Here is a 124,541-nt window from a genome sequence, read left to right as displayed (position 1 = left end):
AACATCATTTACAAAAGAAGAGGGAACATCATCTGCAAAAGATGAGCTATCAACCACAGGATCAGTAGTATTTCCAGCATCAACAGCAACACAGCAATAACACTGCAAACATCAGCAGTAGATCTTCTGACAGCTGCTGGGACAGCACCTGAATCCATGGGAAGGAACACCAGGAACAGGAAGCCCACACAAAGGGACAAAATTTTTGGTACAGAGAGGTAGGAAAAAAAGCAATGTAAAAAATAGAGCAATAGATTCAAAAAAACTCAATTTAAAAATATTGTGTCAAAATTTCCACTGTGTGTCTAACAAATCAGAATTAAAAGTGCTATCAGTTGCAGAAGTACCCAAGATTTTCATAATGACAGAAAATGGTTTAAAGAAGAGCGAGGTTTTCACTCTACTGGGATACAAAAATGTAGCATATTGTTGCAGAACTGAATGTAAAAGTGGGGGAATAGCAATACAAGTAGACAGCAAAATTGAGGACTTTAAGGTACTCCACAAAAGATCTCAAATTGCACAGATTTTTTGCTTTGATGCAGCAGCAGTACAAATAAAGTTCATGGGGGAAAATACCATTTAATAGGACTATATCGATCACCCAGCTCGAGCACTGAAAACTTTTCATTGGAAGTTGATGTGCTGCCGTATAAATTCATGAGCAAACATTTTTGTAATAATAACAGGTGACTTGCATATAGAAATGCTGAGAAACAGTGGCAACATGAGAAATTTTCGGACATTATGGGGAAATACAAACTCCAGTTTCAAGTAAAAAGTCCAACAAGATATACAGAAATATCAAGCACACCAATACACCATGATCTGTCAAATTTACCTACGTACAGACTGGAATTTCAGGTTGTCAACACTGTTATTTCTGACCATTTTGGACAAACAACTGAACTGGGAGATGATATAAAAGTGAGGAAAACATGGTGGCCGAATTTAGACATATTAAACTTCAAAATTGAGTAGGGTAGAAGTTTTGTTAAAACCAGCAAAGTGTGATGATGTGTATATAGGGGCCAGCAGAGAAAAGAGTTTGGAATCTTTCTGTGATGTATTAAGACACCAATACACATACACATCCTAATATATGCAGAACTATTAGGGGTGAACCAAACAAAAAATCGTACGCCACGGAGATTAAAAAAAAGTGAGAGATGAAGTGATGGAGCACTACGAAAATTATCAGAAAGATACAGGACAAGACAGTCATGAGGCTCGAAGGTACATGAAGAAAGCACACACTAGAATGACGAGAAACAAAGACTAGGCACCAAAAACTTTAAACACAGACTTCTCTAACATCTCTAAAACAGTCTGGAATTACATAAATGAGAACAGAAAAGAATCACATGACTTAAAAGATACAAATATAATACTGACAAGAAAGGGGAACAGATCCACAACAAGGGTGTAATATCTTCAATCAGCACTACACAACTATAGCAGAGAAGCTTCTAAAACAAAATGTATCAGTAACAAAAAGGATACTGTGCTAGGTATCCTGCAATGCCTCGGACATTCCTGATAAATTTAGTAATGTTTAAAAAGCAGCAAGGTACTTTCAGTATTTAAAGGAGGGAATAAAGGAGATACAGGAAACTGCAGACCTACTACTATCACGACTCTTCTGCCTAATATATTAGAAGTAGTGATTAAGGATAGAATTATAAACTTCACAGAGAAACAAAACAAAACAACTTAAATGAAGCACAACAAGGATTTAGAAAGGGGAGATCCACTAAGACTGCAGTGGCAATTTTCATAACTCACATCACAGAAGCCCTGGATTATCAAAGGAAAGTATCTAGTGTATACTTAGACCTTTCATATGGTTTTGATTGTGTCTGCCATAAAATTCTTCTAGAAAAGCTGGGCTGCTATGGTATAAGAGGAAAAGCTCTGGACAGTATAAAAATCTTTGCTGAAAACAGAAAACAGTGTGCTGAAATAAAACATAAAGTCATAAATACTGAAAAAAATGTCTGATTTCCTGCATGCTCAGGGTTCAGTACTACAACCCCTGCTCTTTACCTTGTATAGAAATGATATGCCCACTGCAGTAAATTGAAAAGTCATTATGTATGCCAATGACACAACTTTACAACTAGGTAGTGACCAAATGAAGGATTTGGAAAAAGAGTGCTGATGAAAACAAGCAAATGGCAGAATGGTATTTTACAGAAAATAATTTATTGGTCAACAGGAAGAAAACAATGTATACGAAATTTGAAACAAACAGAACTAACAGCTCAGAGGACATTATTCAGAGCCTTGTGGATGCAGGCTTAGACGAATGATTCTGGGAACAGAAGTGGGAAAATTTCTGGCTTGGGAAAACCACATTGATAAGGTCTGTTCAAAAAGAAGTACAAATGTATCCTTAAAGAAAAAAATGTGTTATACAGTGGACACAGAAACTCTGCTAAAAATGTACTATGGACTTATATCTTCCCATATATACTGCATTGTACACCAACATGGGAAGGAGCTGCAGACACACACTTTCAAAAGTTTTTAAAACTTCAAAAGAAAGCCATACAATGCACAGCAAAAAAGATACCATTCAGATCCTGCAAAAATAAATTCAAAGAATGTGAAATGTTAACTGTACCAAGTTTGTAGGTATATGAAATAATACTTCTTTTAAGGTAACTACAACAGCACCTTTAAACAGAGATTTTCCATGACCACAAAACAAGAACTGGAGAAAATGACCACACTTGCAGCAAAGGATTGAAAATGACAGTTAGGAACTCTACAAATGCAGGAAGCTTATTTGACAACAGACTGCCACTTAGCATAAAGGAACTGACACTTTCAAAAGAAAACTGAAGGAACATCTTATCTCTGAATATTGGTGTAAGGTGAAGCAGTATTTGCAGGCAAATCCATACGACAAATGTAAATTGAGTTGGAAATTGAGTAAAACATTTCCTTTTTCCATGTGGAAACAAATTTACTGACAGAAGAAAAAGCAAAAGAAAGTGTAGTGCAGAAAATACAGACGGGAACACACAGATTAAGTGTATTGGTGCAAATATGATTTAAATGTGTTTTACTAAGTATAAATGTCTGAATATTCTGCAGTATGGCTAATATATATGATCCAAAAAACAGTTTTCCATTTGTTTAAATGTATTTAGTACTTTCAGCATATGGAAGAAATATATCTTTGTAGATTTTCCTTATGTATGCAAGACTTTTGCATAAATAATTGCACACTGTTAGTACACACCATCAATATTTCTTACTCTTTATTATCTGTTAACATTATCTTGAACACTTTTGTTATGTATCAATAATAAATTTCTAAAAAAAAAACTGTTTATTTTGTATAAAACTGGCAACATGACATTTCCAATGTCATTGTTGTGAAACATGATCTATCGACACAAAAATAAACTATGTTATATTAAAAAAGATGATGTGACTTACCAAATGAAAGTGCTGGCAGGTCGACAGACACACAAACAAACACAAACATACACACAAAATTCAAGCTTTCGCAACAAACTGTTGCCTCATCAGGAAAGAGGGAAGGAGAGGGAAAGACGAAAGGATGTGGGTTTTAAGGGAGAGGGTAAGAAGTCATTCCAATCCTGGGAGCGGAAAGACTTACCTTAGGGGGAAAAAAGGACGGGTATACACTCGCGCGCACACACACACACACACACACACACACACACACACACACACACACACACACACACACACATATATCCATCCACACATATACAGACACAAGCAGACATCCTGGTGTGTCTGTATATGTGTGGATGGATATGTGTGTGTGTGTGTGTGTGTGTGTGCGAGTGTATACCCGTCCTTTTTTCCCCCTAAGGTAAGTCTTTCCGCTCCCGGGATTGGAATGACTTCTTACCCTCTCCCTTAAAACCCACATCCTTTCGTCTTTCCCTCTCCTTCCCTCTTTCCTGATGAGGCAACAGTTTGTTGCGAAAGCTTGAATTTTGTGTGTATGTTTGTGTTTGTTTGTGTGTCTGTCGACCTGCCAGCACTTTCATTTGGAAAGTCACATCATCTTTGTTTTTAGATATATTTTTCCTACGTGGAATGTTTCCCTCTATTATAACTATGTTATATTAAGCTACACTAAATTACATTATCTAAACAAAGCATTAGATTGCATTGCTGTTGACAATTTACTAATAAAACTGGAGTTTTAGGGGGTGCATTGGAGCACATCAGCTGTGATGACTTCTTATTTAAGCAACAGAAAACAATTTTTTCTCGGTCAGAAATGTATATTCTCCCTGAATGGAAATCGGCACAGGTATTCCACAAGAATCTATTCTTGGACTCTACTTCATCCTTACAGCAATCAATGATTTGCATATTAACACAGCTCACTCTATCATATGTTATGCTGGAGATACAACAATGCTTACTGCGCATCAGGGAATTTCAGATACGAATAGCACAACAAAAAAACCTCAATACAGCTTTGGACTGGTTTGCAGCTAGTAAACTCCTGCGAAAACCCAACACAGCCCAACAACTCCTAATGTGAATGTCAAAATGAAGTAGAAAGTAGGTCAGTAAAACTTTAAGGTATTTACATTGAATACAAACTTTTCTGGGGGAACATATCAATCATGTATGTGTAAAATATCTCTGGTGTCATACCTCATTATGAAACTTCAGGATGAGGTGAGCTCAGATTACCTCAGTATGACTATTTCATCGCGAATGGCATATAGTTGCACATGGGTACACTACTCTCACATAAAGTAAGTTTTAAAAATATTAAAAAAGTCTTACACACTGTTTGTAAAACAGGTCATACAAAGTACTGTATCCTCTTTTTTCCAGGCTCAGAATACTCAGAATTATAAATTTATACATCTATGTGCCTGTGCTCTATATTAAAAATAATATTTCAGCATTTGCCCCTACAGGGAAATTCATCAACACAATATCAGAGCTAAGCTAATTTAGATATACCAAAGCATAGGTTAGCATGAACATGAAATTCACACAAAGTGATCCCACTCAAAATTTTCAACAAATTACTAATCTCTGTTCAGTCTATGAACCTCCTTTTTTTTAAAATTAAGTGGTACAGCTGGTTCAAAATGGTTCAAATGGCTTTGAGCACTATGGGACTTAACTACTGAGGTCATCAGTCCCCTAGAACTTAGAACTACTTAAACCTAACTAACCTAAGGACATCACACACATCCATGCCCGAGGCAGGATTCGAACCTGCGACCGTAGCGGTCACGCGGTTCCAAACTGACGCGCTTAGAACCGCACGGCCACACCGGCCGGCTGGTACAGCTGGCTATCCCATTTTATAATATTATGAATTCTTTTAGATGCCTATAGTTTATTGTGTTGTTATGTGCTGTGGTCATGTCTAGTATGTATACTATTGTGGTGACTATGTGAGATAGTGCGTTGGCCTGCGCGATCAACTGATCGCCACCGAATATCAAGGAGTTCAGGCACCTGCCACTCGGAGTGCTGCCTCACACTTATTCCTCGCCATGGCACAGATGTTCTGTGAATTTCGTGATTTAACAATTAATCATTCTGTTGTTGTTGACTAGTAACTAGTTCTTCCACCACTGTTGAAGGAAATAAATGTTCTTATTCTCGTTCCCATTCAAGTTGATTTCGCAAAGTAGTTGGAAGCAAAGCATGTTAACTCACAGCAGCGAACTGTTGAGTGAAATAACTGCCATTGGTAATCCACATGCCCAGCACACTCAAAATAAGCCGCAGACTCGTACCTGTACCCGTACCCATATGAGATTAGCGACACCATAGTCTACTGACATTAGTTTGAGTGTTATGTATGTATAGCTACATTTTGTATTATACTCCAGTGACGAAGCCTGTAGCATTGTAAAATGATCAATGGTAGACAAGGGCAAGGAGAGGGAGGGGAAGGGGGAAGAAAGGAAAAACTATAGTGTATTCAGGTGTTTTTCTTTCAAGAAAATGATTAAAAGTCGGATTACACAGGTTTTTAACATAGTTGGATATGAAAAATTTGTATGGCTACTTGAAAGTCGCCATTCATCTTCCAAAATGTTAAAAATATACCATCCCACAAGTCTTGCTCCTCCCTACCCTAACAAACTATTGTATATGTCCCTTGATGGTGAATAAAAATTCTTGATTCTTTATACCTTATGTTTTTTTGTTTGTTATGCAACAAATAATGTTATAAGCAACAATATTTTTCCCCTACAACTGAGCTGACGTTTTCACATAAAAATGTTATTTAATGAAAATTGCCTCATCAACATGTTCTTAATTATCTGCTGTGTATATGTCAGCTCTCTTCTGTTACAGTAAAACCTAAGCCAGTTTCTGTTCTCAGATATCTGTCCTCTCCATGTAAGAAATATCGAAGTCATCATGGAATATTTGCAATTTGCAACAAAAACGAAGTAAAATAATAAAATAAAGATTATGCACAAAATCCACTACTGTAACATGTGTGACTGCACCGAAAATATAACTTCTGATGTTAGTACAGAATGACATAGTTCCCCTCACCACCATTACAGTCAGAACATTCTTCCCGAGAAACCTTGATGACAACATGATGTGACATTGACAACTTGCACGAAAGCCACCATTTGGAATGCAATGTGGACTGTTTTGATGTAGTATGATGTTACTATGAACTGGTCTTTACAAGACCAAATTACAATTTCCAATATATTCTACATTATTTGAAAAATTAACAACATTGTTTAAATGTGGATGTCGCATTTCTCGGGATTTAATTTTACTTACAATGAGAAAAATGAAGCATTTTCAATGCATAGGGTACTTTGCCACTGCATTGCACAATGACACTACAAGTTGTGTCTACCCTAGGTCTAGTTCCTGATATTGATATGCAAGTATGGCTCCAGTCATACATAGCATGACGAGGTTCGGCAGGACATGTGAAATTCACTGTTTTTTTCCCCCAACACAACATGATGGCAGCCTGATATATGCAGCCAACCACGATACCGTTATTATCATTAAATGAATATACAAATACAAATAAATTAAATTCACTAGTGAAATGATGGTCTTTTCCTTACTGTGTTACAGAACTGGTCTCTGCTGTTGACAGCAGAATCCAAAATCATGCTGTGAAAAGACTCTTCTTCTGAGCTACTACTGGCACTCAACCCATTTATGAACATTCTGCACAAAAAAACTTCTTCCCGCTTCATTATGTAAAACATAGACAGCAATATTTCACTTTCAGAATCTGATGGCACTGCTACGGCTCTACAAGGGGACATAAAACTATGAGACAATCTCCACATAACAAGTAGGAAAATTTCCTAGGTGGCAGCTCAAAAACTCAATTCAAGGACAGGCTGGTTTAATTATCACAAAACTCAGGTGGGAAAGTGTGGTCTGTACACCCCTTATACCACCATCTACAGAATCACTGGCTAAACGGGGACATTTCTGGAGGTTTAGTACAAATAGGGGGTTATTGCACCCAGGCTGTGAAGCTACCATTGAAGTTGAGTTTGTTATGCTCAGCTAAAAGTTGTGCTACCAAGTGGTAAACTTTGTTCTTGGAAACAGTTGGCAGTGGCTATTCATCCACGTCATCCTATTCACTGCTGTTACAACTGCACCGTGCACTGATCTACTTTTCACTTGTCCACTGGATCGAAGTTACAAAACTTTCCTAGGAATTAACTACTACATTTCACCCATGAATCCATCCACCCGACCTCACAGATTGCTCCCACCAGAATTTTATGACCTTCCTTTTTCTCTCTCAGCTGTGACAATAACTTATACATGATTAAATATCCTCATATCACAAAACTCCATTGCCCACATTGATACATGCATTCCGAGCATGTAGCACCTGCATCACTGGCCATACAGTTTACCTTGCAGGTATGCTTCTGGCTATGGTATCTATTTTCACCAGGATCTTAAGTAGGAGCCACTGTGAAGTTGAATTTGCATGAAAATGCTATTATACGAAGTGTCCATTTGGATGCACTTTAATAACTTTCTGGTGTCTTGACCACACTTTTTATAATTACAAATGTCACCTTGCACAGTTCGAGATTCTGTCATTTTCAAAGTCTATAAAATGCAACACAAAATTGGTATCAGAAGATTTGAAAATATGTTACATTTCACCACTGACTAGAGACACAGTATAACGATTTGAATATGGTTTCTAGCTTAACAGTGTTATGTCAACCATGTAAAATCATTCATTAGATACACTGTATCTCATCAGCATTCTCAGTCATGAGACAGGTACAAACTGCTATCAAGAGACAGATTAGATTAGATTAGATTAGATTAATACTAGTTCCATGGATCATGAATACGATATTTCGTAATGATGTGGAACGAGTCGAATTTTCTAATACATGACATAATTAGGTTAATTTAACAACATACTTAAGTTAATATAACAAATTGAAATCAAAGTGGACTAAACTACTAGGCAGCTCTGGATACACAGTACACACTGTGTTTGTTCACATATGACTACATTTTCATTGTTACATCATGTAAAACAATTTCGTCAGTAAACAATTCATGGAACTCATTCTCCAAGGTATTGTTTTACAAAACAATGTGTAACAGATCTTTTGAGTATACCCTGCTGCCTCTCAGAGGGCTCTTCCAGTGTACTGTTCTCAACTACTCGAAATATCTGATACACATTGTTTTGTAAGGAAATGCCATTTTGTAAAATTCTGTAAAGTGGTTTCCATTAATTGTTTACTGATGAAATTACTATGAAAAGGAAAGTTGTTACTTAGCATACAGCAGAGATTCTGAGTTGCAGACAGGCACAACAAAAACACTGTCAAACAAAGCTTTCAGCCAAACAGGACTTTTCTTCTCAGAACAGACAAAAAACACACACACATTTTTTGATTTTACTGATCAAATTGTTTTATATGATGTAACGATGAAAATGTAATTGTAAGTAAATAAATTCAGTGTATACAATTTAGCCAGGGCCGTCTAGTGATTTAGTAAAGTTGGCTCCCAATTTGCACCTTGGCTTACCTTCTTGTACACACCTCGCAATTGAAAATGCTGATGAGATACAGTGTGTAGTGGGTCAGGGTTTTGTGACACTAGTTATTGAACATCAGCGACAGAGGGGTACAAAGATCAATATTTTGTCAGGGATGGTGTGAGGGAAAGTGACACTTTTTTGGTGGTTGAATGGGTTCTTTACTTGGCCCGCAGATGAGTTGTGAATGAAACATTGGTGGTTCCACTATCAATCATTTACTGACACATAAGACCTTTCAAACAAACAGAGTAATACAGCATGTTTTACCTCGCTCAATTCCTCGCGGCAACAGCACAGCGTGGGGTCGTAGCATGCAGATTCTAGTGACCGCAGATGTGGCGATGGCTTGTGTCGCAGCGGAGTGCCAGGGGGCATATTCTTCCCTCAGTACCATGCCCGTGACCCTCTGTGGTGGCGGCGCTATCTTCTCCTTGTGAATTCGCTCATTATGTTATTAACAAGTGCCTACGCTGTGGCGCGGAGTGCTCCATCCTGGAATTGAGCCAGCAACCCTCAGGTTCAGCATCTTCTGGCAGAGTTCATCAACCTGTAGTTCATGGATAACCCATTTGGTGAGGCCACAATCTCTCACCAGCCACCTGGGTAAGTATTGCACGAGCATCTTTCGGGTAACATTGGGATGGCATTTTCTGTGTTGATCTATTGGCGCAGTACCAACATCATCATCTGTCGAGCAGCATAGCAGCTAAGTTGTTGCAGCACCTGCTGACTAAACATCGGTCTGTCGCAGGTGACGTTTCTTAGTCTCTTCTTTCTCCCCTCAAAGGGCCGCCTCACGCTCATTTGTCAGAGGTATTGACTCGGTGTTTTTACCAGTGATGTGAAGTTTCTAGGGCGGTGGCTGACTCTTCGGTCATTGATCTATGCTTCTAATGTTGGGCTGAAACGTGACCAGTGTCAACACATGTGCCAGCACCTCTATGCTGGTGTGGTCGGGCATTGCCCTGTCATCCTCCTCCACATCGCCAGAAACATCACAAACATGAGTTCCGTACGCTAACGGTCCCTGGAGCATTGACCGCTAACTCCACTGATCGTCAGCCTCCTTGTTTGACTACTGCCACTTCCGAATTTGTGGCTTAATGTGTCAAAGTCTCTAAAGTGTTCACTTAACCTGTAATAAGTTTTTACGTATTTTTCTGCCGGATCTCTACTTTGAACAACCATGAATAACACATAATTAGTATATATAATTATTACACACCCTGGAAATGTATCTAATGCACAATTTTATATGATTGACATAACACTGGTAAGCTAGAAAACCATATTTAACTCATTATACTATGTCTCCAATCAGTGGTAAAATGTAACATATTTTCATATCTTCCGACACCAGTTTTGCATTGTATTTTATAGCTTTTGACAATGATGGAATGTCAAAATACACAAGATGATTCTGGAAATAATAAAACATGTGGACAATGTATCAGAAGGTTATTAAAGTGCAGCCACTGTGAAGTTGGGAAGAGAGTCTGCAGAGGCAGCAGGTTCGTGAGCTAGGCAGAGGGCAGTGCACGTAGCCAGTGGAATTGTTCCATGTGTGAAGGAGCAGTAGGCTGTGGGGTGTTGCTGGTGAGGGCGCGCCTGTGCAGAAATGGTGACCTCGGAGTGGCTAGTGGCTGCTGCAACACTTCATGGGAGCTGTACATGGCAGAACCAGGTTTTGATGGGGTAATGTGTATCGTGTCATGAAATTGTTTGCAGCACTGAGTCTGTGCAAACTGCTCTGTTGGCCACTAACCTTCTTGGTGAGATACTTTATTTGAGTGTTATTGTTTGAAAATTGTTCTTCGGTTTTCACCACAAGTGACTGCTGTTGAAGCTCCCCTACCCACAGCGTACTGTGTTCCTACACCACATCAGTGCAGTCGTTACTCGATCTGGCTTGGTTATGCCCGCCTTCTACGCTCCCTTCAGCGTTTCACATTCTACAGAACTTTCAACTTGCTAATTGGTTGTTGGTATTGTAATTGTGGAACTTGTGTCCTGACTTGAGGGGGAGGGGGCAGGATCTAGAAGATTAAGTGCTTGCCATTTTAGTGCAATATTACTATTTGTTTAAGGTATGGAAAAACTGTAATCTTCCTATAAGGATTGGTCTTTGCAACTAAATTTAAGTCTCCCTTGAAAGTCGCTTGAATTTGAGAAGTTGTTTTTAAATCCTCTTTATAGGCACCTCAAGATAAAAAAAAATCCTATTTTACTCCACCCTTTAAAGGTTGTTGAGAGTAATTTTTACTCTGATTTTGGAAAGGATTTTTGTACACCTTTTAAAAGGGGTTTAGTCTGAATTCTGCCTTTTGTATTCATTATTTTAAATCAAACCTTAATGTTCTTCTTGTGCTCTTGTTACTGGTTTTGCTAAAATCAAGTATAATTCTCAATCAATTGCTATCATCTAACTTGATTAGTTTCTAACATGTATTAATTCCTGTTTAGTTTGTTCAGATCAACTCAACCTACTTGTGTAACAATGGTGAAGTTACTCTGTGTGTAGCCACCACATAGGTCAATTAAGGAGACTGGCACATGATCAACATATCATATATTGTTCTTAATATGTTGAAGAAGTTGCCTTCAATCTAAATTATGAGTGAAGGCTTGTATGTATGTGCAAGTAATTTTCAAGTATCTAAATTTCTCCCAGTTTTATTGCACTGAAAATTTTCAGTTAAATTCTGTTTTAACTAAGCTTGTTTTAACGTAGGATTGGAGTCTATTTTGCTCTTCAGATTGCTGGACCTGCCAAAAAGATAACGTTTACATAATTGTTTCAAGTTAAATTTTACTTTAACTAATCCTCTGTCTGAACTTTGATTTTGAGTCTGTTTTGCTATTCAGATTGCTGAGTGTACCTGTAAAATCATGTTTTGCTTAATTGTTTATAGTTAAATTCTGCTTTCATTACGCTCTGTTTAAACAGTGGATTTGAACCTGTTTACTATTTAGATTGATAAGCCTGACTGTAACATCAATTTTTGCTTAATAGGGGTGTATACGCGGGCAAGGAAAAAAATTCCCGGTTAAAAATACCGTTTTTCTCGGGTGAAAAAACACTTTTTTCGTGTTAAATGACAGTATATTTTTCCTCAGAATTGTAAAACTTATCAATCCACTGAATCGTTACGGTTTTATACACTGGTGTAGAATTTCCCGGCACTTTACAAAACGAAGCTTGGGGGGGGGGGGGGGGGGGGGGGGGGGGAAGGCCACATTTTCGAAAGATCTGTGATGCGCAGTAACATGTAGGCCGCATATTTTCGCATGACAAAAGTATAAATTCGAATTTCACGAAACATCGTATGTTACTTTCCGAAGCATTGAAATCGAGATTGCGATGTGCATTCAGTCATAGCTAATGTCACGTGATCTCGCCAGCCGATGACGGCGGATATTCAGAGCATAGGACATGTGATGTAGTCTGCCAACAGCAACATTATTGTTCAGTAGCGCAACCACACAAATAGGAAAAGTTAATGGTTTAAATTAATATACATGGGTTTTTTACAAGAAAACCAAAGCTTTCACATGTAATACTGGTCTCGAAGATTAATAATCTGCAAGAGAATCTAATTCTCCACATATAAGAAATAAGTTTGTTTCAGCAGTTGCCATGCTGCAGAGCACCAGATGACAGGCGTCACCGCGCTTGCACAGCTACGAGGACGCAGGAAGCCCATATATTCGAACATGTAAATCATTAAAATATCTCAGATCATAAAAGAAACAAGACATCAGAGGATACTCCAAGAGCATCGGAATTTCGTGAACCATACTAAAATGCATAATTCAGCTTAAAGTGCACATTCATATGTGCAGATTCGGAGGTACATTTTCTTGGAGTACCAGTACTGTATCATCTCATGTTTGGTTCTTTATTACGGCATAATGCCATACGTGCTAGAAGATGAAAACGTGCACTTGAAATGCAGCGAACAGTCGAAACTAGCCAATGGTGTGGAATTAAACATTTCGTTTCGAATAAATGGACTGCCTCGGCGGAAAAGATTAATAAAAGCCAAATTTCTTTAGCAAACCAACAAAAATAAATTCATTGTTCTGCAAGGCGATTAATGGTTGACTGTCAGAAAGGTGAAAATAAAATAAAAACTGAAACTAATAACATATTTTAGCTTTCCGTTATTATATGAATGTATTTTAATTCACTTAGCTCCTGGCCACAAAAATGTGTTTTGTTTTCATTTGACGTGAGAGCAAGAGAGGGAACAGCAAAAATCACAAAACGTAAATATGGGTCAAATGGAGACTACCCACCTCCCCACTACGACGCAGACTGCTCTGTGTATCACTCCCGGATCTAGGATATTTCCGAACCGGGGCAATATTAAATAGTGCCTGCCCCTCCCTCCAGCGTTCGAGGTACGGCGCCAGAGATTAAATCGGCTTTCCAAAAAATGTTCATTTTATAGCGCACATCTTTCTGAAGAGTCTGATACATAAAACATATGTCTTCGAGGAAATGTAAGACATATTATTTGGTCTTAAGTATGCCAAAAAGCAAGGCCACGCATCTTCACACAACATTCTTCTATCGTACATCACTGTATTTCACTCTGTCAATTTCAAGTGTGTATACTTTGGAATGGATGCCATCAAACTATATTCAGAACAGTAGAAATTAAAATATCCTGTGGTGCCTCTCCTGGTCCAAGTCGGCCGTTTTGACATCTTACCCCGCTTAAAAAAAGAAACTCGCAATGAATACTGGATGGGATTACTTGTATGAGGGAGAACAAGAACTCTTCAGAAAATCTGCACTCTTAATTGCCTATTAGCTTATAACTTGCTGTTTTGTGTGACATAAAATTAAATATAGGATACACAAAACCAATAAAGACAAGAGACAAGCAAGACAGTATACATTTCTTCAATCCTTAAGTCCTGGCATATTTTTCTCCATAATCTTGCTACGGCTTTACATGGTGTGTTTTCCTTTCTCTGAAAGAATCTATTACCTCATGAAAGTTCGTCAAATATTTTGCTACACAAAAAAAGAAATGTTGTCTAATACTGAAAAAGCTGTTAATACAAATAGTACCCAAGACTGGTGTGGTTTCTCGACCTGATTATGGGTATTCTGTCACTGTGTGCTAGATAAAACGAAATAGGAATGTCTAATATTGCATAAGTTGTAGTACACACAAAATAAACGAGACTGTTTTGGAACAAATGGTCATTTTTATGAGATGACAGAAAATAATTTACGAAGTACGAATATCAAATGCCTATTAGGCCTACTACAAGCAAAATGCTTTATATTAGGGAATAATTTCACATTTCATTCATACACTCCAACTTCTCAAGTATGAGATCGAAAAGTAATAGTACGAAATTTTTATATAAATTTGGAATCGTCATATTTTTCTATAATTTGTGTGATGTCCCCATTTCTTCTCCTTCCTCGTTCTAACACACAATCTTGTCATCACTAATTCAAAAACTATTCCTGCCAGTGTCAAAACTTATTCTCTGGTTAAATTCACTAACTCTGCCACGGTCACCTGTTTAGTTATTCGGCATTTATTCTCCGGTTAGGCATTATTACGTGTTCGTACAAAGCATTTTCTGTGCTACTTCCAGAAAAGAACTTAAGTGTCTGCTAGCTGGGGACTGTACAACTGGCCATTAATAGTGTAGCGGTATGGCTGAAAACTTGGATACACCGAGGAGATAGCACGTAATCTTTCTTACCTGTTATTTCTGTTAGTCGTTTATTTCCACTCTGCTAATATGAATCTATGGCTTTCACTAGTAATTATAACAACGCTGATCATTCGCAGACACAGTCAACCACATAAACAGGGATTGGCATTCACTCGTTCGGCTTTATTCTGCTCAGCTCTTATAGCCCTGTAGCCTTTTGTCTGTAGGAAACTTTATTTCTAGATGCGACGGGGACTCCCCTGCAGAGACATCACGTACACTGTGCACACATTCAAAAATCAACTTAGAATGTGTTCAAAAAGGTTCAAAAACTAACAGGGATGCACTTCGGGGCAGATACCCCGGTTTGCCTCCGCCCCTTAGATCCGAGTCTGTTGTGCATGTGTGACGCTGGTAGCTTGGGCGCGCCAGTATAATTTTTCCAAGTAGCATCTGGCAGTCTTTCTTTCTTTCTTTTTTTTTTTTTTTTTTTAAATGTGATTTCATTCCCCTGCCTCATATGGGCAGGGGAGGGCTGTCAGCGGCACAATCCGCCGCTCTTCAGCCGAGTGACATGGCAACTAAAATAAGAATAAAATGTTACATACATAAGGCCATAAAAAAGGGGAACATAAAACAGAGTAAAGGGAGAAAATGGAGGTAAAAACAGACTGATATGGAGACGTTCATGGGGGACAGTTAAAAAAGTCACCAGAAAGTTAAAAAATACAGTTGGCGATTCTTAAAACACAGAGAAGACACTGAATGCACAGGCACAGGTTAAAAGTCTGCCACAGTATTAAAAACACTCCAGAACAACACACTTAAAACCCACTTGTAGCACACACGACAGAGAATAAAACTGCTAGGTGGGACCTGCCGAGGGAAAGGTCAGAGAGGATGGAAAAGGAGGGGAGAGCAAGGAGCAGCAGGGGAAGCGGCAGGATGAAGAGAGGAGGGACGTCAGCGGGTACACGGAGAGGCAGGAGACACGTGGGGTGGGAGATGAAGAGGGAAAACAGGGCAGGAGGGAGTGCAGAGACATTGAAAGGGGGCACAAGAGAGGGAGGGGGAGTAGGAGGGGGAAGCGGCTCAGGAGGAGAGAGGGGGCCCTGAGCAGGAGGCAGGAAGATGGGGTTAGAGTTGGTAGGAAGGGTAGATGTTAGGGCAAAGCTCATCATCCGGGAGGGTAGACGGTGGAAGTTGCGTTGGGAAAGGAGATGGAGAGAGGGTGGGACACAACGGTAAAGGCGTGGCAACTGGTTGGGGTTGGAGAGGAAGGGAGACACCAAGGGGTGAGGGGGATCAAGGCGGCGGACAATGTATTGTGTGTGAATGTGTTCAAGGAAAAGGAGAAGGTGGGGGAAGGGGATGAGGTCGTAGAGTAGGCGCGTGGGGGACGGAAGGCAGATGTGGAAGGCGAGGCGGAGCACATGGCGTTCAAGGATTAGGAGGGCTTTATAGAACCGGGGAGGGGCGGAAATCCAAGCTAAGCTGGCATAACAGAGGATCAAGGATTTGTAGGTGTGAAGGATGGTGGAAGGGTGCAGACCCCACGTCCAGCCAGACAGGAGTTTCAGGAGGCAAAGGCGGTTGTGAGCTTTGTTTTGGATGGTCATCAGTCCGCTTGCTGCTATTGCTTATAAAGCTAGCAATGTAAACAGTTGTGACGTCACACTCGTCGGAGGGAATTCGTTGTTCTGAAGCATTGCGTTGTCTTCCTAAAGCGTTTGACACATTTTGCTGTTTGCAGATACTTGTATAAGCACTGTGTTTTGTTGTTGTAAATGACGCATTTCGTTTGCAACTTAAGTTTTATTTTCGTCTTTCTTCTGTCGTTCATGTTTTATTGCTGCAGCATTATTCTGCAGTACTGGGGTACAATAATATCCTTTGTTAGAATACTGGTTCTTACCAGTCAAAATTACAAAAATCTAACTGAAAACTAAAACAACGAAAAATTCCCGGAATTCTAAAACATTCCCGGGTTTTCCCGGTTTTCTCCCAGATACAAAAATCCCGGATCTCCCAGTTGTCCTGGGTCGTATACACCCTGTTAATTGCTACACATTAAATCTTTGTCTTAATTAAGCCCTGTCTAGACATTTGTTCTGAATCTTGGTTGTGCTACTCAGATTGCTGAGCTTGTCTGTAAAATCGTAAGTTGCTTAACTGTTCTATGCATGCTACTAGTGTATCGTGTACAGGCAAATAAAAGAAAAGAACTATATTTTTGCTGTATCCCCAACTTGGGTTTGGTTCTTCCACTCCAGCAGCCCATGTCCTACTACATCACTCAGGACATTTTCTTCTATCCTCCTCACACTTCAAACTCATGCTCCATTATCCACTTCCCCTTTAACCATTTAATGCTTTCACTCATCGATTTCCTTTGTCATTACCCACTTTTGCAACATCATCCCTACCCTGACGGACCCCTTCTCCATCTATCTGCACCAGTTCAGAAAAGTATTTCTTCTCTTGGCTCAAATCCAGTCTTACAGCCTGTTCTCAAAATGCTACCTAAGTCATGGACCTCCCTCACAGCAGAACCATAAAAATACGGGTGCTAAAGACTGCACTGTTGAGCGCCCGTAACACCATATCCATCCATCCATAAAAATCCCCATTTCTGAATCCCACTCCTCATTTCAGAACAATTTTCACCTTTTCATATTCTACCAGTCCCTATTCCTCACAAATACAATGGCACGAGCATCAGAGCAAATGTGACTCTTCAAGCTCTGCCAGCGGATATGCTGTAAATAGTCTTCATGGGTTTGCCGCTGGATCACGTTTTGCAAATTCCACAATATTTCCTCGGAGCAACTGTCCATAAATCGTGTATGCACAGTGATTTGCAGATAGATAGTGCCATATTCAAACTTCCTCTGCCGAAAATCGCAGAGTGGCTCTCCTGCTCATGTGCTGTACACTGCGTTTGCTAAAAGAGCGTACTAGACCAATGTTACAACAAGGTTGTTAACGAAGAATCTTCATTTTTGCATCGTGATTTAATAGCAGCCAATGTAGGGTTCAAGGCTGTGCTCAGCTGAAAACCTGCATCCCTGTTGATGAGATTATCGGCTGTACGGATATGTATTGCTTCCTTAATGACGCAATCCCAGAAACATGATGCCGGAGATAAAACTTGCGTCTCTTCATAAACCATGCGATGTGCTATATTCAGACAGTGTTCCACAGTTGCCGACATTTCTGGTTGATGAAGGCATGTATGATGCTAATGTTCATCGCAGCATTCTTGTACTGTGCGGCATGTCTGGCCTATATACACTGCCCCACATTGACAAGAACTCTTGTACACACCACATTTCCTCAGGCCAGGATCATCCTCAGCCAAACCCAACAGGTTCCTTAGTTTTGCAGATGGTTGAAAAACACACTTAATTCCATCTCTTCCAAGGACTCTTCAGATTCTTGACGACATGGCACCAAAATATGGCAAAAAGGCCAAAGTGGTGGGTGTCTTTGCATCAACATTCTGCTCCATAGATTGAACTTGCCTGGGCCTGAATACATTACGTATCTGTCTCTCAGAATAACCGTTGTGTCGGAACACTGTCTTCAAACGTTGTATTTCACTCGATAGGCTTCCAGGATCAGATACCACATGTGCTCTATGAACTAACGTACATAATGCACTACTGCATTGTGTAGGATGATGGCAGACTGCATTGTGTAGGATGATGGCAGCTTGTGGCCTGCAGATATGGATCTGTATGCATTGGCTTGCAGTAGACACTGTGTCCCAAGGTTCCATCTGCTTTCCTACGTACCAAAACATCAATAAAAGGTAAAGTACCATCTTTTTCCACTTCCATTAAGAAGTTTATATTCGGATGGAGCTAATTCAGATGCTGAAGACACGTAGGTAGAGTATGAAGTCCATGTGGCCACAACACAAATGTATCATCTATATACTGCAGAAAACAAGAGGGTCTGAGAGTGGCTGACTGTAGTGCTTTTTCTTTAGTGTCCTCCATAAAGTAATTGGCCACCACAGGAGACAGAGGGCTTCCCATGGTGACACTGTCCACTTGTTCAAAATATCGGTCATGAAATAAGAAGTATGTTGAAGTAAGCATGTGTTTAAATAATGTTATTATGTCCTCCTCAAACTTGCTGCTAATGAGCTCCAACGAGTCCTGCAAGGACACAACATCAAAAACTTACTAGAAGATCCAACGACTACAATGTAAGAGTTTTCAGGTGACCTATGAAATCTTTAGAGTTTCGAATAAGATGGTTGCACTTGCCTATGAGAGGCCGCAATAGTGATGTCAGATGTTTGGCAACAAAATAAGTAGGTGCTCCTATGTTACTTACAATGGGATGGAGAGGCACCCCATTCTTATAGATCTTGGGTAGGCCATAGAGTCTAAGAGGAACTGCAGCCTGTTGATGCAAACCCTTAGCAACTTGCACTGGAACCGAGCTTTTCCTGACGAGTTCCAAAGTCTTTCTCTGGATCCTACCCATTGGATCACTTTTTTTTAATTTACTATATGCAGCATCATCGAGCAGTTTGTATACTTGCAGGTGAGATGACAAGGTCTTGGAAATGCTACTTCACAATGGAAGTGGAAAAAGATGGTACTTTACCTTTTCTTGAAGTTTTGGTACGAAGGAAAGCAGATGGAACCTTGGGGCAAAGTGTCTACTGCAAGCCAATGCATACAGATCCATATCTGCAGGCCACAAGCTGCCATCATCTTGCACAATGTGGTAGTGCATTATGTATGTTAGTTCATGTGGTACCTGATCCTGAAAGCCTGTCGAGTGAAATACAACATTTGAAGACAGTGTTCCAACAAAACAGTTATTCTGAGAGACAGATACGTAATGCATTCAGGCCAAGGTAAGTTCAATCTATGGAGCTGAATGAAGATATGAAGACACCCACCACTTTGGCCTTTTTGCCGTATTTTGGTGCTATGTCGTTAAGAATCTGAAGAGTCCTTGGAAGAGGTGGAATTAAGTGTGTTTTTCAACCACCTGCAAAACTGAGGAACCTGTTGGGTTCGGTTAAGGATGATCTTGGCCTGAGGAAATATGTGTGTACAAGATTCCTTGTCAATGTGGGGCAACATATATAGGCCAGACATGCCACACAGTACAAGAATGCTGCTATGTAAATCAGCGTCATACAGGCCTTCGTCAACCGGAGAAGTTGGCAATTGCGGAACACTGTCTGAATACAGGACATCACATGACTTATGAAGAGACACAAGTTTTATTCCTGGCATCATCTTTCTAGGATTGTGTCATTAAGGAAGCAATACATATCTGTACAGCTGATAATCTCATCAACAGGGATGCGGGATTTCGGCGCTCAACTACTGAGGTCATTAGCGCCCAGTCACTGTTGTTAGAGCACATGGAATCTAGTAAAACTCAAGGGGATTTTGGGGGGGGGGGGGGGGGAGACACCAGAAGGACCTGACAAAGATGCAGATAAAATAAGTAAAAAGGTTAGATGTCTTTGGACAAGCCAGTCAAAGTTATAAAACGCAGAATACGAGCAGCTGCTCGAGCGTCATCAGCTAAAACATCTGGTAAAGTAGATGGCAGGGACAGGACAACACGAAATTGACTAAAACGGGGACATCACAATAAAACATGGCGCACTGTTAATGCCTGACCACAAGGGCACTGCGGGGCTGGGTCACCGGAGAGCAGGTAGTGGTGGCTAAACCGGCAATGCCCAATCCACAACCTGGTCAGAAGGACCTCCTCTCGCCGAGATGGTCGGGAGGAGGTTGTCCAAGCAGTTGGGAGCGGTTTTACTGCCCGGAGCTTGTTTCCTTGGAGGGATGACCAAGCATCCCACCACAACGACACAAGCCTCTTACATACATCCCCACGAACGTCAGATGACGGGACACAATGGGAGGCTGGCCGAGGCAGGAGGACTGCAGCCTTGGCTGCAGCATCCGCAGCCTCATTCCCAGGCACTCCTACATGTCCGGGAACCCACAGAAAGCTGACAGGAGAACCATTATCAGCGAAAGAATGGAGGGACTGCTGTATCCGTTGAATCAAGGGATGGACCGGAGAGGGAGCTCCAAGGCTCTGAAGAGCACTGAGTGAGTCAGAGCAGAGTACATACGATGAATGGCGGTGGCGGCGGGCATACTGAACGGCCTGATGGAGAGCAAAAAGCTCGGCCGTAAAGCTCGAACATCAGTCGAGGAGCCGGTATTTAAAGGTGGCGGCCCCGATGACAAAGGCACAGCCGACACCATCGTCAGTTTTGGAGCCATCGGCGTAAATAAAGGTGTGACTGGCAAGTCAAGCACGAAGTTCGACAAACCGTGAGCAATACACTGCAGCCAGAGTACCCTCCTTCGGGAGTGAGCTGAGATTGAGATAAATATGAACCGGAGCCTGGAGCCAAGGTGGTGTCGGGCTCTCACCCTCTCTGAAGGTGGTAGGGAGGGCAAAATCCAATTGTCGAAGCAGGCGACGGAAGCGGACTCCGGGGGGCAGCAGGGCAGACACATACAACCCGTACTGACGGTCGAGAGAATCGGCGAAGGCGAAGAAGGACTGGTAAGAGGGGTGGTCGGGCATAGACGACAGCCGGCAGTCATACCGACACAGCAGTACGTCGCGCCGGTAGGTCAATGGTAATTCGGCAGCATCAGCATAAAGACTCTCGACAGGACTAGTGTAGAAGGCTCCGGTCGCAAGACGTATCCCCCGATGGTGGGTGGAGTTGAGCCGGCGTAAGAGGGATGGCCGAGCGGACGAGTAGACGAAGCTCCCATAATCCAGCTTCGATCGGACAATGGACCAATACAAGCGAAGCAGGACAGTGCGATCCGCTCCCCAAGATGAACCGCTAAGAACTCTGAGGACATTAAGGGAACGTGTACAACGGGCTGCCAAATAAGAGACATGTGGAGACCAACACAGTTTCCTGTCCAACATGAGCCCTAGAAACCTAGTTGTTTCCACGAATGGGAGAACAACGGGACCGAGATGTAAGGATGGCGGAAGGAACGCTTTATATCGCCAAAAGTTGATACAAACAGTCTTCTCTTCAGAGAACCGAAAGCCATTTGCCACGCTCCATGAGTAGAGGCTGTCTAGACAACGCTGAAGGCAGCGCTCCAGGAGGCATGTTCTCTGGGCACTGCAGTAGATCGCGAAGTCATCGACAAAGAGAGAGCCTGAGACATTAGGTGGAATACAATCCATAATTGGATTGATCGTGATGGCAAAAAGGGCTACGCTCAAGACGGAGCCCTGAGGCACTCCGTTCTCCTGGAGGAAGATGTCGGACAATACGGAACCCACACGTACCCTAAACTTTTGATCCGTTAAAAAGGAATCAATAAAAAGGGGCAGGCGACCGCGTACGCCCCACCTGTGCATAGTGCGGAGGATACCTCCTCTCCAACAGGTATCATAAGTCTTCTCCAAGTCAAAGAACACGGCTACCGTTTGGCGCCTTCGCAAAAAGTTGTTCATGATGAATGTCGACAAGGTCACAAGGTGGTCAACAGTGGAGCAGCGGCGACGAAAGCCGCATTGGACATTAGTAAGTAGTCGTCGAGATTCAAGAATCCAGACTAACCGAGCATTAACCATGCGCTCCATCACCTTACAGACACAGCTTGTAAGAGAAATGGGGCGGTAACTAGAAGGAAGGTGTCTATCCTTCCCGGGTTTGGGTATAGGAAAAACGACGGCGTCACGCCAACGCATGGGGACCTGACCTTCGGTCCAGACGCGATTGTAGGTACGAAGAAGGAAGCTTTTGCCGCCCAGAGAAAGGTGTGCCAGCATCTGAACGTGAATGGCATCTGACCCCGGAGCAGAGGACCGGGACAGTGCAAGTGCACGTTCGAGTTCCCGCATAGTAAAGGGGGCATTATAAGTTTCCAGATTCAGCGAGTGGAAGGAAGGTCGCCGAGCCTCTTCTGCCTCTTTCCTGGGAAGGAATGCAGGGTGGTAATGGGCGGAGCTTGAAACCTCCGCGAAAAAGCGGCCAAAGGCGTTGGAGACAGCCACAGGATCAACAAGGACCTCATTACCTGAGGTCAGGCCAGGTACCGAGGAGTGGGCCTTAATGCCCGACAGCCGGCGCAGGCCACCCCAAACGACAGAAGAGGGAGTAAAACTGTTAAAGGAGCTGGTGAAAGAGGCCCAACAAGCTTTTTTGCTGTCTTTGATGACTCTACGGCATTGCGCTCAGAGTCGTTTGTATTCAATACAATTCGCCAACGTAGGATGGCGGCGAAAGGTGCGTAAAGCACGTCGTCGAGCACAGATAGCGTCCCTACAAGCCTCGTTCCACCAGGGGACGGAAACGCGACGTGAAGAAGAGGTAGTACGAGGAATGGAACGTTCGGCAGCATTGATGATAACAGCTGTGAGGTATTCGACCTGACTGTCACAACTGAGAAAATCGTGGTCCGGAAACGTCGCCAGGGAGGAGTAAAGTCCCCAGTCAGCTTTCAGTATGTTCCAGCTCGAAGGATGTGGGGATGGGGTGTGGTGCAGGAGACGAACGACACAGGGGAAATGGTCGCTCGAATAGGTGTCAGAAAGGACATACCACTCGAACCGACGGGCAAGAGTGGTAGAACAGATCGAGAGGTCCAAGTGGGAGTAGGTATGAGTAGAGTCCGAGAGGAAAGTCGGGGCGCCGGTATTGAGGCAGACAAGATTGAGATGGTTGAAGACATCCGCCAAGAGTGAGCCTCTTTGACAGGATGCAGGAGAGCCCCAAAGGGGATGATGGGCATTGAAGTCGCCAAACAATAAAAACTGTGGGGGAAGCTGAACGATCAGGTGCATCATGTCAGCCCGACTAACAGCAGATGATGGTGGAGTGTAGATGATACAAACTGAAAAAGCAAAAGCAGAAAGAGTAATACGGACAGCTATTGCTTGGAGTGGGGTGGTCAACGGGATGGGATGGTAATAGACATCGTCCCGAACGAGCAACATGACCCCACCATGAGCTGGGATACCGTCCACAGGGGTGAGGTCATACCGCTCCGAGGTATAGTGGGTAAAGGCAATACGGTCAGTCGGGCGCAACTTGGTTTCCTGGAGACCAAGGACGAGCAGACAGTGCAGGCGGAGGAGCAGTTGTAATTCCTCCTGATTAGATCGAATTCCTCTTATCTTCCAATGTAACAAGGCCATTGTTAGTCAAAAAGTTGGGGGAACGAGATGGGGGAAGAGCTGGTCACCTCGACGGCCGCGGAGGGCCAGGTTGCGAGGGAACAACGCTACTACCGACGGGAGGCGGATCCGGTTCCATCGAGTCGTCGCCAGCTGCGGCCGCTGTCCCTGGTTGTGTACGAGGGGCAGCATCATTTGCCGACGAAAGGCCAGCTGAGTGCCTGGCAGCAGAGCGTCCCGGCGAAACTGAGGACGGCCGGGAGCAGCGACTCACGGATGGAGCGTCAGACGAAACGCGCCGGGGTGGAGAGGGGGATAGAGACTTCTTCTTGGAGGCCTTCTTGGAAGGCCGAGGAGGCACAGGGATGGTGGGCTGGACCCGAAGAAGGTCCTCACGCGTGGGGTCCGTTTTGGAACGCCGGACCTCGGAAGCTGGGGTCTGGAACGTTTCCCCGATGGACGCCTGAGAAGAGGATCGCTTCTCAGGTGGCGGGGGGGAGAGGAGGAGGAGGAAAAGGGTGGCCCCTGGGGCAGAGGGGGTGGGGGCCACGGGGGAGGAGGATTTGGAAGGGAGGGATTTGGGAGGCGGAGGCAGAGTCCCCTGATGGGCAGAGGAGGCGGAGGAGGCGGAGGGGGGACAGGATAGGGGTGAGGATACCGCGGAAGGAGTGGACACAACTGAGGCAAACGAAGTGGTCAACGGCACGGGATGGAGACGGTCATACTTCTTCCTGGCCTCAGAATAAGAGAGCCGATCCAAAGTTTTGAGTTCTTGTATCTTCTTCTCCTTCTGATATGCGGGGCAGTCTGAGGATCTAGGCGAGTGGATGCCAGGACAATTAATGCACTGAGGTGGTGGGGTACATGTATGTTCCTCACGAAGAGGACGTCCACAATCGCCACAAAGGGGCTCAGCCTCACACCGTGACGGCATGTGCCCAAAGCGCAAACACCGAAAACAGTGCATAGGAGGCGGGACGCAAGGTCGCACGTCACACCGGTAGCACATCACCTTTACCTTCTCCGGGAGAACGTCCCCCTCGAAGGTGAGGATAAAGGCCCCGGTGTCGATGCGACGGTCTTTGGGGCCACGCTGGACTCGCCGGACGAAATGCACGCCTCGGCGCTCCAGGTTGGCCCTGAGCTCCTCATCAGATTGTAGCAGGAGGTCACGATGAAAAATAGCCCCCTGCGTCCTATTTAGTGCCAGATGCGGGACAATGGACACTGGGATGTCCCCTAGGCGGTCGCACGCCTGGAGCGCCGCCGACTGTGTGGCGGAGGTGGTCTTGATAAGAACGGACCCTGAACGCATCTTGCTGAGAGCCTCGATTTTCCCGAAGATGTCCTCAATGTGCTGAACAAAGAACATGGGCTTGGAGGTGGCGAACGTCCCCCCATCGGTTCGAGAACAGACCACATAGTGGGGGAAGTACTTCGCCCCAAGCCGGCGGGCCTGTCCCTCCTCCCAGGGAGTGGCCAAGGGGGAAAGGGCAGGAGAACCAGAACTAGAAACGGTACCTTTTCTTTTGAAAGACTCAGCCGCAGAGCGACCTGATACGTGTTGATGTTTCATCTGCGAAACGTCCGCCCCGATACCACCCACTCCGACCAGAGGCTCTCCCCACGGGCGCCACCCAGCCTCAGCAAGGGCCACCTGGCAGGATGACCGTTGCCGGGAGTCCTGATGCCCCAAGGAGATGGGCATCTACTCCTTGGCCGATGTGGGGAGGGTGCAGCTCAGGTATCGGCAGTACGATCCCTGTGTTGTCAGGGGGCTACAACCTAGAGGGTACATGACGACCCCACCACAACGGGCTGGCTACCGTGCTGGATTTCTGGTGCCATGGAAAGTCCATCATGATCGCTGGTGCAGATGGGGACGCACTATGGGCGTAACTTGGACAACCCATCAGGCGTTTAGGCCCAATTTGAGGAATAGTGGGTATGGTTACAACGCGGGTACAATGCTGCGTGCCAAGGTCTTAGTGCACTTAGGACCAGTGGTACACCACGTAAGGTGTCCTTCCCCAAAAGGCTCGTACTTCTGTAGAATATTGAAAAATGGAGGTCAAACCCCAAGGGGGACCATCACATGGAAGGCCGAAACGGTTGAAACTCCTTTTAGTCGCCTCTTACGACAGGCAGGAATACCTCAGGCCTATTCTTACCCCGGACCCACAGGGGGGTCATTGGTGAGTAACATCTGGCCGCGTTGTTGGCAAATGCAGTGTACAGCACACATGCAGGCGAGCCGCTCTGCAATTTTTGGCAAAGGGAGTTTGAATATGGCACCATCCATCTGCAAATCATTGTGCATGCACAATTTCTGCACCTGCGCATTCTTCAAGCACGTGTTCTAGAAACAGGGCATCAATGTGCAGATACCATCAGTCATACCTAGCCACCAACAAGGCTGAACCACCTGAAGATGTCGGACAGTTGCTCGGAAGAAATATTGTGGAATTTGCACAACGTGATCTGCCAGCAAACCCATGAAGACTACTTATAACTTTACGATGTTTGCAGAAGACACAAGTATTGTAATAGACAATAAGACATCCTTTGACCTACAATTAAATGCCAACCAATTACTTGAGGACGTCTGAATTCTCTATCAATAAACCTTAGCACAATCAATTACACTAATTTCCATTCTAGTCACAAAAACTCACAGGAGATACAATTTGCACATGAGAGCCAGCAGATACAGGGGGTGGACTGTTTGAAATTCTTGGACATACACATAAATAACAGGTTGAACTGGGAACACCACATCCGCCAAACCCTAAAAAGGCTTAGTTCAACAACATTTGCCACCCGGATAATCACAAAATTGAAAGCATCAATGCCTAAAAATCTGCTTACTTTGGCTACTTCCATTCACTTATGTCTTTGGAATAATCTTCTGGGGCAATTCACCACTGTCAAAAAAAGCCTTTGCAAGTCAGAAAGAGGTTGTTCGAATTTTGTATGGAGTGTCTCCAAGAATCTCATATCACAACCCTTTCATGCAAATAGGAATACTAATCACTATTTCACAATATCTCTTTTCAATCATGAAATTCGTGCTTCACAGTCCTTCTCAAAATGAAATGAATGAAACATACAATCATAACACAAAAAGAAAATGTGACATACACTGTGACCTGAAAAATTTGTCTCTGGCGCAAAAAGATGTAAAATACACAAGCACAAAAATCTTCAATGCACTTCCAAGTAATATTAAGTGTATACAAGAAAATAATGTACTATCCAAAAGTAAGCTAAGGGGTTCTTGCATGCAGAAAGTGACTATTTTCTAGAACAATTCTATAGCATAGGTACAGGTAGCTAAGATTATTTACCATGTATCATTGGGTATCCCTGAGTCAATACGTCTTGCTGCTTTAATTAGATTAAATGGTGATCTGTAAGTCAAAAAGATGATAACTTCTACTCTGTAAAAAAAATTGTTTAGAAAATATCTGAAAATTGTGTCTTAGCCTCTCTTTGCAAGTGTAATTAGACCACACTCATTGTATTACTTTATTATTATTTTCAATTTGATTTTTTAATCTTTGTTTATTGTCCTCATGGGAACAAACATAACAATGAATTAAATGATTTTAGTTGTTCCACATCAATGCGTTACCATACAACAATGGATATATGAAATATGTATTGCAATAAATAAATAAAATCCCCTCAGTGAACCCCCTTGTCAATCCTTCATAGCATCCAGACCCTGCCTAGCTGACCTTTTCAATTTTCACATCTTCCAAAACTTCCTCCCAGCACTCCACAAGATCTAGAACCCAAGCAAACCCAAAACACTGTTGTTAACCTTTCCACCAAAAACCTCAGTCCCACACAAGTTTGAGTCCTATCCACATTCAGCCCCACAATCAAGGTCAACCATGTTGGACCTGTCAAAGACCTACACTTCTTCTCTTGTCCCCTTCAATGGAAACACTTCTTTTCCGCCAATTCCATCAACCAAAGCCAACTTAATCCTAATGCTGAACCTTGCCTCTCCCAGCTCATACCACAGTTCAACTGAGACACTCTCCCTCTCCCTACCAACCACCCCCTGGTAACCTTCCTTCCAGGAATTCCTTACCTCCAACTTAACCTTACCATCCTTCCCTAGGTCCCTTCCTCAGAATACTAATGTTTCAGTAAAAGAAAGGACAACCACATACAACCTTAAAGCAGGTCCTGATTTAATCATCCTTCCTGCAGACAAAAGAATCCATCACTGTCATGATGTGTCACAGTGACCACCTGGCAGAAAGCCTCTGCCAACCGTCATACTCCTTCGCCAACAAGTTCTGCCACAGTGATCCCATCCCAGAGGTCCAAAGTAAACTCCAATCCCTACAGAAAACCTCCAGAACCTCTCATTCACATTTATCTCCCTCCTCACACTCGTGACACTACACACACCCATTTTCTACATATTCCTCAAAATCCACAAACCCAAAAATGCTGGATGTCCTATTGTAGCTGGGCATTGTGTTCTCACTGAAGACATTTCTACTCTTGTTGACCAACACCTCCAACCGTCTGAAACCTAGTCTCCCACATCAAATATACCAACTACCCCCTTCACAGACTCACCACCATCCCCACCCCTTTACCTCCTAGGTCCCAACTTACCATTGTTGATTTCCCCTCTCCTATCCTCAATCCTTCACAACCTCAATGACTTCTCTCCCATCCACTTCACCTGGTCATCCTCAACCCAATGTGGCACCTTCCTGGACGTTGACCTCCACCCCTCTGATTGCTCCAGCTACATTAAACCCACTAACCACAACAGTATATGCTAGCAATAAAAATCAGACATAAGTCAATAAGAATTATACAGAGTGCTGAGAGAAGTTGGTATAAGTGCTAAAGTAATAAATGTAATTGGAATGACAATGATAGAGACAATTGCAAAAGTATAACTCCCTAGGTCATCCTGTTGTTATGTGTGGGCCAGAGGTATCGACACTAACAGAAGATGACAAAATCAACAATGGAAACTGCACACTCTCACTCTCATTCTCACTCTCTCTCTCTCTCTCTCTCTCTCTAAGACACACACACACACACACACACACACACACACACACTACAGTAACATCCCAGAAAACAACAGAAAAATTATCCAACTTCCTAACTGTCATCCAAAGAAGAACATAAAAGTTTTTATGGATACATTCACAGACTCCCAGGAACAAGACTTGCCCACTAAATTTTAACATACACGAAATGAATTAAAGCTATACCATTCAAAGAATAAAAAATAAAAAAAAAATCTGGAGAGAGACTGAAAAACTTTCAAGAAAGTTTTAGACAAAAATTCACACCAACAAAAAAAAATGACATTTGGCAAGTGCAGTCATATGACAAAAATCTCTAGGAAAAAAGGAACAAAATGGAATGAAGAAAGAAAGAATTCATGAGAAATAATCAAAGCTGCATAGAAACCCACGAAACTGAATTGTAAAGTTTTCTTGAACTAACAGGGTCCAGTCACACCTGAGAGAGAGAGAGAGAGATAGAGAGAGAGAGAGAGAGAGAGAGAGAGAGAGAGAGAATTTGTGTGTTGGGACTCAGATGAAGGTCTTTTCCTGAGAGATCTGCTACTAATATAATTTATTTATTTATGTACGTGCTGCTTAGTGTCTTCTTTATTTAGTATGATACACATATTTGCATTATACTTAATGATTTAAGAAACATAGTATATACAAATCATTCTCACCTTTGATTATAACTCCATTAAGTGTCTCAGATGATGTATTTTGGTAACGCTTGGTTAGTGCCTGTATCTCAGCACAGTTGAGCCCAAAGACAGAACAGTCACTAGCATGCAATGATCCTTTGACTGCAGCATATAAGTAAGTTGGAAGGTCTGGCATACTGACTTGATTAGGAAGCAAAAGTGGTATGTCCATTTCCAGCTGGTGGAAGAAACGATACAATAGAAAATCATACTAGGTCTTCTGAAACAAAGTACTGGAAAAACACACTTACATGGATGATAAATTAATTACTAGTACACCAGTAAAAACCATGGACAAGAGCTGAATTTCCACTGAACAACAAAACGTGTATTTAAATTAACATTGTGAAGAAGTATTGCCTCTGCATTTCATAGTAACAGCTAAATGTATGGAAGTTAAAGATCTGAAACATATTCAACAGGATAAGTGACATAACACTAAGGGTATTTGAGCTGGCAACACCAGTTCACAATCTGGCGGATTTTAAAATTTCATTAATGTTGTCATGGCTATAGACGGAGCCCAACATAAACATAGTCATAAAATTATCCATAAACATTTAGCTTATGGCTTGTTTAAGGCATTATTCCAGCATTTACCTAAAGTGATTTAGCAAAAACATAGAAAGGAGTTCAAACAATGATGATACTACCAAAAAAATAAAAGATTTATCTTCACTAAATGTATACCATTACTTTTTTTGCTGAGTCACGATAACACTACTTAAAGTTTAAAATATGCCACCATGAAAACAGAACAGATGATTACTTTTTGGTTTTACTACCAACAGTGCTTTTCTACATGCTGGTGTCCCATCAGGAAATGGTCAGTATTGAGGGGTATGACAGGAATAATCATTTGAAGCAAAACAGTCTAGTAAACATAGGCTCTACAATGCATATATTGAGAGCTGTGAACACTTGTTCAATAGAAGAGATGTTTCTCACAGTAGCGGAGATGGATAAGCGCACACAACTCTTAAGGTATGCACTTTACAGCCCATGTTTACTGGACTTTTTATCCACAGTAACGGAGATGGATAAGCACACACAACTCTTAAGGTATGCTCTTTACAGCCCATGTTTACTGGACTTTTTATCGTCTTACAATATTGAAAGCAAAATCTTGCAGTAGAAGAGATTTCTTTCACAGTATCAAAGTTGAAGGTGTGCTCATAGCACTATGGTTATGTATTTTAAAGTCCATAGACTTTTTTGCTTCAAATCACAGTTCCTGTCATATCCCTGAATATGACTATTCCTCAGGGGATACACTGCATACGCAGATGTCCTGTCTCCTCTGGGTAATTTTTCAAATGGCAGCACCATCATTTAATAACAGTCTTAAGTAGTAAAATATTTAAATTACAATTTTAGATAAACTAAAATCAAGAACATGTTGCAGGTGTACAGCTACTCAGTTTTTCATTTCATGTAATGAGAAAAGCAGCTCACATCTTTCAGCAAGCTTGTGGATAGGACACAAGGTGGCAGATCATTTTTTTCTATCTTTTGATCTGTGGCAGGAGCACTAATGTTGCTGTACTACAATGTATGAACATCAGTTCACTACTGTTTCATGCAGGCAAAAACTGAGAAACATGTCTAAATTTTATTACCGACTGTATTAATATTTTACAAATAAAAAATTATTTCTACCTGATCTCTGAACCACAGGTGACTTTGGAATGAAACATGGGAAGAAAGGAAAATGGCAAAGAGAAAATCAGACTTGTCTAAAGGCACTATCTTTTTGGGGACATAAAATTGAACTATAAACATTTTGGATATAGTGAAAATCAAAATGGTCCTTCCTCCCAAAAGACGATATCATGTGAAACACTCCATGAGCAGCCTTTGTCTAAGCAGTATACAAACTCCTCAGTAAATAAAATTAACAAGCTTTGAAGCTGTCTGCAAAGTAAAACACAAGTTTTTGGAACACAGCCTAAAACTCAGAGGCCCCATCCACGAATACATACAATAATAACCAAGAAGACTATACCCAATAATTATCTCGCTACATTTGGGATCTCTCAGATTTTCTCAATTTGACTGAATAATGGTGTGCAGTTGAGTATTTAGCTGAATTGTTGATTCCCTTTTTATACACATCATTTTGATGACTCAGCTGTTAAACGTGTGCTTGTTGATATCTTTATGTTGCTAAAACAGCCTCGTCTTATACCTTTAACTTTAAATGGCACGGCTGTTGAACTGTGGATAAGCTAAATTTGTGAAACAAACATATTACACATTACTAATATGTAATCTTTGGAAAATAATTAACTAAAATCACACTGTTACAAAAAGACGCAGCTCTTCTATGTGCAAGTCAGGTTTCTTGTGATTAAAAATAAAATTGTACTTTTGTTTCACAACTGTAGATACCAAGATAATTTGAAACAACATTGTTTTCTATGTCAGCTGGAAACACAAATCAGTTTCAAAGTTTCATAGCCATCAGAAGAAACAACAACATTTTTGTAAAAGAAGCTGAACTACTTGAAAGCAAAGTAAAATTTGCTTTAGCATTTGGATCAACAACTAAATTAAAAATTATGCCATAGTTTACAACTTACTAGGCTCTGGTTCTGCAAAGTCCTTTCTCATAGTCCACATATACTCATTGTAGTCTTGTTTAACAGAGGCAGAGGATGAAGCAACTACTTTATAACCCAGAACTTCAAGCGCTGTCAGAATAACACATGGATGTTGCAAGAAAACTATAGTCGATTCATCACAGTAACCTCCTGAAGCGAATCTGCTCATCTGCTCAAGATCTGATGCTTCAACATGAGATAAAAGCAATGTTGTAAGCTCACAAAAATAAATTCAAACAAACAAATTTGTCTTTATTTTACATTCAAAGAACTGTGTATTAAAACAATGATTAGTAAATCCTCTTAATTTTTAATCAGGTATTAATATTATGAAAAGGATAGCTGCTCTCACCATAAAGCAGAAATGCTGAGTCGCAGACAGTCTATGGCTGTTGAGGCCACACTGCCAGCAGCTCCAGATGATGGGAGATGTAACCAGGTGGTGGGGGTAAGGAGGAGGCTAGGGCAGGGAGGGGGAAGGAGAGCAGGTTAGGTGTGAGGAACAGTAAAATGCTGCTTGTGGGAGCATACGTGGACAAAATGTAGAGAGGGTGGGTCAGTTAGGTGCAGTCGGGAGGTTAAACGGAGGTCAGGGTTAATGGAGAAGGAGAGATGTAAAAAGACTGTGGGTGCGCTGATGGAATATAGACTGTGTAGTGATGGAAGGGGCTAGAGGGTAAGGACACATCCTAACAAAGGTTGAGGCCAGGACAGTTACAGGAATAGGATATATTGCAGGGAGAGTCCCCACATGCACAATTCAGAAAAATTGGTATTGATGGGAAGGATCCAGATGGCACAGGGTCTGAAGCAGTCATTGAAATGAAGAACACTGTGTTGGCAAGCATGCTCAGCAATGGTGTAGTCCAGCTATTTCTTGGCCACAGTTTGTTGGTGGCCATTCAGGCAGGCAGACAGACAGCCTGTTAGTTGTCATGCCCACGTAGAATGCACCACAATGCTTGCAGCTTAGCTTGTACATCACATGACTTGTGTCACATGTAGTGCTGTCTTAAAATGGGATAGGTGATGCTTGTGACTGAACTGGAGTAGGTGATGGTGGTGGGAGGATACATGGGGCAGGTCTTGCATCAAGATCTATCGCAGGGATATGAGCCATGAGGCAAGGGATTGGGAGCAGGAGATGTGTAGGGATGGACAGAGATACTGCGTCGGTTCAGTGGGTAGTGGAATACCACTGTGGGAGGGGTGGGAAGGATAGTGGGTAGGATATTCCTGTTTTCAGGGCACAACGAGAACTGGTCAAAACCCTGGCAAAGAAGGTGATTCAGTTGCTCCAGTCCTGGGTGGTACTGAGTCACGAAGGGAATGCCCCTCTGTGGCCAGACGGTGGGACTTTGGGAGGTGGTGGGTGACTCAAGAGAAGGCATGTCAGTTCTGTTTTTGTACAAAGTTGGGAGGGTAATTATAGTCTTGCAGTGTGCTCAGCAACCAGAAACTTCAGTCATGTGTGTGCGAGTTGCATTTGAGTGAAGGTATATGTGTGTGTGTGTGTGAGCTCATTTTATAACAGTTTTTTTATTGTGCCTATCTGTGACTCAGCACATCTGCTGTTGGTGAGTAGCAACTATCCTTTTCATAATATTGTTACATCCCATCTAGATTTTTCAATTGTTGAGTCAGGTATTAATGTATTATTAAATAGCATCATATATGACTGCATCATTTCTTAAGCTGAGAACATGAGTAACAAACAGTGTGATTATTACATGTTCACTTTCCTGTACTTGAATACAGGGTGGTCCCGTAAGTACCCAGCCTGACTAAGAGATGGCAATCATTGTTGAAAAATATCTCTGGATTAGAAAGTATACGATCTATGAGGCATATGTTTCAAGTTTGAAGATGCCACATTGTTTAGTATTTGTTTAGCAGCCATCAATAGAGAACGTTGTGAGTGAACTTGTGAAAATGGAGGCAATTGGCCATCATTATGTGACACTTTTTTATTTTTTATTTATTTATTTATTTATTTATTTTAAAGGCCTCAGTGCAACCAATATTAAAGCTGATCTAGATTCTACTTTGGGAGAGTCTGTTCCTTCATTGTCAATAGTAAAATATTGGGTGGCTGCATTTAAATGAGGCCATATGTGCTGCCAAGATGAGCATTGCAGTGGTCGACCAAATGAGGTGACGACTTCAGAAATGGTGAAGAAAATCCACAAAGCGATACTGGATGATCATCAACTGAAAGTGCGTGAGCTAGCAGACATATTAGGCATTTCAAAAAGTGCTATAAATCACATATTATCTGAAAATTTGGCCATGAGAAAACTGTGTGTAAGGTTTGTACCATGTTTACTCACACCTGAGCAAAAACAGTGTCATGAAACTGTTTGAATTGAGCGTTTAATGAAGTTTCGCAGCAACAAAGTTGATTTTTTGCACCATTTCATAACCATGGATGAAACATGGGTGCACTACTTCACTCCCAAGACAAAAGAACAATCAAAACAACGGACACAAATTGGAGAACCAACTCCAAAGAAGATGAAGACCGTTTCACCTGCAGGCACGGTCATGGTGTCAGTTTTTTGGGATGCGCCTGGGGTAATTTTCACTGACTATCTTGAAAAAGGAAAAACTATCAACGGCGAGTATTATGCGAACTTATTGCAATGTTTGGATGAAGAAATCAAGCAAAAACGGCCGCATCTGGCAAAGAAGAAAGTGTTGTTTCCTCAGGACAATGCGCCAGCTCACAAGTTCATTATTGCAATGGTGAAAATTAATGAATTACAGTTTGAATTTGAATTAAAGTTTGAATTGCTATCTCATACACCCTATTTGCCAGATTTAGCCCCCCTGAATTATTTTCTGTTCCCAAACTTGAAAAAATGGCTCGGTGGTCGAAGATTTTCAACAAATGAAGATGTGATGTCGGCAGTTAATGGCTATTTTGAGGAGTTAGACAGTTCTCATTGTAAAAAAGGCATCAGACTTATTGAACATTGCTGGGAAAAGTGCATGGAGCTGAAAGGAGATTATGTTGAAAAATAAATAATTTTTTTTTCCAAATTTTTTTTGTTTTCTATGCTTGGTCGGGTACTTATGGGACCACCCTCGAAATCAAATCTCAAGTAAAGCAAAGGTGCTTATAGGAATAACCTGATATTGTTCAGTGATAATGGTCCTACACTCCTGGCCATTAAAGTTGCTACACCAAGAAGAAATGCAGATGATAAACAGGTATTCATTGGACAAATATATTATACTAGAACTAACATGTAATTATATTTTCACGCAATTTGGGTGCATAGATCCTGATAAATCAGTACCCAGAACAACCACCTCTGGCTGTAATAACGGCCTTGATACACCTGGGCATTGAGTCAAACAGAGCTTGGATGGCATGTACAGGTACAGCTGCCTATGCAGCTTCAACATGATACCACAGTTCATCAAGAGTAGTGACTGGCGTATTGTGATGAGCCAGTTCCTCGGCCACCATTGACCAGACGTTTTCAATTGGTGAGAGATCTGGAGAATGTGCTGGCCAGGGCAGCAGTTGAACATTTTCTGTATCCAGAAAGGCCCGTACAGGACCTGCAACATGCGGTCGTGCATCATCCTGCTGAAAAGTAGGGTTTCGCAGGGATCGAATGAAGAGTAGAGCCATGGGTCATAACACATATGAAATGAAATGTCCACTGTTCAAAGTGCCGTCAATGCGAACAAGAGGTGACCGAGACGTGTAACCAATGGCACCCCATACCATCACGACGGGTGATACGCCAGTATGGCGATGACAAATACACGCTTCATATGTGCGTTCACCGCGATGTCGCCAAACACAGATGCGACCCTCATGATGCTGTAAACACAACCTGGATTCATCTGAAAAAATGACGTTTTGCCATTTGTGCACCCAGGTTCGTCACTGAGTACACCATCGCAGGCGCTCCTGTCTATGATGCAGCATCAAGGGTAACCGCAGCTGTGGCCTCCGAGCTGATAATCCATGCTGTTGCAAACATCATCGAACTGTTCGTGCAGATGGTTGTTGTCTTGCAAACGTCCCAGCTGTTGACTCAGGGATCGAGATGTGGCCGCACGATCCGTTACAGCCATACGGATAAGATGCCTGTCATCTCGACAGTTAGTGATACGAGGCCGTTGGGATCCAGCACAGCATTCCGTATTACCCTCCTCAACCCACCGATTCCATATTCCGCTAACAGTCATTGGATCTAGACCAACACGAGCAGCAATGCCACTATACGATAAACCGCAATCACGATAGGCTACAATCCGACCTTTATCAAAGTCGGAAATGTGATGGTACGCATTTCTCATCCTTACACGAGGCATCACAACAATGTTTCACCAGGCAATGCTGGTCAACTGCTGTTCGTGTATGTGAAATCGATTGGAAACCTTCCTCATGTCAGCACGTTGTAGGTGGCGCCACTAGCGCCAACCTTGTGTAAATGATCTGAAAAGCTAATCATTTGCATATCACAGCATCTTCTTCCTGTCGGTTAAATTTCACGTCTATAGCACGTTATCTTCATGGTGTAGCAATTTGAATGGCCAGTAGTGTATTTTACCTTTAGTCATACAAGTGACTAAAATGTGACCAGTGTCATTTTCTTTTAAGTAACAGGATTATCATAACCAAAACTTACTAAAATTATATTTTTGCAACACTTCTAACAAGAATGTGTGTTATTTCCATTTAAAAATAATTTATTGCTTTTGAAGACTGAACTTTGTGGTTTTTTTATATAAAAATACATAAAATACCATAATAGTCTATATTAAGAAATCCTTTATTCATACTGCATTACAAATATTGGGGATAAGTCCCTTTAATTACATTACTGTAATACTATGATCTGGATTTGGTAATATCCAAAGGAAGAACAATGAATACAGGATAAGAAAAACTGGAACAATGGAATTACTATACTTGGCAAAAATGGCACAATATTGGTGAAGATGAAATCAAAATTACTTTAACAGCGCTTACTCTGTTGGTTACTGGGTTCAGAATGGGAAGTTATCATTGGAATGGAGACAAACATCAGCTTCTAACTAAGCAATATTTGTAAACTATCTGAAAACAATCCATTTAAAGTATGTTTAATACCTCGAGATTGATATCCAAAACTTTTGTAAATTAACAAAATAACCAGTTACATCATTCCTTGGTAAAGGTAAGTAGAGTACTATGGCCCAGAGTATACATTAAACTCTTCAACAAGACTCTGGTGGGAAGTTGCTTAAATGGAAATAAAAAGTCTCAAGAGTGAATAGATCACACACCAATACACAACCTTATCTTTCAGATTAGTAGTCAGAGTATTACTAATGGAAAAATCACTGGGTACAAATCCATCAAATTTCACTCTTAACCCCAAAGTGATTGTCCTTGTTTAGAATGTAGCCCATCAACATACAAGAGATAATTTGTTTAAAGTGTGTTTCTCATAAATACAAGTCATGGGTAGTACTGTCACATTTTGGAAGTTTCAGTCAATCAAATAGCTAAAACCTCCATCTTTACTTTAGCCTTCAACAGCTACTCTAGCAGAACATTATAAAAGACCTTTCATAACACCCAAAGAAATCCTGACTATATGTATATAAACCCTGCCAGTGTCCCAAAGTTGATGTCTGATAGATGACTAATTTTTTTATTGGTGCATAAAATAGTTATTATAGTATACAACCTAGATAAATGTTACTAGTGAGACAGTCTTAGTGAAGAGGTGGTTAAACATGGTTTTGGAGTTCAAAATACTTTCCTTAGTATTGTGTGTAGATCAGTTTTATTTGGTATAGCAAATACCACATTCATATATAAAAACAAAGATGAGGTGACTTACCGAACGAAAGCGCTGGCAGATCGATAGACACACAAACAAACACAAACATACACACAAAATTCAAGCTTTCGCAACAAACTGTTGCCTCATCAGGAAAGAGGGAAGGAGAGGGGAAGACGAAAGGAAGTGGGTTTTAAGGGAGAGGGTAAGGAGTCATTCCAATCCCGGGAGCGGAAAGACTTACCTTAGGGGGAAAAAAGGACAGGTATACACTCGCACACACGCACATATCCATCCACACATACAGACACAAGCAGACATATTTAAGGTCTTTAAATATGTCTGCTTGTGTCTGTATGTGTGGATGGATATGTGCGTGTGTGCGAGTGTATACCTGTCCTTTTTTCCCCCTAAGGTAAGTCTTTCCGCTCCCGGGATTGGAATGACTCCTTACCCTCTCCCTTAAAACCTACTTCCTTTCGTCTTCCCCTCTCCTTCCCTCTTTCCTGATGAGGCAACAGTTTGTTGCGAAAGCTTGAATTTTGTGTGTATGTTTGTGTTTGTTTGTGTGTCTATCGACCTGCCAGCGCTTTCGTTCGGTAAGTCACCTCATCTTTGTTTTTATATATACTTTTTCCCACGTGGAATGTTTCCTTCTATTATAATCATATCATTAATTTGAATCCAACAATTACGTTTGTTATTGTCACTGTTGCATTTCGAAATCTTTTCTGTCGTCTTATTTTCCTCTTTCTGTTTTTGGTCTTTAAATATGTCTGCTTGTGTCTGTATGTGTGGATGGATATGTGCGTGTGTGCGAGTGTATACCTGTCCTTTTTTCCCCCTAAGGTAAGTCTTTCCGCTCCCGGGATTGGAATGACTCCTTACCCTCTCCCTTAAAACCCACTTCCTTTCGTCTTCCCCTCTCCTTCCCTCTTTCCTGATGAGGCAACAGTTTGTTGCGAAAGCTTGAATTTTGTGTGTATGTTTGTGTTTGTTTGTGTGTCTATCGACCTGCCAGCGCTTTCGTTCGGTAAGTCACCTCATCTTTGTTTTTATATATAATTTTTCCCACGTGGAATGTTTCCTTCTATTATAAAAATACCACATTCATGTATGGATGGTGAAGAATTGCTGTTATTCCCTGGGGCAAGTTGGCTATGAACCTGTTGCAGTAATGACAACAGAACCATGTCAATGCTGAATGCTGATTATATGAAATGATGGTGCATTATATTTTTTTGTAGAGGTGGCAACAGTTATTCTCTTGGTTGTCTTGTAAATCATCTGTCAGATAGGGTTGTTACTTGCATCAAAATTAAAATTCACTCAAGAAAATTAGAAAATTATGAGACAGAACTGCTCGCCAGGAGGCAAAATATTTAGTACTGCTGACAGACACATACGAAAGTGTATGATTAACTTTTAGAATTATGATTTCCATCCTTCTGTCCTAAAGAATGAACTAATGATTCCACTGACATAAATCTACTGTTATTACTGCAACACTTTGTAGAGTAATGTGATGTTCATGAGAACATCATGTTCCACTGTGGTATAGTAGCCAAAGGTGGTCATGATCTATGTTAACTTAGTATATTAAGAAAAATAAAAAAAACACTCACCGTATGCACCCTCATATCTGTATGTGCAGATCATGTGGACAATATTTGGACATGCAGCAGCCAAAATCCAGAATGAAATACGGGAAAAAAAACCACTGGCTTGTGATGATGCATGGTGGTTTGATGGTACGTATGGAAGGTGCAGTGAACTCCTTAGGGCAAGAGGGTCACCAACATTGTCAAGGGTCAGAACAAATAATGACTGTTTTGAACTGAATTTGATGGTAGACACTGCTTGAAAAGCTTCTATGAATGCTAAGTTACTTGATTGTCATCTTTCAGAACGTTATTGTAAAATGGATCTGGTGTTTATTTGAATCGAGTGGTTCAGATATAGAAGAATCAGTGAAGAAAGAAGTAAACGGATTATTTCAGTAGTTCCAAGTAGTGAAGAAAATTTAAAATGAAGATTGAACAAATTCTGAAGAGACTTTAACAAAATATTAAGAATAAATGAGATCTTGCTACGAGCACAACAAATCAATAAGATAACTTATACACTGCACACGATACATCGTGATACAACTTTCAAGGCATTATAGAAAATAAATTATTTAAAATTATTTTGCAACAATATTTAAAGAAGTTATCTATAATTTAAAGGATGCAATAGTACTGGGAACTTCTAAAGACCAGCCAGGATTACTAAAATGTGGTACATGCATCACAAATATCGAGCACATCTTACATACTTCGCAACGTAAAATTAAATTCTCAGTGGGATTGGAAAAGGAGATAGTCAATTTGGTAATTAGATGTCTGGTTATGAGCTGACATACATTTCGAGACTACAGCATCTCTTCACCAACCTGGCAGCAGCATTTTATTTCCACAGTACTGGTGGTGAAACTTTGTGACAAGCGGCATAGTGAGATTTCATGTCATAATTCTGTTTCAATTATTGGTAAATTATAATAGATTTTATTTTGCCAATAGTTATGCATGCAATGGAAGCAAAAACAATGGAATCTATAGAACCATCAGAAATGCCTAAAGGGTTTCAGGAATTAACAACTAGTCTTATGAACACATTAGAAGATAATGAGAAGAGATTACAAATACTAAACTGACTACAAGAATGATATATTAAGCATCTAGAGGAAAATATACAAGGCCTGTCTAAAAAGTATCCAACCTTTGGCCAGAAAAAATATTTCTAATACCTGACGGGTTTGGACCCTAATCCCCTTCAAAGTAAGCCCCTTGTGCTTGCACACACTTAGCCCACTGATCCTCCCACTGCCTGAAACACCTCTGGAGGTCTTCTTCTGGAATGGTGTTCAGCTCCATCATTGTGTTCCACATTATCTCTTCTCTACTCTCGAAATGGAATTCTTTCAGTGGCGTCTTCAATTTTGGAAACAACCAGAAGTCGCAAGGACCCATGTCTGGAGAGTAGGGAGGTTGGCGAACAGCTGTAATTCCATGTTTGGCCAAGAAATTTTGGATCAAGTGGGATGAAGTAGGGAGGTTGGCGAACAGCTGTAATTCCATGTTTGGGCAAGAAATTTTGGATCAAGTGGGATGAATGTGCGGGGGCGTTGTTGTGATGCAATTGCTAGTCTTTTGCTGTCCACATGTCTGGTCTCTTGTGCCGAAGTGCATCATGGAGTCTCCGGAGAACATCTTGATAGTACTCCTTTGACACTGTTTGTCCTTCCAGTGCGTATTCGTGATACACAATTCCACGGACATCAAAGAAGACAGTTAGCATCACCTTGATTTTGCTTCGCACCTGCTGCACTTTCTTCAGCCTTGGAGACTCGAGATGCTTCCATTGTGATGCCTGCCTTTTTGTTCCTGGGTGGTACTCATACACCCATGACTCATCTCCAGTTATCACAGTGTTCAGAAACCCAGGACCAATGTTGGTAGTGTCCAGAAGGTCCTCTGCAATATCAAAACAGAGGTCTTTTTGTTCCAGTGACAACAACTTGGGTGCGAATTTCACAGCCACTCGGCGCATTTTCAAATCATCATGCAAAATTGCATGTGCAGAATCTTTATAGTCACTCCAACCTCTTGGGCAATCTCCCACATGACCAAACAACAATCAGCCATCACCAAATTTTGCACTCTCTCAACAACAGCTGCACTCCAAGCAGTTTGGGAGTTTGAGGCCTGCCAGAACGCTGGTCACTCTCCGCTGATGTGCGGCCATTTTTGAATTGGTTGAACCACTCCTTAATTTGTGTGACACTCATCGAATCTTCTCCAGACACGTGCTGAATCTTACAAATTGTTTTGCATTGAGAATCACCAAGCTTTTGACAAAATTTAACGCAGTATCTTTGCTCAGCACGTTCAGTCATCTTGAGAGAATCAGTAATCCGACGAACACGTCGTGTAGCACCTCACTCAGTGACCGACAGGCGGTGACTGATGCGCTGGAAGCTGGGGACAAAATTCACACATGTGCATAAAGGTCTCTTCCTTTACTGTGTTTAGTCACGCCATGCTATTGTCTCTGTTTTGCATGGGAAAATCGAAGGTCGGATACTTTTTAGACAGACCTCATACATAATAAAGTTGAGAAAACCATTAAAACAGAATTTCTGTCTCGTATAACGACACAAGAAAAAAAGAGCAGATTCTTTAGAAAATAAAGTCAGTGCTTTAACTGAAACTCTACCTGCAACAGTAGATACTGTAGTGACTACTAAACCTGTAGCTCATTTTACAGGTGTCAAAGAAAATTTCCAAGCAGTAAGAAACGAAATCTCAAAGACACAAGAAAGAGTTGAAACCTCAGAAAACCAGCAGATATTAAATCCACATACTACATTAACCAGTTTACAGAAATGACTGCAAGGTTTTGTAGAGTGAAAAATATGAGACACTGTGGAATCTTCTAGTGGACATACTACTTCTGTGGCTAGTACTACACAACAACGAGAAAAATTTCAAAAATTATGGGATGCTTTAGAGAAAACACAATCAGATATTGAAAAAAGAGGGAACAATGTTAATGGAGGCATGTCTAAAGAATTGTTGGAGGAATTCCAGTTAATATCAGATTTAAATTTATCCAAGCAATTTCCCAAGTTGAAACCGAAGGGGGAAGTGCATCCTGTATGTTTGTTATGAGCATTTTCTAGATCATTACCAAGTAAGTGGGAAGATTCACAAAAAATAGATTTTGCATTAGGATATTTAACAGGAGATGCAGCGGAATGGGACAGTGCCCATTCTGAAGACTTCAACTCTTGGGAAGATTTCGAAAGTAGTTTCAAGAGGAAACACTGGCCAGATAGCATGCAGGAAAAATTAACACTTGACGTACTTGATCCTAAATTATAACAACAGTAGGGTTCCCTACAAGAAGTATGTAGATGGTACCTTACACAGGCCAAATATTTAGACAGTAAAATACAAGGACATTTAGTGAAAATATTGGTAAGACGATTAGCCTAACATGTACATAAAGAAGTCTGGTATCAAGGATGGGCAAATGTTAGTGATTTGTTAACATATACCGAGTTGTTAGATCATTTAAACACAAAAAGGAAGAACTATATCCATGGGGATAACGATGCATCAGAGAATAATGAAGGAAATCATTATCCTCCCAGATTTCAAAAGAAAAATGAAAGGAAATTTTGTACAGTCAAAAGCACTATTATAGTAAGAGAAACAACTGAACAAACAAATAGTCAATGAAATTTACTTCCAACAACCGTTCCAGCATTGGAAACAATCTTCATGATACCACAGGAGCAAGAGGTACAAAGGTAGAAAAAGTAGCAGCTCTTATGCGTACAATTACCACCTGTGATTGGCCACTACAAGAATAAACATCAGTAGAGAAGGAACAATTAAAACCTATAATTGTGGGAAAAAAACTGAAATGAATGCAGATATTCACATAGATCCAGGAATGCGATATCAATAATTTTGCAGGAATTTATGCCCTTGATTTGTAGTAAATGGAAATGTCCAGCACTACCAGTGAATGGTGTTTATGTAATAGACAAAATGGGAAGTAAAGGTAAGCCAATAAAATAGGAACAAGAGCACCAATTACAGTGAATGGTTATGTTTTTTACCAATCTTTATGAATTGCTCCAAATTGAAATTTGCATTTATTACTAGAACTTGACTGGTTGTCGCAACATAAAGTGTCACTCAATTTTGATACTAACAGAGTATCATGGAGGAGCAGAACTATTTCTTATAATGTACCATTGAAGAATAAAACAAAAGAAATGAGCCAGGATTTAAAAGAGGTAACCAAGATACAACAGGAAACTACTGCTAAAACAGTTATAGTTGAGAATACTGTAGACAAAATGCCTGAAATCCAAGAAGTCTACAACTGAAGTCTTGAGAAACAGATATTCTGACAGAGAACAAAAGCAGGAATCATATGACATATTAACTACAAATAACAGAGTTTTCCCTGATAAGCCAGGAGCAATAGGAGATAATGCATGTAAGTTTAAAATAAAAGACAAGAGGACATTTATTGTAAGTCAGTTGCTATTCCTATGAGTTTACAAAAAGAGGCACAGAAAGAGATACACAAAATGATCGAAAATAGGATCACTGAACACAGTGTAATTGTATACAATAATCCATTATTGATAGTAAACAAAGTTACTGGTGGAGTGTGCTTAGTATTAGATGCTCACACATTAAACAAACACATGAAACAGAAAGAGACTGATCAATAGGAATACACAAACTATTATCCAGATTTGAGAAAGCCAATTCCTTTTGTTCACTGGATCTCACAGCTGGGTACCGGAAAGTGAAATTGCATGAAGATTCACAAAAATATATATAATTTCTGTTTGAAAGGAAGTCTTACCAGTTCTGAGTGCTTCCATTTGGTTTGAATATATCAGTATCTGTTTTTATAAGAGCATTTGACAGAGCACTAGGAGATGATTTCATAGAAGATTTACTACGATATGTAGACAATTTGCTTTTAATATCAAAAGAAAGGGAGGAACATTTTGAATTATTAACCAGAACCTTATATAGGCTATGCAAGCGAGGTATTACAATTAAGTTAACAAAATCTCACTTCAGCGGAAATGAATTGAAATTTTTAGGACATACAATACGAGTAAAAGAGTTACAACCTGACCCTGAAAGAATATGAGCAATCAAAGATTGCCCAGTGCCAAGAAATGCCAAGCAAGTATGTCAATTTTATGTTTAGGCAGATTCTACCAACATTTCATAAAAGATTGATCCATGAATAATCAGCACTTGTTGTCACTGCTTAAGCAAAGAACTAAATGGAAATGGGATGAGGGAATGGCTGAAGCCTATAACAAAATTAAACATTCTTCATTAGATGCTAAGCTACTAAAGCATCCAAAGATACATCAACCTTTTAAGTTAGTTACGGATACTTCGGAATATGGATTAGGATGTGAACTGTTTCACGAGAAATGGGATCCAACACAAGGAGAATACAATACTGTTATTTTTGCTAGCTGAAGTCTTAATAAGAATGAATTAAATTATACAGCTACAGAAAAGAAATTATTAGTTATTGTATGGAGTTTAAAGAAGTTTCATATTCTTGTATGGGGCTCAAAGATAGTAATATGCACTGACCAAGAAGCTTTGAGTTTCTTAATGGAGAGTTAACTCCTTCGCAGTAGACTAATGAGATGGGTATTATTTTTGAAGGAGTTTACAATAGACATAAGTTACATTAAAGGGTCATTAACTATAGCACCTGATGCACTTTACCAATCACCCTTGCCATGAATATAGAACAGAGGGACCAGGAATCAGTTTTATTATTAACTTTTTATCTAAATGTTAACCTGTAATGAAGTGAGAACTCTAGCAAAAACAATCAAGGAGGGAGTTAAAGTAAATGAGTTTTTCACTCATATATTGTAATTATTGGAGCACAATATTTTGTCAGAAAATGAACGGAAATGCTGGATCATTGCAAAGATACTTTGTTTAGGAAACTAAATGAGAACACTCATTATGGGAGAATGTTTGTCTCTAAAGTTGCAGTAGATGATTTGATTTGGTTTTTTACATAGAGATTATGGACGCTTTGGAATATGGAAGTTCATTAAACATATGAAAATATTTTATTATTTTAAAAATATAAGCAGAAAAGTAAGAAATATGTTATGAACTTGTGAACTGCACCAAAAGATGAAAGATGACAGTAATGAAGTAACATACGAACTATATGCAATAATATCTTATGCATTATATGACCTATCAACTGCGGATTTGTATGGGCCACTACCAAAAAGGGAGAGGAGGTGTTACCTACAATATTGTGAGACTAGAATGCTGGGCCAAGTATATAAAACTACAGCCAATCAAATTAGCAAATTCAGTCACGATAGTTAACTGTCTGAGAAAATACTTTTGAGACATGGGAAAATCAAGTTGTTTATTAACCAACGATGGAACACAGTTTACTAGTAATACTTTTAAGGAGTTACTCACCTGGGAAGGTATTAGACATGTTACTATTTCTACATTCCACCCATAGTTGAACTTGTCTGAGAGAATACTGAGGGAAATCAGACAATGTGCAGAGCATATTGTTCACATAGACACACTACATGGGCACAGATGATCCTTGAGTTCCAGGTTATTTTAAAGAACCTTCCACACGTATCTAGTGGGCACTCACTAATAGAAGTAACTTAATAAGCAATTTATTGGAGAACTGTTATTAAAACATTTCACCTGGTCAGACATTGTGAACATAACTTTTGATGATATACAAAAGCAAGCAGAAGAACAGTTAAAACATCAATCAGAAATTAAGAGTCAAAGAACATAATGAGAAACCAATTACACCTAACTTAAACATATGTGAATTAGTACTAGTAAAGTCACTTCATGAGAGTTCCAAATTGAAAATGGAGATTGGAAATTTTTTTCGTCATTACAAAGGACCCCATAAAATAATCACACAATGCAGAACCCAGGAAAGAATGCAACAATATTATGAAAAGGATAGTTGCTACTCACCATGTAGCAGAGATGCTAAGTTGCAGATAGTCACAACAAAAAATCTGTCACAAATAAGTTTTCGGCAAGCAAGGCTGTCATAAAAAAAAAAAAAAACCACACACACACACACACACACACACACACACACACACACATGCGCACACATACACACAAATGCTATATTAATGGAACAAAATGACATACCATTATAATTCTTGCATGGAGAGGTTATTTTATGTGTTCAAAGTGAATTCAAGGATTTTCAGAAGCCCAACACAAGCAGTTGTGGCAGTTTACAGTACCATTCAGATGAAATTGCACCTCCTCATTGGAACCAGATAACCATCCCTGCAAATTGCTGATCCTCATGAAGCATGCCTTCAAACCACTTGCAGTACACTATCCTTCAATACAGGACGCCCTCGTTCATAACATACAGTGATCTTGGAACGTACACTTTTTACTCTGCAGCCTTCAGAATTCATCGTATGGTTGATCGGCTGACCCTGCTTTCATGTGCACCCTGCTTCACAGATTTTTAAGGCGGCCTAGTAAAATGCTGCAAGTCAGCAGCACTGGAAGCTGCACTTGTTGATGTTTTTGGTCAGCCAGGCCTTTCCTTATGTACATTCTGAACAGTACTGTAGGTTTCAAATTTATTCTGAATACAAAAATTTGCCATACATGTTGGTGGTTAACTTTGGTACACATTATGACATTGCCATTGTACTTCCATCATGTTTTTGTATTTCCAGTACCACTTCAATATGGATTTGTGTCACTCAAACGACAATCTTACTTCTCTCATTGCTGCACTGTCATATGCTGGAAAATGCATGCCAAGATCTGTTGAGACAACCCATGCTACCATGCAGAATTGAAAAGGTATGTCATGTTGTTCCAAAGATATTAACTATCAAAAAGTGTCTACATTTTTCTGGACCCCTCTGTATTTCCCTTCTCCCTACTGCCTCCATTGTCTCTGATGTTAGGTATAATTCCAACTGATCTTTCATCTCTTGCTGTGCACAGTGAGAATACCTGAACAGTTCACCTGGTCTTGCCTTTTCTAGCAGAAGAGTGTTCAAAGTATTAATTATGGGAGCTGTAATTCTAGGAGATGTTAATATCTATTTCCACAGCCTCTGACAATATCTCCTGCAGCAGGACACAAAATATTAGCAAGAAAGATACGTCAAAGACCCAAATATCTTGTAACATAAAAGAATTCTACCCATTGTGACCTTTATTTTTTGTCTCTGCATCCTTGTCATGTACTAGATACAGCCATTTTGCACCAATATCCCAAATGCAATGACTACATACTGTCTGATGCTTCATTAAGCCCATCTCACATGGGATAAGATTCATTGTATGCTTACTTACTGGTTCACAACAAAGCTCCCAAGGGAACTCGATCCTTTGCAGGGAATTTTGCATGCTTTTTGCGATAGCCCCAATGTTACTTCTGTTGCAGGATTCTCTGAATGCTATCTGTATTGGCTGATCAGGTGTCCTGTTGGTGTCTGACGTCACATCTTACACGGTGGGGTCTCACAAGGAATGCTGATTAACCCTTGAGCCAGTTGCTTTGCAATACTACTCAGAAGATTGTAATGAAACTATCTGGTAAAGATTCTCTCACTTCTCGTAGTCTCATTCATCAGCTGTGTGACAGTTCCATATCATTTCATTAATGGTCATGGTTGTGGTATTTCATAATTAAGTCACCCACTACACAAAATTCAAATAGTTTACAATGAAAAATAGGTGCACTATGAGTTTGCTTTTGCTGTGTGTGAGGTCATACAACGGTGCATATGAAATGTAGCTAACATATTGATTTTTTTCTTTAAATTTGGGACAAGATCTGTACCTATCTTCAATTACCTGAAAACGGATTGTGTGTAGAGCACTCACTTCTGCTTGCAGGCACAATGGTGAAGTGTGAATTAAATATTAATAACATTCCTCATTACGATGAAATACAGGCAAATGCAGATTTTTTTCAATGGAACAATGTAATTTTTTAAGGGTCATCAATAGTTGGTGAAACAAAAATTGTTGTGGGTCTTGCAACAACATAAGTAAAGAAATTATGGTTTATTTTATTCCAAGAATGCGGTTTTTCATAAATTGCTAACCTGTAGTGCCCTCAGTTACTAGTTTAATAATACACTATTTCTGGATTCCACAACAATTTCAACTGCAGTAGAATGTTGGTGAGGTGAATCTTTGTAAAATCTGGTGTGTTTAGGCAATGCAAAAGTATGGACTAAAATTAGTCATGCTCAAGTGACACCAAGGATCTGTGAGTGGTGATTCAAGCAGACTGGGATTTTTGTAGTAAGATGTCATCAGATACCTATTTGTATCCCTGCCATGACCATAGGTCAAATGCATGAAACAAAGGGATTAACATTACCAACTGAGAATAACAGATTATCAACACATTGTATGACATTGTGGGTTGCTTGCTGGAACTGTAGTTTTTTGATGCCACCAATAACATCATCTTCCATTCCAAATTTCACTCAATTCGGAAATATAATTCTAGATGCAACCATTATTTTTAATAGGGCCTGTCTTGTTTGTCAGTACATGATGCCCTCAAAAATTATTTTTCTTAAAAAATAACCACTTATAACATTTTCTTCCAATTATTTGTTCCACCATTGCAGAAGAATAACCTTGCTAACTGAAGTGTAGTTTCGTATACAGCCCTACCTAAATAGCAAATTCAAACTAGGTTCTAATTCAGTTACAGATTACATCCAAATCATCATTTGTATCAACAACTTTCACTACAAAATTTTGGAGAGAGAGTCTCTCATCTCCCTGCATTTTTAATGAAGATTTGAGTGTAATGTCTTATAAGCATAACTGGAGACAAAGCACAAACCCTGGATGGACAAGGATGGGGACATGAACCCAATATTATCTTCTTCAAAGTACCATCCTGACATTTGCCTGAATTGATTTAGGGCAACTGTGGAATACTTAAAAATCAACAGAGGCGGCTGGGGACTTAAACTCATATTTATGAGTCTAATGCCTTAATCACTAGGCCACTTAGTGTGACCCTGCATTTTAATCTGAATCTGCACATGGCTGGAAGAACAGGGATGAAAAAGATACAGCATCCACATCCTCTTTGTTAGTGGAAGTCCAGTAGCAATCTGAAAAGTACAGTTTATAGAAGACCATCACCTCATCTACGATGTGTGAGGTGGGCAATGCTGCAAAGTAAGGGATGGCCTACAGTGGTAAAGTGCAGTGGGGTCTTTGTGTGCCCCGGGACTGATATGGTAGCAGTGAAGGCCCTATGGTGAAGTTGTGATAGGCTAACTAGCTGACAACGGATCAATAACTAGCTTTCAACAACGGAGCTAGGCTCGGGAAGGATGGCTACAAAAAGACAATGACCTGGCAAGGCAAACACACTATGAATTGGAACTTTGAACATTGGAACACTTGCAGGAAAGGTAGAAGAAATAGTGGATATGATGGAAAGGAGAAAGCTAGTGATTTTAGGCATGGTAGAGACAAGAGGGAAAGCAGAACACAGTAGGGAACTGAGGAAAGGTTACAGATTATATTGGAGTGGAAATGAAGAAGGAAGACAAAACGGAGTGGGAGTTGTTGTGAGAGATGGTCTAAAAGAAGAGATACAGAGAATAAGTGACAGGATAATAAAGATCACAATAGTAACAAAGGGAAGAAGTGTGTAGGTGGTTCAGATGTATGACCCTGAAGTGGGCTGCTCTTCTCAAGAGGACAACGACTTTGAGGAAGAACTGCAAAAGCATTTAAATGGACAGGGGGTAATAGTCACTGGAGGCTTGAATGCAAATTTGGGAGTGAAATAAAAGGGTATGAAAATGTACTGGGGACAGAAGGATGGGGAAGTAGAAACAAAGAAGGAAAGAGACTGAAAAAAACAGCCACAAAATAGTGTGGCACAACAGGAATCTACTGCAGAATTCTTTGATGGATTACACGCTCTATGATAGGAAAATGAAGAGGACTAGAATGGATACAAAAATACTATCTTAGGCATTGGATAGTGACCACTTGTTACTGGGAATGAGCATGAGAATTATGAAAGAATGAAAGAAGACAGAGGACCAAGAAGAGAGAATTAGAGTATGGAAACTGAAGGGAAAGGAAGTCATGGACAACTATCAGGAGATTAGAAAAGAAAGGTTACCAAAGAATGAACTAAAAACAGGAGAAGAGGGATGCAAACAATTTCAAAGTGCTATAGTAGAAACTGCAGTAGCTCTATGTGGAAGTAGAAGTAGCAGAAAATGGTGGAAGGAGAGGTTATGGTGGAATAAGAAAGTCACGGAAGCAGTGGGAAGGAAAGACAAGGCCTCCAGACTGTGGTTCCAGAAAGGAATGAATTAACAAGAGAGGAGTGTACGAAAAAGAAGAAAGATGCAAATAAGGTATTGGTTGACAAGAGAAGAAATTGGGTGGAAAAATGGATAAAGATGACAGAGGAAGATAGCAAAGGCACTAAGAAAGTACTGTAAAAAATGGTCAAAAGAAAGAGGAGAAGTTGAGAGAGAATGCAACAACGATAGATGGAAATGTCAATGAGGTTAGTAACAAAGACACCACTGAAGACAGTGCGGAAAGAATACTTTGAATATCTGCTAAATCCGAATGGACTTGGAGATAAGAATAACAGACTAAAGAATGTAGAAGTAAACTCTGGTAGGAGGGCAGGAGGGTGGAGGAGCTGACATGGAAAGAAACTGAAATGACACTGGGCAAGGTGAAAGGAGGAAAGGCAGTGGATATGGATAAAGTAAGTATCAAAGTGGTGAAGGCAACAGGGGAGGTTGGGAAACAGAGGCTGTATCATATGATGAGGGTGATGTGAAATGAAAAGAAGACTCCAAAAGATTGGAACAGGGCACTAATTATTCCTATGTTCCAAAAGGGAGTAGGAAGGATTGCAGAAACTGCAGGGGAGTCACAATGACACCACACGGTGCCAAGTTACATAAAAAGGTCCTGGAGAACAGAAGAGGAACAGCATAGCTTCAAACCTGGAAGGTCAGCTGTTGACCTCGCATCTGCAGTGAGGTAAATCCAGGAGCACCATTATGAATTTGGGGAAGACCTCATGATGCCTTTCTCAACACAGAAAAGGCATTTGATAGCATCTGTTGAAGAAAGATCTGGGAAGCACTAGAAAAGAAGAGAGTGGAAACAGATATGACAACCAGAGTGGAGGAGATACACTGTGTAAGTTTGAGTTGTGTGAAAGTGGGAAAGAAAAGAACCAATTTGTTCCAGCAAACAAGTGGAGTGAAACAGGCTCAGTGTTTTGTAACCTCTCCACTTCTTGGATGGCAAAAAAAGCTGGAGAAGACAAGATGGAAGCAATGGTGTTTGTGGATGACTTGATGATCTGGGAAAACAGGGAGGAGGAGATTCAGGAACAACTGTATGCTTGAGAAGAAACTGTGAGACAGTATGCGATAAAATTTAATGTAAACAAAAAAAAGTGAGATTCAGGTTACAGTTAGAAGGAATAATAGACAAATTATCATAATACGGATTGGAGGTGAACAACTGAAGACAGTGGAAAGTGTTAAGCGCTTGGGAAGTGTGAATAGGAAAATGGAAGACACGAGAAAGAGGTCAGTGAATGTGGCAGAAACATTCCTGTGATGTGTTAGGAGCCTGATCTGGAACAAAGACATCCCAAGAAGTTAAAACATCCAGTATTGACCCATGCATCTGAAACATTACTAATGAAGAAACAAAGCATAAGGGAAATAGTGAAATAGGAACCCTTGCAGAGCAGGAGCATCAAGGCTAAGATTGTATGGGCACTTAAAGAGAATGAAAAACAAGAGGATTCCCACAAAGGTACACATAATGGAGATGTGAAGGAAATGACCACAGGGTTATTGGCTGTAAGGTGTGCAGGTGTGTGCTGAAAAAAGAGACAAGGACTGGACCAGACTGAACACAGGAAAACAGTTATAAAACAGGACTAGAAGATGCAGCTGGGGCTGAAAACTGTTCAAGATGAAGGTGATGACAGTTTACAGTGTGCAGAGTAGTTAGATTCATTCCATTTGGCAGCATACCTCTTATGAATGAAGTTTCTTGGTTGGTGTAGTCTTATTAGTGTGTACAGACTGTTTATATTGTTCACCTTTATCCTACAGTAAATCTCATATACCTCAGAAAACTGGACTGCACTCCTCCCACAATGTCATTCTCACTTGGAAAATCGTCATCACAGTATACAGTAGACTTCCTCACAATTAAACCCAAAGCACAATATTCATTTATTTTATTTTATTTTGTACCTAAATGCAATCAAGTTGTTTCCATAATTTGGCATCCGATAAGGTCTTGTCATAAATTATGAACAGATCATCATGGATGTAAGGTGGGTCCATCAAGTGGCATTTTAGCAGGTGGACCTCATCTGGCATTGAACCATATTTGTACACTGTCTACTTTGATCAGGGGGGAGAAAGCAAGTCTGCATGAGGGGGGGGGCGGGGGGGGGGGAAGAATGTCCAGAATGTCCAGGCTTTCTAGTTCTGTCCTCCACATTTCCAGTGTGTGGATCTGATTGGCATCCACTACCACTTAAGTTCTTTGCAGGAAGATTTTCTATACCATACATGGCTTCCAGCTGGTTAAGATCCATGCAGTGGCTCACACTGGTTGGCTTCCATCTTTGGCCTCTATACATCTGACCCATGTTTCTGTACATATTATGAGGGTGGAGAGAGGGCGACAGGGTGCAATGTTGATGGAGGCAGAGAATTTGCATAAGGGTTCAGCTCAAGGATCCTGTCACAATACAAACTGACTAATTTATTGCACTGTTCACCTCCTTTGTATGTGAGATACAAACAAAGAGCCTCCCCAGAGATGACTGAGACCCACAATCAGATGCACTCTTAAAATACTGGCTAATGTCCTTCAAAAGCTGGTAAAACACGTGAATGGAGATACCGTAATATGCAGATGATTAGATGCTCCTTTCACATTAGGGGCAAATCTGACTTTTTTTGAGCACACAATACAATTTGTTGTTTTTACAAAAAACTTGTAGATTTTTAACATGCTCTCTTTCAAATCAATATTCTCAGATTAACATCATTCTAGTTTTTCTGACTACAGTTTACAATTCCTTTACCCCCATTGCCTATATTTTAGTCATCTGCATACCATTAACTTTTCTCACATTTAGATAATACCCTGCTCCAAAATCCTATTCTATCAAAAGTACAATTCACTATTGTCTCCTGTCCTACACCTAATAATTTCTCAGTTTCTGACATACACAAATGCACTGATTTTATTTCTCCTCCTCAGTTACATAGGCCACAAGAGAACTTCACTGTCACTTTTGTTTGTTAAAAAAATATATTTTTCATTAACAGCTATGTTGATGATGAGCACATATTCAAACAAGATTGCTTTAAAAATCATTAGACTTAATCATCAGACCCCTACATTACAATATGATGCTATGAAATATTACACAAATATGCAAATAATCAAAGTGTCTACTTCACGTTAACATCCTAAAAACATGACATAAAGTTCTCTAATTAATGTTCATTGTTATTCACAAAACTGATGAGAGATTCAATAGCATTAATATATGAAAAAACCTAGACGTTACTTATCAACTAAATAAATAATTGTAACAAAACCCATGATGTCTTTGAAAACAACTATACATATAAAATTATGATTACTAAACTTAATATGTACAAAGCAAAAAACTTTATCTATACAAAATGAATAGTAACATGGAAACTATTGCTCAAAACACTAACAAGCCATCAAACTGTCAAATTCTTCAAAGGAAGAAGCCCTGTATGGATACCAGTGTTATATATAATGAGGCACAGTGAAACCTTCACATTTGTTTGACAATGTGCTGCTAAAAATGTAGTAATCCAGAGCAGAAATCTAATATACAAGTGCAAATAATCATAGCAGCATATACTATGTCTGCAGGACATACTGTCTGATCATTTAGTAGTTACTGAGATTGCAATGTGTGACATCACTGCCTTTGCAGATATATTTATCAGAATCACATAAACTGACCTTTCTGTTTCATTATATTTTTCATTTTGTTTAATAGTTTACCAGAATATCTAATACAATGGATGACAATATTATGAAAAGGATAGATGGCTACTTACCACATAGTGGAGATGCTGGGTCGCAGACAGGCACATCAAAAAGACTGCTAAACAAATAAGCTTTCAGCCAAAAAGTACTACTTCTGAATTAGACAACATATACCCACATATTCACTCAAGTGCAACACACACACACACACACACACACACACACACACACACACACACACGTACAAGACCACTGTCTCTGGCTGACAAAGCCAGACTGCAGGCTACAGTGCATGATGGGAGGAGCAATCTGGGTGGTGGAGGTAAGGAGGAGGCTGAGACAGGTAAGGGGGGGGGGGGAGAGGGAGGGAGAGAGAGGGAGAGGGAGGGAGAGGGAGGGAGAGAGAGAGAGGGGGGGGGGGTGCGAGAAAGGAGAGAAGTAAAAAGACTGGCATGCACTGGTGGAATAGAAGGCTGTGTAGTGCTGGAGTTGGAACAGGGAAGAGGGTAGGTGGATGAAGCGAAGGTTGAGGCCATGAGTATTATGAGTATGTAGGGTATACTGCAGGGAGGGTTCCAACCTACATAGTTCAGAAAAGCTGGTGTTGTAGGAAGGATCCAGATAGCACAAGCTGTGAAGCAGTCATTGAAATGAAGAATGCTGTGTTGGGCAGCATGCTCAGCTACTGGGTGGTCCAGCTGTTTGTTGGAAACAGTTTGCCAATGACCATTCCAGCACAGACACAGTATTTTAGTTGTCAGCCCACATACTATGCAGCGTAGTAGTCGCAGCTTACCTCATAGATCACATGGCTGGTTTTAGAGAGAGGATGTATGGGGCAGGTCTTGCACCTAAGTCTATTACAGGGATATAAGCCGAAAGGCAACGGATTGGGAGGAGGGGTTGCACAATAATGGACAAGGACATTGCATAGGTTCACTGAGCAGTGGAATACCACTGTGGGAGAGGTGGGAGGATACTGGGTAGGACATTCCTCATTTCAGGGCATGATAAGAGCTAGTCGAAACCCTGCTGGAAAATGAGATTCACTAGCTCCAGTCCTGGGTGGTACTGAGTCATGAGGGGAATGCTCTTCTGTGACCAGACGGTGAGACTTTTGGAGGTCTTGGGTGACTGGAGCGATAAGGCATGGAAGATCCGTTTCTGTACAAGGTTGGAAGCGTGATTTCCATCTGTGAAGGCCTCAGTGGGTCCCTTGGTATATTTTGAGACAGACTGCTTGTTACTAGAGATGCAATGGCCACAGATGGTTAGGATGTATGGAACGGGCTTCATGGTATGGAATGGGTGGCAGCTGTTGAAGTGGAGGTATTGTTGGTGGTTGGTAGGTTTGATATGGACAGAGGTGATGAGGTAGTCATCTCTGAGGTGAAGGTCAACATCAAGAAAGGTGGCTTGTTGGGTTGAGAACGACCAGGTGAAGAGAATTGGGGAGAAGGTGTTGAGGTTCTGGAGGAACGTGGATGGGGTGTCCTCACCCTTGATCCAGATCATCAGTGAATTTGAACCAGGCGAGGGGTTTGCTATTTGAGTGGTTAAAAAGGATTCCCCAAGATGGCCCATGAACAGGTTACATATGACGGAGCCATGTTGGTGCTGTTTGTTTGTATGTGATGCCTTTAAATGAGAAGCAATTGTGGTTGAGGATATAGTTGGTCACTGTGACCTGGAAGGATGTTGTAGGTTTGAAACCTGCCAGGCATTGGGAAAGGCAGTGCTCAATAGAAGCAAAGCCATGGGCATTAGGGATGTTGTGTAAAGGGAGATGGCACCAATAGGATTGGTAAAGGAAATGCAACTGTGGAGAGTTGGTGGAGGAAATGGTTAGTATTTTTGATATACAAGGGTGGATTGCAGGTAACAGGCTGAAGGTGTTGTTCTATGAGAGCAGGGTTTCTCTCAGTGGTGGCACAGTAACTAGCCACAATAGGGCATCCTGGGTGGTTGGATTTATGGATGGTAGGAGTGCGGGCAGTGGTAGGTGTGGGGAGAGAAATGGACTCTGGGGAGAGATTCTAGGATGGGCCTAAGGAGATCCTCTTGGATTTCTGGAATGAGGACACTGTGGCAGGGTTTGTAGGTGGATGAATATGACAGCTAGTGAAGTCCTTCTGCCAGACAATCCTTGTGGTTCAAAACAACAGTAATGTAGACTTTGTCAGTAGGTAGGATTGTAAGATTGAGATCAGTTCTTAGATGCAACATTGTGGTACTTTTTGCAGATGTAAGGTTCATTTGCATTTTGACAGATTTGGGGAATGATGGTGAGACAACGTTTGAGCTTAAGAAATTCTGGAAAGTTAACAGGGAGTGATGAAGGGGGGATGAAACATTCAAAAATGCTTCTGAGCAACTCTGCAATACTGATGATTTAAAGGTGCACTCTGTCTGACCATCCCAATTTCAACCCTGCTCCTAACTCCCTACCCCACGGCTTATAACCCTGCAATAGACCTAGATGTAAGACCTGTCCCACACATCCTTCCACTATCACGTACTCCAGTCCTGTCATTGGCATCTCCTACCGCCATCAACGGTACGACCACTTGTGAAAGCAGCCATGTGATCTACCAACTTAGCTGCAACTACTGTATTACATTCTACATGGATATGATGACTAACAAGCTATCTGTCTGTCCATATGAATGGCCATTGCCAAATTGTGACCAAGAGACAGCTGGACCACCAAGTTGCTGACCACACCGGCCAATACATTGTGCCTGACTACAGTGACTGCTTCACAGCCTGTGCCATCTGGATTCTTCCCACCAACACTAGCTTCTCTAAACTGCACAGGCGAGTACACTCCCTGCAACATATCCTTTGTTCCCATAACCCCTTGTCCTATTCCTTTGCTGATCTGTATGCTCCACCTGCCTATTCGCTTCCCTACTCCCACTCCAGCCTTACACAAATGTAAGCACCTGTTCAGTCTTTTTCTCTTCTCTATTTCTCTCCTCCTCATTTACTATAGTCCAGGCATCATCTCCTGTCACCCCATCTCGCATCTCCCTCCCCCACCCACACCCCCACCTACGTCTCTTCTGTACCCCCATCACCCAATTCAGCAAAGACCACTGCTCACCTCAGATCTATTAACTGTTCAGCCTAAGTGCTTGGTGATAAAAGTGGCCGTCTGTGTGTGTGTGTGTGGGAGGGGGGGGGGGGGGGGGGGGGCAAGTCCGACAAAGGGTTTAGTCCAATAGCTGAATATTCTAGCAGCATCTTTCATTGTGCCTGGTGCCTGTCTGCCACTCACAAGGGAACCTCCCCATCGCACCCCCCTCAGATTTAGTTATAAGTTGGCACAGTGGATAGGCCTTGAAAAACTGAACACAGATCAATCGAGAAAACAGGAAGAAGTTGTGTGGAACTATGAAAAAAATAAGTAAAATATACAAACTGAGTAGTTCATGTGCAAGATATGTAACATCAAGTATAATCTGAGGTCAGGAGCGCCGTGGTCCCGTGGTTAGCGTGAGCAGCTGTGGAGCAAGAGGTCCTTGGTTCACGTCTTCCTTCGAGTGAAAAGTTTACTTTTTTTATTTTCGCAAAGTTATGATCTGTCCGTTCGTTCATTGATGTCTCTGTTCACTGTAAAAAGTTTAGTGTCTGTGTTTTGCGACCGCACCGCAAAACCGTGTGATTAGTAGATGAAAGGACGTGCCTCTCCAATGGGAACCGAAAACATATTGCCCACGAAATACATCTCACGTATTTAATGCACTCTCGTCCAAAGTAGCGAACAGTCAACTGCCAGCCAGGGAGCCTCATTAGCAAGAATACTCTCTCTTCTGTGCGCTGTAGTCGACTGACGTCGAGTGTTTCGATGTTTGTTAAAGTGTAGCGTCCCCATACTACGGCGCAGTTACCTCGCATCGGACGGACAGACGGAGAGATAATAATTGTCTGAAAATAAAAAATTAAAATTTTTCACTCGAAGGAAGGTTTGAACCAAGGACTTCTCGTTCCACAGATGCTCACGCTAACCACGGGACCACGGCGCTCCTCAACTCAGACTATCCTTGTTGTTGCTTACCTTACACATGGACTACTCACTTTGTATATTTTGCTTATTATTTTCATAGTTCCACACAACTTCTTCCTGTTTTCTCGATTGATCTGTGTTCAGCTTTTCAAGGCCTATCCACTGTGCCAACTTATAACTAAATCTGAGGGGGGTGCGATGGGGAGGTTCCCTTGTCAGTATCTCCTCTATGTGGTGGATAGCATCTATACTTTCTTACTGTTGTCACTCCATATCGAATTTTCCATTATTTATTTATACTGATAAACCATGTGCTTAGATGTTGTCACTGCTATTTATTCTATTGTGTGGTTAGTGTGTAGAAGTTTACTATGGACAGTTAAATTGTCATAATTATTGTCATTTGGAATCTTCCATTATATTTTGTACTATTTACTTATGCAATAACTACTCCATTCAGGTGACACGCTTTGTTGGCGCTGCACATTTTCACAATATTAACTGAGATAAACTGATGCTGCAGTGTCCATCTTCAGCACATCAGTGTAGAGGTTGTTACAGAAGCAGTTATGTGAGAAAGCCATTCAAAGATGCCTTTGGAATTTTTCTTTGAGACTGCTTGAGACGAGTCATGATCTGATCTGAAATTCTAGATTCACATATTATACTATTCACTGTAACAATATTGTATTTTATTGTATTATTATATTGAGAAATTTCAAACATTTGCAAGTCCTGCGATAAACTCATATTGTTACTTTCAGTTGTGGGCTGAAACTTATTTATGCTCTTTTATAATTTTTGAGAAAAGTACGCCTAGCCTCATTCAGAACAATCATTCTTTAATTTCATTGCACAATTACATCATAAGTCTTATTTTTTAGAATTTTCGGACACTTACAAGACTATATTTCTGAACATTTCTGTAAGTTTCAAGTGCTGTAGACAACTTATTTTGAAGCAGTCAGCGTTTGTGATTCACAGCTACAGCCAAAGAAAAGATCACCCAGATTATCAGTGTACATCAGTACAAATAAACAAACACTTTCGAGAATTTTTGACATTATCATTGTCATGTGCATAAACTAATTCACAGTAAATCAACATCTGTGATTTAGCTACTGAACCACACACTTTAACTAACATATTGTGTTACATCTAGTTTTCCCTTTCACGAGGAGTACATATTATCTACACTTATCATCAATTAAGTCTTTTTTTTCAAGTTTGTTAGTGACCAAAATCAACCACAAAAAGTTTTCACTAGTAATCTTTACCACAGGCTTTTCCATTGCCTTAACAGAAATCTTGTCTTATGTATTTGGTTCACTCCTAATAGAGTATTACTATTTATTTGCTCAACATGTTAAGGTAGTCAGCAAGCTTAGTTCAAAATTATTTGTTCACTATCCTGTAAAACATTGAAACAGACACAGTGCACCCCAACTGTAAATGCTGTTCTTGAACATAAGATGAGATAGCTGATGTCCGTAAGCAGCTGGAAATCTCTGTAGCTACTGTCATATGATCGGTAACTGCTGTGAATCAGTGTGTTGGAGGAGCACCCAGAGTCATGTACCTGAAGTATTATGCTCTCCTGTGGATACTGTCTTCTATGCAGGAAGTATGGGATCTGTCATTACTTGTCCTCTTGATTACAGGTGACATGTCAGTGGTAGAGCTAGGCATCCAGTACATGGTAGACAGGGGCCAGGGAAGACGCAGTGTGTTATATCAATCTTCCTAACCAACAAGTTTGAGGTGGTGTCTTTCACTGAAACTGAAACTCAGCTATTGGGACTCGTTTCACCTATTTTGGGGAAATCTGCTTGGCTGTGTGTCAAGAGGAGACAAATTCGAAAGGGTAGGAATCTACTGATCGTCGGTAGTTCAAATGTATGGTAAATAATGGTACCCTTTATGGAAAAAGCAGCAAGACAGGAAGGAATATCAGATGCACTAAGTGTGTATGCCTATGGTCCTCATTCAACATGCAGAAGAGGCTAGTCCAGTAGCCACTAAGGGAAAACAGTGGAGCCAACTGTGGACTGTGGTGCACATTTGAACAAACAATGCATGTCGCCTGGACTCCAAGGTCATACTTCGATCATTCCAGTGACTGACAATGGATTTTGAAAATAGCAGCCTTGTGCATGAAGTTTCAATAAAGCTCACAGTTTACAGCATTATCGCCAGGGCTAATCATGGACTCCTGGTCCTGAGTCGACTGGAAGTACTCAACCATTTACTTTGAATGTTCTGTGACAACCAAGGCTGCGACTACCTGGCCTTGCACCATAGGGGTGAGAACTGTATGGTTCCCATAAATAGGATAGGAGTGCATTACACATCACAGGCTGCTACCCAGGTAGCTGATACTGTGCGGGATGCACGAAAGGGTTTTTAGATTAGGCGACTCTCCATACGGTTCAGAATGACAACTGTAAGAGACTAAGAAGTACAAGTGTAAGAACCAAAGAAATGCCCCTCACAGGTGAGAGTATTAAAATCCTAGTAGTTGACTACCAAAGCACTTGCAACAAAGTCCCAGATTTTGAAGTGGCCCTGAAAGGCAGTGAAGCTCTGGTAATACTAGGTGGAGAAAGCTGACTAAATCCTGATACTGATAGCAGCGAGATTGTGGGCAAAAATTTTAGAGTAAATCGAAAGGAAAGTCAGATGTGTATTTGTCACAGTAGACACGAAACTCAAATCCACTGAGACAGAAATTGAAGCTGCATCAGGATTGTTTGGGCAACACTCAGTGTTAGGTGCGGGCATTAAATGGTAATAGTAACCTCCTGGAACAGGCTGTTGAGGATGTCCACATCAAAACTGGCAACAATGATTACCAAATTACAAAGAACAAAATATATCTTCAGTAAACAGAGAAGGAGCACTGCCATATCTCAATGAGGGACTCTGAACTGTCAGCACAGAACAGGAGCATGTAGGAGAACTTTGGCTAAAGATTAAAAGAATACTTGACCATGTACTGGCCAGATACACTGAGGTGACAAAAGTCATAGGATGCCTTCTAATATTGTGCTGGACCTCCTTTTGTCTGGTGTAGGGCAGCACCTTGACATGGCATGGATCCAACAATTTGTTTGAAGTCCCCTGCAGAAGTACTGAGCCCTGCTGCCTCTATAGCCATCCACAACTGCAAATGTGTTGCCGGGCAGGATTTTGTGCATGAACTGAACTCTTGATTATGTCCCATAAATCTTGAATTGGATTCATGTCAGGTGATCTGGGCAACCAAATCATTTGACCAAATCATTTGCTCAAATTGTCCAGAATATTCTTCAAATCAATTGAAAACAATTGTGGCTCGATGACATGGAGCATTGACATCCATAAAAATTACATCATTGTTTGAGAATGTGAGTTCACAAATGGCTGAAAAATGGTCTCCAAGTAATCAAACGTAGCCAATTTCAGTGAATGATCAGTTCTGTTGGACCAGAAGACCCGGACCATTCCATGTAAACTTAGAACACACCATTCGAGAGCCACCACCAACTTGCACAATGCCTTTTTGACAACTTGAGTCAATGGCTTCATGGAGTCTACATAGCACTTGATTCCTTCCATTATCTCTTACCAACTGAAAATGGGACTCATCTGACCAGGCCACAGCTTTCCAGTCACCTAAGGTCAAACCGATATGGTCAGGAGCCAAGCAGAGGCGCTGCAGGCAGTATCATGGTGTTTGCAAAGGCACTTGTATTGATTGCTTGCTGCCATAGCCCATTAATGCCAAATTTAGTTACACTGTCCCAATGGATATAGTCATCGTACATCCCAATTTGATTACTGTGGCTATTTAATGCGCCACTACTCTCGGCTGTTAAGTGAAGGCCATTGGCCAATGCATTGAGCATAGTGAGAGGTAATACCTTAAATCTGGTATTCTTGGCACATACTTGAAATGCTGGATTTCGGAATATTGAATTCTCTAACGATTTCTGAAATGGAATGTCCCATACATCTAGCTCCAAATACCATTTCCTGTTCAAAGACTGTTAGTTTCCACTGTGCAGCTATAATCCTCTCAAACCCTTTTCACATGAATCACCTGAGTACAAACGGCTGTTCCACAAAGCACTGCCCACCAATGCAACAATGCACTGCCTTTTCATAACTTATGGACGCGATACTACCACCATCTGTATATATGCATATTGCTATACCACGACTAGTCACTTCAGTGCATGCACCCAGCAGAACAGTTAATAATGGGAGGTACCCTTCTTGGTATACAGTCACTGTAAAGAAACTTTTACAGAAACAGAGACTACTGCATAATAGGTAAAACAAAGCCCAGATCTATAGACAGAGAGATGCTGAATGAAACTCATTTGGCTGTCAGGAGAGCAAGGCATGAGGTATTCACTAACTACCATAGCAGAATAATGTCAAATGATATTTCACAAAACCCAAGAAAATTCTCATTGTATGTAAAGACTGTTAGTGGCACTAAAGTTAGTGTTCCATCACTTGCGAATGAGACAGGAAATGAAACTGAAGGTAGCCGATAAAACACTGAAATGCTTATTTTCATTTACAAGTGTTCCTTTACAAAGAAAAACCCAGGAGAATTGTCCCAATTTAATCCTCGTCTCACTGAAAATATGAGTAAAATTTGAGATAGTGCCAATCACTTTGAGAAACAGCAGAAAGTGTCAAAAATGAACAAAGCTCCAGGACCAAATTGCATCCCTATCAGATCCTATACTGAATTTGCAGCTGAGTTAGCCCTTCTTCTAACTATACTCTGCTATAGATCTCTCTAATGCAAAATTGTGGCCTTTATTTGGAAGAAAGGACAGATCGCGCCTGTTTACAAGAAGGCTGGTAGAAGTGATTCACAAAACTACTATCCAGTATCCTTGAATCGATTTGTTGTAGAATCTTAGGACATATTCTGAGCCCAAACATAATGAGATATCTTGAACAGAAATACCAGTCATGAGAAACCCACCTCACACTTTTCTTACATAACATACAGAACACTTTGGATCAAGGCAGTCAGTTAGATGCATTATGTCTCGATTTTCAAAAAGCATTTTACTCAGTTACACATCAATGCTTATTGTTTAAAGTATTACCATATGGGGTATCAAACAAAATTTGTGACTGGATTGTGGACTTTTTGGTAGGGAAGACCCAACAGGTTATCTTGGATAGAGAGACACCATCAGATGTAGAAACAGCTTTGGGTTTTAGGACTCTTGCTGTTCTCGTTGTACATTAATGACCTTTCAGACACTATTAATAGTAATCTCAGGCTTTTTGAAGATGAGCAGTTACCTATAATGAAGTACTGTCTGAAAGAAGCTGCTTAAATATTCAGTCAGATCTTGATGAGATTTCGAAGTTGTGTGAAGTCTAGACTTGCTTTAGTGTTTAGAAATGTAAAATTGTACACTTCACAAAATGGAAAAAAAAAATGTTGTGTCCTAAGACTATAATATCAATGAGTCACATTTGGGATCAGACAACTCAACTCATACAAACACCTGGATGTAACACATTGTAGGGATATGAAGTGGAATGATCACACAGGCTCAGTCGTGGGTAAAGCAGATGGCAGACTTCAGTTTATTGGTAGAATACTGGTGAAATGCAGTCAGTCTAGAAAGGAGATTGCTTTCAAATCACTCGTGCGACCCATTCTAGAATATGCTCAAGTGTATGGGAGCCGTACCAAATAGAACTAACCGGGGATATTGAACATATACAAAGAAGGGCAGTAAAAATTGTCACAGGTTTATTTGACCCTTGGGAGAGTGTCACAGAGATACTGAAGAAACTGAACAGGCAGACTCTTGAAGATATATATATCTATCTGAAGAAAGTCTATTTATAAAGTTTCAAGAACCTGCTCCAAATTATGACTCTAGGGAAATACTACAACCCCTTACATGCTGCTCACAGAGGGATTGTAAGAACAAAATTATATTAATTACAGTTCACAGAGGCACTTCAACAATCATTCTTCCCACATTCCATATGTGAGCAGAAGGGGAAGAACCCTAATAATCACAACAATTTGACATACTCAGTGCCACACACTTCACAGTGGTTTGCAGAGTATAGACATAGATGCAGATGTAGATGTAGATGTAGCCTTTAGCAGTATTACCCTTTGGGGCCAAGTTTACACTTCAGCTTCATCCACTTCCACAGATAATACTATTCATCTATGCCAGCACAGTTTTTTGTACACATGTTTAATTTGATTTCACTAGACAGATTTGATATTACTTTGTTGTATGGTATCCACACTTGCACGTCACATTTGTCAGGCTTCCATCTCTTAAGACTTTCATATTGTTAATTATTTCATTACTTCATTGTCTACTAGATAATTAGGGACTATTAATGTTGTATTTTGCTTACACTTAGGTGTTTTCATTGACTGGTGAAAATGGCTCCAAATTCAAAACAGTAGGATTAGGGTTTAATGCCCCTTTGACATTGAAGCCATTAGAGTTGAAACATGCTTGGAAGGTTTCAAGGATGAGGAAGAAAATCACAGAAAACCTAAATCTGAATGGCTGGATGAGGATTTGAACCATTGTCCTCCTGAATGCAAGTATAGTGAGATAACCACTGCACCACCTACCTCAGTAAAATTAAAGCAAGCTTTCTATTAATTAGAATTAGCTCTTCCTTTCCCCTCTCTACCTTTAAAAAATTCTCAAAACAGAATTTAATGCTTTTCCTATGAGATAGTGTCATTGGTTTATTCAACCATATCATTGTACAGTTATTTACTGTGATTTCCAAATCTCTCCTGACAGAATGTATAAATGGTATGTTTTTGGATGTTTGGTGCAGCCAACAGGCACACATAAAAGTAGAAATATATGACATTATACTAAGCTTCAGAACTATTAGTTTCTACTTCTGGGCAAGAGCAGAATAGCTTGGGGAAAGGAAACAAGGACAAATAACACATTCCTAGAAACGAGGGATCCACCTGCACACTATATGTAAACACACACATATATATATATATATATATATAGTAAGCTAGTTTTTACAAAACAGACAGATTCCATTCCTTTTTCTAATACAAGTTTGGGATTAATAGCTAAACCAGACAACAACTGGTAATCAGGCAAAGTTCAAAGTTGGTTTGCATGATAGCTTTTACCATGTAACTCAAAGATAAATGTTTGTAAGTCGCTACTCACACTCAGTTTTGAAAGTAGAGATATGGTGGTAAAGAGCACACACATTCAGGAATATAGTCCAATGAGATAAGTTATAGTATAAAATTCCAGTACTTGAACAGACACATATGTAGTAAGAATGAATGGGAAAATTAATACAACAAACTGTAGAAGATTCAGAGATAGAAAATGTTTAAAGACGTTTGCTATTGTGCGTAAAGTATGCCCCACTTCCATTTACAATCACTAACAGGATATTATGAAAATAAGGGTGGTTGAGTAATGGTAAACAATGTAGCCTCTTAAACCAGTACCACGCCAATGTTGTAATTAATATGATTTACCATTTTATGTAACTGATTTACCATTCAACAACATTTACAATTAATAAGTATTACAGGAAATACATGTGTTAGTAAGCAAATATTCTTACTTTAAATAGATGTAATTCATTTAAAACCTTTGGCCTTGGCCTTTGGGGGAGGGGGGGGGGGGGGGGGAGGTATCTGAGATTTAAGTTACTCACATCAGAAATTGTTGCCAATAAATGTGGAAAGTATCTTACTGCCGATGGTCCTGTTTTCATGTGAACTACCGCTCAATAGCTGTAAAACAAAGCAAAGAGCTATAGATAAAGAGATACTGACCAAAACATGTTTGGCCTCCAAGAGAGCAAAGAGTGAAACATTCAATGACTACTGTAGCAGAATATTGTTGAAATATCTTATACAAAATCTAAAACAACTCTGGTTGCATGTAAAAGCTGTTAATGGCACAAAAGTTAGTGTACAGTCAAAAAGTTAGTGTACAGTCAGTCACTGATGAGACAGGAACTGAAATTGAGGGTAGCAAAGCAAACGCAGAAACGCTTAACTCCATTTTCAAATTTTCCTTTAAAAGGAAAATCCAGGAGTATTGCCCGAGTTTAATTCTCGTACTATTGAAAATATGAACCAAATAGGTACTAGTGTTTGTGGCTTTGAGAAACGGCTGAAGTCATTAAAACTCAAAAAAGCTACAGGGCCAACGGAATCCCTATCAGATTCTACATTGAATTTGTGACTGAGTTAGCCCCTCTCTTATTTACAACAACTGTCATTGCATGGCTGCCCCTCTCATGGAACTGACACAACTGACCTTTCATGTAATGTGTGTTCTGTTAACCACCTATTTCACTGACACTGCCATGTCATTGCATCCCGTATGGACTCTACCAGTGTTATAAGCAGCCTAATCAGTCATGGGTGGCTGACCTGCAGGGACTTAGTAGGAAATGCCATTTTGTGACTCCAGTAAATAAGTAATTCGATGCAGAGGAGTGGCTCCAAATAACGAGGTATATCATGACACACTACAATTTCAGGACCCTATTTTTGAGGATGTTTTAAATTGGGTTAAATCCTTTGAAGTTCTCCAGCCCCAGGCTGTAGATTACAATTCCGGAGTGAGGGGGCAGCCATCACGTCAGGTGCGGCAGATGGATCCGACTTTGTTGACACAGTAAATGTGGCAACAGTAGAGTGCCAACACCGCCGCACTGCAGCTCCACCTCATAAACAAGGAAAGAGGTCTCAGCTGCCTAACTGGCATTCATTTCCGTCGTGTCTGGACTTTATACTGCATCAACAGGTGGACACAGTGCAAGGCATACTGGAAGGAAGGGTGTTTCTCATCTGTCTACCATGCTCTGGACAAAAAACACTTGCTTCAACAGGAACTAACGGAAATTAACATGATTTCTCCTGAGTCCCACACCACAGCGGTGTTACATAAGAAACTGTTCATCACACTCACTTTGCACAATAACCAAGTTCAGCTACAGGATGAACCGGTGCCTCTATGCCCCTGTTAAACACTCAAATGTATCTCCAGCTGGGAGTACTTCCCCTACAATCCACAGCTCACTGCTTAGTGGTACATAACAAGTAGCGCATTCTACTCGAAGAACAACTCTCAATCATGGCGATGTACAAAATGTTATATGACACCTCACCTTCCTTGTTGTTCATCATACAGATACGGAGAATCTATTTGACTTTGATGTTTTTCCAGCTTTCTGATTTGTCATCAATGACTCGGTCCACCTGGTCTCAGAATAAGTACTGCTTTTGGAGCTGGAAACCTTCACTAAGGAGTAGCCTGACATTTTCTCTGGAGATCTGAGAAAAGTGAAGAACTTTGTGGTGCACATTACATTAAAGAAATCAACCCACCCTTGCTTCTTCCATTAATGACCCATACCGATCACACTGAAAGATGCTATCAAGAATGAGCTAGATAGATTGAGAGCCTTGGATGTCAATGAATCCGGGTCTGCAAGTGAGTGAGCAACACCTGTGGTAACTGTGAAAAAAACCATTGGGGAAACTGCACCTTATCGGAGACTTAGGTTATAGTCAATTCCCAGTCAGAGATCAATACGTATCCCATTCTGAAACCAGATGATCTTTTCTCTGCACCTCCAGGAGGTCAGTATTTCATCATGGTTGATGTCTCTAGAGCTGGCTTGCAACAAACTCTGGATGAAGAATCATAGAAAATCCTGGTAGTAAATACGCCACAAGGATTATATATCACTTCAGATACTTAGTTTTCGTGGTGAACAGTGTCCTAGCAACTTTTCAATGGTCTCTTGAGCAACTGCTGCAGGATGTTTCAGGCTGCATAAATAATCTAGACAACATTGTAGTGACGTAAGCCACAATGGAAGAATGTTTAGGAAACTTTCAGCGGCTGTTACACTCCTTCCAGTCCTTAGACCTCAAATGCAATCTTAGAAAATCTCTCTTTTTGTTTTTCAACCGTTGGTGGAATACCTAGGACATCATCAACTCTCAGAAGCTGGTCAGAGCCATCATCGTGCTTCCTCGCCCCACAAATTTAAAGGAGCTCCAGTCCTTCTTGAGAAAAGTAATGTATGATGGAAAATTTACCCCAGGTGTGGGGTCAATTGCACACCCTTTCAACAACCTATAGGAGAAGGGCATGACTTTTGTACGGCTGGAGGCACATGAGCAGGTGTTCAACAACCTGAAGCAAGCCCTCCCATTGGCACAATGTCTCAGCGCATTTCAACCAGGCACATAGCTAGCGGTGGTGGCAGACGCCTCTGAATGGGGCCTGAGGACCATCCTGGCACACAGAGATGTGGACAGTTCTGAACATTCGTTCGCATTTGCATCTAAGACACTCAATGCCACCCAGAAGAGGTACTTGTAAAAAGAGAGATATGCCCTCACAATCATCTTTATGATGAAGAAATTTCATATATTTCTACATGGAATGAAGTTTCACTTCATTATGTATCATAACCCATTGACCTCTCTCTTTGATCCTTTAGCAAAGCTACCTGAGAAGACTGCCCACCGACTCCAGCACTGGGCACTCTTTCTCAGCAGACACTACTACAAAATTCATTCCTGCAATACCGCTCAACACACTAATGCAGATACCTTGTCCCATCGCACAATGGGTGCTGACCTGGAGTTCAACCGAGATGAGATCTTGTGCTTCCAGTTGGGTGGGCCACATTCCCGGTCGGGACTCCAATTGGTTGTGACGTTACTTCCACCTTCAGCACCTGATGGAAGGAGTTATCCTACTAACCACAGATGAACAGTCTCCCTGGGTAGTCCCAACAGAACCTCTATGACCGAGTCTTATGACACCTACAATAAGCTCAGGGGGGCATCTTGTGAACTAAACTGCACATCCAGTGCCATCTGTACTGGCTGAGCAAAGGTCAGCATGTCAAACATCTTATCTGCAGCTGTAATCAGTATCAATGGCAGCAAACGGCTCTCTGCCAAACATTCTCACCTTGGCCGACACCCTTACACCCATGGGAGTGGGTTCATGTTGATTTTGCAGGCTCCCTCCTGGGTACTACCTGGCTGATTGTCATTGATGTGAACTCCAACTTTCTGTACGTGGTCAACTGTTGGTCCACAAGTGTGTAAGCTATGGTTGCAGTGCTCAGCAGAATGTTCCTTTGTTGGTGACAGATAACTGAGCTCAATTTCAGCCCCTGGTTTTCAGCAAGTTCTGCTGGAGAGATGGGATTCAACATCTGATGCCTCTGAATTTCCACACAGATGAAGAAAGTCACGGCCAACGCTCCTATGGATGAGGTGCTAACACTTTTTTTGAGTTCCTACAGTATGACGCTGATAGGAGCTCCTCCATGTCCATCAGCCATGCACACTCCTCCATCACAAGCTGTCAACACATGTGGGGCCATCTGTGGTGCTGTCTCATCACTTGACTGGGTATTTGCTTGTTGGCACAGTGTTTTTGACACTAGGACAAGTGGCCATCCAGCAGCAGCAGAGACACCAGGTGTTAAATTTGGCCGTGGGGGAGGGGACAGTAACACATCAATAAAATTAGCTCCACCTCCAACACAGGACCCAGCCTTTCATTTATCTTCCCTCCTGTTCCAGCCCTCTGGTTCTCAGCCTCATTCATCAGTCCCAGCCATGCTCTTGTTTCTTCTGTTTACAAGCTGCCCAAAGTGCAGTGGGACATTTGATGTTCACATTGTATATTTATGGTTTAATGATCTTATGGGCAATATTAATAGTAACCTCGAACATTTTTCAGATGATGCAGTTAACTACATTTAAGTACTGTTTGAAATAAAAAATCTGCATAAAAATTCAGTCAGATCTTGATAAGATTTCAAAGTGCTGTAAAGATTGGTATCTTTCTTTAATGTTCATAAACATATAACTTCATAAAAGGAAAAACATAATATCCCATTGGTGAGAATAACATCAATGACTCTCAGTTGGAATAAGTCAGCTCATACAAATACCTGTGTGTAATATTTTGTTGGAGTATGAAAGGAACAACAACATAGTCTTAGCTGTAAGTTGAGTAGGTGGCAAACTGCAGTTCATTGGTAGAATATTAGGGAAATGCAATTAGTCTACAAAGGAGTCTGCATACAAAACACTCATGTGACCTATCCTAGAATATTGCTGAAGTGTGTGGGATCCATATCAGACAGGAGTAACAGAGCCTATGGAATGAATACACAGAACTGCGGTACAAATGGTCACAGGTTAGGTTTGTTCAATCCAGCAGAGAGAGTCCTTAAAATGCTGAAAGAACTGAACTTCTGCATTTCTGTTTTATTTCATAAGATTCAGCTTTTACAAAAGTATAAAGCTAAAAACTGTAGCAACTGAGGGCTAGAAGAAATTAGGTCATCATGAAGGGACTCTGTGATGCGTCGTAAAAGGATAAAAAGTATATGTCAACCACTGTTGTCATTAATTCACTATTTTTGGTGCAGTAATATAAATGCTCACACATTTAAACTCCAAAGCTTCCTTAAATTGTATAGTGGTGTTTACCTTATGTACCATTATCAAATCCAAATTTATTTAACACACTGTATGACAGAAGAGACTTTTCAGCCCATTGGCTGCTGAACAGGTACTACAGCAAGGCTTACAACTCTCAAAAAATGATGTCTACTCTGCAGGAATCAACATGGATTCTGGAAACAGTGATCGTGTGAGACCCAACTCACTTTATTTGTGCATGAGACCCAGAAAATATTAGATACAGGCTCCCAGGTAGATGCCATTTTCCTTGACTCCCGGAAGGCATTCGATACAGTTCCGCTCTGTCGCCTGATAAACAAAGTAAGAGCCTATGGAATCTCAGACCAGCTGTGTTGCTGGATTGAAGAGTTTTTATCACACAGAACACAGCATGTTGTTCTCAATGGAGAGACGTCTACAGACGTTAAAGTAACCTCTGGCGTGCCACATGGGAGTGTTATGGGACCATTGCTTTTCACAATATATACAAATGACCTAGTAGATAGCGTCGGAAGTTCCATGCGGCTTTTTGCAGATGATGCTGTAGTATACAGAGAAGTTGCAGCATTAGAAAATTGCAGCGAAATGCAGGAAGATCTGTAGCGGATAGGCACTTGGTGCAGGGAGTGGCAACTGACCCTTAACATAGACAAATGTAATGTATTGCGAATACATAGAAAGAAGGATCCTTTATTGTATGATTATATGACAGTGGAACAAACACTGGTAGCAGTTCCTTCTGTAAAATATCTGGGAGTACGCGTACGGAACAATTTGAAGTGGAATGATCATATAAAATTAATTGTTAGAAAGGCGAGTGCCAGGTTGATTCATTGGGAGAGTCATTAGAAAATGTAGTCCATCAACAAAGTAGGTGGCTTACAAAACACTTATTCGACCTATACTTGAGTATTGCTCATCAGTGTGGGATCCATACCAGGTCGGGTTGAGAGAGGAGATAGAGAAGATCCAAAGAAGATTTTTTGTTTTTTTTTTGTTTTTTGTTTTTTAGGGTGCAAAACTGCTATGGTCATTAGCGCCCGGTCTGTGACTTAGGAAACAGTAAAAAACCGAATATGGAAACCAGCAGCAATGGGAACGAAAGTCATAAAATTGGAGAAACTAAAAGCAGAAGAAAGGCTTAAAAATCCACTACAGAAAGGGGTTGGTTGTCCCCAAAAAAAATAGGGGCACTCAATTAAAAGGTGTCTTACAGTCCACAGCTGAGAGCAGTGGGGACAGAGTGGGGGAGGATCGCCGCTTAAAAGATGTCGATGGCTAAAAAGACAGTGCCCTATCCGGAGTCTAGTTAAAATTACCTCCTCCCGACGATGCGTTCGGGAGGAAGAGGTCCAAGCACAAGGAAGAGCTTTCACGTCTCGCAATTTATTATGGGGAAGTGTCGACCAATGCGCGTGCCATAAATGAACAACACGACGACATAAAACGCTACGTAGATCGGCAAAGGGAATCGATTGAATAGCTGGCCGAAGAAGAGAGACTGCAGCCTTGGCTGCAATATCGGCCGCCTCATTTTCACAGATGCCAACGTGTCCCGGGAGCCGGAGGAATGCCACCGAGACGCCCCCCAGGTGGAGCAAGCACAGACAGTCCTGAATCCGGTGAACCAGAGGGTGCACAGGATAAAGAGCTTGGAGACTGAGGAGAGAGCTGAGAGAATCTGAGCAGATAACGTATTGTATCCGCTGATGGCGGCTGATGTAGTGGACAGCCTGGAGAACAGCGTAAAGCTCCGCAGTATAAACCGAACACTGGTCGGGAAGCCGAAAGTGATTTGGGGTGTCGCCAACAATATAGGCACTCCCTACACCGAACGATGTTTTCGAGCCGTTGGTGTAAATAAATGTGGCGTCCGTCATTTGTGCACATAGAGCAGCAAATGCCCGACAATAAACAAGTGAAGGGGTACCATCCTTGGGAAATCGACAAAGGTCAAGGAGCAGGCAGATCCGGGGACGGAGCCAAGGCGGTGCTGTACCCCAAGTTGTCAAGAAGGTTTTAGGAAAGCGGAAGGAAAGAGAATGGAGCAGTTGATGGAAGCGGACTCCCGGTGGTAGTAGGGAGGAGGGACGGCCTGCATACCCTACATCAAAGGAGGTGTCGAAAAAAATGTCATGGGCTGGATTAGCAGGCATGGAAGACAGATGGCTAGCATAACGACTCAGAAGGACTGCTCGCCGATTGGACAGCGGAGGTTCAGCAGTCTCAGCATAAAGGCTTTCCACAGGGCTGGTGTAAAAAGCTCCAGACACTAAACGTAATCCACAGTGGTGGATAGAGTCGAGACACCAAAGAATAGATGGCCGAGCAGAGGAATAAACTATGCTTCCATAGTCCAATTTTGAGCGCACTAAGGCGCGACAGAGGCAGAGAAGGACCACTCGGTCCACTCCCCAGGAGGTACCATTCAGGATACGGAGGGTGTTGAGGGATCGCAAACAGCGAGCCGAAAGATAGGAAACATGGGAGGACCAGCACAGTTTTCTGTCAAACATAAGACCCAAGAATTTAGCGACGTCTGAAAATGGATGGTTGACAGGACCTAGATGGAAGGAGGGCGGTAGAAACTCCTTTCGTCGCCAAAAATTAACACAAACGGTCTTACTGGGAGAAAAACGGAAGCCGGTTTTGATGCTCCAAGAGTGGAGGCGATCGAGACATCCTTGAAGACGTCGCTCAAGAAGGCTGGTCCATTGAGAGCTGTAGTAGATCGCAAAATCGTCCACAAAGAGGGAGCCCGAGACATCAGGAAGGAGACAATCCATAATTGGATTTATGGCAATGGCAAACAGTACAACACTCAGCACGGAGCCCTGGGGTACCCCGTTTTCTTGGGAGAAAGTACGGGAGAGAGTAGTGTTCACCCGCACCCTAAATGTGCGCTCTGCCATAAATTCGTGAAGAAAAAGGGGCAGTCGACCTCGAAAGCCCCAAGAGAACAGTGTGCGGAGGATGCCTGTCCTCCAACAGGTATCGTATGCTCTCTCCAGATCAAAAAATATTGCTACTGTTTGGCGTTTCCGGAGAAAATTGTTCATGATACAAGTGGAGAGAGCAACAAGATGGTCAACTGCAGAACGATGCTTTCGGAATCCGCATTGGGCAGGTGTTAAAAGACTGCGGGATTCCAGCCACCACGCTAAACGGTAATTCACCATACGCTCCAAAACCTTATAGACACTACTCATGAGAGAAATGGGGCGATAGCTAGAGGGGAGATGTTTGTCCTTTCCAGGTTTCGGAACAGGAATGACGATAGCTTCCCGCCATCGTCTGGGAAAAGTACTGTCGGTCCAAATTCGATTATAAAGGCAAAGGAGGTAACGCAGACTATGGGTTGATAAATGCAGCAAAATTTGGACGTGGATACCATCCGGTCCTGGGGTGGAGGAGCGAGAAGAAGAGAGTGCATGTTGGAGTTCCCACATGGAGAAAACAGTATTGTAGCTTTCGTGATTTTGAGAGGAGAAAGCAAGAGGTTGCACTTCCGCTGCACGTTTCTACGGGAGAAACGCTGGTGGGTAATTTGAAGAGCTCGAAATCTCAGCAAAGTGCTGACCCAACGAGTTAGAAATTGCGACGGGGTCCACTAATGTACCATGCGCGACAGTGAGCCCAGAGACCGGGGAGAAACTAGGCGCGCCTGAGAACCGTCGAAGCCGACTCCAAACTTCCGAGGAGGGAGTGAAGGAGTTAAATGAGCTAATAAAGAATTTCCAGCTTGCCTTCTTGCTATCGCGGATGACACGACTGCATCGCGCACGGAACTGCTTATAGCGGATACAGTTGGCCAAAGTAGGATGGTGGCGGAAAACGCGGAGAGCACATCGCCGCTCACGTAGTGCATCACGGCATGCCTCATTCCACCAAAGAACTGGGGGGCGCCGGGGCAATTCGGAGGTGCGTGGTATTGAACATTCCGCAGCTGTAAGAATAACGTCGGTAATACGTGTGACCTCATCGTCGATGCTGGGAAAGTGACAGTCATCGAATGTCGCTAGAGATGAAAAAAGTGTCCAATCAGCTTGGGCAAACTTCCAGCGTCACGGGCGCATTATGGCAGTTGAGGCTGCAGTCTAAGGACACATGGAAAGTGGTCACTCGAGTGTGTATCATCAAGGGCGAACCATTCGAAGCGCCGAGCTAGCGGAACAGTACCGATTGCAAGGTCCAAATGAGATAAATTTGTCGTGGAGGCAGACAAAAATGTAGGGACCCCAGTGTTGAGGCAAACTAGATCCACTTGGTGGAAGACGTCTAGCAATAGTGAGCCACGTGGACGAGGATGTGGAGATCCCCAAAGCGGGTGGTGGGCATTGAAGTCCCCAACCAGCAAATAGGGGGGTGGAAGCTGACCAAGAAGATGAAGGAGATCAGCTCGTGCCATTTGTGTGGACGATGGAATGTATACAGTACAAAGAGAAAACGTGTATCCGGAAAGGGAAAGACGGACGGCGACAGCTTGGAAGGAAGTGTTTAAGTGGATTGGGTGATAATGGAGAGTATCATGGAGAAGAATCATGAGTCCTCCATGTGCTGGAGTGCCTTCAACAGAGGGGAGATCATATCGAACGGACTGAAAATGAAGGAGAACAAAGCGGTCATGGGGACGCAGCTTTGTTTCCTGAAGACAGAAGATGACCGGCGAGTAGGATCGTAAGAGGATCGACAATTCATCCCAATTGGCTCGAATACCGCGGATATTCCAGTGGATAATGGACATAGGGTGAACAGAAAATGGAGGAATGTGACCAAGGTTGCTGTCAACTCAACGACTGCTCAGAGCTTGCGACCGACAGCATGGAATGGCATTCAGCCGAAGGCAGAAGATCCTGATCCATAGGTTGTTCAGGAGCAGCTCCTGCCACCAGCGATCGGCCGGTTGATCGGCCGCCAGCAGTGCGCCTCGGCGACACAGAAGACAGCCGAGGGCGATTTCCGCCAGGTGTTGCTGTAGATGGGACACGCCTTGGTGGAGAAGGAGAGGAACTGGGTTTCTTTGTAGCCTTCTTGGAAGTATGATGTTTAGATGAAGGAGGAACCAGTGGTTGGGAAGTTGCGGTACGTAAAAACTCTTCACGAGTATGCTCTTTTTTCGAAGTCTTGGTGTCTGACTTTTGGGCTCGAGATTTAGCAGAACCCGACGAAGGGTGAGCCAGAGAGTGGGCAGGCGAAAGTGGTGAGGTTGAACGGGCGATCTTTGCGCTGGCCGATCTGATGACCGTGGCACTAAAGGTGAGGTCACAAGTCTGCGTGGCCGCCTCCTTTGTTGGCCGAGGAGAAGCAAGGACAGTGCTGTATTTTCCTGTCTGAGGCACGGTGGGCTGTCGACTGGCGAATAATTTTCGAGCAGCAAAGGTCGACACCTTTTCCTTCACTCTGATTTCCTGGATGAGCTTTTTGTCCTTAAAAACGGGGCAATCTCGAGAGGAAGCAGCGTGGTCACCCATACAGTTGATGCAGCGAGGGGATGGAGGTGGACAAGAACCCTCATGGTCATCCTTGCCACACGTAACACATTTGGCCGGATTGGAACAGGACTGGCTGGTGTGATTGAACCGCTGGCACCAATAGCAACGCGTAGGGTTTGGGACGTAAGGGCGAACGGAAATTATCTCATAGCCTGCTTTGATTTTTGATGGGAGTTGAACTTTGTCAAATGTCAAGAAGACAGTGCGGGTTGGAATGATGTTCGTGTCAACCCTTTTCATAACTCTATGAACAGCCGTTACGTTCTGGTCAGACAGGTAGTGCTGAATTTCTTCATCAGACAATCCATCGAGGGAGCGTGTATAAACGACTCCACACGAGGAATTTAAAGTGCGGTGCGCTTCAACCCAGACAGGGAAGGTGTGGAGCAGAGAAGTACGCAGCAATTTTTGTGCCTGGAGGGCACTGACTGTTTCTAACAACAGGGTGCCATTCCGTAATCTGGAACAAGACTTTACAGGATGAAGATGGGGGACGGGGAAGGATGCGGAAAGGGAAGGTATGCAGCCCGGAAAGGAAGGAGGGCCACATTAGCTCGGGGTCCCGTGCTCGCTACGCACGTATCCACAAAAGAGTTGTGGACCCCCTGGGGGGATCCAAAGAAGAGTGGCACGTTTCGTCACAAGGTTATTTGGTAAGCGTGATAGCGTTACGGAGATGTTTAGCAAACTCAAGTGGCAGACTCTGCAAGAGAGGCGCTCTGCATCACAGTGTAGGTTGCTGTCCAGGTTTTGAGAGGGTGCATTTCTGGATGAGGTATCGAATATATTGCTTCCCCCTACTTATACCACCCGAGGAGATCACGAATGTAAAATTAGACAGATTCGAGCGCGCACGGAGGCTTTCCAGCAGTCGTTCTTCCCGCGAAACATACGCGACTGGAAGAGGAAAGGGAGGTAATGACAGTGGCATGTAAAGTGCTCTCTGCCACACACCGTTGGGTGGCTTGCGGAGTATAAATGTAGAGGTAGATGTACTGCCATGATCTGTGCATTGCTTTTTCAGAGTTAAAGGGAAGCTGTGCAGTTCTACCTTTTAACTTTTGTGTGTTGTTATTTCTCAACTTCCTATTCCACCTGATGGCACAATTACTTAATAATCTATAGATGAAATGAATATTTTTCCATTTATGTGTGTACTGATCACAACACAACTTTCTGAATGCCTTCTCTCTCTCTCTCTCTCTCTCTCTCTCTCTCTAAGAACTATTGATTTCAAAATAATCATTACAACTACTACACGTTAATGATTTTTTGATCTACCTTTCAAGCCTGACACAAGAACTCTCCAAGGTTGGCGCTGTCCATATGATGCAAGGTTCCCTCTAACTAGAATGTATGGCATTGAAGCTGAATACCACCAGAAGTCTTTCGCAATGATTTATTAAGTCTGATAGTCACTTAAAATGTCATGGCCATAAAAACTGTTTGGAATTAAGAATTCACTTTATCTTCCAAAAGAATTCTTATGCGTATGAGCCTTTGGTGACCTCCTGTACTGATGTCGTATATAGCATTCTGAAACAAAGAAATTAAAAGTACATCAAAATAAAAATTAAAGAAAACTACAATATCATTATTTGTAAGGTGTTCAATTATGCAAGCAAATGCTACACAGGACTAAACTTCTACAAATGGTACAGATTCCTAAAGTGAGGCATTTAAGATAAGGGATCATTTATTAGCTTCCTTAACACAGTCCTCATCTCTTCTTATTACTGCAAACAGGAATAGATGTAGTTTCCTTATATAAAGGTGTAGTTTTTTCATATCCTCCCTGAGTCCAAAAAGACACATGTACACAAAATGGGAAGTTAAAACTGTGCCAGGATGTAATTTGAACTTCGGCATCTTCCTGTTGTGGACAGTACTCTTCCTCTTGTGGCACTCAAACACATCCTAAAAACTGACTCAATGCTCAAAATCCATAAGCACTTAGAATAAAAATCATTTGTCAAGTAAGTGCTCTTTTTCTATCTTCTGTATATTTTTTAATTGGAAATTGTAGCTTTTAAGAAGTTTGAATCACAGAGAAGGCATCTACACAAACCAAAACACAGCATGGGTTGGGTAAAATATATTGGTTGTACTTGTCGCTATTATCATGGTTTTCAGTCCAAAGATGGTTGGGTGCACTTCTCCCCAATACTCTATCCTGTGCAAGCCTCTGAATGACTACTGAAACCTACAACCATTTGATCCTGCTTACTGTATTCATCTATTGGTCTCCTTCTACAATTTTACCCCCACATTTCCCTCCAAGTCTATACCAATGATTCTTTGATATCGCAGAATGTGTTCTATCAACTGATCCCTTCTTTTAGTCAAGTTGTGCCACAATTTTCTTATCTCCTCACTTCTGTTCAGTTCCTCCTCATTAGTTTTGCAAACCCATGTAAGCCTCTGCTTTCTTCTGTAAAGTTTTTATGTCCTCTTACCAAATTTTAAAAACTTCTCCAAATTTTTCTTGGTTTCCTTTACTGCTTGCTCAAAGTATAGATGGAATAACATAGGGGATGTGAAGTGTGATAAAATATTAACAGGAATATAATTTCGCAGACTTCATACATCCTATTTTAATTTTTTTTATCTTGTTAGAAAACAAGTTCCTGATGGATGTTTGCACTTTCAGCTATTTTGAATTTTAGTTTACTGTTGACAGTCAAAAAGGTTATAGTTGTTTTTGAATGCTCAGCGAATTTTTATTTTTGAAAAAGATGGAGCCAAGAATTTGCATTAAATTTTGCTTTAATAATGGAATAAAGCATAGCACCACATTCAAAATGTTTACTGCAGCGTTTGGTGAATCTACTATGAGTAAGACTAGAGGTAATGAGTGGTACAAATATTTGAAAGAGGGTCACAAAAAAAACTGGAGACGATAACTGCCCTGGATGCCTTAGCACATCAGTTACTGACGACAATGTGGAAGAAATAAAGAAAATGGTTTTGGAAAATTCCCGAATCACCATCAGAGAGGTTTCTGGTAATGTAGGCATACCCACTAGCTCATGCACATCAATTTTTACAGATGTTTTGGGCATGAAGCATGTAGCAGCAAAGTTTGTTCCACAATTGTTAAATCTGACTAGTTCAATCACATGTGTAGGTTCTTCTCATTGTTTTATTTAATTACAATGAGATATTGCATCACGAATTCCTGCCTTATGGTCATACAATCAATAAGGGATACCACCTGGAATTTATGTGGTGCTTGCATGAAGCAATTTGAAGAAAATGACCAGAATTGTGGCAAAACCAATCATGGAAATTGCATGACGATAATGCTCTCATTCACACCTCACCTCAATGCTTGTTTGTGATTTTTTGGCAAAAGTAAAACTTTTACATTGACTCAGCCACTGTATTCACTGAACATGGCGCCCTGCAACTTCTTCCTATTTCCAAGGCTGAAAAGAATGGTGAAATGTCGTCGTTTTGCCACCACTCGTGAGATAAAACAGAATCACTGAAGGAGCTGAACACAATAATGCAAAGTGAGCTCCAGAAGTGCTTCTAAGACAGGAAAAGTGTTGGCACAAGTCTATTACACCTGAGGGGGTTCCTTTGAAGAGTAGAATGTGGATATTGATGAATAAATACAGATTCTTTAAGATAAACAAAAAATCCTGTTACTTTTTGATCACATCTTGTACATCACAACCCTTTCTTAGTCCCTTCTCAAGTACTATTTCTCTTTCATGCCCTTTGAATCTTATAACTGACACTTGGACTCAGTACAAGTTGCAAATAACTTTTAAATGTAAACTTTTTGGTTAGGCTTCACCATGACTGTTACTGATATCAAATGAAACAACAACTTTACCATTCCCTGTCTCAGTTCATTTTCTTCTACAAGGAGTTTCGAAGATTTAAGTCTGTATCATCGAGTGGATTTATGCGAGTTAGTATGGCATGCACATGTCGTATTACAACTTTGGTGTAACCTGTGACACAGTTCTCAGAGGTCACAGGCTCATTTCCCTGTTGTGATGTACCTCTTAGACCATCACACTTTATTGTAAATAACTTCTTGCTCCCTGTATTTTATCCTTGCTACCTTCAGAATTTCAGAGAGTATTGTATTCAACATGGTCAAAAGCTTTCTCTGACTCTAAAAATGCTATAAATGTACATTTTCCCTTCTTTATCCTATCTTCTAAGATATGTCATAGGGTCAGTATTGCCTCACATGTTCCTACATTTCTCTGGAACACAAACTGATCTTCCATGATGTAGACTTCTACCAATTTTTCCATTATCCCATAAGTACTTTGTGTCAATATTTTGAAACTATGACTTATTAAACTGATATTTTGGTAATATTCATACCTGCCAGCACCTGCTTTCTTTGAAATTGTACTTATTACATCCTTGTTGAACTCTGTTGGTATTTCTCCTGTCTCTTACATCTTGCACATCAGATGGAACAATTTTGTCTTCGCTGGCTCTTCCAAGGATATCAGTAGTTCTGATAAAATGTTATATACTCAAAGATCCTTGTTTCGACTTAGGTCTTTCAGTGCTGTGTCACAATCTTCTTGCATTATCATATCTCATCTTCATCTACTTCCTCTTCCCTTTCCATTGCCTTTAATGTTCATTTCCCTTGTACAGCCCCTCCACATATTCCTCCCAACTTTCAGTTTCCCCTTCTTTGCTTAGTACTGGTTTTCCATTGGACCTCTTGATACTTATACATCACCTTCTCTTTACTCCAAAAGGCTCTTTAATTTTTTCCTAGTTACACATGCTTCCATAGCCTTGTATTTGTTCTCTAGCCATTTTGCACTTTCTATCAATCTCACTTTTTAAATGTCTGTATTTCCTATCACCTGCTTCATTTGCTGCATTTTTATATTTTATGCTGTTGTAAATTAACTTTAGTATTTCCTATGATATCTAACAACTTTTACTATGGTTTGTCTTTTTACCTGTTTGATCATCATTCCATCTCTCAAAGGTATCCAATAATCTTCTACTGTATTCTTTTCCCCCCATTTCCGTCAATCATTTCCTAATGCTCCATTTCAGACTCTCAGTAACCTCTGATTCTTTCTACTTATCCAGGTACCATCTCTTTAGTTTTATACCTCTCTGCAGCTTCTTCCATTTTGGTCTACAGTTTATAACTAATGTGTTATTGTCAAAATCCACATCTACATCTGGAATTGTCTAATAGTTTAAAATCTGGATCCAAATCTCTGTCTTACCATTACATAATCAATCTGAAACCTACTTTCATGATTCTTAGAAAATGTGTTAGCAGTGATTAAATTATGCCCTGTGCAAAATTCTACCAGGAGTTTCCTATTTTGTTCCTTTTCCCCTGTCAATATTCTCCTGTTAATTTTCTTCTCCTCCTCTTCCTACTGCCAAATTCCAGTCACACATCACAATTACATTTTCCTCTCCCTTAACTGTCTAAATAATTAATTTTATCTCATCACACATTACTTCAGTCTCTTCACCATCTCTGGAGCTAAGTGGCATGTTAATTGTAAATACTGTGGAAAGTGTTGGCTTCATGTCTATTTTGGCTACTATAACACTTTGACTATGCTGTTTGTAGTGGCTTCTTTGCAGTTCTGTATTCATTATTAGACCTACACCTGCATTAATCCTGCTTGACTGTGTATTTATAATCCTTTACTCACCTGAACTCACCTACCACTGAACTTCACTAAATCCAACTACAACTTCAAACTATCCATTTCCCTCAACTATCCATTTTCCTCTTAAAATTCTCTGGCCTACCTGCTCGATTAAATAACTGGGCTTTCAAAGTATGTAAATGTTGTAACGGTTTCCTTTGAATTCAAGTACCTGTTTCAAAAGCTACATATTATAATTTATAAGCAATGCAGGAAAATTTGTAGTAATGTGAATTTTTTTAAGTCTTCCGGAAATTATGTCTTATTTTTAATTATAAGCTGCATATATAATTTAATTTATGAACATTAAATATTAATACACATCATCATGACTAATTTGTGTATATAAAAATAAATACACTATGCAACTCTCTAATATGAGTATTGAAACATAGAAAACTTAATTGAAACCTATAATGAAATGTAACATAATCCTTAAAATGTTGATCATCTCAGATTTTCAAAGTACAAGTTCCTTCCTCTGAAATAATAGCAGAAACACAACTGTTAGTGAATGAGAGCAAGTAGATCAATGCTAATCTGCCACTGGTCCCTGTTCTTTCTGTACTTTCTACACATCACATTGTTAGGGAGTTATCTCTCAGACACCACCTCCACCTCTTCCCTCCATTATTGCAGCAGATGCAGATGCAACTGAGCATAGCTGTGAATAATTCAGGACTATCAGAATCTGGCCTGAGTTGCACTGCTCTAACTGGAACTGTAAGGTACCTGAAGTTCACCAGGATTTTCCACATTATGGATATGCATCTGTTTTTGTCCTCAGTCATTTGGTAGCATTATCTAAGATAACATGCTGTGGAGTGCCACTGGAGAGCTGTTGGAACACTGGATCATCTTTATCATGATAAGTATAGTGTTCACAATGCACCACAGCCTACTTGTGTTCTAAGACACACCTGGCAGCTTTTCCTGAACTCATGTAAGAAACCATAGATAACATACATCAAGATGGATCAATGGAGTCCTGAATCCAAGCTCAATATCTTACCAACTGAAACACTTAATTTGGACTCATCATGAATTACAATTGTTTCTATTCACTCAGTGGCTCATTCATTCATTCATTCATTCATGCTGTTCTGTAGATCCCATCAAGAAGGGATTCATGTTTTGAGGTTTCAACTCACCTACTCAAGTTAATAACTCTATTTTTGCAAACACTGATTTGACAATGGATCTAGTCATGTTCTATTGATGCTTCATATGCTAATCTGATGTCTGCTCATTATTTGTAACCAGGCAGTCTGGCCACAGACCACAGTTTGCTGCACCAGAGGACTAGATCAACTGTTGAAATGTTGTAAGCAAAAATGGTCTGTTAAAGATTTTGGACACTGAAAAAACATCGTACCAATTAAATACACCTACAAAACCTCACTAACTCATTGTAAAGCCAATCACAACTGTTGTCTTACTTTCATATTTTTATATTCTACTTATTTCACTTTTAAGGGGGGTAGGACACCACACAAGCCAACTTGGTGCAGGAGAGGCACCTCAGGACATTTTAATTTCCACTGTCTATCCTTTTACTAATAAATTCATAAAACTTTGTCAGCATGAAATGTCATCATTTTTTCACTTACTATTGGCTGCATTTATTGCTATAGGTACACTTTTCTTCACAAGGAAGGGAGATTCTTCGATGAATTTTGCATAGCATACAAACCATACTTACAGATGTATGAAACTCTAGAATTTATTTAATTCATGAAAAAATGAATGAGCTGTTACATTTTGAACTTCATGTTTAGAAAAAACTCAAATTTTATACTTAATTATCTCAATTTTTACCACAGTTTTTAATAGATTTGGAAAATTCTAGAATTTTGCATTAAGGAGTTTGTGTTTAATAAGCATACCAAGTATGAAAGTAATAGGAAATTTATTTTGGGCGTTATATGTGCCTAAGTATAGAAATCTGTGTTTTGCAGAAAATGGCCGTTAAAGTTTCTGCTCATATTTGGCATTCTTTTAAAACTGTCCAGCACCATAAGCAGGTTCTTTTTCATTTTATAAATCAGTTTTCTTCCTTTTCACATTCCTATGATGCACTCTTCTTGATTTTATCATCTCCAAAAATGATTTATCTGCATTCACTACATGCTCTCAGTCTGTCGTATACAAAGCTTCGATGCAGTTCACTCCAGGCTTAAGTCTCATTTTCTCCAAACCATATTTTCTGGTTTGCACACCATAATTAAAACATGAAATTGTATCATAAACACCAATAGCAAGTGCATTTCTTCCCACAAAAATGGTTTTTTGGCACTCTTTCACATAGACATTGATTGAAACTTTCATTTGGGTTTTGAGTACCGCCACGAAAACATTTCTTCAATAAGTTTTCATTTGCAAGGTCCCTGAATATAAGTTTGATGGCTTCCATTATAGCAGCTGGTAGAGAATTCCTGTGATATTCTTCACCAACAGCAATTGACCTTTGGTAGCTCACTGTGATTCACTTCCTCCAGGGCGCAAATTGTGGATAGTGTTATTGTCTGTCAACATTTTGTGGAAATATAAGGCCCAAACTGCTGGCTTCATATTTTTTCAAGTCCATTGTGTTCCTTCTTACTGCCAAGCCATAATATGCCTGTAGCTTGTCAATTTCTGCATCCGTCAGCTGCCCTCTCCCTTTTATTCCGTTCCCATCAGATAACTTTTTTCCTGACAAATCTTGTCTCAACCTTCTAAGTCTAGTGCCAAGTCTTTTATGTACATGTCCCACACATTCTAACTTCTGCACAATAGTCTGAGCTGCATATGGAGCACATTTTTTAACCTCAAGGAAAGCTTTATTATCACCATCACGAAGGTACTTTACATATTGCAGGTTAACGGAGCCAACAGATCTGGTAAACAAGCTGACAACTCCCTGCACTACCAGACCTCCATTTGAGCCTTTATAGTTCATATTACATTCATGATCTGGAATCCCTCTCACAGAATTATGACAAAATTTGCTCAACACTTCAATATCTAGTACTTTGCAGCGTCAACAGATGTTGTTGTAACACCATCATTCAAAGGAGTGTGCCCTCTTTTTCACCAGGTACCATCAAAATCGGCCACTATGCCCTGTCACCATCATTTTCAACTGAAGTGTATGCAAGCTAGTGTACAGTGTATATGTGTAAGATTTAGTGCTAAGCACAAGTGAAAGATTCCATGCAACAACTTCTCTGACATCTATGTTTACTCTTTGCTTTCCAACTATATTATTCATTCTGTTGTTTGTTCACTCTGTCACTCGAATGTCATTTTGTGTTACGGGTAATTCCTAAAGTAATAAAAAGAGTATTGCTAACCCGTAACAGTTGGTGACCCTGATGTGATATTCGATGGTCACAGGCGTTCAATCCAACACATGTTTACACTCCGTACCGTACTGCATGACAAAAAGTACAGTCACGTCAACCGCATCACACACTCAACTGCTTCGTACATCTTCTGCACTCCACGGCAGCCGTGCCATGCATCTGTAGCCTACTGATTTTGCAGTATTACTACAATGGTAGGTCAAGTTCCTGCACCACCAGCAGACACACCTGCTGGTGCAATGATAAACCACATCACAATAAACCCACCGCCGTTCTGGCAACAAAATCCTATGCTATGGTTTGCGCAGTTGGAAAGCCAATTTGTCCTAGCACAAGTCACTGCAGACCATACAAAATATAGTTATGTTGTAGCAGCACTCGGCAAAGAGATGGCACTGGAGGTGCAGAATATTCTATCATCACTGCCGAGCGTGGATCGATATTCGAAAATTTAAGAGTGCCCTAATCACATGACTTTTGCAATCTGAGGTGAAAAGGCTGGAAAAACTATTTAATTCCGAAGAGATGGGCAATCGCACTCCATCGTAGCTGCTGCGCCGATTATGTATGTTGATAAGCAACGCAGTTAGCGATGACATTCAGTGAAGCATTTGGCTATCATGCCTAACTCCTCATCCAAAAGATTCTAACTGTGTGCACTGGCGATCTAGATGCACTAGCGCAAACTGCCGATAGAATATTTGAAATGTATCCATTTGTGTGCATTGCAACAGTTAGTATACAACCGCAGACGGACAGCAACTTTGCTGTGCCACAAGCTCAGATCACTGAACTTTCCACACAAGTCACCGCACTGTGAACTCAGAACAGTCTCCGATCTCGTAGCTACCACTCACCTGGGAAACGTAGTCACTCACCTTTGGCTATGAAAGTATACTGATACCACTGCCGTTTAGGGTCCGAGGCATGAAAGTGTAGCCCACCTTGTGAGCAGGGAAAAGCAACAGCAGCTCAGTGATGACGGCCACTGATGCCCCAAACAGCAGCTGTCGATTGTTTATCACAGACCAAGGTCTGAAATTACAGTTCCTAGTAGACACAGGCACAGATGTGTTAGTCTACCCGTCTGCCCATTTGTCACCTCATAAGCGTGTTGGTTACCACCTCTTTGCAGCCAATGGTTCTACAGTAGCTACATATGGTTGTATCACATTAGTGTTAAGCCCAGGCCTATGAAGCATGCTTGAGTGGCAGTTTGTCATGACAGAAATCACACATCCTATACTGGGGGCAGATTTTTTATCTTTTTATGGACTTGTGCCTGACCTCAGGCATCGATACCTGCTGGACACTAGTACTAACGTAGCTAGCAGATGACTAGTAGGTCATGTGGAAGACGCTAGCATCAGAGTGACAACTGGAAGTTCTCTTTTTATTGAACTTTTGAAACAGTTTCCCGAGATCACGTGTCAAGCTCCCATGCTAGCTCCCGTACAGCACTACACAGTGCACTACATTTTGACCAGGCATGGGCCACCTGCTCATGCTCGACCACATCATTTAACACCACAGAAATTGAAAGTAGCTAAACAGGAATTTGCATCCATGTTTGCAAAGGGGATCTGTTGTCCGTCAAGTAGTAGTTGGGCATCCCCCCTCCATGTGGTACTGAAAAAGGACAACGGATGGCATCCTTGTGGAGACTATTGATGGCTAACTGCAAGAACGATTCCAGACCAGTACCCTATACCACACATTGAGGATTTCACATCCAATGTCTGCAGTAAGAGCATATTCTCCATGCTGGATCTCGTTAGAGCTTTTTACTGGATACCCGTGGCACCAGTTGACATTCCTAAGACAGCTGTATGCACACCTTTCGGGTTGTTCGAGTTCACTTGTATGCCTGTCAGGCTATATAACGCTGCTCAGACATTCCAAAGATTTATGGATGAGGTCACACGTGACTTGAATAATTGCTAATACATAGATGATGTTTTGATCATATCATGCTCAAAAGCTGTACAACTGTCAAACCTACAACAACTCTTTACCCGTCTATGTGAGCATAGCCCCATTATTAATTTGTCCAAATGCATCTTTGGGGGCAACAGAAATTCAATTTCTTGGCTATATCATTAATGCTCAAGGAAATTGGCCATAAAAAGAAAAGGTAGATGCAATACTTGATTTTCTGCAACCTACTACAATGAAGGAACTACAATGTTTCCTCGATGTCATGAACTTCTATCGTCGTTTTGTCCTTAACCACGCACACCTCTGAGCAAATTCGTACAAGGCAAACCAAGACCAAAGGCTAAACTTCAGTGAAACCTAGAAGTTGTAATGGTATTTCCTGATTTGAAGGCTGCCATCACTGAAGCAGCACTCTTGGCGCACCCAGTACCACAAGCACAACTTGCTCTGATGGTTGATGCATCTGCCTCCTAAATCGCTGCTGCACTACAACAACACGTGGATGAACACTGGCAACCAATAGCCTTCTTTAGCAAAAAGTTGCCACCTTCACAGCAAAATTGGTTAACATACAACCTTGAGCTGTATGCTGCCTATGTAACCATCAAAAAGTTCTGACACATGTTAGAGGGACAGCAATTTGTTTTGGTAATGGATCACAAGCCACTAATTTATATTTTCCGACAGAGCCCAGATAAAGCTTCACCATGACAGCTTCAACATCTTGATTTCATTGGTCAATTTACTACTAACATCATCACTCATGTCGAATGTGAACTGAATGTGCCAGCTGACTCGCTCTCACATATAGAAGCTATTTCTGAAGCGATTCACTTTGAAGCTCTCACGGTGGCGCAACAATTGGATGATGAATTATATGATTTGTTGGTGCAACCGACAGGCATGCAACTCCATCGCATCGCACTACCTCCATCAGCCATTGAGCTATATTGTGACATTGCCAATAACAGACTACGGCCATTCATTACTGCGAACTTCTGGCAACAGATTATCACCTTGCTGCACAACGTCACACCCAAGTGTTAAAACCACAACAAACATGGTGAAGCGAGTGTTCGTCTGGCCGCATATGGACAGATATTATAAGCAATTTGTATGACAGTGCATGGCTTGTCAAAGCAATAAAATTAGTAGACATGTCAGATCACCGTTTCGAAGCTTCATCCCTACAAATCTATGGTTTGAACATATACATTTAGATCTCATAGGACCTCTCCCACTGATGGAAGGATACAATTACTGTCCCACAGCTATAGACCAATATACGAGGGGCATTTGAAAAGTCCATGCAAAGTCCGAGAGATGGCACTACCGGGGCGTATCGACGTCATGTTTAGTTAGTAGCATCTTTGGAAAGAACACACACCAAGTTTCAGCCATATTAGTCTATTTCTTTGTGTTTGGCAGTCATGTGAATCAAGGAAGTTAAGTGATTGTCAAAAAATGGACGAAAAAGAATTTCGCGTGGTGATTAAACATTACTTTATGAAAGGCAAAACGCCTCAGGATACTAAAGAGAAGCCTGATAATCATTACAGTGACTCTGCACCTTTGATTAGAACAGTTTATAAGTTGTTTCCAAATTTTCGGAGTGGCCATATGGGCACAAGTGATGCTTAGGGGTTGTGAAGCAACTCAAATCGCTTCATACGGCAAGTCTTCAGGTCCAGATTGTATACCGATTAGGTTCCTTTCAGATTATGCTGAAACAATAGCTCCCTAATTAGCAATCATATACAACCGCTCGCTAACCGACAGATCTGTACCTACAGATTGGAAAATTGCGCAGGTCGCACCAGTGTTTAAGAAGGGTAGTAGGAGTAATCCATCAAACTACAGACCTATATCATTGACATCGGTTTGCAGTAGGGTTTTGGAGCATATACTGTATTCAAACATTATGAATCATCTCGAAGGGAACGATCTGTTGATACGTAATCAGCATGGTTTCAGAAAACATCGTTCTTGTGCAACACAGCTAGCTCTTTATTCGCACGAAGTAATGGCCGCTATCAACAGGGGATCTCAAGTTGATTCCGTATTTCTAGATTTCTGGAAAGCTTTTGACACCGTTCCTCACAAGCGACTTCTAATCAAGCTGCGGCCCATGGAGTATCGTCTCAGTTGTGCGAATGGATTCGTGATTTCCTGTCAGGAAGGTCGCAGTCCGTAGTAATAGATGGCAAATCATCGAGTAAAACTGAAGTGATATCAGGTGTTCCCCAGGGAAGCGTCCGGGACCTCTGCTGTTCCTGATCTATATAAATGATATGAGTGACAATCTGAGCAGTTCTCTTAGGTTGTTCGCAGATGATGCTGTAATTTACCGTCTAGTAAGGTCATCCGAAGACCAGTATCAGTTGCAAAGTGATTTAGAAAAGATTGCTGTATGGTGTGGCAGGTGGCAGTTGACGCTAAATAACGAAAAGTGTGAGGTGATCCATATGAGTTCCAAAAGAAATCCGTTGGAATTCGATTACTCGATAAATAGTACAATTCTCAAGGCTGTCAATTCAAGTAAGTATGTGGGTGTTAAAATTACGAACAACTTCAGTTGGAAAGACCACATAGATAATATTGTGGGGAAGGCGAGCCAAAGGTTGCGTTTCATTGGCAGGACACTTAGAAGATGCAACAAGTCCACTAAAGAGACAGCTTATACTACACTCGTTTGTCCTCTGTTAGAATATTGCTGCACGGTGTGGGATCCTTACCAGGTGGGATTGATGGAGGACATTGAAAGGGTGCAAAAAAGGGCAGCTCGTTTTGTATTATCACGTAATAGGGGAGAGAGTGTGGCAGATATGATACGTGAGTTGGGACGGATGTCATTAAAGTAAAGACGTTTCTCGTCGCAGCGAGATCTATTTACGAAATTTCAGTAGCCAACTTTCTCTTCTGAATGCGAAAATATTTTGTTGAGCCCAACCGACATAGGTAGGAATGATCATCAAAATAAAATAAGAGAAATCAGAGCTCGAACAGAAAGGTTTAGGTGTTCGTTTTTCCCGCGCGCTGTTCGGGAGTGGAATGGTAGAGAGATAGTATGATTGTGGTTCGATGAAACCCCCTGCCAAGTACTTAAATGTGAATTGCAGAGTAGTCATGTAGATGTAGATGAACGTTCTGGACACCCTGTGGAGTTACGACTTCAGAAATCATTGATAAAATCCATGATATGGTGATGGATGACAGAAGAGTTAAGGTATGTGAGACTGCTAGTGCTGTGAGCATCTTGAATGAAAGGGGAGATAATATTTTGCATTAACATTTAGACACGAGAAAGCTATCCACAAGATGGGTTCTGTGATTACTCACTTGACCAAAAACGGTATCATGTGAAGTGTTGCAAGGATGGTTTGCAGCTGTTCAGGAAGAATCCGCAGGACTTTAAGCATTGTTTCATCACTGTGGATGAAACATGGATACCTTACTACACTCCTGAGACCAAACAACAATCTAAACAATGGGTTACCAAGGGAGAATCTGCACCAAAAAAGGCAAAGACCATTCCTTCAGCTGGAAAGGTTATGGCGACTGTCTTTTGGGATTCGCAAGGGCCCTCCATCTAAATTGCAACACTTCACTGTCCGCCACTCCCACCATACTATCCCTCCCCCTCCCTGCCCCAGCCTCCTACTTACTCTCACCCAGTCGCCACTCCCATCATGAACTGGTGCTGCTGCTCGCAGTGTGGTTTGAACTCTCTGAGACTGCAGACGTGCGTGCAAGTTGCATTTGTGTGAGTGTGTGTGTGTGTGAGTGTGTGCGTGTGTGTGTGTGTGCGCACATGCGTGTATGTGTGTCTACTGCTGACAAAGGCCTTAATGGCCGAAAGCTATAATTGTGTGAATCTTTTTGTTGTGCCTATTGCAACTCAGCATCTCCACTATATGGTGAGTAGCAACTTTCCTTCTCTGGTATTGCAGCATAGATGTCATTTGGTTATATAATGTATAGCACCAGATTTGCACCTGGTGGCCATAATTGGAACTAACATTTTTTACAGAGTAAATCGGTTTCACATTAAAACATTAGCATATCTACATATTACCATATCTACCAAGTTTTGCTGCCATACAATAATTACACCCATACCTGGCCTTGGAAGAAATGAAAGAGGAAGCCACCTGGTAGAATTTTGCACAGAGCACAACCTAATCCTAGCTAATACTTGGCTCAAGAATCATAAAAGAAGGTTGTATACATGGAAGAAGCCTGGAGATACTGACAGGTTTCAGATAGACTATATAATGGTAAGACAGAGATTTGGGAACCAGGTTTTAAATAGTAAGACATTTCCAGGGGCAGATGTGGACTCTGACCACAATCTATTGGTTATGAACTGTAGATTAAAACTGAAGAAACTGCAAAAAGGTGGGAACTTAAGGAGATGGGACCTGGATAAACTGAAAGAACCAGAGGTTGTACCGAGTTTCAAGGAGAGCATAAGGGAACAATTGACAGGAATGGGGGAAAGAAATACAGTAGAAGAAGAATGGGTAGCTTTGAGGGATGAAGTAGTGAAGGTAGCAGAGGATCAAGTAGGTAAAAAGACGAGGGCAAATAGAAATCCTTGGGTAACAGAAGAAATATTGAATTTAATTGACGAAAGGAGAAAATATAAAAATGCAGTAAATGAAGCAGGCAAAAAGGAATACAAACGTCTCAAAAATGAGATCGACAGGAAGTGCAAAATGGCTAAGCAGGGATGGCTAGAGGACAAATGTAAGGATGTAGAGGCTTGTCTCACTAGGGGTAAGATAGATACTGCCTACAGGAAAATTAAAGAGACCTTTGGAGAGAAGAGAACCACTTGTATGAATATCAAGAGCTCAGATGGCAACCCAGTTCTAAGCAAAGAAGGGAAGGCAGAAAGGTGGAAGGAGTATATAGAGGGTTTATACAAGGGCGATGTACTTGAGGACAATATTATGGAAATGGAAGAGGATGTAGATGAAGAAGAAATGGGAGATAAGATACTGCGTGAAGAGTTTGACAGAGCACTGAAAGACCTGAGTCGAAACAAGGCCCCGGGAGTAGACAACATTCCATTAGAACTACTGATGGCCTTGGGAGAGCCAGTCATGACAAAACTTTACCATCTGGTGAGCAAGATGTATGAGACAGGCGAAATACCCACAGACTTCAAGAAGAATATAATAATTCCAATCCCAAAGAAAGCAGGTGTCGACAGATGTGAAAATTACCGAACTATCAGTTTAATAAGTCACAGCTGCAAAATACTAACGCGAATTCTTTACAGACGAATGGAAAAACTGGTAGAAGCGGACCTCAGGGAAGATCAGTTTGGATTCCGTAGAAATGTTGGAACACGTGAGGCAATACTAACCTTACGACTTATCTTAGAAGAAAGTTTAAGAAAAGGCAAACCTATGTTTCTAGCATTTGTAGACTTAGAGAAAGCTTTTGACAATGTTAACTGGAATACTCTCTTTCAAATTCTGAAGGTGGCAGGGGTAAAATACGGGGAGCGATAGGCTATTTACAATTTGTACAGAAACCAGATGGCAGTTATAAGAGTCGAGGGGCATGAAAGGGAAGCAGTGGTTGGGAAAGGAGTGAGACAGGGTTGTAGCCTCTCCCCGATGTTATTCAATCTGTATATTGAGCAAGCAGTAAAGGAAACAAAAGAAAAATTCGGACTAGGTATTAAAATTCATGGAAAAGAAGTAAAAACTTTTCGCTGATGACATTGTAATTCTGTCAGAGACAGCAAAGGACTTGGAAGAGCAGTTGAACGGAATGGACAGTGTCTTGAAAGGAGGATATAAGATGAACATCAACAAAAGCAAAACGTGGATAATGGAATGTAGTCAAATTAAATCAGGTGATGCTGAGGGGATTAGATTAGGAAATGAGACACTTAAAGTAGTAAAGGAGTTTTGCTATTTAGGGAGCAAAATAACTGATGATGGTCGAAGTAGAGAGGATATAAAATGTAGACTGGCAATGGCAAGGAAATCGTTTCTGAAGAAGAGAAATTTGTTAACATCGAGTATAGATTTAAGTGTCAGGAAGTCGTTTCTGAAAGTACTTGTATGGAGTGTAGCCATATATGGAAGTGAAACATGGACAATAACCAGTTTGGACAAGAAGAGAATAGAAGCTTTCGAAATGTGGTGCTACAGAAGAATGCTGAAGATAAGGTGGGTAGATTACGTAACTAATGAGGAGGTATTGAATAGGATTGGGGAGAAGAGAAGTTTGTGACACAACTTGACTAGAAGAAGGGATCGGTTGGTAGGACATGTTTTGAGGCATCAAGGGATCACCAATTTCGTATTGGAGGGCAGCGTGGAGGGTAAAAATTGTAGAGGGAGACCAAGAGATGAATACACTAAGCAGATTCAGAAGGATGTACGTTGCAGTAGTTACTGGGAGATGAAGAAGCTTTCACAGGATAGAGTAACATGGAGAGCTGCATCAAACCAGTCTCAGGACTGAAGACCACATCAACAACAACAACTTGGCCTGTGTGAGTAGCTGCACTTTAATTATAACCACCTGGTACAAAGTGTGCTTGTAATGATGATGGTAAATAAATATTACGTTAAAACACACTAAAAGCACTAGAAAGTCCTGCAGAATAAAACCAGTTATTTTACTTTTTCAAACTAACTTCCACTACAAGTCTCCACTCAAACACACACACACACACACACACACACACACACACACACACACACACACACATATACAGGCACAAGCATTTTGTTTAATGACTTGTTTGAAGCAATTTATGAATGAAGCAAGTTTCATTACCCGCAACAATGTTATTGAAGTATATGTGCACCAATTTAAAAACACCGAAAAAAAATAATTGCAACACCAAGAAGGAGTCGTGCAGCATAAATGAAAGTTGGTAGGCATGTTTCTATATCTGAAAGATGGTATATATTCCAGTTTTGCACCAGTTGTATTACACTGTACCACTATAAGGATGCAAATCAGGTTTGCTTAAAATACACATTGTAATGATCATGAATGTTTGTTACCTATGAGATTCATCGTGGTGAGTTGATGTTAGTCAGGAATACCTTTAGGGTGACAAAGACGCCATTATCAACACCTCACTGAGTTTGAAAGAGGTCATGTAATAGGGCTATGAGAAGCTGGATGTTCCTTCTATGATATTGCAGAAAGACCTGGCAGCAATGTAGCTACTGTACTGTACATAACTGCTAGCAACAGTGATCATGAGACTGTACAGTACAAGAAAACCAGGTTCCGGAAAGCCACATGACACTACTGAGAGGGATAACTGTCATTTTCAGTGTGAGGCTCTGGCATGTTGTACTGCATCTGCAGCAGCAATCAGAGCAACAGTTGCCACTACAGTGCCATAATGAACTGTTACAAATTGGTTACTTCAAAGACAGCTCTTAACCAGACACCATTTAGCATGAATTCCACTGATCCCAAGCCACTGCCGATTGAGAGCTCATGGGAGGGCAGAGTTGAGGTCTGTTATGTTTTGCTGGTGAAAGCTGGTTCTGTCAAGGTGCGAGTGATGCCCTTGTGTTGGTTAGGAGGAGGCTGGTTGAGGGCTTGAAACCAACCTGTCTTTGTGCTTAACACACTGGACCTACAGCTGGAGTTATGGTCTGGAGTGAAATTTTGTAAGACAGCTGGACTACTCTCATGGTTATCCCACGCACCCTGACTGCAAATTTGTATTCAATCTGGTGAGTCAACCTGTTGGGCTGCCATTCATGAACAGCATTCCAGGGGGTGTCTCCAACAGGATAAAGCCCATCCACATATTGCTGTTGTAACCCAACATGCTCTAGTATAGAGTGTTGACATGTTACCTTGGCCTGTTCGATAACCAAATCTACCTCCCAATCGAATACATTTGGGACACCATCAGACAACTCCAGTGCCATCCACAGACAGCATTAACTGTCCCTGTATTGACTGACAAGGCCAGATCAGTCAATTATCCAGACTGTTGCCCCTGCAACTACTGAAAAGGCTGCTGCCCCTCTTCAGGAACCACATGTTTGTCTGGCCTCTCAACAGATACCCCTCCGTTGTGGTTGCACCTACGGTACGGCCATCTGTATCGCTGAGGCACGCAAGCCTCCCCACCAACGGCAAGGTCCATGGTTCATGGGGGGAGGGCACCTTCGGTGGCAAGGTTAATATTTTAATTGTTAGTGTTTTGTACCATTTCCATCCCTCCTGCCGGGGATGCATAATTTGTGAGCTTGTGTAAATTGTTAAAACTCTTAGTTTAAACATAACAACCCTGGACATTCTATTGCAGCTTGATATTGAGCCCCTAATGAAAGAATTACTGGCCAGCACTTCCAACCAAATCCCCATAATCTAGCCTCCCTTGTGAAAGACACCCACCACTTCCTTCATTGACTCCCCACTATCCCCTCTCTTTTACCTACTGAATCCAAACTCATCACTGTTGATGCCTCTTCCCTATAGACCAACATCCCTCATGCCCACGGTATTACCACTCGTAAACACTACCTTTCCCAACATCTTTCAGACTCCAAAGACACTATCTCATTCCTCATACACGTTACTATCGTTATCCTAAATCACAACTACTTCTCCTTTGAAGGGAAAGTATACGAATAAATCCATGGCACAGCCATGGGCATCTACATGGCACCCTCCTATGTCAACCTGTTCATGGGACACCTAGAGGAGACCCTCCCAGCCTCTAAAATGCCAAACTTCTAGTGTGATTTTGGTTCATTAATGCTATCTTTATGATCTGGACTCATGGCCAAGACATCCTATCCTCATTCCTTCACAATCTCAGTACCTTCTATCCCATCAGCTTCACCTGGTCCTCCTCAACCCAACATGCCACCTCCCTTGATGTTGACCTCCTCCTCTCTCTTGGCTCCATCCACGCCCCTGTTCACACTAAACTCACCAACAGTACCTGCATCCAGAAAGCTATCATCCCTTCTGCACCAAAAAATCCCTCCCATACAGCCCGGCCACCCAGGGACAGCATATCTCCAGAGACAAGAACTTTCTTTTCCAACCGGGAGTCTCACCAAGGCCTTCACAGACAGGCACCACCACCAGACCACCCGACCTAGTCCACGACGAGATCTCCCTTGTCATTTCCCCGCACATGTCCAGTCCTCCCATTATCCAAAAGAACCAGCTACAAAGAAGTGCTCCCTTCATCACCCAGTACCATCCCAGACTGGAACAACTCAACCACATCCTTTGTCAGGGCGTTGATTATCTGTCATCAGTTCCTGAAATGAAGGACATCCTACCCGAGATCCTTCCCACCTCTCCTAAAGTCGTGTTTTGTAGCACTTTCAAGCAACACAACATCCTAGTCCATCCCTATGCCACTCCCAATTCCAATCCTTTGCCACAGGGATTATATTGTTGTGGAGGACCCAGATGCAAGACCTGCCCAATCCAAATCCAACCATCCAGCACTTCCTATTCCAGTCCTGTCACAGGCATATCATACTCCATCAGAGGCTGGGTCACCAGCTCTGCTGCAATCATTGTAAAGCTTTTTATATTGGTATGACTACCAGTTGGCTGCCCACCAGGATGAACGGTTACCATTAAACTGAGGCCAAGAGCAAAATAGACCACCCTATGGCACAACATAAAAGCTGAAGACAGAATGCTTGCCGGCCGGCGTGGCCGAGCGGTTCTGGGCGCTACAGTCTGGAACCGCGCAACCGCTACGGTCACAGGTTCGAATCCTGCCTCGGGCATGGATGTGTGTGATGTCCTTAGGTTAGTTAGGTTTAAGTAGTTCTAAGTTCTAGGGGACTGACGACGTTAGAAGTTAAGTCCCATAGTGCTAAGAGCCATTTGAACCATTTTGACAGAATGCTTGAATTCACTGGCTGCTTCATTACCAGAACCATCTGGATCCTTCCCTCCACCTCCAGTTTCTCTTAACTGTGCAGAGAGAGTTTTCCTTACAACACATTCCCTGCATCTGAAATTATGCCAGCCTCAACTATGATAACTTACTATCCCTCACACCCTCCATTGAGTAGCCACCCCCTCCGTCCTATCACCTCCTCCCTACTTTCATCCCCTCATCCTCTTTGTGTGCCCTCTGACAACACACCTGACCTAACCCATTTCCCTCCTCTTTCACTCCCCATATCCCCCCTCCAACCACTCATCCCCATCTCCCTGTCCCTCCGCCCCCAGCACTACAACTGTTGGCAGCCTAGTCCCCACCCACTTGAACAGATAGCACTTCTCTCTCTCTCTCTCTCTCTCTCTCTCTCTCTCTCTCTCTCTCTCTCTCTCTCTCTCTCTCCCCCCCCCTCCCCCTCCCCCCCCCCATACCCTGCTATCCCTTCTCTTTCCCTCCCCCTCTGGACCGCTGTTTCCATTCTACGTGATAGTTGCATTCTAGTCTGCACAGCTGGAGATGACAGTCAGCTGTACATGAGGCATGCTTGTTTGTGAGAATGAATGTGTGTGTGTGTGTGTGTGTGTGTGTGTGTGTGTGTTTCCTTTTCTGAAGAAGATTTTGGCTGAAAGCTAATGGGTAACTTCTTTTCACTGTGCCTATCTGCAACTCAGTGTGTCATCTTCATGGTGAGTAGCAATCTATCTTTTCTTTATATTGCTGATATTTCAATCTGGTGTTTCCACTGTTTGAGATACATATTTCAAACACATATATTTATTAAACTGTACGACATACAACTACAACACTTGGGACATATATTTACAAATCTCTCAAGTTTATATTACAGATGTTCAATGTGTCCTCAATCAGTGACACAAACGTATCACACTGATACTTAAAATTCCTCCCATACTTACGTAAGTATGTCCATCACTGATGTTATGGCAGTACAGATCAGGTTCTTCAACTTTTCTAGGTTCTGTGGTGGCATTTGTGCATAAACGTTGTCCCTAATGAAACCCCACAAGTTGATTTTGTAGGACTACTTTGGAAAGTGGTTTGAATTTATGTGACTTTTTTCTCAGTTAAAAATGAGTTTAAAGCAACAAAATTCTGCTCAGAAGTCAGTCACCAATAGCACCCTTTTTTATTGGTTCCAACATGTCATAGTGTTCTTATCACAAAGCCTTTCTCAGCTTGTACTTTTGATATCTCTCACATTTATGCAGCTCCAGATTTAGTATATGTCGTCATTACATTGATTACTGTTGTAACTCACAAAGCAAGATGATAGCATACCTAAAAATGCTCGTAATGAGTGCGGAGCACCATGACTCATGGTTTCCCTTGAACAAACACTGAGTGTCAACCAAACTGGGGAGCAGTGAGTCTGAAAGCACTATCTGGGATGAACAGGGAACTTACGGAGTGCTACACCAAGAAGTATTCACACACAAATGCAAATGAGTATAGGCTGAAGTAAACAAGAATCAAGATTAGTGGTAATAAGCAGCTGACTCCAGCAGCACTGCCTAAGCCACAACAAGGATCTCCACAGGGGTTCCTCCTGGGTGCTCTCTGCTGGGACATCATGGGCAATGCTGGGGATGGTGACAGGTTGATGCTGCACTGGAGGCTGGTGGTCAAGAGCTAATGAAGACTGGGCAGCAACCACAGCCAACTGCTGTGATGATGGAGGGATATACTCCATCTCCATCAGGTCCACCCCAGGCAAACAGTTCTCCTATGTGGTGGATATCACTGGTCAAGGGTACAAATTATACAGCAGGCAGTGCATGGCAGGGAGATTGGAAACATCTGTGGGTGTCACTCAGTGCTTTGGAGCTCAGGTTAGTTAATCCATCCCACCTGCATAAATGTCTCTTGTATGTCTGAGTTGTGGTGTCCATTGCTCAGTCTGACGCAAGCATAGCTGCTTAGTGTGGCCTATCAGGTGCTGCTGACACACTGCAACAATATAAAGTTATTGCCCCTTATATTCCACCATGATGCCGTACATCCACTCCGGTGTCTACCTGAATGTGCGTGCCCAGAAAGTGAAACCTTGCCAACACCCAGACGTGGTCCATGTGCCAGAGGGGCAAGCCCTCAGGCACAATTGGTCAAAGAGACTGCAACACTGACAGCTGTGCAACACCTCAGCCACTTATTGGAGTTGCTCAGTACGCATCATGTCTAGGCAATGCTGAGGCTGTTTCCTTTAATTGTGATTTGAATGTCTTTACTAGTGCTCGACCCCTATATGTGATGCCATTCAGATTGACGTGTGGTCAGGTGCTGAATTTCATTCTGGTGGCAGAATGCTTCACATTCCTCTGACCATTGTCTGAGACCAGGGTGAGTAGCATACCCTCAATAGCGAAAATGGCAGCTAAGGACTGAATTGTAGCGTTCGACATGGAGGACAACCTAGCAACACATGGAAAATTAGACGAGGCGTCTAATACCACATGGACCCTTAGATGAAACCAGTGAAATCCATGAGCACCCAGTTCCACGGGTGCTCTGGAGAAAATCTTTGTGATGGAGGTGCCTGGTTTTGGGTGCACTCTGAACAGGCACACACCAAATGCTTGTCAGTGGAATTAAATGCTGGCTAATAGATGTGTCGAAGGGCCAATGCTTTCATTTACAACACCCCCCAATGGGATGCATGTAAAATGAGAATGCATCATCATAACGATGGTGTAGTAACAACAAAGCAGTCCAATCTTCCACTGCTGACAGCAGGACACCATTGATGATGTTGAGCATATCGCAAATTCTGAAATACATTAAGAGCTCAAGGTCTGAACTCATGAGAAAATGTTCCAGCCATCTGCTGAACCACTGTAATTACTCTGTGCAGGAGTGGACCCTCACTTGTAGCTGCCACGACTTTCCATACTGCCAACAGAAATTCATGTAGCACCTCCTGAAGGTTCTGGTCCAGACTGCCTCCTGCTTATCAAAGTTGATATCAGGACCTGCTGGTAACCATGACAAAGCAACTGAATTTGCATGCAGTGATGTATCATAAGAGAATTACTCAGAAACCAGGCCCATTGCTGCGCTTTTCTGTCTGAGTGTGTTGTTTGGGGACCAAACTTGAAGATGAGTGGCTTATGATCTGTAAGAAGGTGAAACTTAGTGCCATAAAAGAACACATGGAACTTTCTTACATTCTATATTATCATGAGTGTCTCCTCCTCAACCTGAGAATAATTTCTCTGTGCTGCCAACAAAGTCTTTGATGCGAATGCAACAGACTGTTTTCAGCCATTTGGAGTTCTGTGAGAGAGAATGGCTCTGATGCTGCATTGGGATGCATCTGTGGCAAGAATCAAAGGCTCACTGGGGATGAACTTGGCCAAACGCAAAGCAGAATGGAAGTGTTGCTTCAGTTTCTGGAATGCCGAATGACACATCTCTGATCACTCAAACTTCATCCCTTTCTTAAGAAGCTGATTCTATGGGTAACAAACGTGAGCTGCCCATGAAAGAACTTCATACAGTAATTTAGCTTCCCTGAAAACGACTGCAATACCCTAATTCTAGCATCTGGCTGGCGGGGGCGCCTTACGATCCAACTACATGCCACACAGCAGTGCCTTAGGTTGCCTCCCTGTCAAGAAGAGTGCGACTCAACTGCCGTTCATCTTGTCCGAACAGCCACTGAAGTTTGTGATGGTGCCGCATCTGTCAGATACAGCCAACACTAGCTCACCTCCATAATCCAAGTGATATTAGACAACTTCCTGGTATTCCACCATTGGGCAGCCTTTACAGAGCATCTCCAAGCAGCTTGCTAGTCAGTGCAAGTTCCAGTCTCAATGCTCGACATCAGAAGTCTGCAGGTATTTTCATCAGAGTGCAACACCACCAGTCACGGTCTAAGACACCACTAGTGCAGACTATATAGACTTTATCTACAGCAATGTATCTTTACAGTAACCAAATGTTTTGCCTTGTTTCAGTCTAACCTTGCTTCTGTCTGGCACAGCTTCCTTCCTTGTACTGATTCACTGTGTCTGGCCCCTTCTCTTGCTTCCTGTCATTACTGGACCCTCTTTCATGTTTTCATCTCTGGACTCACTCGCGCTCTTGCCATGGCTTCTTCCACACCAGAACTATCACTCCTGCAGCTTGGCCAGTTACAAGGTCAGCAGTTGCACTGTTTGACCCAGTATGTTCTCTATCTGACCCAGCATCATTTGGTGGTGACCCTCATGTGCTAAGGACAGGACAGCACAGCTTCAACATTGTGCATGGCACTTCCTCTGCACCACTGAATTTCTGTTATGGTGCCTCACCCATCCCGATGTTCCTCCTGCCCAGGACTCGTTTCTACTGCCTCCACATCCTCCAGAGTTCGACAATGCCTCGGACTCATGGCTCACCTTCCTTGACACACTGGCTTGCAACCTTCAAGTTTCTGCTCTTCCTGCTGTTTCTCTCCTGGCCATCTCCAGCCCTATGGTCTCAATGGCTCTCGCACAATCGTTCCAGCACCACCTCTTGTGACGCAGCCCTAGCTACCCTGCCCCCTGTAGGACCCAGTGCCAGCCAGCCCTGGTGCTCCTGCCCCAGGGCAACCAGCTCATCTACTGCCACCAGCTCATCCGGCACTGACAGTTCAGCAGGCACCACCTACTCAACCAGCTCCCTGCACCAAGGCCTCCACCAGGTTCTTGTACCGTAAGACCTGCCAGCTCCTTGTGCATCATGTTTTCATCTTCTTTTCTAACAGCCAACTGCATGAAGCACACTCTGCCTTCTGTGGAAACCCGTCCGGCACCACCACAAGACTTCTTTTGCGGCAGTCATCTGACATGCTCCCCCCCCCCCCCCCCCCCCTTCCCCAGATTTCCCTTCACATCATATTCTCCAGTCATGGAACTTTTGCTGCAAGGCCTGGATGTACCAGGTCTTGCTGCTTTCAGTGTCATCACTGTCTCTTCTTGATGGCAGCCTTGCATGTGTCTCATTTTCCAGGTCCACTTCTCACCTTGGCTGCTCCCCTGCCTATTTGGCGACTGCACTCCATGAGCCACACCCAATATTCCTTGTGCCTTAAGCCGGAAGCCCACAGTCAAGGCTGTTCCTTCTTCTGAAGTTGATTCAATGCCCTGGGCTCCTCCTACTGCTGGCAACGAAGTGTCTGACGACCTCCTACGACATTCCTCTAGCACTTTCATGTCTGGACATTGCTGTGTCCAGTGGCAGTTGAAAGTATATATATCTGAGGTCAATTCTGGAAATTCTGATTATTAGCCAACTTAGCTAACAACTTGACATGGTATGGAGAAACAGTTATTTCACTTTGTGTGCTGATCATGTGCTTGAAATTGCTGCAAAGTCTAACGTCATCTCTGGATTTCTGGATGATTACTGTGGGGGTGGCACACTGGCTTGATGAAACCAGTGACACCACCCCAAGGTTCTGGCGTCTGTCAAGTTCCACCTTCACTTTACCTTGCATAGCAAAAGGCATGAGGCAGGCTGGACAGAACCTAGGAATTGTCAATCAATTCAACGTAATTTTGGGCCTTGAAATGACCCAGATACTTACCAAAACGTTGATTGAATGATTGGAGCAATGTTTCCAAGTTCTGAAATGACAGACAAGTTAACTTTATTGACTGCTTCAAAGCCAAAAATAATGAAAGCATTAAGTATGAAATGTTTTCTACCAATTATGGATTTACAACTAAAAGCATGAGCTGGTGTTCTATATTCTTTTATTTAGCTGTGACTAGTAGTTGTCCATGTAAGAGAGTCGGCTGCCTACTATCAGAAAGCAGTTGGAGCTGAGAGCAGTATTGGGAGGGGGGGGAGCATCCCAGTCAGTGATATGTATCTACACTGATCAGACTGGTCGAGGCCCATGTGTGTAATTGAAACAACCAGCTACTGACATGCTTGTGGACTCAATTGAAAACTTGGGGACATCATCCTGCAGCACAGCTCTCTGATGTTTTTTGCACACAACTGCATGGCATATGTAAAGCTTGACAAGTTGCAAAGAAATAAGAGCACTGCCTCCTCTCATGTAATCTGGGAAAGACTCCAAGTCCAGTGCCGTAAAAGGACAGCACTCTGCATATGGTGTGAACTCAATGGAAGGCTAATGCCATGAAGACCAACAGTGGTCTGGTGAGGCCCCCACCTCTGTAGCAGATCTGCACCAAGATGCCAGAGTACCCATTTCATTACTACACCTGTCCAGCCACATTGACAACACGATCGCTAAAGCCTGAATAGCGTCTGTCTGGGACTAATCGCACTGGTGTGTCCCTTCAAGTTGTTTTGCTACCTGCCAATCATTGGAAAACACATTTTGTGCTGCAGCAATCAACTCCTCTGATTCTGCAGTTCATGCTGCTTCCTCTGACATAAGATCTGAATGCACTATCACTTTAGTCCGTACAGCCATGTCTGGCATTAGCCACATCACTGTATTGCAGATTAGGGAGTTTACATAGGACGTGCTGTAATGTTTGAATTTAAAATTGCGTCTACGCACTAATCCCTGTAAGTCAGCTATCCAAATGTATACCATTGCCTGGGACACTTACGATATTGATTCAACTGTACGCAGTCAGCTAACACGTGTGTTTTCTCACCTTAGTAGTGCTTAGTAATTGACACAATCCTGCATATTGTACTTTTTCATAACTATTAGGGGCTCTCCTTCACACAAACTAGTACTCCACAACAATATAAAAACATTCTAATCCACAGACTCAATGATGTACATTGCCTGACAGTACATCTTAAAATGGACTAAATAATTTTCCCATGTTTCCATGGTATCATCAAAACCTGCAAATGTGTCAAGCAGAGGTGTGGAGGCTGTGCCGCCTCCACTCACCTCACCACTGCATGGCCAGCAAATTGATGAGCTCCTGCATTTGCTCCTGTTGTTCGTGCAACTGCTGTTGCAACTATTGTTATTGTAGCTACTGTCTCAGCTGCTCCTTCTGCAACTGCATTTGTTATCTCCGACACACTAAAAACGCTGGGTCCTTAATGGCCACAATGTTCAACTACTGCTTCATGAACCACACACATTGCAGAGGTAGGGTGACTTGCAAGCCTCAACAATACAGATAGCTGTACCACAGATGCAACTAAAATGGAGAGATTTCTTTGGAGAGGCCAGACAAACATGTGGTTTCCGAAGAAGGGTAGTAGCCTTTTTATTAGTTGCATGGGCCACAATCTGAGTGACTGACTGATTTGTTTGTAACATTGGCCAACATGGCCCTGCTGTGTCAGTACTGCAAACGGCTGAAAGTGCGTGGAAACTATAGCTAGTACTTTTCCCAAGGACAAGGAGCTCTACCACATGGTTAAATGATGATGGCTTCCTCTTGGGCACAATATTTCAGAGGTAAAATTGCCCCCATTCAAGTTTCCTCATGGGGCTATTCAAGAGAATGTCGTCATCACAAGAATCAAGACACATTCTTCAAATCGGAGTGTGGAATGTTAGATCCCTGAAGGTAAGATAGAAAATTTGAAAAAGGAAACAAATAGGTTGAAGTTAGATACAATGGGAATTAGCGAAGAGGAACAAGACTTCTGGTCAGGTGAATATAACATTAGAAATACAAAAATCAAATAGACGCAATGCAGGTGTAGATCCAGTAATGAATAAAAAAAACAGGAATGCAGGTAAGCTACTGTGAGCACCACGGTGGACACATTATTGTAGCCACGATAGACAAAGCCGACACTCTCCACAGCAATTCAAGTTTACATCCAACAAGTTACGCAGAGACTGAAAGAGCGTACGACAAGATAAAATAAATTATTTGTATAGTTAACGAAAAGGAAAATTTAATTTTGATGGTTGCCTGGAATTCAGAAGTAGGGAAAGGAATTGAAAGGAATATAGTAGGAGAATATGGACTGAGGAAAATGAATGAAAGAGGAAGCAACCTGGTAGAATTTTGCACAGAACATAACTGAATCATCGCTAACACTTAGTTTAAGAACCATGAATAAAGTTTGTATACATAGAAGAGGCCTGGAGGCACTGAAAGGTTTCACGTTGATTCTGTAATGGTCAGACAGAGATTTTGGAACCAGATTTTAAACCATAAGACACTTCCAGAGACAGATGTGGACTCTGACCACAATTTATTGGTTATGAGCTGTAGATCAAAACTGAAGAATTTGCAAAAAGGTAGGAAATTAAAGAGAGAGGACCTGGATATGTTAAAAGAATCAGGGGTTATTGAGAGTTTCAAAGGGTATATTAGGCAACATCCTACCAAAACAGGGGAAAGGAATACAGTAGAAGACGAGTAGGTAGCTTTGAGAGATGAAGTAGTGAAGGCAGGAGAAGATCATATAGGCAAAAAGACAAGGTCTAATACAAATTCTTGGATATCACAGGAGATACTGAATTTAATTGATGAAAGGAGAAAATATAAAAATGCAGCAAATGAAGCACGTGTAACGGAAACAAATTTTTAAAACATGAGACTGACAAGGAATGCAAAATGGCTAAGGAGGAACGGCCAGAGGACAAATGTAAGTCCATGGACATGAGTATAACTAGCAGAAAGAGAGATGCCACCTACAGGACAATTAAAGAGATCTTGGGAGAAAAGAGAAGCAGCTGTATGAACATTAACAGCTCAGATGGCAAACCAGTATAACCAAAGAAAGGAAAGGTGGAAGGAATGTGTAGAGGGACTATACAAGGGAAATGAACTTGAAGCCAGTTAGTAGAAAGAGAAGAGGAAGTAGATGAAGATGAGATGGGCCATAGGCTACTGTGAGAAGAATTTGACAGAGCACTGAATGACTAAAGCTCAAGCAAGGCCCCTGGAGCACATGACACTCCCTCAGAACTGCTGATACGCATGGGAGAATCCATCATGATAAAACTATTCCACCCATGTGCAAGATATATGAGACAGAAGAAATACCGTGAGACTTCATGAAATAAGCTATAATTCCAATTCTAAAGAAAGTAGGTGCTGTCTTGTGTGAGTATTACTAATCTATTGCTTCATTAAAGAAAACTTTATAGCCAAGACCATGTTCAAAACTGTTTTTTATTGACAGGTTTCTACTGGGCATTCATTACTGATGCCACATTAATACAGGGTGTACATTAAGTCTGGGAACATTTTCAATTATTTATTGCAAGTAGTACCAAACATTGTACAGATATCATACATATGTCATTTTGAAGAGAAACCCTGAAAGGTTCTTTTTTTTTCCATGTATATCGCCACAGTGTAGTTTGGTAATTTGCCATTAGTCAGCGCTAGTCACAAACATGGCAAGTTCAGGTGCAGAGCAAGCTTTCTGTGTACTGGAGATCGACAAAAACATATGTGCTACAGCTGTTCAACAGATGTTTAGAACCAAGTACAGAAAGAAGCCACCAACTAGGAAGGTCATTTACCACTGGTCCACAAATTCATTACGATGGGTTGCTAATGCCCAGCAAAAAGAAGCGGACGTTCCAATGTGAGTGAAGTGCATGTGGAGCGCGTATGACAGACATTCATAAGGAGTCCAAAGAAATCGGTGCATCACGCATCCCGTGAATTCGAATTGGCTCCAATGATAGTGTGGAAAACCTGCGGCAGAAGCTGTCTATGAAACCATTTAAATTGGAGCTAGTGCAGAAGCTCAATGATGACGACAAAGACAAGCATTTTGAGTTTTCATCACAGTTGCAGCAACTCAATGAGGGTGAGGACGGCATTGTTGATCGCTTAATTTTTAGCGACGAAGCCACTTTTCACACTTACGGGAAAGTGAACAGGCATAATTGTCGAATCTGGGGTACAAAGCATCCACACGAATGTATTGAATTTTAGTGTGATTCTTGTTCCCCTATGCTCTGTCAAGGAGTATGGGACTTCATCATCATCATCCCCAAAGGTAAATGTTTTTTGTCCTTGTCACGTCAAAAACTGTATGGGCCATTCTTCTTCATGGGAGCACTGTCACTGGATATTCCTACTTGGACATGTTGCAGCAATGGCTGATGCCTCAAATGCAAACGCACTTTCCGTTCATCTTTCAGCAAGATAGGGCTCCACTCCATTTTCATCGTGAAGTTCGTGGTTACTGAACATGGAGCTGCTGCATCAATGGATCGGCCTGCTACAGGAGGGGACTGCTGTTTCATTAAATGGCCTCCCCAACCACCAGATCTCAATTCGTGTGACTTTTCTCTGTGGGGACACATTAAAGATCTGGTGTATGTACCGCCTCTACCACGTGACATAGCAGAGCTCTGGGAGAGAATACGGGAAGCGACTACTACAGTCAACGATGCCATGTTGGGATGGGTATGGCAAGAATTCGATTATTGTATTGATGTCTGCCGGGTTACTTATGGTCTGCATATCGAATGTTTGTAAAAAAAAAACTTTCAGAGTTTCTCTTCAAAATGCAATATGTATGACACCTGTACAATGTTTAGTTCTTGTGCAATAAATAATTTAAAGTGTTCCCAGACTTTATGTACAATCTGTACTTTAATGGAGAGTATATTGCATGTTCCACACAGGTTTACAAACAGTCTGTCACTTGTTCACTTGTGACAAACCTGTTTGTAATGTTATTGATATTTTTGACAAACCTCTCCACTAATATGTTAACTTGGCATGAGTTATGACTGCACAATGGAACATGACGTACAACCAAAAACAATTTTAGAGATTTGAAGATGACAGTCTTACCTGTCATTGAAATCAGTCAATAAAAACAGTTTTGAACATGATCTCGGCTATAAAAAATTTCTTTAAAGCACAGACAGATCAATCCTTCTCATTGTCAGAAACTTCAATCATATTACTACATTAAGAAAAGGTTGCAAAATACTGACTTATTTAGAGAGGAATGGAAAAATTGGTAGAAGCCATCTTCGGGTAAGATATGTAGTAGTTGAGAAGGAAGTTAGACATGAGTGCAGCCTACCCCCAATGTTATTCAGTCTGTAAAATGAGCAAGCAATATAGGAAGCCAAAGAAAAATTTGAAGAGGGAATTAATGTTCAGAAAAAATAAATAAAAGGTTTGATATCTGATGATGACACTAATTCTGTCCAAGACAGTAAAAGAGTTTGACGTGCAGTAGAACACAATGGACAGTGACTTGAAAGGAAAATATAAGGTGAGCTTTAACAAAAGCAAAAAAGGGTAATGGAATGTAGTTGAATTAAATTGGGCAATACTGAGGGAATTAGATTAGGAAATGAGACACTACAGCAAAATGGATTAAAACTCAATGTCACAAAAACACAATTAGTGCAGTTCAGTGCTAAAACATCATCAGCATCTCCCACAAAAATAGTGCACAGCGATCAGGAAATGACTGAAGCAAGTTATGTAAAATTCCTAGGTCTAAATCTTACAGCCTAACTTATGCGATGAATATCTTATCTGGTTCCACCCTTATGGGCACCAGGAAGATAGTGTACCACAGCTACTTTAAGACTATAATTTGATATGGAATAATTTTCTGGGGAAACTCTATGAACAGCCCAAGATTACTAACACTTCAAAAGAGAATCATAAGAAACATGTTTGTAGTCCAAAAAAGAACATTTTGTTGTCCATTATTTAAAAATACTAACCATTCCTTCTCTGTACATCTACAAAATTTTTATTTTCATATATAAAAATCAAAACTCACTTGAAAATTTTCATTTCAGTCACAATTACAGTACTCGTCACAGATATTTTCAAACTTCCCTCTCATAATTTAAAATTTTACACTCAAACACCATTGTACATGGGATTAAAAATTTACAATAAATTAAATAACAAATCTGTTAAATATTGAGTTTGACCCACTAAAATAATTGTTATTTAATACACTAGTGGAAAAATGTTGCTATTCAATTGAAGAATTCATGCAGGACAGTTTGGCAACTTGAAAAGAAAAGAAACAATAAAAATTATGTATTGTGTACTAAATTGTTAACATATTGTATAAATTGCATTGCAAGCTGCAAAATGACCATAAGTGTTATATATGTTCTTGTTAAATTTTTCATGTCTAAAAACTACTATAACCCTATATTTTTAATTTGATGTGTCTCCAGTACAAAAAGCTTTGATTTGTAACTGTATGTTATGAGATGAATAACGTACATTCTACGCTCTACAAAACTAATAGGCGAGTTTTGCTGTAAAATAACAGATGATGGCTGAAGAAAAGAGGACATATAATGGAGACACAATGGCTGAAGTTCAAGAGATAAAGCTAACATTGAATATAAATTTAAGCATTAGGAAGTCTTTTCTGAAAGTATTTCTCTGGAGTGTAACATTGTATGGAAGTGAAACGCAGGCCATAAGCAGTTCAAAGAAGAGAATAGAAGCTTTCGAAATGTGGTGCTACAGAAGAATCCTGAAGATTAGATGGGTAGCTCACGTAACTAATGAGGAGGTACTGAATAGAAGTGGGTAGAAAAAAAGCTTGTGACACAACTTGACTAAAAGAAAGAATCATTTGATATGACACATTCTATGATATCAAGGAATCATTAATGCAAAACTGGAGGGAAATGTGAGGCAAAAATTGTGGAGTGAGACCAAGAAATGAATATTGTAAGCAGGTTCAAATGGATGACGGTTGCAGTAGTTATTTGGATATGAAGAGATTTGCACAGCATAGAGTAGTAAGGAGAGTTGCATCAAACCAGTCTTCAGATTGAAGACCGTAACTGCAATAACATAAAACACTAACATGAAACAAACATACATGTGAGAGCAACTGTTATATCTTGCAAAGCAAGACGATGGCATTCACCAAACTGCTGGGAATGAGTACAGAGTATGTGTGGCATCCTTCAACAAACACTGAGTGTTTACCTAACCAGCGAATGAGGACTCCAAAAGCATCCAAATGCAGAGACACAGACAAACATAGAACTAAGAGACTGCAACAGTGCGAAGTATTCACACATGGATGAAAGTGATCTAGGCTGAAGTAAACAAGACTCAGCACTGTAGCTAACACGTGGCTGTCTCTGGAATCAGTGTGGCATAACCAGGAAATTTACAACTCCAGAGGCACAGCCCAATGTATGTGACAATGGTGCCACTTGCGGTGGAGTCACAGGTCATTCCAACTCTGGACCATGAACAACTCCTTGTCCAAGAGGCTCAAGTCTGCCCTAGGCTCTTTTGTCACAAATGTATCATCCAGACAGATCTCAACGCTTTTCCCCATTCAAGGTTGAGCTAAGGTTATTGTCACTTTAGTGGATATTTGCCTAAAGAAACTTCATGAACTGTTATTGTTGTGGTACTTTGCTGATGACAGTGGGATAATAAAGTAGTATTGCATCAGGTTGAATTTCAGCTCATGTCACAAACATTCAACACATACGAAATTCAACACTTACAAAAATGCCATGTCAGTTCTTCCACATGCTAGTAAAGTGGAAATTTGATGAGTCATCTGTAACTGAAAAACAATTATGCCACAGTCACATTTTTTTATGTGGATAATGTCAAATGCGGAAAGCTGTTATTTGAAAAAAATTCTGTCATTCTTCACTATTCTCCCTGAGGGTTCCACAACTCATTATGAAGCAGTTACAGCACTATAATTTGCAGTATGGTGTATATAACTCATTTACCATGGCCAATCATTTGCTCATATACTAAATATAATTCCAACTGGATGATATGGTACAGGGTGGGTGTGGAAGTGTAAAACAGTAAAATGACTTTTGTGGACACATGAATCATAGTGAACCATGTGACAATGTTATATAAAGGTGTGGTCTGGAGAAATGTCTGCCAGGCTGTTCAGTATACAAGGAGTAGAAGTATGAAACCGGAATTTCACTGTCGATGGTCCTAGCCACCAGTATAGGGCTCCTGAGACCACGTCTGCAGCACCATCTGCTTCCTGTAACAGGTGACAATGAATGTCAACACACAATAACCTAAGTTCCATACACTGGTATCTGTTACAAACCCATAGACATGTCGAGTTTTATGCCTAGGAACTACGATTTGCAGACAGTATTAGTTTTCTGTTATCATTTGAAGAAAACTGCTTCAGAATCACACTGAATGCTTGTTGAAGCTTTCGGCAAACATGCTCTTGGGAAAACACAGTGTTTCAATTGGTTCAAAAAATTCGAAAGGGGTGATTTTGACATGAGAAACTATGAGAGTGGGAAACCACAATAAAAGTTCGAAGGCAACGAATTACAGGCCTTATTGGATGAAGATGATACTCAAACTCAACAGGAACTCACGGAACACCTGAATTTGATGCAGAAAGCCGTTTCTCTTTAGTTAAAACTATGGGAAAGGTGCAGAAAGTGGGAAAATGGGTTCTGCATGAACTGAATGGAAGACAGCAAGCAAATCGAAAGACCACTTGTGAAATGCTGCTGGCTATATACAAAAGAAAGTCGTTTCTCCATTGAATAGTGACAGGTGATAAAAAATGGATATACGAGGGCAGTTCAATAAGTAATGCAACACATTTTTTTCTGAAAGAGGGGTTGTTTTATTCAGCATTGAAATATACCAGGTTATTCCCCAATCTTTTAGCTACACAACACTATTTTTCAACGTAATCTCCATTCAATGCTACGGCCTTACGCCACCTTGAAATGAGGGCCTGTATGCCTGCACGGTACCATTCCACTGGTCGATGTCGGAGCCAACGTCGTACTGCATCAATAACTTCTTCATCATCCGTGTAGTGCCTCCCACGGATTGCGTCCTTCATTGGGCCAAACATATGGAAATCCGACGGTGCGAGATCGGGGCTGTAGGGTGCATGAGGAAGAACAGTCCACTGAAGTTTTGTGAGCTCCTCTCGGGTGCGAAGACTTGTGTGAGGTCTTGCGTTGTCATGAAGAAGGAGAAGTTCGTTCAGATTTTTGTGCCTACGAACACGCTGAAGTCGTTTCTTCAATTTCTGAAGAGTAGCACAATACACTTCAGAGTTGATCGTTTGACCATGGGGAAGGACATCGAACAGAATAACCCCTTCAGCGTCCCAGAAGACTGTAATCATGACTTTACCGGCTGAGGGTATGGCTTTAAACTTTTTTTTGGTAGGGGAGTGGGTGTGGCGCCACTCCATTGATTGCCGTTTTGTTTCAGGTTCGAAGTGATGAACCCATGTTTCATCGCCTGTAACAATCTTTGACAAGAAATTGTCACCCTCAGCCACATGACGAGCAAGCAATTCCGCACAGATGGTTCTCCTTTGCTCTTTATGGTGTTCAGTTAGACAATGAGGGACCCAGCGGGAACAAACCTTTGAATATCCCAACTGGTGAACAATTGTGACAGCACTACCAACAGAGATGTCAAGTTGAGCACTGAGTTGTTTGATGGTGATCCGTCGATCATCTCGAACGAGTGTGTTCGCACGCTCCGCCATTGCAGGAGTCACAGCTGTGAACGGCCGGCCCGCACGCGGGAGATCAGACAGTCTTGCTTGACCTTGCGGCGATGATGACACACGCTTTGCCCAACGACTCACCGTGCTTTTGTCCACTGCCAGATCACCGTAGACATTCTGCAAGCGCCTATGAATATCTGAGATGCCCTGGTTTTCCGCCAAAAGAAACTCAATCACTGCCCGTTGTTTGCAACGCACATCCGTTACAGACGCCATTTTAACAGCTCCGTACAGCGCTGCCACCTGTCGGAAGTCAATGAAACTATACGAGATGAAGCGGGAATGTTTGAAAATATTCCACAAGCAGTTTCCGGTTTTTTCAACCAAAATTGGCCGAGAAAAAAAATGTGTTGCATTACTTATTGAACTGCCCTCGTATTTTGAGAGAATCCTAAGTGTCGTAAATCATGGGTGAATCCAGAAAAACCACTGACATCTGCTGCAAGACCAAATCACTTTGGAAAGAAGATAATGCTGTGAGTTTGGTGGGATCAGAAGGGTGTCATCAATTATCAGCTGCTAAAACCTGGTGAAACCGTTAACACTGATCGCTACCAACAGCAAATGATTGATTTAAACTGAGCAGTGCACAAAAAACAACCAGAATATGGAAAAAGGCAACACAAAGTCATATTGCTCCATAATGCCCCATCACACACAGAAAAATGGGTCAGCGGAACGATCGAGGCATTCAGTCAGGAAATACTAGGGCACGCGGCTTATTCTCCAGACTTGGTTCCATCCGATTATCATCTATTTGCAGCATTGGGACATGCTCTCAATGAACAATGCTTCAATTCATATAAAATGTACAAAAATAACTCACTGACTGGTTCGCTTCAAAAGAAGAACTGGTTTTGGCATTAATAGCCTGCTGGAGAGGAAGGAGAAATGTATAAACAGCACAGAGGTTATTTCGAACAAAATACTGTTTATCAGTTTTGAACAACAGACATGTAATTATTGCAACCATATTCTGGTTTCATACTTCTACAGCTGGTACTATCCTCTACTCATCTCAAAGTTTGAGACATTTTAGGTGGTTCATTTCATACGATTCCTTGGGACCAATCATGAAATCTCATCTTGTGAGTTTCTTCATGGAGGATAGCCTGCCATTCTCCATGAAAGCTGACTGTAAAATGTCACTGAGGGCAGGGGTTGCCCCAATTAGATGTCACTACACATTATGGACATATGGGTCAATATTAATTCAAATAAATGCCAGGGTGGAATTTATCAGCTGAACTTTAAGCATTAAATTTTATAGAGAAATGGCTTAGGATGAATTTTATCAAGGGGATTAGCTTTAAGATCACAACACAACAGTAGAAAAAGTGGTAGCACATTATAATGAATTTGTTGGGACCAATGAAAATTTGTGCCCAACCAGGAATCACTTATGCTTCTTGGGTGTCACTAGCAGTCACTTTAATCATGAGATTATATGAACACATCTCCAGACTTGACTCCAACTTTCAGTGTCACTAGGCAGTGATGGAAGCTGCTGGTTTAACATTAAGAGATAAATGAAACACGTGAAAGAATTAAAATGATGCTGCACTTTTAATCCCAAAACGAAGTCGAGCTGATCTTCAATATGGGCAAGCAGGCTCACTATCAAAATTAGAGTAAGTTTGAGTTTCACAGTAGATCGCTCTTCAAACTCGACACCACCCACCAACATCAAATACTGATCGATTCTTCATTAGTGCTTATGCCTTCAGTTGCCTCATTGATCCATGCTACAGTGGTGTGGATTTAAGAAGGAAGACAACGTTGGGGTGGGAGGCCTGACGTTTTCAACAGAGAGAATACTTTGCAGCAGCTCCAGTTTGTCTCACTCTCTCTGCTTCACATCACGTGCTACAGCTGCCTGGTCTCTTGACAACAGGCAATGATGACCACGTTGTTGCTACAACACAAAAAATTTAACTATCTTTCCGGATAGCAACCAATACACAGAATCTTTTAGAAAACAAGCAACTGCCTGTTGAGTACAAATAGTTAAAAGATTTGCTATAATTTTTTTTCCTTGAAAATAAAAATTATTTTAACAGTAAAGTATTTTTAACAACAAATAGGCACATAGCTTTTGATATTATAAAACTCCACTGTGCCTGTGTACAACACCTATTAGAAACTGCTATGTGATGCACAGCTGAGAGCAATATGCAATGTGTGAATATTTTTTGTCCTTCCAACAGGCATGTTCCCATCAATCTAGGGTCGAATGACCTGCCCCCTTTTGATCCACCTCAACCAACATCTCTTTCCTCCCTGAAGAACAAAGATATGAGTTCCGTGAGCTCCCACTTCCTTGTTATACCTGCACCACTATAGCATGGTTCAATAAGGCAACTGAAGCCATAAGCACTAATAAATAATCAATCAGTAATTAATGTTGTGTAACTGATGGTGCTTAGTTCAAACAGTAAGCCACTATTAACTGTAAGTTACATTTCAATAACTTCTGTTTTCCCATGTTTTGTTGCTTAACACGTTAACTTGTAATTTTACACGCCCATTGTTGAACTAACTTAAATCTTCTCATGTAAATAAATAGTGGAATATATGTAATTCTGTAAAAGTTAGTTTCCTTAATAATGCCACAAAAGTCAGTCTTATGATATTGCAGTGCTTGTATTGTTCAGAAGTACAATGCAATGTCCTTTTGCACATGCATGCATGTCCAAAGGAACAGGCACTGCAGCGATTACAGCCATTATGAAATACATGAAGTTTATTCTCAGTAGCCAATAATAACAACCATCAGCTGTATGACAGAATGATGACAATGAAAATTTGTGCCGGATTGGGACTCGAACCCAGGATTCCCATTTATCATGAACACTCACCTTCCAATTAGGCTATCCCAGCATGACTCACTACCAGTCCCACACCCTCATATATCGTCAACCATGTTGGCTGCAGGCCAACTAGACCTAGTTGATCTGTAGTTTGCGCTTTTTGTGACAACTTGTCTGAGAATATAGCTTGTTTGTGGCCATGATCACATAAAATGTTGCTGCTTGCAAAAGCACAGTATTGTGGCAAGGAAAAGTGTTTTACAGAATGGAATTCACACAGACAGGAGCTATTGTAACAATACAGACACACTTTCAAATTTAATAGTCTTGTAATTTGTCAGTATAAAGTTCTTAGACAATTAGAATGGTTTTGCTCAGTGCTTGTGAAATGAAAGGATTTGCTTTTTAGAACAAGAATGACTTTCATGAAATGCATTCCTCATTGTGAATGTGGATCACCGTCAGCTGTATAAAGGAATGACGACAATGAAAATTTGTGCCAGACTGGGACTCGAACTCGGTTTTCCTTATCGTGAGCAATTACCTTACCGTTAGGCTATCCGAGTACAAGTCACAGCCAGATCCAAACTTTCGTATGTCATCAACCATATGTCTACAACCAGCACTCGTACATCCACTATGAATATTCCTGTACAGGGGAGACATATTAGTTGAAAGTTGCTTGCCTGATATTGGTGGATAAAAACAATATTGCAGCGCCTGTGTTGATCAGAAGTACAATGCAGTGTTCCTTTGGATTTGCATGCGTGTCCAACGGAACAAGGACAGCTGCAACTACAGCTGTTCTGAAATACATGAAATGTATTCTCAGTTGCGAAATGGATAACCATTAGCTGTACAGTGCATTCATGTCCAAAGGAACATTGTGTTGTACTTCTGGACAACACAGGCACTGCAATATCATATTTATCCACTGACACCACTCGACTTCTAATTAAAATCTCTCTCCTGAACAGGAATATATGTAATGGATGTATCAGTGCAGGTAAATAAATGATGAATATATTGCAGGCTCAAAAAATGCCTGCCAAGCAGCTTGGAATGTAATAAAAAGTGAAATCAAAATGAGCAAACAGGAAGCCACAGGGCCTATAGGTTGCAACATCCTTAACGAATATTTTATAAATTGTACCAGCTCTCAATCTTCTTCTTCTTCTTCTTCTTTTGGTAAAAATAATTCCAATAATATTTCAGCTGCTGTAACCCTTCTTAAACAAGAAGCACCAGCAACCAAGAAATTCCCTTTGTCAAAAATCACCTCCGGCCACATTATCAAATCTATAAAGAAACTTAAAAACTCAAAAACAGAGGACTATTATGGGCTTAGTAACAGTATTGTTAAACACATAGCCACTGCAATCTTAATGCTACTGACATATCTGACGAATCGCATAGGCCTACTTGAAGAAGGAGTATTCCCTGAATGTCTGAAAATGACAGTTACACTCCCAATCTATAAGAAAGGTGACAGAAAAATGCCAAACAATTATAGACCTATATCAATAGTTCCCATTATATCAATTTTCCAATTATTTTGAAAGTAATAAATTATTGAGTAAGAACCAGTTTGGCTTTCGATCTGAACTATCAACAACCAAAGCAGTTGAATGCCTCCTTAGTAATATAAGATATGAAAACAAGAAACTCACTTGTGCTACACTGTTAGATTTAACAAAAGCCTTCGACTCAGTCACACATGAAATAATGATTAAAAAACTATAACATTATGGTATTGCAGATAAACCATTACAATTTTTTCTATCATCCTTAAGCAATAGGGTACAATTAGTAAAAACAAACTATCAAAAGTGAACACCCATGAAAGTAAAGAGAGGAATTCCACAAGGCTCAGTGCTTGGCCCTTTCCTGTTCATTGTTTACATCAATGACTTCTCAAATTATATGCCATGCAACAATGTACTGTACGCTGATGATATGACACTAACAGCAGATGGAGAAAATCTGCAAGATTTCATAGAATACAACAAAGTAGTAACTGAAAAGAGCAGTAACTGGTGGAGAGCCAACCTTTTATCAATAAACAAATTGAAAACGAGAAATTTACTTCACCCTGAAACCAACTGAACAGAATACAAAAAATGACAAGTTACTAGGTTTACATATAGGTCAAAAACTTACATGGAACAGACACACAAATTATCTATGCGGCAAACTTGTTCAAACTCTCTTTCTATTACACAAGTTGAGACACGTTATCAGTAAAAATCTGCTAATCTCCACATGCTTTGCTTTCTTCCATTCACAACCGCAATACAGGGTACTTCTTTGGGGTAACTCAGTGGGTTAAGTACCATCTTCAAGTGGCCGAAGAAAGCAGTCAGGTGCATTTTAAGACTAGCACCAAGACAAAGTTGTAAAAATAATTTTAAAGAACTAAAGATAATGACACTACCTAGTATATATATTTATAATTGTTTAATATATGCTAAAGCGAATGTAAAGAACTTTAATTTAAGATCTAAAGTTCATGTTCATACTACTCGAAATAATAGTAACATAGACCTACCATACACAAGGCTGAAATTAACACAAAAGAGCCACAAACACCTTAACTTGCAATTTTATAATGAACTCTCAAAGGCTGTGAGCGAACCACCAATGAATAACTTTAAGCAAACAATAGAAGTGTGGCTCAAAAAACTGCCATATGAATTATACCTACACTCCTGGAAATGGAAAAAAGAACACATTGACACCGGTGTGTCAGACCCACCATACTTGCTCCGGACACTGCGAGAGGGCTGTACAAGCAATGATCACACGCACGGCACAGCGGACACACCAGGAACCGCGGTGTTGGCCGTCGAATGGCGCTAGCTGCGCAGCATTTGTGCACCGCCGCCGTCAGTGTCAGCCAGTTTGCCGTGGCATACGGAGCTCCATCGCAGTCTTTAACACTGGTAGCATGCCGCGACAGCGTGGACGTGAACCGTATGTGCAGTTGACGGACTTTGAGCGAGGGCGTATAGTGGGCATGTGGGAGGCCGGGTGGACGTACCGCCGAATTGCTCAACACGTGGGGCGTGAGGTCTCCACAGTACATCGATGTTGTCGCCAGTGGTCGGCGGAAGGTGCACGTGCCCGTCGACCTGGGACCGGACCGCAGCGACGCACGGATGCACGCCAAGACCGTAGGATCCTACGCAGTGCCGTAGGGGACCGCACCGCCACTTCCCAGCAAATTAGGGACACTGTTGCTCCTGGGGTATCGGCGAGGACCATTCCCAACCGTCTCCATGACGCTGGGCTACGGTCCCGCACACCGTTAGGCCGTCTTCCGCTCACGCCCCAACATCGTGCAGCCCGCCTCCAGTGGTGTCGCAACAGGCGTGAATGGAGGGACGAATGGAGGCGTGTCGTCTTCAGCGATGAGAGTCGCTTTGTGCCTTGGTGCCAATGATGGTCGTATGCGTGTTTGGCGCCGTGCAGGTGAGCGCCACAATCAGGACTGCATACGACCGAGGCACACAGGGCCAACACCCGGCATCATGGTGTGGGGAGCGATCTCCTACACTGGCCGTACACCACTGGTGATCGTCGAGGGGACACTGAATAGTGCACGGTACATCCAAACCGTCATCGAACCCATCGTTCTACCATTCCTAGACCGGCAAGGGAACTTGCTGTTCCAACAGGACAATGCACGTCCGCATGTATCCCGTGCCACCCAACGTGCTCTAGAAGGTGTAAGTCAACTACCCTGGCCAGCAAGATCTCCGGATCTGTCCCCCATTGAGTATGTTTGGGACTGGATGAAGCGTCGTCTCACGCGGTCTGCACGTCCAGCACGAACGCTGGTCCAACTGAGGCGCCAGGTGGAAATGGCATGGCAAGCCGTTCCACAGGACTACATCCAGCATCTCTACGATCGTCTCCATGGGAGAATAGCAGCCTGCATTGCTGCGAAAGGTGGATATACACTGTACTAGTGCCGACATTGTGCATGCTCTGTTGCCTGTGTCTATGTGCCTGTGGTTCTGTCAGTGTGATCATGTGATGTATCTGACCCCAGGAATGTGTCAATAAAGTTTCCCCTTCCTGGGACAATGAATTCACGGTGTTCTTATTTCAATTTCCAGGAGTGTATATGTCTGTGACAGTAATGTGCCAACAAAGACTTTTGACATGGATACATAAGATGTACCATAAATAAATCTTGACACTATTGCATATTTAACTGTTATGATATATTATTATTATTATCTTTTACTTTCCTTTCTCAGACATTATGTCTGGTTAAAAATGGAAAGTGACGCGGACCTTGATCAAGCATGACTTCCTTTTAACTGTACGGTATATGTTACATTGCATCAAGGAACTTTCGGGTAATTGAACATGTATCAATAATTACAGATTTCTGTAGTTGTATATATATGTTTGGATGTAGCTGTATTGCGTTGATGTACTGGTGGATATTGTGTGGTATGACTCCTGTAGTTGGTAGTGTAATTGGTATAATGTCAACTTTATCCAGATGCCACATGTACTTGACTTCCTCAGCCAGTTCGATGTATTTTTCAATTTTTTCTCCTGTTTTCTTCTGTATATTAGTTGCATTGGGTATGGATATTTCCATTAGTTGTGTTAATTTCTTCCTTTTATTGGTGAGTATGATGTCAGGTTTGTTATGTGGTGTTGTTTTATCTGTTATAATGGTTCTGTTCCCGTATAATTTGTATTCATCATTCTCCAGTACATTTTGTGGTGCATACTTGTATGTGGGAACGTGTTCTTTTATTAGTTTATGTTGTATGGCAAGTTGTTGATGTATTATTTTTGCTACATTGTCATGTCTTCTGGGGTATTCTGTATTTGCTAGTATTGTACATCCACTTGTGATGTGGTCTACTGTTTCTATTTGTTGTTTGCAAAGTCTGCATTTATCTGTTGTGGTATTGGGATCTTAAATAATATGCTTGCTGTAATATCTGGTGTTTATTGTCTGATCCTGTATTGCAATCATGAGTCCTTCCGTCTCACTGTATATGTTGCCTTTTCTTAGCCATGTGTTGGATGCGTCTTGATCGATGTGTGGCTGTGTCAGATGATACGCATGCTTGCCATGTAGTGTTTCCTTTTTCCAATTTACTTTCTTCAGATCTATTGATGTTATGTGATCTAAAGGGTTGTAGAAGTGGTTATGAAATTGCAATGGTGTAGCCGATGTATTTATATGAGTGATTGCTTTCTGTATTTTGCTAGTTTCTGCTCGTTCTATAAAGAATTTTCTTAAATTGTCTACCTGTCCATAATGTAGGTTTTTTATGTCGATAAATCCCCTTCCTCCTCCCTTTCTGCTTAATGTGAATCTTTCTGTTGCTGAATGTATGTGATGTATTCTATATTAGTGGCATTGTGATCATGTGTGTGTATTGAGTGCTTCTAGGTCTGTGTTACTCCATTTCACTACTCCAAATGAGTAGGTCAATATTGGTATAGCATAAGTATTTATAGCTTTTGTCTTGTTTCTTGCTGTTAATTCTGTTTTCAGTATTTTTGTTAGTCTTTGTTGTTTCCTTTGGTGCATGATTTTCATCTCAGCAGTAGGTCATTTAGTGTGTTTAAAATTGCAACTCTTTACGAGATTAAGGTAAACTATTTGTCAAGTGAGCAGTGAGCAGTGAGCAGTTTTGGTTTTGCACAGTATAACCAAGATATAGTTGAGTGCGGAATATTAACTAGTATGCTTGTGACATCAGCAAACATCACTTTTTTTTTATTGATCCTTGGTAATGTTTGGAGAGACATGTAAGTAAATAAAGAAAAGCAGTAAACCCTGTGCTCAACCCAGAAAACCTACATATTTTATTTCCCCCATCTCAGGTTAGTTTTATGCTGTGTTTCAATTTGTTTGTGTGCTCCAACACTGCCTGTTACTTCCATGCAAGAGATGCGATGAATGTCTTAACATTGTAGTTCTCCCACACAGAATTTCTTACTGATTACTGCAAAGACTTTATTTGTGAGGTTATTTTGTTTCTGCGGCACAGGGCAGTGGCAGAATCTGTTACAGAATCTAAACTGAAAGACTTAAGTTCTTGTTGTATTTAAGGCTCGCAAGAAATATGCCTCGACTCAGTGACTGATTACAAAGGTAATCTGAGGGTGGTCTTATTAAGTATGTAAAATATTTTCATACTATCACTGGCAGAACTACAACTTATTAGTGTCTGTTATTTATGTAATATTCTGGTTTTAAACTAATGTCAGTTTGCATTAATACAATGTCAACTGGGATATATCTCATCATAATTCATAATAAATGTGACAGCTGTCATTTGTATATCGTAATAATTTAACTTGGTATTCAATGATTGCCATATTATCATCAGTTCTGCCACAACCAGTCTGAAAACTTAATTTGAATCAAGTCGTTGTTTTTCCTTTATTAGTACCCAAGATAATTTTTCCTTTCGTTTTGTATGTTTTCAGATGTTCCACATTTCTAACAACAGAATGAAGGCTATTGAAATACTACTAGCAATAGCGTTTCACGTATTTATTGTATATTCTGATCACAATTTAAGAGAAGCTCTCACTTCTCTGAGTCAAACTTTACTCCAAGATTATGCCTCTTCACTAAACTTGCTTCTGCCACGTTTTGTGCCCAGCAGTATTAGGGAAAAACACAAGTGATAATAAATATATTCAACAAAGAGCTCAATTTTTTTATTTCGTAATTCTTCCCATATAATTATTCTCTCTCAAACAGTTATTACCACTTTCAAATCTAAACCTGCGAATGTTAGGTGTAGACACAAGTGTGCAATGTTTGAGTTTTATTGGTATATGCTTCGCTTCTGCCTAAACGCCCGCTTCTCCAATCTAGACACCGCTTCTTTTATCTAGACAGTTTCTTAATAACACCTATATTGGAGATTTGAACTTGTATTGATAAATGAGGATTTAGGCTACCATCCACAGTACTGGCACACTTCTGTGAAATTCCGATGTTAGTGAAATCTAACGTACATGAGAAAATCTGCTACAAAGTAAAACACACGGAAACAGAACATACCGTTTAACTGTATTCGTAAACTAGGTACTGAAAATGTTTAAGAATTTACTTCCAATTTTTCATTTTTTGATACTAACTGACCTCGCGCGATTTTTCAGTTATACAACCAACAATACGTCAGCGAATCAAAGAAATTTTGTTATACTTAGCGAAGTTCACGTTATTGAATCAGTGTCTTTTCGTTACATGTAGTTGTGTAACGATCACATACGGAACTTGGCTGACTCATTAGAGGCCGTCCTCATTTTTTACGTCATTTTAGTTTGAATTTTTTATTTCTTTTTTTAGCGTGACGTCTTTCCAATTTGCACACTACATTTTATTTCCGTTTACTGTAAATGCATTGTGTCACTTCTTTCGTTTGGGATTATGCTGTTCAGAATGTTTCGATTATGAGGATTTGAAACTTTATAAGCATCTGGTCTGCATTTAAAGTGGTACGAGACATGCCTGAGCATACCATACAAGTGCATTACTACGATATAATTATTGCTGGTGTGGCTGTTTCTATTTTTCATTGCAACGAGAAGACGAACTGGCCTGTTTCCATTTACGAAGCATTTGATAATATTTCTTTAAAATAGTTGCGGCATTAATGCCTTGTCTAGAAAACGAATATTTTTCTAGCAGTTATAAAACTGTGTTGTATATCATCACTTCAGGATACTGGTTAGAAATTAAGACAGTGATTTTTGAGTCACACTAATCGCAGTTTCCAGCTGTTACTGACAAGAAGCATCCCGCAATGCACTTCTACTCTACGTGAAAAAGCTGCTAGGCACTGTCACCCTATTTCAGTATTAACGCTGTTTCCTGATTTTTAATAACTATGTCACGAAAGTAACTTAAGAAGTATAGCCCTATAAATACAATGACGGAACGTAATACAAACATAGGCTCTAAATAAATAGTACACTTACATCGCCTTTCGCACTTGTTTGTGGCTCGCTAAGTCAATTACTTCTGCTACTTCTCACAATGCGCAATACCTTAAACTGCATTGCACATGTCGTATTTCTGTACTCGCAAATGTTTTAAATCGTCCTTTACGACTCACAACAACCAGTACCTCAAAACTACGTGCATCACTACGACGTCCTATTGACACATAACCTAAACGAACTAACTAATAATAAATGAGTTAACGACAACTACAAGCCTAATGCGGGCATGCTAATTAGACTTTATTGAACCGTATTGACGACATTCGTTATGCTTTATGACGCTGAAACCATCGATAAATAAAGGCCTCGCCGCTAAATCAAAACACGAAGAACTCGCAGTGAAGTGTGTTCACTCTGATATAGCGTTGTTCATGCGCCAAATCAGAAACAGGTTTTTATTTTTTCGTGTCGTTGACGCAGCGAACGCTGCTTTCTTGTAAGTCTGGGGTAATTGAGGGTGGTACTTTTTTCCAATTTCCGCCAGGGCTTCACCGTAACAAGTAATGTTATTTGGCTCCAGTTTTGTAACAGACTGCTTCAAATCAGACGTCAGCGGAACGAAAATGATCACCACACGACGTCATAGTCAAACGGAGTAGGGTTC

At 41.3% G+C, this 124,541-nt stretch overlaps 1 long non-coding RNA gene across 1 annotated transcript; it reads right to left on the bottom strand.

The window, feature by feature from the left end:
* Positions 1 to 78,174: 78,174 nt before the first annotated feature.
* LOC124776673 lies at positions 78,175 to 124,297 on the bottom strand. The gene is made up of 3 exons (XR_007015647.1): positions 123,914 to 124,297; positions 103,267 to 103,306; positions 78,175 to 78,345 (listed from the first exon to the last, which is right to left on the bottom strand). It is a non-coding gene; the product is annotated as an uncharacterized LOC124776673 (long non-coding RNA).
* Between the last annotated feature and the right edge of the window lie 244 nt (positions 124,298 to 124,541).

Source organism: Schistocerca piceifrons, chromosome 2 (genome assembly GCF_021461385.2).
Source record: "Schistocerca piceifrons isolate TAMUIC-IGC-003096 chromosome 2, iqSchPice1.1, whole genome shotgun sequence".
Lineage (NCBI taxonomy): Eukaryota > Metazoa > Arthropoda > Insecta > Orthoptera > Acrididae > Schistocerca > Schistocerca piceifrons.
This window is presented reverse-complemented; position numbering and strand designations above follow the sequence as displayed.